General features: G+C 41.4%; 1 protein-coding gene across 1 annotated transcript; it reads left to right on the top strand.

Moving 5' to 3' along the window:
• Nucleotides 1-13,154: 13,154 nt before the first annotated feature.
• On the top strand, nt 13,155-107,468 carry LOC133538996 (B-cell lymphoma/leukemia 11A-like). The gene is made up of 3 exons (XM_061880984.1): nt 13,155-13,577; nt 16,206-16,592; nt 103,741-107,468. The coding sequence occupies exons 1-3, from the start codon at nt 13,523-13,525 to the stop codon at nt 105,720-105,722; spliced, it is 2,424 nt and encodes an 807-aa protein (XP_061736968.1). The 5' UTR covers nt 13,155-13,522; the 3' UTR covers nt 105,723-107,468.
• Nucleotides 107,469-144,179: the final 36,711 nt, after the last annotated feature.

Below are 144,179 nucleotides of genomic sequence, written 5' to 3' on the forward strand. Positions count from 1 at the left end.
CGGCGCCTCAGGAAGGGGAAGCAGTGCACTATCAACACCGTGTATGGTGCGGATGGTGTTCTGCTGACTTCGACTGCGGATGTTGTGGATCGGTGGAGGGAATACTTCGAAGACCTCCTCAATCCCACCAACACGTCTTTCTTTGAGGAAGCGGTGCCTGGGGAATCTGTAGTGGACTCTCCTATTTCTGGGGCTGAGGTCGCTGAGGTAGTTAAAAAGCTCCTCGGCGGCAAGGCCCCGGGGGTGGATGAGATCCGCCCGGAGTTCCTTAAGGCTCTGGATGCTGTGGGGCTGTCTTGGTTGACAAGACTCTGCAGCATCGCGTGGACATCGGGGGCGGTACCTCTGGATTGGCAGACCGGGGTGGTGGTCCCTCTCTTTAAGAAGGGGGACCGGAGGGTGTGTTCCAACTATCGTGGGATCACACTCCTCAGCCTTCCCGGTAAGGTTTATTCAGGTGTACTGGAGAGGAGGCTTCGCCGGATAGTCGAACCTCGGATTCAGGAGGAACAGTGTGGTTTTCGTCCTGGTCGTGGAACTGTGGACCAGCTCTATACTCTCGGCAGGGTTCTTGAGGGTGCATGGGAGTTTGCCCAACCAGTCTACATGTGCTTTGTGGACTTGGAGAAGGCATTCGACCGTGTCCCTCGGGAAGTCCTGTGGGGAGTGCTCAGAGAGTATGGGGTATCGGAATGTCTTATTGTGGCAGTCCGCTCCCTGTATGATCAGTGCCAGAGCTTGGTCCGCATTGCTGGCAGTAAGTCGGACACGTTTCCAGTGAAGGTTGGACTCCGCCAAGGCTGTCCTTTGTCACCGATTCTGTTCATAACTTTTATGGACAGAATTTCTAGGCGCAGTCAAGGCGTTGAGGGGTTCCGGTTTGGTGGCCACGGGATTAGGTCTCTGCTTTTTGCAGATGATGTAGTCCTGATGGCTTCATCTGGCCGGGATCTTCAGCTCTCACTGGATCGGTTCGCAGCCGAGTGTGAAGCGACCGGAATGAGAATCAGCACCTCCAAGTCCGAGTCCATGGTTCTCGCCCGGAAAAGGGTGGAGTGCCATCTCCGGGTTGGGGAGGAGACCCTTCCCCAAGTGGAGGAGTTCAAGTACCTAGGAGTCTTGTTCACGAGTGGGGGAAGAGTGGATCGTGAGATCGACAGGCGGATCGGTGCGGCGTCTTCAGTAATGCGGACGTTGTATCGATCCGTTGTGGTGAAGAAGGAGCTGAGCCGGAAGGCAAAGCTCTCAATTTACCGGTCGATCTACGTTCCCATCCTCACCTATGGTCATGAGCTTTGGGTCATGACCGAAAGGATAAGATCACGGGTACAAGCGGCCGAAATGAGTTTCCTCCGCCGGGTGGCGGGGCTCTCCCTTAGAGATAGGGTGAGAAGCTCTGCCATCCGGGAGGAGCTCAACGTAAAGCCGCTGCTCCTCCACATCGAGAGGAGCCAGATGAGGTGGTTCGGGCATCTGGTCAGGATGCCACCCGAACGCCTCCCTAGGGATGTGTTTAGGGCACGTCCAGCTGGTAGGAGGCCACGGGGAAGACCCAGGACACGTTGGAAAGACTATGTCTCCCGGCTGGCCTGGGAACGCCTCGGGATCCCCCGGGAAGAGCTAGACAAAGTGGCTGGAGATAGGGAAGTCTGGGCTTCCCTGCTTAGGCTGCTGCCCCCGCGACCCGACCTCGGATAAGCGGAAGATGATGGATGGATGGATGGATGGATCATTAGTAATTTTTTCTGATCAAGATTTATTTTAGAATTTTGATTACATGTTTTAAATAGGATGAGGTGGCGACTTGTCCAGGGTGTACCCCGCCTTCCGCCCGATTGTAGCTGAGATAGGCGCCAGCGCCCCCCGCGACCCCAAAAGGGAATAAGCGGTAGAAAATGGATGGATGGATGGAAAATCTAATCTGCACTTTGTTATAATATATAAAAAATTGGACCAAGCTATATTTCTAACAAAGACAAATCATTATTTCTTCTAGATTTTCCAGAACAAAAGTTTTGAATGAAATTAAAAAGACTTTGAAATAAGATTTAAATTTGATTCTACAGATTTTCTAGATCTGCCAGAATAATTTAATAAAAAGGTATATGTGTTTAAAAATCCTAAAATCATTTTTAACTAAAAAAAAAAATAGATGAATTTATTTAAACAAGTGAAGACCAAGTCTTTAAAATATTTTGTTGGATTTTCAAATTATATTTGAGTTTTGTCTCTCTTAGAATTAAAAATGTCGAGCAAAGCGAGACCAGCTTGCTAGTAAATAAATAACATTTAAAAAATAGAGGCAGCTCACTGGTAAGTGCTGCGATTTGAGTTATTTTTAGAAAAGGCCAGCAGGCTACTAATCTGGCCCGCGGGCACCGCGTTGGTGACCCCTGGTCTAGAGTCCCAATAGGCTACTGTTTATTTACCTGAATCAGTGCATATTTGGGCAATTTTGAAAGTTTCAGAGACAAATATATATAAAAGCACTCATGAAAACAATATTTAAAAAGGGATGGGGTTGGGTTTTCTTTTGTTTTGTTTTGCTCGCTACAACCTCACTTCATTTGACACTCAAGGTATTTAGAGAAGAAAAGATTAGAGGCACATCATGTCTTTACATCTGGAGGTGTCCAAAAATTAAGCATTAAATACAATGTTGGACTTACTCATGCATCGCTAAGTGATGTACTTGATTTACATAACGAGTGGCGTGCTGCTGTGATGATAAAAAAGGATACGTTTGTTTGCAGTTGATTTCCTGCTACAAATATTAGTCTTCTCTACAATTTATGTCTGCAGTTGTTTTTATGGTGTGAAGTTCATACACATTTTATTCATGTATTTATTTACATGTATTTATTTTATACATATATTGTTTCATTAATTCACTATAATTCTCCCTGTTGTTCAGCAATGTTTGCTAGCAATATCAAGATTCAGTATATGCTGTTGAGCCTACAAGAGATTTATTCATCTAGTTTATCAATACTTTTAAGGATATTTTCTATACGCTATAATGTGGTCATCCGTGTTGAAAGAGGTACTTGGCTTTCCTGCACAACAATAGCGCCTTGCATGGCAGCTCCCTCCATCAGTGTGTGAATGTGGGTGTGAATTGGTGAATGTGGAAGTAGTGTCAAAGCATTTTGAGTACCTTGAAGGTAGAAAAGCGCTATACAAGTACAACCCATAAGTATGGGTAGGATTCTGAAGTATATTTATACAGCGCTTTTTCTCTAGTGACTCAAAGAGCTTTACATTGTGAAAGCCAATATCTAATTTTTACATTCAAACCAGTGTGGGTGGCACTGGGAGCAAGTGGGTAAAGTGTCTTGCCTAAGGACACAACGGCAGTGACTAAGATGGCGGAAGCGGGGATCGAACCTGCAACCCTCAAGTTGCTGCCACGGCCGCTCTAGCAACCGAGCTATACCGCCCCAATAACAACAACAACTAAGCTTTTCGTTTCTGTCATGAAAGTCGGACTAAAATACGGTGGATTAGACCAACAATTCCAATATTTATTAATATTACTTAACGTGATATTAGTTTATTTGCACAACCAGATCTTCATAGTTGTATTTAGACATATAGAGACCAGGGTCGTAACTTGGATTTGACAAATACTGAAGTCATAAATTGGTAGTTCAAGAGGAGCTTTAGAAGGCTGAAATCATGTGTATCCCAGCACCATATAAAGCAGGAGTTCCCAAACTCCGGGCCGCCAGCGTCCAAAATCCGGCCCGCGGAAAGTCCTACGTTTAAAAAAGAACTATTTATTTTTCAAATGTTTTCACTATTATTCTTTTAAATCGGTCCATTTTTAATTTCATCGTCTAAAAATATATATAGAACAGCTCGGCCCCCGGCCAAAATGTTTTAACACAATGCGACCACCGAGTCAAAAAGTTTGGGGACCACTGAAATAAAGAATATCACCTTGAGCAACACAATGACTTTCCAGAATAACAAAAAACGTTCAGTTGAGGTTGAACTATGACGTGTTATATTATCCAACATCTGATTTGACAATCAGCATGATGTTGTAACTGTCCACGTTTTTATTAATATGCTGACATTTTGCATGTTAAACAATTTTAACATGAATAAAACATAAATTCTATCCTAGTTTCAACTAGGACCCTCCCCCCACAAATCGCAAAGTCCTAGGTACAACTAAGTTTAGGGCGGGCGGCCTTGCTCTCTGTGAACAGACCCTGGCTGACATGACTGTATTGTCCGGAAAGCGTTTTACATACATTTCATTCAGATGAAACTAACATTATGTACGTCAGTATAATTTAATTTAATTGTTATGTTGACACCACATTTCGGATCGGATGATGTTTATAGTAAAAGTGGATGTCATTGTGTTACGTTGCTGGAGTTGGAGCCGGCAGTCCATGACCAAAGATCGATATTGTGAGAAGATGATCGCATTTTGCAGTACATGCTTGGTACAGTACAGCACGCATGATATCCTACACAAAAAACATTTTGCATCCGTCATATCATCTTCTTTTTGTCACTTAAAAAAATATGACGTCGGTGTCCTCAATGGTAGTTACGGCTATGATAGAGACACCAAAAGAACACAAACTTGTACTTTTCTTACTTTTGATTCTGCTATCAAACACTACTAGAAGAGAATAAACTCGATTGCATCACAGAAAGTTTCGAAAACACATTAATTGTTTAAACAAACATTTTACAAAGTGATCGCTGCAGACACAAGCGGTCCGATTGCATTCCACAAGATGATGAAAGGGATATTTCCATGAGTCATTTCCTTCGACGAGGTTTTGTTTTTTCCATGACTTTATTACCTTTATGAACCACTTATTTCGGGACCTTATGAAAGTTATTTCCTACATGTCTCTGTTTAATCGACTTGAACAGAACAGCAACACAACATTTTCTGCTTAAACCCTACACTCTCACTTGTTTTGATTCTACGCTCAAGCTGCTTGACCATTGAGTGAATTAAGTCCAAAGAGGAAAAACACCAATGAAGTCATATGCAACCAAGCAATTATTATATTTTATTATTCTGGATATTGCATGCAAGTATCGTCCAATAAGCCACTTTACACTAGACTTAACATAATAACAGTATACTGTGCATTAACCGTATATGCAATATACATAAACATCATGCATTTTTATTCAACACCAATTTCATTCGTAGTGAATTTGCGTAAAAATGTGCAATAGTCTACAGCAGGGGTGCCCACACTTTTTCTGCAGGCGAGCTACTTTTCAATTGACCAACTCGAGGGGATCTACCTCATTTATATATATCATTTATATTTATTTATTTATGAAAGAGACATTTTTGTAAACAAGTTAAATGTGTTTAATGATAATACAAGCATGTGTAACACATATAGATGTCTTTCTTTCACGAAGACAAGAATATAAGTTGGTGTATTACCTGATTCTGATGACTTGCATTGATTGGAATCAGACAGTAATGATGATGACGCCCACATTTTCAAATGGAGGAGAAAAAAAGTTGTCCTTTCTGTACAATACCACATGAAAGTGGTTGGTTTTTGGCATCTAATTCATCCAGCTTCCATACACTTTACAAGAAAAACATTGGCGGAAAATTCCGTAGCTTGCTTGATTGACATTCACGGCACCCGAGGGTCTTGTGAGATGACGCTGGCTGCTGCCAGTTCATTATTATGAAAAAATGACAGAGAGGAAGGCAAGAAACACTTTTTATTTCAACAGACTTTCGCGCCGTCCCTTCCGTCAAAACTCTAAAGGCCGACTGCACATTTCCTATCTTCACAATAAAAGCCCTGCTTCATGCTGCCTGCGCTAACAAAATAAGAGTCTCGGAAAGCTGGCGTGCACAAGTGATGTGCACGCCAGCTTTCTGAGGGATCGCTTGTGCACGCCAGTTTTCCGAGACTGTATTTAGTTGGCGCAGGCAGCATGAAGCAGGGCTTTTATTGTGAAGATAGGAAATGTGCAGTCGGCCTTTAGAGTTTTGACGGAAGGTACGGCGCGAGAGTCTGTTGAAATAAAAAGTGTTTCTCGCCTTCCTCTCGGTCATTTTTCATAATAATGATCTTGCAGCTGCCAGGGTCATCTCACAAGACCCTCTGGTACCGTGAATGTCATTTAAGTGACGTCTTGGTGAAGATTGATGATCACTAATTTTTAGGTCTATTTTTTTTAAAAGCCTGGCTGGAGATCGACTGACACACCCCCCGCGGTCGACTGGTAGCTCGCGATCGACGTACTGGGCACCCCTGGTCTACAGCAAAGATGTCAAACGCAAGGCCCGCCACATTGTGGACCACAAATTAATTTTCTTCTGCGCCATAGTTTTAATTTCCTTTAAAGTCGACCGTCTCTTCATTTTATTGTGGCCCGTCACATCCTTTTATGTAGTCCACCACATTATTTATGTGGTCTACGAAAGGTTGGAAATAATCAAGCACTTTCTGGTTGAATGTATTTGCGCTTTCAATTCAGACAGGAAAATCCTGCACATGCAATTGTATATGTTCTACATTTTAATATTATGTGATGCTCCAAGCAATTTTTGGGTTATCAAAAACAAACACTTAAATATGTTGACTGACAATTTCAAAGTAATTTGTCTATCAATCTGTAAAAAAATATAATCGTCAAAAACAATTGCTTGTGCAAATTTAGTGAGAAGGCTATTATAGATAGATAGATAGATAGATAGATAGTACTTTATTGATTCCTTCAGGAGAGTTCCTTCAGGAAAATTAAAATTCCAGCAGCAGTGTACAGAGTTGAGATCAATTTAAAGAAAAAAGTAAAAAGTAAATAATGGGGGTTTAAAAGGAAACAAAATAGAGAAATATTCCAAAAAGAATAAAAACAATGGGAATAACAATATAACAGTAAAATAAGAATATAACAAGACAAAGTAGGCAGTAGTGACCATGTTATGAAAACGTATTGCACTGTTAATAGGTAGATATTCATACATTTACACTGTTAAATCACTTCATATTTTTTTTTACTGCTCACTAGTGTTATCATATCTGAGTTATTGTGTAGAAATATGGGGAAACAACTACACATGTGCGCTTCACTCAATCACTTGTGTTACAAAAACGATCAATCAGAATAATACATAATGTTTGTTATAGAGAACATTCAAACCTTTTACTTATTAAATCACAAGTATTTAAATTTGGTGCACTTGCAAACAGCTAAAATTATGTATAAAGCAAACTAAAATGCTACTCAAGAACATACAACAATTCTTCTCAACCAAAGAGGAGAAATATAACCTTAGAGGAAAATGTAATTTAAAACATTTATATGCTTGTACAACACTTAAAACCTTTAGCATATCTGTATCTGGAATCAAATTATGGAATTAAGACACTGTTCAAACTACAAGTGTTCACAAAGTACACAAAACAAGAATTATCCTTGAACATCTTAAACCATTTTTTTTTTATAGAAACAAACATTATTTATGTGTACAATATTTGTTTGCTTACTATGGTATATTATTCATTTATTATTTATTTATATACTGTTCTGTTACAGAGAACAAGGAAATGGGATAACATTGCTATGGTATGAAAATGGGTAGGATTAAACAAGCTCTGTTTCTTCCTACTCCTTTTCGGACGTGCTATGATAAAACAACTGGTAATGTGTGATGAATCGCATTGTATCGTATGCATGTTCCAAATAAACTGAAACTGAACAAGTGGCCCTCTGATGGCAGTCATATTTGGGACATGGCCCCCCATCAAAAATGATTTGTGCGCCCGTCGTTTTCAGTTCGTATGCAAGGCTCGCATAGGGTACGGTATAGCTCGGTTGGTAGAGCGGCCGTGTTCGATCCCCGCTTCCGCCATCCTAGTCAATGCCGTTGTGTCCTTGGGCAAGACACTTTACCCACCTCCTCCCAGTGTCACCCACACTGGTTTAATTGTAACTTAGATATTGGGTTTAACTATGTAAAACGCTTTGAGTCACTTGAGGAAAAAGCGCTATATAATTATAATTCACTTCACAACATGTATTTTCAATATTAATAACTCTCTCCTCTCCACACGAACACGGATACTTAATAAACACATACTTACCTCTGCGTTTTTCTGCGATGAGCTGTCGACTTGTCCAGGGTGTACACCGCCTTCCGCCCGAATGCAGCTAAGATAGGCTCCAGCACCCCCCGCGACCCTAAAGGGACAAGCAGTTGAAAATAGATGGATGGATGGATTATCTCTGCGTTTAGGCCTCTTGTCCACAAACAGACGCATACTTTTGTCTTTAACAACGTAGACTTTTGCAAACGCTGGCCAAAGTCTAGAGTTCCAAAGCTTAGCGTGTGCGTGTACACAGCACAAACGGAGACTTGTGATGACGTCACTTCAAAGCTCAACACTACCTTGCAGGCTTTACACACTATAAGATGACTTAATGCAGTGTTTTTCAACCACTGTGCCGTGAGACACAGTCTTGTGTGCCGTGGGAGATGATCTAATTTCACCTATTTGGGTTGAAAATATTTTTTGCAAACCAGTAATTAAAGTTTGCAAATGATGTGTTGTTGTTGAGTGTCTGTCCTGTTTCGAGTTTGGCAGAGTAACCGCGCATTACCCTTCCATATCAGTAGGAGCCAGTTGGTAGCTAAAAGCTTTGTAGATATCGGGAACATGCTTTGTCGTGATCACAATCTGGTAGAAAAGGTGTCTAATGCTTAAACCAGAAATACACAAAAGTCGAGTGCCGCTAAGAAAAGGCATTGAAGCTTAGGTAAGGCTATGCAAAACGAAACTAACACTGAATTGGCTGCAAAGTAAACAAAAACAGAATGCTGGACGATAGCAAAGACTTACAGCGGCATTTCAAGGAAATACGGTATATTGTGAATAAATTGAGAACAGGAAGTAAAAAAAAAAACTGTAGCAACTGCTATGTAAAAGAAAAAAGGTAGGATTAAATAAGCTCTGCTTCATTCCTACTACTTTTCAAACATGTTGAATAGAGGAATTGGAAATTATGATCCATCATGTTGTATGCATGCATGTTCCAAATAAACTCAAACTCAACTCAACTCAAATATGTTTTTGAAACTCTCCATGTTTGTGTGGACATGGCCTAAGTCCCGCCCCCTCTGTTCTCTGTGCACTACTGTGCCATCCGGGTAACCCCCACCCCAATTCCAATAGATAGCCTATATTACAGTGGTTCTTAACCTTGTTGGAGGTACCAAACCACACCAGTTTGATTTGCGCATTCACCGAACCCTTCTTTAGTGAAAAATAAAATGTTTTTTCTTCTGAATTTCAAGACAAAGTTATGTTTTTTTTTTTTGACTGGTGCACAAAATGAACAATGGATGAACATCATCTTGTTCAAAAAACAAAACCAACACAGTGCATGAACTCAGAACAAATTACACACCTGCGAATCAGATGGAAAATTAGAGGGAACATCCACAATACGGCGATAGGGAGAAGGTTTTATTTACACGATGAGTCGGGCATGTCTCAGCAGCAGAGGCTCCGCCGAACCCCTGAGGCCGACTCACCGAACCCCTAGGGTTCAATCGAACCCAGGTTAAGAATCACTGCTATAGTAGTTCATTTTACTCATCTCACCATATGAAATATAACTTACTTACTTCACCAATTATTATTTATTTATTTATGTATTGCTGAGATAGGCGCCAGCGCCCCCCGCAACCCCGAAAGGGAATAAGCGGTAGAAAATGGATGGATGGATGGATGTATTTTTATTGTTATTAGTTATGGAGTATATGGTGAATAAATTGAGAACAGGAACTGAACATAAATTGTAGCAACTGCTATGAAAGGAAAAGAGGTAGGATTAAATAAACTCTGCTTCTTCCTACTCCTTTTCAAACATGTTGAATGGAGGAACTGGAAATTGTGATGCATCATGTTGTATGATTGCATGTTCCAAATAAAATCAAATTCAACTCAACTCAAATATGTTTTTGAAACCCTCCATGTTTGTGTGGACATGGCGGAGGAGCTCAAAGTAAAGCCGCTGCTCCTCCACATCGAGAGGAGCCAGATGAGGTGGTTCGGGCATATGGTCAGGATGCCACCCTAGGGAGGTGTTCGGGGATTTCCAACCGGTAGAAGGCCACGGGGAAGACCCAGGACACGTTGGGAAGACTATGTCTCTTGGCTAGCCTGGGAACTCCTTGGGAGCCCCTGGGGAGACTTGGATGAAGTCGCTGGGAGAGGAGAGTCTGGGCTTCCCTGCTTAGGCTGCTGCCCCCGTGACCCAACCTTGGATAAGTGGAAGGAGATGGATGGATAGATGGTGTTCGTGTGGACATGGCCTTAGTCCCGCCCCCTCCCTTCTCTGTGCACTACTGTGCCATCCGGGTACCCCCTCCCCAACTCAAATAGGTATCTTATAGTAGATAATGTCACTCATCTCACCATATGAAATATAACTTACTTCACCAATTATTATTTAGTTTTATTGTTATTACTTACAGAGTATATTGTGAATACATTGAGGACAGGAACTGAACATAAATTGTAACAACTGCTATGAAAGGAAAAGGGGTAGGATTAAATAAACTCTGCTTCTTCCTACTCCTTTTTCGAACATGTTGAATAGAGAAACTGGAAATTGTGATGCATCATGTTGTATGCATGCATGTTCCAAATAAACTCAGACTCAAGTCAACTCAAATATGTTTTTGAAACTCTCCATGTTTGTGTGGACATGGCCTAAGTCCTGCCCCCTCTGTTCTCTCTGCACTACTGTGCCATCCGGGCAGGGGCGCCGCTAGGGATTTTGGGCCCCACGAAAAGAATCTTTACAGGGCCCCCAACACATGATTTCATATAATTTCATCATCATTAGGGGCCTCTCTGGGCCCCCCTCCATCATGGGCCCCTAGAATCCGTCTCCTTTACTCCCCCTTTTCGGCACCCCTGCATCCGGGTCCCTCCCACCCTAATTCCAATAGGTAGCCTATAGTAGATAATCTTACTCATATCACCATATGAAATATAACTCTCCATCCATTTTCTACTGCTTATTCCCTTCGGGGTCGCGGGGGGCGCCGGCGCCTATCTCAGCTACAATCGGTCGGAAGGCGGTGTACATCCAAGGCCAACACAGATAGACAGACAACATTCACACTCACATTCACACACTAGGGCCAATTTAGTGTTGCCAATCAACCTATCCCCAGGTGAATGTCTTTGGAAGTGGGAGGAAGCCGGAGTACCCGGAGGGAACCCACGCAGTCACGGGGAGAACATGCAAACTCCACACAGAAAGATCCCGAGCCTGGGGTTGAACCCAGGACTAATCAGGACCTTCGTATTGTGAAATATAAATAAGTTACTTATTTTTATTGTTATTACTTATGGAGTATATTGTGAATAAATTGAGAACAGGAAGTGAAAAAAAGTTGTAGCAACTGCTATGTAAAGGGTTAAAGGCCTACTGAAACCCACTACTACCCACCACGCAGTCTGATAGTTTATATATCAATGATGAAATATTAACATTGCAACACATGCCAATACGGCCTTTTTAGTTTACTAAATTGCAATTTTAAATTTCCCGGGAGTTTCTTCTTGAAAACTTCGGGTGATGATGACGTGTACGCGTGACCTCATGGACTGTTAGGAAATATGAGCGGTGCACACACACACAGCTAAAAGTCGTCTGCTTTAACAGCATATTTACACAGTATTTTGGACATCTGTGCTGCTGAATTTTTTGCAATTTGTTCAATTAACATTGGAGAAGTCAAAGTAGAAAGATGGAGTTGGGAAGCTTTAGCCTCAAGCCACACAAACACACGGTGATTCATTGTTTAAAATTCCCGGAGGTGAAACTTTACTATGGATCAGAGCAGTGAAGGGAACATGGATCCCGACCGAATGTCAACCAGCAGATTTCGGGGAGAAAATTGTGGTAAAAAGTCGCTTATTACCGGAGACCAGCTGAGCTTGCGCCGTCCATAAAGCTGCTTTCGACTTCCCTGAGACATTGGCGTCAAGACACCCGTGGACACACACCTCTGACTATTAGGTACTGTTAAACTCACTAAAACACTAGCAACACAATAGAAAGATAAGGGATTTCTCAGAATTATCCTGGTTAATGTGTCTAAAAACATCTGAATCTGTCCCAATGAGATCACGTTTTTTTTTTTTTTACTTTTTTTTATTTTTTTAGTCCGTCGCTATCAATATCCTCAAACACAAATCTTTCATCCTCGCTCAAATTAATGGGGAAATTGTTGTTTTCTTGGTCCAAATATCACTTTTTGTTGGAGGCTCCCATTATAAACAATGTGAGGAGGCAAGGCTTTTTTATTCGCGACCAAAAGTGGCGAACTTTATCGTGGATGTTCTTTACTAAAATCTTTTAAGAACCAATCTGGCAATATCGCAAAATGATCAAGTATGACACATAGAATGGACCTGCTATCCCCGTTTAAATAAGAACAGCTCAATTCAGTAGGCCTTTAAATAAGCTCCGATTCTTCCAACTCCTTTTCGAACATGTTGAATTGTGACGCCTCATGTTGTATGCATGCATGTTCCAAATAAACTCAAACTCAATTTATCCATCCATCCATTTTATACCGCTTATTCCCTTTCGGGGTCGCGGCGGGCGCTGGCGCCTATCTCAGCTACAATCGGGCAGAAGGCGGGGTACACCCTGGACAAGTCACCACCTCATCGCAGGGCCAACACAGATAGACAGACAACATTCACACTCACATTCACACACTAGGGCCAATTTAGTGTTGCCAATCAACCTATCCCCAGGTGGGAGGAAGCCGGAGTACCCGGAGGGAACCCACGCATTCACGGGGAGAACATGCAAACTCCACACAGAAAGATCCTCAGCCTGGAATTGAACCCAGGACTACAGGACCTTCGTATTGTGAGGCAGACGCACTAACCCCTCTGCCATATATGTTTTTGAACCTAAGTCCCGCCCCCTCCGTTCTCTGTGTACTACTCTGCCATCCGGGTACTCCCTCCCCAACCCCAATAGGTAGCCTATAGTCAACGTCCATTGGTGCATGCGTCGGCTGTCCCCGCCCACCGAACGCCTCGGCCACGCCTACACACCCCTCCCACTTCAAGTCTCACTTTGGCCCATCTCCTGACGTTCAAGTTCGCGGGAACGTGACGTCCGCACTTGAACTTGCAGCTCGGGGGCTTGGAGAGGGGAGGAGGTGAAGGAGGTAGGACGAGGGCGGAGGAGGGGGTCTTCTCTCACTGAAACCCCCCATCATCATCATCACCATCATCATCACCAACCAGTCTCTCCGTGCGCAAAAAGTCATGAGGATCTCCTCCACGCAGCCCGCCGCGCGCTACTCCGCCTCGGCCGTGTTCGGTGCGTGATAGAGCCGCCGCCGCTTCGTGTTCCTGCCGCCGGACCCCGCCGGACGCGTCCATGAGGAGCTTTTCACTTGGAGTCTACCTGGATTTCCCGATGTGATATCCGCCGAGAAGCCGCCCTTTGATCCAACATGTCTCGCCGCAAGCAAGGCAAACCGCAGCACTTGAGCAAACGGGACTTTTCGCGTAAGTGTTTTTTTTTTATTTTTTTAATATTTTGTTATTTCTTTACTGCTTTATTTTAGCAGCAAAAGAGAGAGAAAGAGAGAAAGAGAAGGGGGGGGGGGGGTTACTTTCTTCAGACATGTTTTTTTTTTAATGCGTGAAACAACTCTTATCCAAGGTGTCAAGACAACGTGACAACTTTCATTTAGTTCACATTGATTGTGTTTTTAAAAGATGAATGGACAGGTTGTAACGTTTACTCGGCACAAACGCGACGATGTCACAATTATTCCTGTTTGGAACCAGGAAGTGCACAACGCGGATCTTACAACTGTATGACGCTTTTTAGACGTCACAAAGTCCACGTGTTGACCTTTTTTTTCTTACGTCGGAAAAGAAGTTAACATCTATTATTGTTTTTATTTTAATGGTCACGCCATGTAGTGTTTCGGTGATTGAGTGTTGACACCGCGCATGTGCAAGTAAACACATAACCATACGTTCACTTAATGTGATATTTAGCAAATATACTTTTATAATTAAATTTTTTTTTCCTCTTAAATGTTTTTGACATACATGTGCCCCCGTTCCTTCCGGGTCGACTGAAAGCAATTATGCTCTCGCAGAGCGAATGCTTTCATTTGGGAAGTGGCCGTCACTGTTTTGGCCAGTAGGGGGCGCGCTATGCTCGCAGCTCCTGCAGAGGCTTCTATGAACTTGAACTTGATCCACTTTTTTTCCTCTCCTATATTGTCTTACTAAACCGATGCAGATGACCAATTGTATAGGGATGCCATATGTTATGTTTTGGAGAGATATGGGGATAATAATAGGGGATAATATAGTAAACAAGAGAGGTTTATTTTCATTTCATTTGATGTATTGTACCCAAGCATAACGTTATTAAAGATAACCATCCTCCCCATAAATATAATTACTTCAGTTTGCATATTGGATTACATTTAATTCAAGAACTCATGTTGACAAAATTAACTTATTTGTGCACTCCCTGGTTAAATTATAACCTTGAGTCTTGCTTTAAATGTATTTTACGTTGTTAAAATTATTAATGTTTTGCAAATCAAGGGTGTGTCTATGTATTAATAAACACATCAAAGACTAGAATAATTAATTATATATTACAGGTAAAGTAGCATAGGCATTATTTTTGTTTATCCATCCACCCATCCATTTTCTTCACCTTATCCGAGGTCGGCTCACGGGGGCAGCAGCCTAAGCAGAGAAGCCCAGATTTCCCTCTCGCCAACCACTTCATCCAGCTCCTCCCGGAGGATCCCGAGGCGTTCCCAGGCCAGTCGGGAGACATGGTCTTCCCCGTGCCCTAAACACCTCCCTAGAGAGGCTTTCGGGTGGCATCCTGACCAGATACCCGAACTACCTCATCTGGCTCCTCTCGATGTGGAGGAGCAGCGGCTTTAATTTGAGCTGCTCCCGGACGACGGAGCTTCCCACCCTATCTCGGCATAGCTCGGTTGGTAGAGTGGCCGTGCCAGCAACTTGAGGGTTCCAGATTCGATTCCCGCTCCCGCCTTCCTAGTCACTGCCGTTGTGTCCTTGGGCAAGACACTTTACCCGCCTGCTCCCAGTGCCACCCACACTGGTTTAAATGAAACTTAGATATTGGGTTTCACTATGTAAAGCGCTTTGAGTCCCTAGAGAAAAGCGCTATATAATTATAATTCACTTCACATCTCTAAGGGAGAACCCCGCCACCCGGCGGAAGAAAACTCATTTCGGCCGCTTGTACCGGTGATCTTGTCCTTTCTTTCATGACATAAAGATCACGACCATAGGTGAGGATGGGAACGTAAATAGACTGGTAAATTAGGAGCTGTGCGTTAAACACTATTCCAAACCACTTTCAATTCCGGCCTTGAAAATCAACAACACATTTGAGTGTTCAAACGTATTCACATCACTCCGGCTTTCCATCAAAAATGTGATTATTTGGTTTTGAAGGAAATCGTTCTCCTTAACCCAACCTCACACACCTCGCTGATGTCCGTGGCGTAAGCTGGTTAAGATAAGCTTCAGGAAAAGCGTGGCAAATTCCCTCATCTTTAATGCAGCTGAACATACAGGTAGCAGGCCCTATCTTGCATAGTCCCCCAACACCTTCTCGTCTGACCTGACATGGAATTAAAGTTTGAACCGGTAGCAAGAATTCATCACATCTTATCTCAACATCCCAGTTGGCGGGTCCAATGTCATTTACCATGTGGCTAGATGAATTTTCTCTCTCTCTCTACTCTCTGTTGGTACTTCAGGGACCTACTCTACATCCAACCCTGAATGTCTAACCATGGTTCACAGGATCCCAGCACTTTCCACAAAATGGGGTCCAATCATCCTGAACTCAAATTAGAATCTATTTTTTGATTCTCTGAGGTGTTAGGTTCATTAAAACGTGAGATTGGCAGCACAATAAAGAGGGTCAAGCGTCTTAATCGCTTGCAGAGCATGTCAGCCCTTATCGAAGTTCTTTCTTTTCTTTTTGTCTTCTTTCTCAGCAGTGTTCCTACGTGCTACTCTCAGCGGTCTGTGTTGATCATGTAATTTACACATTTGTGTTCATCTCCCTGCACAGCATCTCACATTCTGTTTACTTGTTTGCCCCCCTCCTTCCAGCTGAGCCACTATTAGGCGTGGTTCCAGAAGACAACTGCCAGGACTCCCCCAGACTGGGAGTTGCTCAGGGCGAGCCCCTAAAAGGGGACCAGGACCTGCTGACCTGTGGCCAGTGCCAGTCCCACTTCCCCTTGGCTGACATCCTGCTGTTCATTGAACACAAACGGAGGCAGTGCCATGGGAGCCTTTGCATGGACAAACCTCTCGACAGACCGCCGTCCTCGCCGCTCTCCTCGCCCCTCTCCACGTCATCCACGCACTCAAGAACCCACTACCCGCGAAGGGTGTGTCACCCTGTCGAGGTGGCCGTTCAGGTCTCGCCGCAGGACGAGGATTGTTTATCTGCACCCTTGCAAGGAATAATCCCCAAGCAGGAGAATATCACAGGTAAACACGCTTTGGAAGAGTTAAACTTGGGCTATGGGTTAGAAGTGTTTAAGGCCGTTGAATGTCCTTCAGCTTGAGCACTGAACTCACTTAAAGAGCAACCATCCCGACAATTATTGTGAGGAACGGAAACATTTTCAGTGAGAAACGACAGTCAGAGAAAGAAACAGATTATGTGAAGAAAGAATGGATTACAGATGTGCATAGATCCTGTGTCCTCTTGTGGTGCAGAGACATGCATCTCTCCCTGCCAGCATTATTCCACTGTCCTGTCTCCTGTTCTATAAAACCTATGCAGACCAAAAAACTTACCGGTAAAAAACATAAACAGAATTGTGTAAATTGGTGGCATTTTCGGATCTCATATTGCCTTGTGACTTGAGTAATTAAGGGCTTGTTAATGCTGCTTGTTGGTTTATTAGCGGTCTACCGGGACCCAATCGGCCTGTAGTGATAACAAGCGTGGGTGTCTTATGGCTGGTTTTACATGCCAGGGTTTGATTTTGCCCAGCAAAGCCTATTCAGATGTTTATTCATTTCCTTACCATTTGCCAGTTTGGCCTGGTTGACTTGGATGAGGCGGTTTAATTTGAAGCCAATTCAGGCTAAATGCGCGGAGAGCAGCACTCAACAATGTGCACCACTGTCCTGGATTAGTGAGGGCCGCAGTTCCGCAGATGGCGAGGCTGTTAGCAGTTGTTAGCTAGTTAGCTCTCTGCTGCGCTGAATGACCACTGTTCATTAGTGTGCAGTTTGCTAAACATCTGCCCTCTGTGTGAGTGCACACAGGCACACACACGCAAACACACATACGGACACATCCTCATATAGCCCACTTGCCTCTTGGCCTTGTCAGCTGCTTGAACATGTTTTTCTTTGCTCATTTAGATCCTCATGCAACAAAATTCACATGATGTCGTGGGGTCAGGAGCTCGCATTAGGGGCAGAGATTTACAGAGATTTATTTATAGGCCTCATGGAGCTAGATATTGCGAAATAGAGACACCGCTTGGTCGGATAATGCAGTGGTTCACAACCTTTTTTCAGTGATGTACCCCCTGTGAACATTTTTTTAATTCAAGTACCCCCTAATCAGAGCAATGCATTTTTGGTTGAAAAAAATGGATAGAAGAAGTAAAATACAGCACTATGACATCATTTTCTGATTTATTAAATTGATTTGTAGTGGTCTTTCTTGAACTATTTGGAAAAAGGGATATAAAAATAACTCAAAACTTGTTGAAAAATAAACAAGTGATTCAATTATAAATAAAGATTTCTACACATAGAAATAATCACCAACTTAAAGTGCTCTCTTTGGGGATTGTAATAGAGATCCATCTGGATTCATGAACTTAATTCTAAACATTTCTTCACAAAAAATTAATCTTTTATATCAATATTTATGGAACATGTCCACAAAAAAATCTAGCTGTCAACACTGAATATTGCATTATTGCATTTCTTTTCACAGTTTATGAACTTACATTCGTATTTTGTTGAAGTATTATTCAATAAATATATTTATAAAGGACTTTTGAATTGTCGCTATTTTTAGAATATTTACAAAAAATTTCACGTACCCCTGCGATGAGGTGGCGACTTGTCCAGGGTGTACCCCGCCTTCCGCCCGATTGTAGCTGAGATAGGCGCCAGCGCCCCCCGCAACCCCAAAAGGGAATAAGCGGTAGAAAATGGATGGATGAATTCACGTACCCCTCGACATACCTTAAAGTACCCCCAGGGGTACGCGTACCCCCATTTGAGAACCACTGGGATAATGGATACTTTTATTAGGTCCAGGCTGTGTCCTGTTAGATAGAATAATGTTTAAGTTAAAAAGAAGATGCAGGCATGGTGTGAGAAAGACTCCATGTCATCACCTCTGTTGTGCTGCATCCGAGATGATGGATCCTGACTGGCAGTGCCAGTGCGCCACCCGAACCACATATGGTCGCTGCCATGTTCTCTCCCCCTGCTCTGCTAGAGCGTCACACAGATATGAGACATTTATATGCACTCTCTCCCCACTCTATTCCAGTGGATTATGTTATATGTACAGGCCACTGTGTCTTCAGGTGATGCGAATAATGGTCTGTTATGGAAGCGATTGAAATTAGTGAAGAGAATGCTTGAAGTTGGAAGGGGTGAGGTGGGAATGGGGGGGTGGGGGGGGTCCAAAAGACCTAGCCCTAGAGCTGAAGCTGTGCCTCAATGGGACAGCTGAGGCTGTCTGGGAAGTCTCATGGATGCAGCTGGGGCTGCGGTCTGCAGTCTGGAGCCCTGGGCCGTTAGGACAGGGCAGCGCAGCCTGCGTGCCATCATTTGCATGATAAACAATTTAAGATATGCATAGGGACAACATAGCTTGTCTCCAGATTATGGATGGCCCAGAAACCGAGCAGATGACCGTTTCTCACACACAACTACAATACTACGGTTTCGTGCAAAACGGGATTCTATTACACGCAACGCAGTCCAGAAGAAACTGGCATTTTTGTTTTTACAATTATGTAAATGCTTATTGTCGTGAACTAATAAACACGACCACACAATAGCACATTTAGTCACATAACAGTTTAAGCCAGAGGTTGGCAATCTTGAGAATTAAAAGAGCCGTTTTACCACCTATAGAAAAATAATATGGAGATTATACATTTTTTTAAATTTCTCCTGATTTTACCGCTGAATTAGGCTATTCATCCCCTCGGTCATCAATGGCGTAAATATGCCGATTTGTGAGCTTTGTATGGGGGAAAGATGGCAGCCCAAAGCAAGCCTTTTGAGTGGGAAAAAGGTCATAGTCGACCAGTGTCATAATCATAGAAAAGAAAAAGAAAAACATGTTGCTCTCTGTGCAAATTATAAATTACCTTCCACAGTAGCAATGTATGAGCACTTAAAAAGGGGCCATTCGAGGAAGTGAAGCAACATGCATTTGAAGTTTCTAGACATTTTATTCAATCATAAAATTTGAATGACAGTTTGAAACAATAGGACATTTCATACACACACATTGATTAATAGAAGAAATATTCTACAGAGTCATTGTTTAAGGAATCATTTTTTATGAGCGACCTTAAAGGAAAAAACAAAAATGCAGTGTGCACGCTAGGCCTGCTTTGAAAAAATGACTGCTTTTCAGAAACTGCTGAGTGCCTAAAAATGTTACATATTTTCTTGTCGCTAATTACAAGCGCATAGTTAAAAAGCCAGCGTCGCTGGCAGTGAAGATAAAGGAATCTGTCTATGCGGAATTAAACTCTCTATCTTTCTTTTTTTGGGGACGTAGTCATGGTTAGTTCACCGCGAGCGTCGCACGTTCAAGAAGCTGACATCTCTCTCACGGTACACACACCCACACGCTACACGTCCTCCCTTGTCCTTGCGTTTTCCTCGCTCATCCAATCACCTGTCAGGTTCCTGTACATATTCACGGCCTCACAGACGATCGGAAACTATAGGGTTCTTTTTTAAAAATGCTCAGCTGTTTACAGTCAGTTTCTTCATTCTTTCCACCGGTTCCCGAGTTTATCAAGGCCACATTGTTCATGTCCAAATGCATTTATCCACACTGACACCACTTGCATCCTCACCAGTGTGTTAATGAGGACAACGGAGCCCAATCGAACAACTTCTGCATCCTGCCATTATTGGAACCTTGACTTTCAATCAATACGAAGTTAATCATGCCTGCCCTTTTTTTCTACTGTGCTGAGGAAGACCGCACTCCTTGCAACATCTCTCCGAGGCTGTCGTGTGTCTTCGTGCGGCAGCTTGCCTCCCCTGTTTGTTGTCGAGACAAAGGTATTTAGCAGGGTCAAAATTGGCGCCGTGCCACTTTTCTCCAAACCACCAGTCCCTCTGTCTTTCACCAGCGTACATATATACTCAATGGGTGTCTGTCAGGGGGCCGGGGGGTGAGTAATATGTTGTGTTTGTGTGTGTGTGTGTGTGTGTGTGAGAGAGAGTGGTGGGACATCTTTTGCCTGTGGCCGATGTGTGTGCATATGGTTCGCTTTGTAAGTTCACATACAGTGCTTTGTTTGGGTGATCACTTTAATTGATACTGAAAAGACCCAGATGCACACTATTGTAATTACTGGACACCAGCTAATAATTTCAGCATGCACACTCCATTGTCTGCAAAAAAATGACTGTAATTGGATCCTACAGTTGCTCTGAGCGCTGATAAATTCGGTTCTATTTTTAGCTGTGGGCTCTTACAATTTTTAATAAAGGTAAACAGCAGGGGCGGCGAGAGGCACAAATCTGTGGAGAGGGGGGCTAATTACAGCCGGATGAAGAGGGCTTTTCTTAGAATTAAACGAAGAAAATGATGGCACAATTATTTGCAAGTTACAACATAACATGCAAGGTGATTTTGGAAAGTATTTTCACTTTCAACAAACTGTGTAATCCAGCAGTTTATATGCTGTGTGGTCTTTTCAGACCAATGTTTTTATATTTAAAATGTGTTGTAATTGTGTGCTTACACTATTTTTAAAGAGGCTCACACAACGTTATAATTGAATACATTTATTGAAACTGTATAATTTATACGTACTGTAAGGCGATAATAACAACATAGATCCTGTTGCTTTTAATATTGGGAAAATGCATGAGAGCAGTTAGGATACTATTATTTCTTTAAAGTGTTTGTTTACCTGAAGAACACTGACTTTCTAACATGCTTCCAGCTTGATATCCTACTTGTTGGCACACTGGAGATCAGTGAGAATATAACATTATGCTACAAAAGAATAGTTTGGAAAAGCGTATGATTTTACTTCGCAGTATAGCGACAATAGCCAGCGTTTTTAAATCCTTATGTTTTCGAAGAGCTCGCCACTTTCTGCTTTTATCATATGTGTGTGTATGTGACAGCCTTAATCATCGTAATTTAATTTTAATTCTAAAAAAAGAGTATTAGTCCGCTCTCTGAAACGACTAATGTCAGCGTATTATTTCCGTATTTAATGGTATCAATGTTTGCAATTTTGATCCAATGTTCAGTATGTGTATGTGTATTTAACTTAAAATCTTTCAGTAAAGCGCAACAAATATTTAAAAATTAATCAAATTATATAGTTTAAATAACATAATTTTTTTAATTCCACATTATAAAAAAAACAACCCACCAATTATTAATTTCAGTGGCGTGTTCTGCATTAAATAAAAGCAACAGCAGCTCTTAAAACATACACTAATACTACTGCTGTCAAATGAGTACATTTTTATTCAGATTAACCACACTTTTTTTCCATTTTGATTAATCACAATTAACCACAGTAAATTACCTGCTTCAAAAAGACCCCGATATTTTGACAGATATGTAATTTAATTGCAAGAATTTCATACAGGAACATTTTTTAAAATTATTTACTTGGAATGCACATCATTTATTTGTTCAAAACTTTTATCTAAAGCATCGTCAGGTTTTGTTCTGAACTAAATATAGCAAGCTGGCACACCTGTGACTCATCTTTGCACCGACGTATGCATTCACTTGATCACTGACCGTAAAGCAACCTGCTCCGTCTAGGTAAAAGAGCATGTGTGCTCAAAATAAATTGCGCAACTAATCTGTGTTTAAAAGTGATTAATGCAATTTTGTTTTGTGATTAAAGGGTTAACTTTGACATCTACTACATGCATAGATATTGTGTATTCAATGTGCACGCCATTTCTAACCTTCTTGAGACATCAACAAGGAAAAGTACCTTCCATATGAAGACCGGTGAACAAGTTAGGACCAAAATCATGGTCCCAATACGGAAAAGCATTCCGTCTAATAGAGAATGTCTCATTTGCACCTCTGGTGGTGAAATCTAGCACAATTAGGGTGGTCCCAAAAGGAGGGATTTTTCAAATTGACTGTCTGTTGGTTTTAAAAGTGCTCCCCCTCTGGGCAACACATGAAAAAACAAGTGTGTGTAAAAATTTGAAGTGCGCCCCCTCTGGCCAACATACATAAAAACAAGTCCTTGTAAGAAAAATGAAATGTGCCCCCTTGGGCGAAAATTAACAAAATAAATGTGTATATAGAGACATATTGTAATACCTTGAAGTAAATCATGAAGAATAAAAAACAATTACAAACAAAAAATAAAAAAAAGATACATTAACTAAAAACAGTGTTTCTCACAATGTGTATCTTATAAAATTGGGAAAATTTTCTGATATTCTTTCTGTTTCTGTAATATTGAAATATTTTCTCGTAAAATTATTACTTTTTAATGTAAAATTATTGCTTTTTAATACAAAATGGTGACATTTTTCGTATAAAATTCCGACTTTTATCACAATGTTGCCAATTTTTTTGTTGTTCTTGAAAAATAAACAAATGTCATCATTTTGCCAATTAAAATTCTGATTGGTATTATACATTTGCCATTATTTTAAAGTTTTCTTATAAAACTGTGATTTTTTTTGAGTAAAATTACGACTTCATAAAATGGCCGACATTTTAAGCTTTTGTACTAAAATTGCGACTGTTATTGAGTGAAATTCCAACTCTTATCATAATATTGCACAAATATTCAGTTTTTCTTGTAAAAATTTGACTTGCGTTGAGTAAAATTATGACTTTTATTATAATACTGCCAAAATTCTACCTTTTTCTTGTGGAAATTGTGACCTTTTTCTTGTGAAATTCCAACTCATTTTTCACAACAAGCTTTTTTATATATGCATCATTTGTTTATATTATTAATGTTGTATATACAAATCTTTATTTATCTAGAAAGGGTGGTCCTAAAGAGGTAGGCATTTTTCGGAGGTGTCAAAAAAGTAAAAAATACAAGAAAGTGTGTGTGTGTTTGTTTGTGTGAGACAAGAATAATACATTTGACTTCGGCTATAAAATGATTTTAATGTCACATCAATTTCACCTCAGCCGTTGTCCATCATAGTTTGCGTTGCATCAAGTTTTAGCAGCTTTGGCTGCATGCGAGTGCCAAAGTGAAGTGTATGTTAACATCTTGGGTGTGAATCTGCTGTCGTAATAAAACTTGTGCATATGTGTGCAAGTTTGTGTGCAAGTGCGGTTTTGACCACTTAAACTGTTTATGGTTCTGTGTGCATGTGTGTGAGGGCTGTTTGTTAAAGCTTTACCACCCTGAGCATGCAGGCTGAACATGAAAGGGTCTTTGACTTGGCAAGCCGTGCCTGAGGACACCCCTCTGTGGACCATGCCAGCCCAGACTTGGCACAGAGCACCGGTCCTGAGGGACGGGCCGGGCCTAAATACTTGCGTGCGAGAAGGAGGGGAGAGAAGGTGTGTGCGCGCGTGTTTAAGTGATGTTTTGTGGGCTTAGGAAGCAGAACCTTTGGTGAGATGGCAGGTGTGTGTGTGTGGCAGACAACGGGAGAGTGCGTGGTAGGTATGCAATAATGTGTGTGTGTGTGTGTGTGTGTGTGTGTGTCTGTGTGTGTGTGTGTGTGTGTTGTCCTCGGGGCTGCTGGCTTGGGCTTCCTGTGTCTCTGTTTGTCTTCTGACAACCTTGGTACCACAGCCTCAGGCCATTCAGGTGGAGGCTAGTTGAAGTATGCACACACTCACACACACACACACATATGCAGGCCATGCACACTAAAAAGCTCAAATACATGCATTTACCAACAAACGTGCACGGACACACACCTGTTTTATGGGCGAAACAATGCTCCCTTCTCTTCGAAAGATGTACACACACACCTAGGGTTGGGTATCGTTTGAATTCGAACGGTTCAGATTCTTTGTTTCGATTCCGATTCCTGAGGATTCTCATTTCCGATTCTTCTTGTACCATGCCGGGATCAATGTGTTTGACAGGTAGTCCCTGAAAGGTGGTATGTATTTTGGGTTGAGAGTTTTCACCATATCCCTGAAAACATAAACATGTAATGTTGCTGTTACTGTTTAGCCCAGTATCAATTAGCTTAGCTCTAACGTTATTGCTTAACTAACCTAAATGTTGGAGATTCCACCTCAGAAAAGGGATGCAGTCTTTTGACTATGTGAGCATTGGCCTTTCTGTGGCACTCTTCCGTCTGTGGCACCGACATCTTCCCCATTGCCGCTACGGTGAACGGAGTACGCTGAGCACATCGCGGAGCCTGGCTAGCAGGTTGTAAATTGTCTAGGAAAAAATATGTGGGCTAATTTGTTAGCTGCCTCAACGTTGCCGCAAAACACATTATTTATTGCATATATATTGTTTTACTTACCGGCTTCGGACTGCAGTGCAGTCACCGAGGTGCCAGGTTGGGCGTCGGAAGAGGCAGAGGAGGGCGGTCGGCGCAGCGCGTCGAAGACGGGACACGCATTTATTTGTACTCCATGAACTCGGAGGTGCTTCATCATGTTCGACGTGCACCCTCATAAGCACGAAACAGTCCTGTCGCACGTGTTACATTTCGTCGATATGTAATTACTTTTAGTAAATTAAAGCCACACTTTCGACCGCCGAATCCCGCTATCCATGCTTGACTGACTCGCTCGGCTACAAAGGCTCGGCTATGCTAACACTTCCGGCGGTGGGCGCCTCTTCGTTGGTGTTCAGCGGCTTTTCCTTCCGGTCGGCGGACTTTTTTTTTTTTTCCGGTCGGCGGGCTGGGTATCGAAACTAGGAATCGAAATTTAAACTTTTGAACGATTCCGGGAGAATCGGAAAGTTTGTCCCGGTTCCAATAGATGCTCGATACTCGATACCCAACCCTACACACACCTAGACATTTGTTAATGTCTCTATATTTATAGGCCATGTCAAGATACGCGATATGTATCTCGATATTTTGCCTTAGCCTTAAAAGAACACTTGATGAATATAACCACATCAGTAAGATGATTCTATGTGTCTACATTAAAACATTCTCCTTAATACTGCATTCATATATGCTAATTTTAAACTTTCATGCAGAGAGGGAAATCACAACTAAGTCAATTGACCAAAACTATATTTATTAAACTGTTATTAAGCAGTGGCACAAAAATTCATGTAATTTCAAAACAGAAAGTGCAAGATTGTCAGAGACATTTTAAAACAAGCTATTAGTGCACTTTTGTGCATGATGTCACAAAGATGACGTATCAAAACTACACAAAATTAAAGTGCACTTTTTGTGCAAAACGCCACTACAATATTTTAAAACAAATAAAGTGCACTGTTGTGCATGATGTCACACAAGATATTTCAAAAACTATCAAATAAAAATTAGCTGCATAATAGGAAATCAAATTGTGTATGTCCTAGGGCTGGGCGATATGGCCTTTTTTTAATATCTTGATATTTTTAGGCCATATCGCGATACACTGTATGTATCTCAATATCTTGCCTTAGCCTTGAATTAACACTTGATATGTAAAATCACAACAATATGATAATTCTATGTGTCTACATTAAAACATTCTTCTTCATACAGCATTAATATATGCTCATTTTAAACTTACATGCAGAGAGGGAAATCACAACTAAGTCAATTTACCAAAACTATATTTATTAAACATAGCATAAGCAGTGGCGCAAACATTCATGACATTTCAAAACAGAAAGTGCAAGATTGTCAGAGATATTTAAAAACAAGCTATTAGTGCACTTTTTTGCATGTCAATAAGATGACATATCCAAACAACACTAAATTGAAGTGCACTTTTTGTGCAGAACACCACTACAATATTTTAAAACAAATAAAGTGCACTTTTGTGCATGATGTCACACAAGATATTTCAAAAACTGTAAAATAAAAATTAGCTGCGTAATAGGAAATCAAATAGTGTATGTCCTTCGCTATGTGGTTGGTTACTGCGGACATTATATCCTTCTGTTGACTATTTTTTTTCATACGATGTTGATGTAGAAATGGAAGATGCAAGGCTCAATTGGGTCAATGCTGGTAGCTTCGGCATTTTGTTGATGCGGCAAGATGCTGACATGTGGAGTTTCAAGTACTCTTTATTCTCAGCGGGTGACTTTACAAATGATGCTACAAATTAGTATTGCTGCTACTTTTTGTAGCAACACTTTTGCCGCATACTTGGTTGTCTGTTCAACATCTTCCCGCTTGAAGCCAAACCACCGCCAGACGATGGACCCCGTGTTGTTTTTCTTGGGAATTCATTATTCTTCCTGCATTTGTTACCAGATTGGCACGTCTCTCTCATATTACCACTTGCACAGCTCCGCTTGCACCACCTGCCACCGCTAACTTTACCCATGCCGCTACATCTCTGCTCGGTGAGGGCGTATGCCGTTGCATGCGCGACAGTATGTGACGTATGTAAGAAGGTGCGCTTGTTTTATGTCTCTGTGAGGAGAGACAAGAAAGAATGAGAAAGCCTGTAGTGTAATGCCCGCAGCTAAAAGCAACTGCGTGAGAACGTATACTTGAATACTCAGGATATAGTCATTTTCTACATCGCACAGAGACAAACCCGCGATATGTTGAGTATATTTGATATATCCCCCAGCCCTACACACACCACACACAATGTAAACCCCCCCTTCTGTGAAGCAGTGTTTTGTCAGTAATAAATGCATTGTGGCAGAGGCCCCATGATGTGTAGTGAGTTGATAAGATCTGTCAGAAACATATGATCCTTATTTCAACCGTCTTACTCCCTTCTCCCTCCCTCACGCTTTTTCTCTTCACTCGCTCTCTTTCTGTTGTTTTAAAGGACTGCAAGCTGTTGAAGATTGGGTTACGCTAGCATGTCTGCACTTCCTTAAAACATCCAACTTCAACTCTCGAGCTCATTAACACTGCAGCAGATTTGGCAAAGGCACAAACGTGCATGTCTTCTGCACAGTCATCTCGTCCGTCGAGTGTCAAACAAAGGTACACAACAAAACCGCCCGTGTTGGATGACAGTCGTGTCACGCGGGATAAAAATGTATCCTTAGAAAAAGCCCTGTCCTTTGTCTGTCCTGTCAATAGCGTGGAAGACATCTCAAGGTCAGGGGTCATCTGACAACGTCAGGGCCTGTCACGCCAGCCGCCAACTTCTCCACCTGCAGGTTAATGACTTTATTTTTAGATGGAGGAGAAACAGAACACTAACACACACACACACACACACACAAAAAAGACTTAGATACAACTCTACCTCCGGAAGTGGCAGGTGAAAGCAAAAAAGGAAGTGGTAGGTTTCGCTTTACCGTTTAAGAAAGAAACAGACTTTGTCGAAATAATTGTCAACATGATCATTCGCGGTAGACATTGCAAAACTTGTTGTTTTAGTGTGCCTCACAGCATGTCAGGTCATCCTCTTCTTGAGAGTTGTCATGTTAAATGCTTTAAGGCTAAGGCACCTTTTGCTTTGTCTTCCTTTGTCGCCATGATGATAATGAGAGTCACACACACCAGGGCGTTGTGATAATGGTCACTATTGGCCTTTAGTCTTTCTTCCACCACTATCTTCTTCACAGCAAGTCCCAGGGCGAGGTTTGGCCTGTGACTGTATTTGAACGGGTGGTCGTCTGTACAGCTGTGTCTTGCCACTCTTATCGCACACAGATATGAGACATAGAGGGCCCCTGCCTGTGTCTGACTTTACACTTGTGAAAACTCGCAGCCCCCTCCTTAAATGTGTGCATTAGAGCAGTGTTTTTCAACCACTGTGCCGTGCCGTGAGATACAGTCTAGTGTGCTGTGGAAGATTATCTAATTTTACCTATTTGGATTAAAAATATTTTTTGCAATCCAGTAATTATAGTCTGAAAATTATGTGTTGTTGTTGAGTGTCCGTGCTGTCTAGAGCTCGGCAGAGTAACCGTGTAATACTCTTCCATATCAGTAGGTGGCAGCAGAGAGCTAATTGATTTGTAGAGGTCGGAAACAGCAGGAGGCAGGGTGCAGGTAAAATGGTGTCTAATGCGTTAACCAAAAATAAACAAAAGGTAAGTGCCCCTAAGAAAAGGCATTGAAGTTTAGGGAAGGCGATGCAGAAGGAAACTAAAACTGAACTGGCTACAAAGTAAACAAAAAAAGAATGCTGGAGGACAGCAAAGACTTACTGCGGAGCAAAGACAGCGTCCATAATGTACATCCGAACATGACATGACAATCAACAATGTCCTCACAACAAAGGATGAAAACACCTGAAATATTATTGATTGCTATAACAAAGTAGATGCGGGAAATAGCGCTCAAAGGAAGACATGAAAATGCTACAGCAAAATACCAAAAAAGAGAAAAATGCACCAATATAGGAGTTCAAGACAAGAACTAAAGCACTACACACAGGAAAACAGAAATAAACTACAAAATAAGTCACGGCGTGATGTGACAGGTGCTGACAGTACACCTACTTTGAGACAAGAGCTATAGTGATGCATGCTTGGTTATGGTTTCAAGTCATATCCAACAATTGCGAAAACGACTTTTTACTGTCAACCGAGTTTAGTTTTTTAAAGATTTCTGCTGTTGGTGTGCTTCCGATATTTTAGTACCGGTATCGGTACCAAAATATTTTTCAATACTTTTTGGTACTTTTCTAAATAAAGGGAATCGCAAAAAATGGCATTATTGGCTTTATTTGACCAAAAAATGTTACAGTACATTGAACAAATGTTTCTTATTGTGATTGAAGAACAATTTTGTCCTCAAATAAAATAGTGAACATACTAGACAACTTGTCTTTTACTAGTAAGTAAACAAACAAAGGCTCCTAATTAGTCTGCTGACGTATGCAGTATTATATTATCATTCTATTATTTTGTCAACATTATTAAGGACAAGCTGTAAAAATGGATTATTAATCCACTTGTTCATTTAATGTTAATATCTGCTTACTTTCTCTTTTAACATTTTCTATCTACACTTCTGTTAAAATGTGATAATCACTTATTCTTCTGTTTATGTTCATTTTGGATGATACCACACATTTCGGTATCGATCCGATACCAAGTCCTTACAGGATCATTCATTGATCATATTCAAAGTCCTCATCGGTCCAGGGATTTATTTATTGAGTTTTTATAAACATAATATGATTTTCAAATAAAGGAAAAAAATATTTTGCGGCAATAAAAAATATCGATGAAACTAGAAACACTATTGTACTTGGTATCATTACATTGGATGTCAGGTGTAGATCCACCCATGGAATTTGTTTACATTCAGAGTGCCAGCTTGCCGTTAGCGGTGAGCTATCGTATCCTCCTAGGGTGTGTAGTGAAGCATGTTTAGCTATTCCTCGATACTTGTAAGAAACTTACTTTATTTGTTGCCATGGAGGCGAGGATTTGTGATTTAGAAATAACTAAGACACTGCCGACTGCGAATGGACGTTCGCCGATAGCTCGCTAGCCATGTCTTAAAGCACCTCTTCCTGAGGGCGTTTTAGTGTTATAACTTCACCTTTATCTTTAGTTTTTAGGCCAACATGCGTCCGTTCTCCCTTTTCTGTCTACACACTGTGTCTGCTTGTAAGTACTCTGTGATTGTGCGCTGCCAAACATGGTCTTCTGCTCCCAAAACCAGCAATGTCATGACGTGACGACGTGCCGTCATGCCCCGGAACCGGTACTTTTCAAGCAGAGTATCGTAGCGTTTTTTATTCATTAGTACCGTGATACTATACCAGTACCGGTATACCGTATAACCCTAATAGAGTGTATTGACAAATACAAGTTAGAACAGTTTGCTACTTTTAACTAGAAATGGTAACAGCAGACAATTTTTAAGATGTATGTGCATGTACGAGTCAGTCTGCCCCACAACAAGAGCATAGAGAAAAACAAGGAACGTATTGACTAAAACTTTGGACTACAACTGAATAAAAATGTCAGACTCGCGTAAAGCTCTTCAGGTAAACCTCTACCATATATGGAAATATTTGCTGACGCAACTAAGGTCAAAATATACAATTAGAGTCTCAAATTTCAAAGGGCTCATTCTGAGCATGTCTTGGCAAAATATCTGTTTCATTGATTGATATGAGGTTTTTGTTGCAGACATTTAAAAACCAAAAAAAGCTATGTTTTTTTTCTCTTGCTCCGGCATATTTTTTGCCCCTATGAGCTTCCGTAGCCCTCGCCCACCCCTTTCCTTCCTTAGCGGAGATTCATAAGCCAGGCAAAAATGCCTGATGCTAACTCTAACAAGAGCTAGACGTTTGTTCCAAAGAAAAGAAAAGTGTTGTAAGTGTTTTAGGCTTGCGGCAACAGTCGTGGAACAAATGACTGAACACTGCAAGGTTTCTTTAAAAAAGGCAGCAGCACAACAAACACATTCCAGCATCTAAAAGCGCATTGGGCCACTAAAGCAGTCATACACATGTATACTACTGCAACATTTTTGGGGAATTATAACACATTTAATCATTTATATTGTGATATATTACATGTGCAATGAAGTGTACATTGTATTTAACACCAGTACACACTGACGATAAATACATGATTTATCCACTTAGTAAAATATATAGTTATCTCAATGTTTTACGTGATTTTTTTATTTGCATACAATTTACATGTACAATACTACATTTACAGAATTATTTTATTCAAGTGGTAGAAATGGATGGATAAATGGATGGATTTATTGAAAACATAAGTTTTAAATTTGCACTTCATTGAGCTAATTTTATTACTATTTAATGATCCTTGATATCTTTATTGATGTATTATAGTTTATTTATTTGCATGCAATGTGCCATGCTACAATTTTATTTACAGAAGTTATTTCTTCAAGACAGAAGTTTTGACTTTGCACTTTATTAATCTCAATATTGGAGATTATTATTTATTCGCATGCGATGTACAATGCTACATTTTGTTTACATAAGTATTTTATTCAAGCAAAAGTATTGCCTCCCAGAAGAAACTCTTTATATAGTTCTTTGAAAATTATTGCATACAAGTACAATGTATATTTAGTCTAAAAATAACATTATATCATTTTGAGTTTTGTTAAGAGCAAGATGCACTGTATGCAGTGTCGTTTCAAGTGACTATTTTTTATCAAATAAAAGCAAACATTGTTTTGAATTACCCGTCATTGGTTTCTTTAAAAAGTAGGGGAAAGAAATCGTAAATAATTTTTTTTAGGCCATGCCCAGGCCTATGAGCATGTTTTGAAGAAGACAATATTATTTTATAAATATCTCCATGTCCATGGTTTGATTTCACATTTTTGGGACTTATGCAGATCCCAAATACACAAAAACAGGTAACAACCTGGTAAGAAAAGTTGGTTTTGCGTACTAGGATTTAGAGGTGGGAATCTTTGGGCACCTCACAATTCAATTACGACTCAGGAGTTACAATTAAATTATATATTGATTATTTATACATCTTTAATTATCATATTGAAAATTATTGTGTACAATAATATTATATTAATATCCAAATGTATAACATGCAATAACTAATAATGTTGATGATATGTCCACCACGTTCCTCCAGTGGCTACTGATATGCAGATAAATACGTGTTCCGAATCTCCGATTTAATATTTGTGCCTTGTAAAACCACTTAATTTTTATAGACGCTTTGACTCCAGTCGCCAAAAACTTGCGTTCCAAAAAACATCTGTCATCTATCTAGTCATTATTAGTCTATTGCTAAAAATGCTGTCGGCCGGCGACCGCACTGTATGGATATTCTTGTCTTGTCTGAGTTATTACTCTGCTTGCTAGTTTCACGTTTTTTTAGCTGGTTTCTCCCTGCAGTAACAAGTGTCTAAAGCATTTATTATTTTCCTTTTTAACTACTTCTCTTTCAAGCTTGTCCTCTCCTCCACCCTCCTTTGTGTGTCCATGTTAACCCAGCTAACATACCATTAAAACAATGCCATTTAATGGTTAAAAGAATGCTATTTAATGGTTCTCTAAACCAAACGTTTAGAGAACATTAGCATTAATTTCACAATGAACGCAACAAAAGTAAATAAAAGATATTTGGACATTTGTCCACCGATTCATGAATTATCCACATTTTCTTCTTAAACCATTGGAGAATAAAGCATTTTTCCCACCATTAATAAGACCACGTTTAAGTTAGCAGTATATCCCACATCTTTTAAAGAATAACTGCACTTGTTTTATCGAAATTTGTATTTCATTCACAGTTCTTATGTGAGACAAGCAATCATATGTTTTTTATTTAATGCATTTTAACTCATATCTACTCAGTGGTCTAGGGATTAGAGTGTCCGCCCTGAGATCGGTAGGCTGTGAATTCAAACCCCGGCCGAGTCATACCATAGACTATAAAAATGGGACCCATTACCTCCCTGCTTGGCACTCAGCATCAAGGGTTGGAATTGGGGGTTAAATCACCAAAAATAATTCCTGGGTGCTCCCCTCACCTCCCAGGGTAGGTGAACAAGGGTGATCGGTCAAATGCAGATAATAATTTCACCACACCTAGTGTGTGTGACAATCATTGGTTACTTTAACTTTAACTTTATAAATAAATGCTAGCAAGAGTCCACTACAGAGATAATAGACTACTTTGGGACAAATGAAGATCCAGAACATTATATTTTTTTATCCTGAATATAAGGAGGATGAGCTACAATGTTTAGAAGCTGAGTGATAAGCAGATCAAGCAAGTAGCGCTATTGCTAAGTACTAAACAAGAAATACAAACTACGAAGATAAGGAACACATCACTTACTGTACAATGTCTGCTATGACTGCTATGCCAACTGATGTGATGTTCATATCTTCTTCATTTAATTAATCTGAATCATAATCCTCACACAAAAAGTTGGACACGAATGAATTTCTTTTAATGTCTTCCTCTCGATCTCTGGGTTTAAGTTAAATGTCAACGTTGACCATTTTCTCGGTTTATGGCCACAGCCTTCTTCACAAGTGAGAGGTATTATTTATAATATATAGAATTAACTTTCACCAACTCAGAGTGGATTTAACGTTAGCGCTTATATTAACACTATTGCTAATACTTAGTTAATATGCAGGTCACGACATCTACATGGAGTATTGTTGGCGTTTACGGCTTTATGGGCACAGGAGATGACTCCCATTAGCTTCATTGTTAGCCGCCTCATCCTTCCCGTACATTACAAATTAGAGTGCATAAAAAATTAAAGACATATGTGTTCTTGTCTTGCACAAGGAATGTGAATGATTGGCAACATAAAAAAGTGCATTTCCATATATTTCAAATTCGAATGCATAAAACATTTAAGACATATGCGTTTTTGTCTTACACAATGATTGTGAATGATTGACAACATTAAAAAAAAAAAAGTGCAGTTCCCCGTTAAGTGGTCATCACAAGACTGTGCCCGGATTGATTTACGAGTGTAATATATTTTTCAGTGTCAACGTTTTGGCTGTTCGATTTCTATCCTTGCAAGGATGTATGTAGGCACTAACACACTCATCCACCACATCACCTAGCTCACTATGATCCCCGACCTTTGTTGCACACAGACACACACACACACACACACTCATAAATGCACACTCCTGTCCTAGGCACCCTTTACTTTAGCAGGCTGAATCTCACTGATAACATGCTGGTGCCCTCATTTAAATTTGAAGCGCTTCTTTAATCTTCAAAGGCCTGATTGCTTTATGAATATGCATGGACTGAGCTGACTCTCAGTTCATTACCTTGTTGTAAATTCTAATGACCATTAGGGCCCTGCGCGGTAATTGCCAATTGTTTTGCATTTTTGATTAGGCCATTACTGGAGCGCATTCTGAACATGTCTGCCCTGCCAGCCTGTCAGGCCAAGTAGAGGCTGAGATGAGTTGAAAAGAAAAGTGCACGGGGTACTGGCAGCTGGCGAAACAAAGTTAGGTGCATTAAGGTTTTTAGAAGCTTTGCTAAATGTAAGGCATGTTTTGCAGGGTAACATTGATGACGGATGAGAGACATGAAACAAGAAATGTTGGCCTTTATGCTCTCTAAATAGGCTTCACCCTGCTTGTTTCTGCAGCACTTGAGTGGAAGAACGTGTACCTGTCCGCATTTATGTCAGCATGTGCAATTGTTGATTGTGTGCAAGGATGCCGGTCCGACTGTGCGTACATATCTAAGTTTGCGTGCAAACGGGCGAGTTGAGCGGGGTCGCTGGTGTGCTGGGAAGTTCTGGTGGTATATCCCAATGCTCGGCGTGCCTGGGACTTATGAAAGATTGATGCATCCTAGCAGAATGGCGAGGCCCTGCTACAACTTGATAACATCTAATGGATAATTTAACGCTCTAAAACCAGCAGGCTGGTCCCCTTTCTCCGGCGGGATGGAGCGGGCAGCAGCTGCTGGGCTTTTGGGGGAGATACTGCTTTGACTGTAGTGTCAGAGGGAGACTTGAGGACAAGCAGAAAGGGGGGAAAAGAAAGGGAGCGAAGGAAATGTGTGTCCATGGCGTGACTGGAAACCCCACTCTCGTGCCCAGAGTGAACTTCATAGTGTCAAGAGTTGATTAGGCAGCTCTCGTCACAGTTGTTAAGTCAAGAAAAACATCTTTTACTCTTTAACTTAAATGTACTCCAACCTAAAATATTCTGTATTTTTCCTTCCTGACATTAAAGCGACATTGCTGATGTTTAATGGTACACAATACATTACCGTACATGCACCATTATTAGGGTAGCAAATACGATGCTCTCATGAATCTCTGAATTATCTTCATCATTTGATGTTGTACAATCAAAGAGTGTCATGTCTTTTGATCATGTCTTGTTTGGCTATGTTCTGTTGACCTTTGGACTCTTTAAGTTCCTGTTTTTTCACTCCCTTGTTTTGTTGCCATGGTTGCAAATTGCGTTCACCTGTCTCTGATTAGTGTTCAGCCGCTCACTTGCTACCTGAGCACTAATCAGATGCAGTATTTAAGCCTGCCGTTGCCGGTCAGTCGGCCTGGCGTCATTGTGTACTTTTCATGCTCTGTCCATGCTGCTCTTGTCAAGCCACAGTAAGTGTTTTTTGTTTCATGTCCTAAGTTTAGTCTTAGTGTTAGTTTTGTTTCCTTTGTCAAGTTGTGCTTTCGCCTTGTGCGTCTTTTTGTTTTCACCTTTCCTGAGTTAAAGATTATATCATGTTTATACCCGCACGCCATGTCCCAAGTAATCCGTCTGCTTTCCTGGGAGAACGACCCCGCAGCAAGTTGCAAACCCCCCCCATTATGACAAAGAGTCGTTCTTGTCTTCTAAGAAGTGTTAGGGAGTATGCATAATTATGATTAACCGCCTGCGATGAGGGGGTGACTTGTCCAGGGTGTACGCCGCCTTCCGCCCGGTTGTAGCTGAGATAAGCACCAGCGCCCCCCGCGATTCCAAAAGGGAATAAGCGGTAAGAAATGGATGGATGGATGGATGGTTAGCGTGCGGAATACTTTTCACTTTGCCAGACAATAACCCCTTTTAAAATCTGTCTTAAGTCTCAGCATACTGAGACTTGCAAGTCTTCAGTGTTGGTTATGTTTCAGCCTTCTTCTAGAGTGTCCGCCCTAAGATCGGTAGGTTGTGAGTTCAAACCCCGGTCGAATCATACCAAAGACTATAAGATGGGACCCATTACGTCTCTGCTTGGCACTCAGCATCAAGGGTTGGAATTGGGGGTTGAATCACCAAAAATTATTTCTGGGCGTGGCCACCGCTGCTGCCCACTGCCCCCCTCACCTGGGATGGATCAAATGCAGAGAATACTTTCAAATGCAGAGAATAATTTCGCTACACCTGGTGTGTGTGTGACAATCATTGGTACTTTAACTTTTAACTTTAACTTTACTAGGTCCGTCAGCACTTGGCATTTAGGACTTCTGGGCACTTGGTGAACCTCTGCTGTAAATACAGAAAATTATTGACACCGAACTATATTTGGGGTTCATGGTAGCTTATGTCGAATATATTTCAAATATTTTGCGGTGGGCAGCACGGTTCGAGAGGGGTTAGTGCGTCTGCCTCACAATACGAAGCTCCTGAGTTCAATCCCGGGCTCGGGATCTTACTGTGTGGAGTTTGCATGTTTTCCCCGTGACTGCGTCGAGTACTCAGGCTTCCTCCCACTTCCAAAGACACGCACCTGGAGATAGGTTGATTGGTAACACTAAATTGGCCCTAGTGTGTGAATGTGAGTGTGAATGTTGTCTGTCTATCTCTGTTGGCCCTGCGATGAGGTGCAAACTTGTCCAGGGTGTACGCAGCCTTCCGCCCGATTGTAGCTGAGATAGGCTCCAGCATCCCCCAACCCCCACCCACACCTCGACCCTGAAGGTAATAAGCGGTAGTAAATGGATGGATGGATGGATATATTGCGGTCATTTTGTATCTTTACTGTCTTTTTGTTAATTAATTGCAAGGATTGTCTCTAAATTGTCTAAACACATTGAAACCTCGACGTATGAACTCGATTGGTTCTCAAACGGGGTTTGTAAATAGAAAAGTTTGTACATTGAAGCAAATTTCTCCATAAGAAGCAATGTGAGCATGGACAATTGGTTTGGTTCTCGACAAAAGTTAAAGTTAAAGTACCAATGATTGTCACACACACACTAGGTGTGGTGAAATTTGTCCTCTGCATTTGACCCATCCCCTGGAAGGTGAGGTGAGCAGTGAGCAGCAGCAGTGATTTTGGTGATTTAACCCCCAATTCTAACCCTTGATGCCGAGTGCCAAGCATTTTAGAGTTGTGGGTCTGGCTCGGCCGGGGATTGAACTCACGACCTACCGATCTCAGGGTGGACACTCTAACTACAAGGCCAGTCCATATTTTATCAAAAGTTTGTAAACTTTCGAAACAATATTAAACTCTATCCAGTACTGTATATCAAACAAACACAACAACGGGGGTAATGGATCAACTTTCTATTTAATAACAAAGCCATAACAACAAGCTGAACGGTCGTACTCCTATGCAGCCACCCTGTCAACACGCACACACACATTCACTAGTCCTGTGGTGCACTCACAGTTTGAAATAAAAAAAAACCTCTTAACCCGTTACAATCAGCAGGAATAAAAAAACAGCATCCACTTTATTGGCGCGCAGCAAAAAGGAGAAAGGTTTTGACAATGCTGTGAATACTTCCTCGAATGTTTCAAACCACACGCTTGTCCATTGCTTTCTTTGGGCTAATATTGAGCTCGGAAAACTAGAAGAAATGTGGTAAAAAGGCTACAAAAGCACACAACTAATGAGAGGTTGGAATCTTTGGGCACTTCAAGATTCAATTACAATTACGATTCAGGGGCTACAATCGATTATGAATAAATTATCTATAAATTAATAATTAATATATTGCATATTATTATTTCCGTATATTGTTCAGTGTGAGCATACTGTATATTACTATTATATATTCTAAACTATAATAGTAATATACAGTGTGTTTATTACTATTATAGATTCTAATCTATAATAGTAATATACAGTGTGTATATTACTATTATATATTCTAAACTACTCCTCTCTGAGCTGCCACCTTATCGTGGTAGAGGAGTTTGCGTGTCCCAATGATCCTAGGAGCTATGTTGTCCTGGGGCTTTATGCCACCTGGTATGGTCTCCCAAGGCAAACAGGTCCTAGGTGAGGGATCAGACAAAGAGCAGCTCGAAGACCTTTATGAAGAAGACATATTGAGGACCCAGATTTCCTTCGCCCGGATGCCGGTCGCCGGGGCCCCCCTCTGGAGCCAGGCCCAGAGGTGGAGCACGATGGCGAGCGCCTGGCGGCCGGGCCTGTTCCCAAGAGGCAACGTGGGTCCCCCCTCCAATGGGCTCACCACCCATAGCAGGTGCCATAGAGGTCGGGTGCGATGTGTGTTCCAACTATCGTGGGATCACACTCCTCAGCCTTCCCGGCAAGGTTTATTCAGGTGTACTGGAGAGAAGGCTACGCCGGATAGTCGAACCTCTGATTCAGGAGGAACAGTGTGGTTTTTGTCCTGGTCGTGGAACTGTGGACCAACTCTATACTCCCGGCAGGGTTCTTGAGGGTGCATGGGAGTTTGCCCAACCAGTCTGCATGTGCTTTGTGGACTTTGAGAAGGCATTCGACCGTGTCCCTCGGGAAGTAATGTGGGGAGTGCTCAGAGAGTATGGGGTATCGTACTGTCTGATTGTGGCGGTTCGTTCCCTGTACGATCAGTGTCAGAGCTTGGTCTGCATTGTCGTACACGTTTCCAGTGAGGGTTTGACAGCCAAGGCTGTCCTTTGTCACCGATTCTGTTTATATCTTTTATGGACAGAATTTCTAGGCTCAGTCAAGGCTTTGAGTGGTTCCGGTTTGGTGGCTGCAAGATTAGGTCTTTGCTTTTTGCAGATGATGTGGTCCTGATGGCTTCATCTGGCCGGGATCTTCAGCTCTCACTGGATCGGTTCACAGCCGAGTGTGAAGCGACCGGAATGAGAATCAGCACCACCAAGTCCAAGTTCGTGGTTCTCGGCCGGAAAAGGGTGGAGTGCCATCTCCGGGTTGGGGAAGAGACCCTGCCCCAAGTGGAGCAGTTGAAGTACCTAGTAGTCTTGTTCACGAGTGAGGGAAGAGTGGATCGTGAGATTGACAGGCGGATCGGTGTGGCGTATTCAGTAATGCAGACATTGTATCGTTCCGTTGTGGTGAAGAAGGAGCTGAGCCGGAAGACGAAGCTCTCAATTTACCGGTCGATCTACATTCCCATCCTCATGACCCAAAGCTCATGACCGAAGACAAGATCACGGGTACAACCGGCTGAAATGAGTTTCCACCGCCGGTTGGCGGGGCTCTCCCTTAGAGATAGGGTGAGAAGCTCTGCCATCCGTGAGGAACTCAAAGTAAAGCCGCTGGTCCTCCACATCGAGAGGAGCCAGATGATGTGGTTCGGTCATCTGGTCAGGATGCCACCCGAACGCCTCCCTAGGGAGGTGTTTAGGGCACATCCAACCGGTAGGAGGCCACGGGGAAGACCCAGGACACGTTGGGAAGACTATGTCTCCCGGCTGGCCTGGGAACACCTCGGGATCCCTGGAAAGAGCTGGACGAAGTGGCTGGGGAGAGGGAAGTCTGGGCTTTCCTGCTTAGGCTGCTGCCCCCACGACCCGACCTTGGATAAGCGGAAGAAGATGGATGGATGGATGGATATTCTAAACTAAACATCTTACATTTAATTATTAATCATATTAATAATACGTCTACAAGACTCCCTTGTCTACTGACGTAGGCAGAATTGCGTCATTTCCCAGATTTGGAATTTTTTGCGCACAGCACATATATATATACACACACACACGCACACGCAATAATAACACGTTAACTATACATTTGAATATCGGCACGGGCGATTAACGTGAACACTTCCTTTTTGACTCTCGGGCCATTTCGTAGCGGGGTAACAAGGCTGCAGTTCACTTGCTACTGATAAATCACAAGCAAGCAGAAATGGACAAAAGATAGTGTACCTAATGGAAATTGGTTGAAAGCCATAGCAAGACAAGAAAGGACTATTTTTCACCGCAAAAACTATAACCTGCTGCACGCTTCGAAAGAGGTGGGTGGTGCTTCACCTCCGTGTTCAGATTACGATTACGGTGCAGTAATAACTTAAAATTTAGATTGTTACTGTGGCTGCTTCAGAAAGTGAATGTGGGTGTGAAAGTGTGTGTGAATGGGTGAATGTGGAAATAGCGCTTTGAGTACCTTGAAGGTGCAAAAGGTCTATAAAAGTATAACCCATTTAAGATGACATAACTGCTCAACAGAAATGAAAGACGGTCTAGTCTGCAGGATGTCGAAAGGAGACTTTTTTTTTATTGCAAACAGTCAAAACGACATTGAATCGTGTCAAGACACTTTCTCCAAACAATGTTTGCTGAAAATATTGTGTAAATTATTTCATAACATATTCTTGTCAAGTCCTCAATTACAGAATGATTAGCAGGCTCAGTATTCATTTATTAATAGAGAATAGAGGAAAACCATTCACTTGTACAATATTTAATGTACAGAATATCAGAAACATTTCTTCAGGTAGAAATATCACAGATTACAACTAGGATAGAAAATTATCTGTCTAGGGTACACTTATTAATGATGAAAAATTCTACTTATCCGCGATATTGTGATTAAATGTGAGTTAACTATGAACAAAATGCGATTAATCGCCATTAAATATTTTAATTGTTTGACAGCCCCTATATACAGTATGTATATATATATATATTTATATATATATATATATATACATATGTGTGTATATATATGTGTATATATATATATATATATATATATATATATATGTTTGTGTATGTATATATATATACATATGTAAATAAATAAATGATAAATGGGTTGTACTTGTATAGCGCTTTTCTACCTTCAAGGTACTCAAAGCGCTTTGACACTACTTCCACATTTACCCATTCACACACACATTCACACACTGATGGAGGGAGCTGCCATGCAAGGCGCCAACCAGCACCCATCAGGAGCAAGGGTGAAGTGTCTTGCTCAGGACACAACGGACGTGACGAGGTTGGTTCTAGGTGGGATTTGAACCAGTGACCCTCGGGTTGCGCACGGCCACTATCCCACTGCGCCACTGTATGTATAGTTTATATAGTGAAGCAGAGTTCTTCATAAGAATCAATGTAAACATGAATAATTGGTTTTAGCCGCGACAAAGGTCCCTACTTTAGTAAAATAACTGCTCTGACGAGACTATAATAGATATATATATATATATATATATATATATATATATATATATATATATATATATATATATATATATATATATATATATGTATATATATATATATATATGTATGTATATATATATATATATATATATATATATATATATATATATATATATATATATATATATATGTGTATGTATACATATATATGTATGTGTGGAGTTTGCATGTTCTCCCCGTGAATGCGTGGGTTCCCTCCGGGTACTCCGGCTTCCTCCCACTTCCAAAAAACATGCACCTGGGGATAGGTTGATTGGCAACACTAAATTGGCCCTAGTGTGTGAATGTTGTCTGTCTATCTGTGTTGGCCCTGCGATGAGGTGGCGACTTGTCAAGGGTCTACCCCGCCTTCCGCCCGATTGTAGCTGAGATAGGCGCCAGCGCCCCCCGCGACCCCAAAAGGGAATAAGCGGTAGAAAATGGATGGATTTATATATACATACATACAAATACATATATACATTCATATAAATATACAGTATATACAAATATATATATACATATATATCAATTTATATATATATATACATATACATATAAATATATATACAGTATATACATATACTGTATAGACATAGCAAACTTACATAACAAGGGAGTAATGCCTCAACAATCAATTTTTTTATCCAAACAGCATTACAGTAAGCTGAAATGTTAACACACACACAAGCATGCACACGCACGCACGCACACACACACACAACACACACGCACAAACACACACACACACACACACACACACACACAAACACACACACACACACACACACACACACACACACACACACACACACACACACACACACACACACAAAACAAAAGAAAATAATTTTACCCCGTGTCTGGGAATATTTGTAGAACTGTTGAACACTCAGGGAGTTTCGGAATGATAAACGAGCAGTGGCTTCAAGTATTCGCCGCTAGCGTTAGCACAAAATAACAGTGTGAGGTGATCCTTCATTGGCTTGTGCCTTCTCCTTCAATGCAACAAATGTGTCCTCCTTTTATGTCTCATCACACTTAAAGAGTTATTAGCTGATATTAGCGAATTTTTCTCCGATGTTAGTTCGAACCAAACCCTGAACTAACGTTTGGAGAATATTAGCATTATTGCCGCATTTTAGAAACGCCTGTTTTCTTTTATTTAACATATGTAAATGATCGATGTTTGGACATTAGTCCAGCGATTCATGAATCACCCACGTTTTAATCGTGATGCATTAGAAAATCAATCTTCTTTCCCCACCTCTCTTTGACATCATTACTATATGTACAGGACTTTCTATTTATTTTTTGGGAAGACTATAACGCTAAGATATATTGTACAGTTGGTTGATTAAGTAAAGTTTGAAGATTCAAGTTTATTATTTTAAACCGTTTTTTGTTAATGTGTACCAAAATGTTTGACAAAAATGCAGTCTTACAGAAACTGAAGCAATTAGTCTGTTCCTAACATCTAAAAGTATTAACACAAAACAGAGAGAAAAAAGTAGTGAAGAGGCACACAGACACCACTTGTATACCTTTCTATGAGGTTTTTCTTGAATTCAAGAGTGTTCCTTACCTTACATTACAAAGTGCTTGCACTCACAACTTTTTTTTGGCCTCATGGTACCTTATTTTGCAGTCTTACTCATTAAAAAAACAGACTGAGTCACAAACACGTTTTTCGAGACTACACATAAAGATGATTGGCCTTAAATTTTAAACCTTTTTTCAGTGATGTACCCCCTGTGAAATTTTGTTTAATTCAAGTACCCCCTAATCAGAGCAAATTAATTTTGGTTAAAAAAAAAGTAAAATAAAGCACTATGTCATCAGTTTCTGATTTATTAAATTGTATAACAATGCAAAATATTGCTCATTTGTAATGGTCTTTCTTGAACTATTCTGAAAAAAAGATATAAAAATAACTAAAAACCTGTTGAAAAATAAACACATGATTTAATTATAAATAAAGATTTCTACACATAGAAGTAATCATCAACTTAAAGTGCCCTCTTTGGGGATTGTAATAAAGATCCATATGGATTCATGAACTTAATTCTAAACATTTCTTCACAAAAAAAGAAATTTTTAACATCAATATTTATGGAACATGTCCACATAAAATCTAGTTGTCAACTCTGTATATTGCATTGTTGCATTTCTTTTCACAGTTTATGAACTTACATTCATATTTTGTTGAAGTATTATTCAATAAATATATTTATAAAGGATTTTTGGATGGTTGCAATTTTTAGAATATTAAAAAAAAATCTCACGTACCCCTTGGAATACCTTCAAGTACCCCCAGGGGTGCACGTACCCCCATTTGAGAACCACTGATCTAGATTGATTGGTCCGTGCACTGTATGATAATGGTGCTTTTTGTTAGGGTCTATTCTTCCCTCTCTCCTTCTGTCCCATTCTCTTATGTAGGTTTCATAATCTCTGCTGTGTATACGCAGCTCCATGGTCTTCAGTTCGTCTCTTATTCCCCGACTATTAAACCGTTGACAGTTTGGTTAATCGGCCCGCAGTTGGTCTTGAGGGGGGATTGCAAAGGGGTCACCAGAGTCTTTTTCAGCGGTGCGGTGAGAAAGAGGCAACATAAAACCAGGTACTGTACTGTTCTTTGTTCAATGGTATACTTCAAGGAGGCAAATTTGGTCTTGGTTTAACAGCTCTGATGATATACAGGAGGTATGCGCTGTCTGTCTTTTCTCTGGTCGTAGGGAAGGCAGAAAAAAGTAGGACATTTTTACAAATAAGGAACTCCCTAAGCAAGTAGCAGGCCGGGGCGGCTGGACTATGTCCGTCTGTGTCCGGCCTGCTTGTGCCCCCGTTCGCAACGGCTCAGAGAGGAAGGTAGCAGGGTCTGCTTTAAGGCAACTCACGAAGACAGCATGATAGATGGCTTTGTTATAGGGTCCCAGGGTGTCCCCTGAACTTGAAGCACTGTGTTTATCTTGAATAGGAGACGCACAGAGAGTTGGGGGGCAGTGAGCAGGAGGAGAAAGAGAATGATATAGCTTTCAGGGGAAAGGAGAGAAAGGGAGTGGAGGAGGAGGGTGAAGAACAGTCTGTATCTGGGCAGCCCTGGCTGAGGGGGTTGGGGAGGTTAAGGGGAGGGTCGTGAGCAGCCATGGCTCCAGGAGGGTAGGGCAGCTTTCCTGTAGCTGTCCATTAACAGATGAACTTGGCAATGGTCCAGGCCTCAAAGGTCTTGAGAGACAGGCGTACACACATTTACATGGATGCACACTTCCCTGGTACCTGCCGACTCAGGCCGGAATGCCACCAGAGTTCTTTTATGTCCACGTCTCCGGTTCACCTATGTCGAAACCAGTTCAGACCGGTTCGCCAGCTCAGTCCGAAAGAAAGCAGACGGACAGGCCTGGTCGCCCTGCCCTTCTCTCGTTCTTCTTTCCATACTCATCTCCTCTGTTTTTTAGACGCGAAGGAGTAAACAGAGAGAGCCGCTAACCTGAGGGCACAGGATAATGCAGAGGGGAGAGGAAACGAAACAAGGGAGCGTGAGAGCAAAGTGAGAAAGGAACGGACCCGGTTGTAAACAGGGCGGGGAGAGGGGTTGAGTTTGCTCCTCTTGATGGGGCAACAACACAACTTCTACTCTTGTGTACTGACAACATTGCAGCAAGTGGAGTTAAAAGTGTGTGTGGGGTAGTTTGGATGGTGATTGAGAATTTCTATCAAGGGGAGAATTAATTGTAGGGTTCATGTTTTATTTACAGCATCCATCTCTTTTCCTTATTTCCTTATTCATGTCTGTGTTTGTGCTGGCCATACAATATAGATGTAGCTCTGCTGCTAATTACAACTTGAACGTGTCCCATGAGTTTTGAGTGCAGGCTGTTTACCATTCCACTTCAAATGCTTTCAGCTCACACACAACACAAATGCGACCTAAAGATGTCAGATCACAAAGCCCCGACATGCCATCAACGTCCACGGAATTCAAGGAACGGAAAACTTACTGCTTATAAAATGGAGTTAACGTCCGACTGTAAGCACTTTGTGATGGAATGGTATGGATATTTTTTTTGTTTGAAAAGGAAGAAGGACACAGCGTATGTGATCCTATACCTTCTCCATGTTTATTACTAATAATAATTTTACATGTTGACTCAAATTATATACATATACAATTTAATTTGTCATTTAAAGTTTTTTGCGTTTCTGTTTTTAAAGTGTTACCTTTTTACAATCAAAGAGAAACAAATAGAGAATGTGTAGGAATGGAAAGTGAAATGAAATAACATACTAATAAGCTATTACTTTATGAGTAAAACATATTTTTTAAAGGCCTACTGAAATTAGATTTTCTTATTTAAACGGGGATATCAGGTCCATTCTATGTGTCATACTTAATCATTTCGCGATATTGCCATATTTTTGCTCAAAGGATTTAGTAGAGAACATCGACGATAAAGTTTGCATTTTGGTCGCTCATAAAAAAGCCTTGCTTGTACCGGAAGTAGCAGACGATGTGCGCGTGATGTCATGGGTTGTAGGGCTCCTCACATCCTCACATTATTTATAATCATAGCCACCAGCAGCAGCCGAGAAAGCGACAATTTCCCCATTAATTTGAGCGAGGATGAAAGATTTGTGGATGAGGAAAGTTAGAGTGAAGAACCCAAAAAAATGAAAATAAAAAAGGTGACGACAGTGGGAGCGGAGCGATTCAGATGTTATTAGACACATTTACTAGGATAATTCTGGAAAATCCATTATCTGCTTATTGTGTTAGTAGTGTTTTAGTGAGATTATAAATTCATACCTGAAAGTCGGAGGGGTGTGGTGACCCCCAGTGTCTCTGGTGGAGGCCATGGAGGAGCCAAGAAAGTCGCAGGTGCCTCTTTGACAACTGCAGGAGGACACAAGCTCCGCTCGTGTCTCCGGTAAGAGCCGACTTATTACCACAATTTTCTCACCGAAACCTGCCGGTGGACATGTGGTTGAGAAACATGTTCGCTTGACAGCTCTGTTCCATATTAAAGCTTCACAACAAACAAAGAAACACCGGCTGTGTTTTGGTTGCTAAAGGCAGCTGCAATCCACCGCTTTCCACCAACAGCATTCTTCTTTATAGTCTCCTTTACAAATTGCAAAATATTCAGCAACACAAATGTCCAAAATACTGTGTAATTATGCGATTAAGCCAGACGACTTTTAGCCGTGAGTGGTGCTGGGATAAAATGTACGCTCCAACCAATAACGTCACAAGCACGCTTAAATATAAGCGTCATCATTCCGCAACGTTTTCAACAGACACTTCGCGGAACATTTAAAATTGAAATTTAGTAAACTAAACCGGCCGTATTGGCATGTGTTGCAATGTTAATATTTCATCATTGATATATAAACTATCAGACTGCGTGGTCGGTAGTAGTGGGTTTTAGTAGGCCTTTAATCTGACAGTTAATATTAACATCAAAAGTTAATAACATAAGAATAAAAAGTGATAATGTAATGTTTCAATGGTAAATGATCTTAGTGTTTGTGTACTAAATATATTTTTATTGATTGAAACTTTTATTAGTAGATTGCACAGTACAGCTGCGATGAGGTGGCGACTTGTCCAGGGCGTACACCGCCTTCCGCCCAAATGCAGCTGAGATAGGCTCCAGCGATCCCGAACGGGACAAGCGGTAGAAGATGGATGAATGGATGGATGCACAGTACAGTACATATTCTGTACAATTGACCACTAAATGGTAACACCCGAATACGCTTTTCAACTTGTTTAAGTCCACGTTAATCAATTCATGGTACCTTCAGCGGTACCTCTTTTTTTTTTTACAGGATTTGTTTTTTTGGTGAAGCTTTTCACCAATTTATTGTCCTGGCTTTTGTAATTGTCTCATATCAAACTAGTAGGTTTTTTCATATATCAGTCCGGAAAATTGGACTGCCCAAACAAAGAATCCCATGCTTTGGTTACTCAGTTTCTATGCTTTTTTTAATTGAATATGACGGGTGTACCCCGCCTTCCGCCCGATTGTAGCTGAGATAGGCGCCGGCGCCCCCCGCGAACCCCAAAGGGAATAAGCGGTAGGAAATGGATGGATGGATGGATGACGGCAAAATAAGCCACCACGGGGTCAAAGAGAGCTGCGAGTATCAGCACTTTGATTAAGAAGGTGACAAACACAATTTAATTAAAGAAATAACTCATATCACAGTACAACAGTTGAGGTAAAAAGTCGAGCTGTCAAATGATTAAAATATTTCATTTAGATTAATTACATTTTGTAGACAGTTAACTCGGAATCAATCGCACATATATTTATTAAATTATAATGAATGTACGTACCATAGAGAGATATAATTTGCAATGTATATTAAACATGTTTTTTTTTAAATTACATTTACCCAAACCGATCACATTTGTTAAAAGGGCTGCTTAAATGGTGCTAACTTTTGAAAGTTGTGTCAGCATAATGTCCCGCCATCTTCTGGCTTTAAGCACTTACATTGGGGCAAAAAAGTATTTAGTCAGCCATCGATTGTGCAAGTTCTCCCACTTAAAATGATGACAGAGGTCTGTAATTTTCACCATAGGTACACTTCAACTGTGAGGGACAGAATGTGGGAAAAAAAATCCAGGAATTCACATTGTAGAATTTTGAAGAATTTATTTGTAAATTATGGTGGAAAATAAGTATTTGGTCAACCATTCAAAGCTCTCACTGATGGAAGGAGGTTTTGGCTCAAAATCTCATGATACATGGCCCCATTCATTCTTTCCTTAACACGGAACAATCGTCCTGTCCCTTTAACAGAAAAAACACCCAAAAGCATGAAGTTTCCACCCCCATGCTTCACAGTAGGCATGATGTTCTTGGGGAGCAAGTCAGTATTCTTCTTCCTCCAAACACGATGAGTTGAGTTTATACCAAAAAGTTATATTTTGGTTTCATCTGACCACATGCCATTCTTCCAATCCTCTGCTGTATCATCCATGTGCTCTCTGGCAAACTTCAGACGGGCATGGACATGCACTGGCTTTAGCAGGGGACACATCTGGCACTGCAAGATTAGATTTTCTGTCGGCGTAGTGTGTTACTGATTGGAACCTTTGTTACTTTGGTCCCAGCTCTCTGCAGGTCATTCACCTGGTCTCCCCGTGTGGTTCTGGGATTTTTGCTCACCGTTCTCATGATCATTTTGACCCCACGGAATGAGATCTTGCGTGGAGCCCCAGATCGAGGGAGATTATCAGTGGATAATTGCTCCCACGGTTAATTTTTTTTACACCAAGCTGCTTGCCTATTGTAGATTCACGCCTCCCAGTCTGGTGCAGGTCTACAATTCTTTTCCTGGTGTCCTTCGACAGCTCTTTGGTCTTGGCCATAATGGAGTTTGGAGTCCGACTGTTTGAGGCTGTGGACAGGTGTCTTTTAAACAGATAACGAGTTCAAACAAGTGCCATTAATACAGGTAACGAGTGGAGGACAGAAGAGCTTCTTAAAGAAGAAGTTACAGGTCTGTGAGAGCCAGAGATCTTCTTTGTTTGAAGTGACCAAATACTTATTTTCCATTATAATTTACAAATAAATCCTTTAAAATTCCTACAATGTGAATTCCTAGATTTTTTTTTCACATTCTGTCTCTCACAGTTGAAGTGTACCTATGATGAAAATTACAGACCTCTGTCATCATTTTAAGTGGGAGAACTTGCACAATCGGTGGCTGACTAAATACTTTTTAGCCCCACTGTATCTACATCCCATGTGAACACACTCTCACACATTAGTTATGTGTGTTGTCAGCTAATGATAGAGGTGTATCAAAGTGTAGCTACTAATGTTAGCTATCACTGAATGCATAGCTTATCAATAATATAACTTCAAATTGTTAGTTGCTTCTCTTTGACTGTGTTTGTGTATGTTAGTAAGTTTACTAAGTACCTACTAGGAGTCTATCGATTATTGGCCAGGCTGCTTATCGGTCCTGATATTTGGTATCTTGATGTATATCGGCCTTTTTTTAATGGTATCAGCTTTCTTTTTTATTGATGAAAATAGTAATATTTACCTGTAATTGCCTCTATTATCACCATTATTATCATTTTAAATATTAAAATAATCGAACAAACGTCTGCCTTTTTAAATGCGACGAGCCTATTTAAAACTGGTTATTTGCACCATTTGATTGGTTACACGAACCATGCATGCGGTAGAGTCAGAGCCAATCAGAAACCGCGGTCTTTTGCAGAGAGAAATGTGTAGAGAAAGTGGTGGGTGTACGGATTTGTCAAAGGTAAGTCAAAACAGAAAACTCTTCAAAATTGTAATAAACATCCCTGTTCGGTACATGTCACAACTTGTAACGTTACTATGAGCAGAATACCGTAGAAACGTAATAATTACAATAAGAAATCTGCTGTTTTGAAGCACCTACTACAAAAAAGCTAGTTTAAAACCCATCTACAGTATATGTATGACAGCTTTATGAATCTGATGCAAAATGTTAGTGTTTTCCAAGTTTGTTTTTTATCTTCATCAATTTTTGTGATCGATATTGAAAGTTATTAATCGTCATTAACCGGTCAAATACTTTTTAAATGGAAATCGTCCAATACTGAATTTTGGGTGTCTCAATTGTATTAATTGTATTTACATTACTGCTTATGGAAAATTTGGGTTTAACATGATTTGGTTTTTGTCCAACCTTTGTAATGGTACAGTAAAACATGATGGTACAGCATGATGAAAATCAGGCTGGAATTATGTTGAGGCATCTCCAGAAACTTACTTAGTCCAATCAGATTGATAATGTCGTCCCTGTTTCTCAATGGGCAGTTGCTAACTGGTTGGTATCAGAGAATTGCTTTGATCATTTTTGAACTACAGTATTATAAAGGCCTACTGAAATGAGATTTTCTTATTCAAACGGGGATAGCAGGTCCATTCTATGTGTCATACTTTATCATTTCGCGATATTGCCATATTTTTGCTGAAAGGATTTAGTAGAGAACATCGACGATAAAGTTTGCAACTTTTGGTCGCTAACAGAAAAGCCCTGCCCTTACCAGAAGTCGCAGACGACGACGTAACCCGTTGATGGCTCCTCACATCCTCACATTGTTTTTAATGGGAGCCTCCAACAAAAAGAGCTATTCGGACCGAGCAAACGACATTAATTTGAGCGAGGATGAAAGATTTATGTTTGAGGATATTGATAGCGACGGACTAGGAAAAAAAGAAAATAAATAAATAAAAAATCAAGTTAAAAAAACAAAACGCAATTGCATTGGGACGGTTTCAGATGTTTTTAGACACATTTACTAGGATAATTCTGGGAAATCCCTTATCATTTTATTGTGTTGCTAGTGTTTTAGTGAGTTTAATTGTACCTGATAGTCTGAACGGTGAATCCATGGGTGTCTTGAGGCCAGTGTCTGCTGGAAGTCGACGGCAGCTGTACGGACGGCACAAGCTCAGCTGATCTCCGGTAAGTGGTGACTTTTTACCACAATTTTCTCACCAAAATCTGCTGGTTGACAAGTGGTCGGGATCCATGTTCTTTTGACAACTCTGATCCATAGTAAAGCTTCACCTCCGGGAATTTTAAACAAGGAATCACCATGTGTTTGTGTGGCTAAAGGCTGAAGCTTCCCAACTCCATCTTTCTACTTTGACTCCTCCATTATTAATTGAACAAATTGCAAAAGATTCAGCAACACAGATGTCCAAAATAATGTGTAATTATGCGGTTAAAGCAGACGACTTTTAACTGTGTGTGTTCGCAGCGCTAATATTTCCTAACACGTCAGCGGGAAATTTTAAATTGCAATTTAGTAAACTAAAAAGGCCGTATTGGCATGTGTTGCAATGTTAATATTTCATCATTGATATATAAACTACCAGACTGCGTGGTCGGTAGTAGTGGCTTTCAGTAGGCCTTTAAGCATCCATATAGTTTGCAATTCATAGGTTAATAATTTAATTGGCTTCTTAGCTCAGCGACAACATCTCTCATTGACTGTAAAATCCTTGACTGACATGTATTGGCATTATTATCTAACAATTGTTGTTAATGTTCAATTTAAATTCTTGGTCAGGAATTTTTTTTTAAACAATTCATTGTGTGCCGGGACGTTTACCTGCCATGTCGGTCTGGATTGAAACACATGTGCATTATCGTGGTTGTTGTCCAAGAACGCCCCCTGCTTCCATGCCATGCAGTATCCAAAGGGGGTTTTCAAAAGCCACCACTGACTGATGGAGCGAGTCCTTATGAATTCATCATAGGCACGCTGTAGGGCTTACATCGATGATGTATGTTTGCGTGTCTGTGTGCGCATGTGTTTACGTGTTCCCATGTAAATGCATGCAAGCTCATTTGCATGTATTTCACAAACGCTCACATTTAATTTGTTATTTATAAATTAGGCTTTCCCTTGCATCTCCTCTCTTCTCGCTCTTTTTGTGCGGCCTTTCGCTATTTGTCAGAAACATGTTGGCTTGTACTAAAATCTCGGCGCCGAAGCAGACACAATTTTTTGCTTCTGTGTGTGCAGGGCAGTTGTTTTTTTTTTTATTTCCCCTGTAAATTTGCATATGTATATGTGCAGATTGTATGAGAAGGGCTCTCACACTTAAAGCAGTTGGAGAGGGAGGGCAATGGGGGATGTTGCAAGGCCAAGCCAGTGTGTATAGTTTATGTGTGTGTGTGTTGAAGGGGGGGTCGTGTTGGCACTTTGAGACCTCCCCAAACCCCCCCCGCCCCCCAGACAAAGCCAGCCACCACTCCCAGATGGTAGTCTGCTCTCTTCGGCCATGTGTCTGGTGTGTATGTGGGGGTGTGTTTATGGACAGGGACAGCTACAAAGCCGGAGAGAATGAGAGAGAAATTTGCAAGTGAGAGTTTGTGCAGAAAAATGCAATACTAATGCGTGTGAGGACTTTAAGACTTGTGTGTACTTACAGATTGGTTTGCATATTCGTGAGTAAAAGGGACCCGGTGTGGTTTGCCATGTTGCCTGCGCCTTGTTCCAGATGCATTAGAATACATAATGCAAGACAGAGGGACAAAGGGTGCAAATAGAGAGCGACATTCACAGAGAAGTGGTGAGTGTGTGTGTGTGTGCGGCGGTGGGTTACTGTTTTTACAGTTTTAATATTGGACATTATTCGCCTTTGTCCTAATGACCTATAGACGGCCATGGATGTCTGGCTAATGGGGTCAGTATTAAAGCATGGGATTATGTCTATGCCAACGGCTTGCTGGACACTGGCACGAAAAATTGGGTTATATTGATGATATTATAATGTATGTAAAATAGGGGTGCAACGGTACACAAAAATTTCGGTTCGGTGCGTAACTTGGTTTAAAGGTCACGGTTCGGTTCATTTTCGGTACAGTAAGAAAACAACAAAATGTAAATGTTTTGGTTATTTATTTACCGAATTTGTAAACAATGGCTTTATACTTTTAACATTGGGAACACTATAATAATTCTGCCCACGTTAATCAACATTAAACTGCCTCAAATTGTTGCTCAGATTAAATGAAATGACAAAACTTTTTTTCCAAATATAAAAAGTGCAACATTAAACAGTTTCAAGTCAACTCATCATGCCTAATTTATTATAGCATTTGCGAAGCCTGTAGTTGATTTTTATTATGTAAATGTTATATTTTTATCAACATGTGATTGCAGGGACCCTGCCATTCAAAGTTTTTTTGTCCGTAAGACACACACACACACACACACACACCACAAAATGAGCTAATGTTAAGCTAAAAGCTAATTAGCCTTCACCTTAAGCCAGAACTGCGAGCGAGCTGAGCTGCAGTTTAAGTTTCCAGAAGGTCAACGGGCTCGTAGTGATGTTAGTAGTAGTTGACTGGGAGGTGTTTATTATCATTTGGAGAGAGTACGCTGCCTTATGCTTACCTGCTAAACACCAATCTGCTTGACGCTGAAGCATTTACTACATGCGCTCTGGATACACACTGCTGATTGGCTGTTACCGCTATATATGTAACCAATCAGATGGTTGGGTGGGTGGGACAATGTTAGGTGCTGAGACAGAGGCAGAAGAAGCAAAGCAGCTTGTAAAGACTTTAGCTTAGAAACTCGTTCGGTACACCTCCGCACCGAACCAAAACCCCCGTACCGAAACGGTTCAATACAAATACACGTATCGTTACACCCCTGATTTAAAATTAACTTCAAGTGCAAAGATGGACACAATGCTGATCTTCCAGTCAGTGGCTTTTTAGCAATCTGTGTAGAAATTAACTAATTAGTTTTCTTACAGATGTACGGTAAAACGTCTCCATCCGGGTAGGTAAAGATCTAATAAGGATCCAATAAAAAAAACTGCCTTGGAGTCCTGTCTAAATCCTGTTGTTCCCCCTGGGGCTCTATGTTGAAACAGGCCTGCAGCTCTGTTAAGAAGGCGCTATCTATCGCTTGGAACGACTCCAGCTTCTCTGACCTTGATGTTTGTTTTCCTTGTATCTGCAGACATAAACATAGCTCACACATTCAGACACAGCAAGAAAGGATGTTATCCTCGCTCGTGTCTTACTTACTTCTCGCTCCTCTGGAAATACCGCATTGATATATGGGATTTTGATGTGGTCTATGTGATGGATGTTTTAGTGGTTTTTTTCTTCTTCTGTACCTCCCTTGCTTGCCCTTCCCTTCTCCCATACCTGTTAGACTGGTTCTCTCTGTCTGTCATAGGACCAAAGTCAGCCTGCCTTTTCTTTACCAGGTAGTATTTTGTTATCAGGCAGGAAACCAGACTCCCCTATGAGAACACTTTACCCCATAGTTCAAAGTGCCAAGATAACAATCCTCTAGTTATACCTTTTATTGAGGCTAGCCCTGCTCTGCCAATAAGCAGTCTGGCAGAGAGTTTGCTCCATGCTGGACATGCCCTGCTCTCCCCAGGCTCTGGTACTGCTCTGGTCTGCCAAGTTGCAGGGCCAGATTGCCTGTAATAGGTCTGCCATTTCCCTCTCATCATCTGTCAGCACTTTGGATTCAACTGCGTGGTCTAAAGAAGGCGACCACTCTCCAATTAAAAAGGTTAATTTGCCCTCGCCAACCCCCCACCAGTAGTTTGCAATGTCTTTATTAGAACTCATTTGAATCCCTGTATGGTTCCTCTTTCTGTTTATTTTTCCATTTAGTATCCTTGATGAACAGAGTAGACAACTGCTGTTTATATTAAGTGACATTTCCTCACTAACATTACAGAGTCTCAATCAATTGTTGGCTGTGTTGCCAGCTTAAAACAATCCATTTTATTTTTGTTTCACAAATAAAACTGATGAGATTTGAACTATGTTGCCAATGTTCCAACTGAAATAGGAGTACCCGAAACATTTACTGCAAATATTTGTTTAAAAGGGTTCTTTGACATTTTTACCTTACCTTACTTACTCATGTTAGACCCGTTCAACATCCATTGCTTTCCGTCCCCTGGGGGGAGTGAGGGAGGGGCCGGGGGTTGCCCACATAAGTGGTCCTCTCCAAGGTTTCTCATAGTCATCTTTGTCACCGACGTCCCACTGGGTGTGAGTTTTCCTTGCCCTTATGTGGGCTCTACCGAGGATGTCGTTGTGGTTTGTGCAGCCCTTTGAGACACTAGTGATTTAGGGCTATATAAATAATCATTGATTGATTGATTGATTGATACTCAGATTAATTATAAGAAAATATCTGATACATCTTACCTTTGAATTAGGTATAATCATGATTAACACCAGGTTTTTACTTACTCGCATAATTTAAATAAACTTAAAAAAGACTGCAAATGTATATTCAGAATGACATCAAGAACATTTTTTTAAATTATTTTACTGTTTTGTTAACAGTTTTATCTGAAGTCCAGTCAGGCAAAATAAAACACCTGTTGGAGTCTTGTCACTCATCTTTGCACAGGCGTTTACTTTGACCTATTCACTGACACCTTTTTGGTAACCATCCACGGTAAAGGCAAAGGAACATTTGCCGTCAAAATAAATTGTGTGATTAATCTGCGCAAATACTGTACATTATGTTTTTGTGATTAATCAACAGTTAACTCCCTATTTTTGACAGCCCTGTTTTTAAACATTATATTTCTTCCACACAGTAGTTCAGTTACAAAGGTTGTAAAGTATGGCTGGGCGATATGGCCTTTTATTAATATCTCAATTTTTTTTTTTAGGCCATGTCACGATACACGATATATATCTCGATATTTTGCCGTAGACTTGAATTAACACTTGATGCATGTAATCACACCATTATGATGATTATATGTGTCTACATTAAAATGTTATTGTTCATACTGCATTAATATATGCTCACTTTTAAAGTTTCATGCAGAGAAGGAAATCACAAATAAGTAAATTTACCAAAACTGTATTTATTAAACAGTTACACGGAACGACACAGGAAGTCCTTCATACCGACAGCCATCAGACTGTATAATGCATATGTTTCTTCTTGACTGCACTTAAATGTAGAATATATGTAGAATATATTTATATTATTCATATATTATATATTTCATATATAAATATATGTCATATATTATTTGTTATTATTATTGTTTATTGTGAGCGAACTGTGGTGCTGAATTTCCCCCAGGGATCAATAAAGTACTTTCTATTCTATTCTATTCTAGTACACTTTTTTGCATGATGTCACTAAGACTTAATTAAAGTGCACTTTTTGTACAGAACGCCACTACATTATATTAAAACAAATAAAGTGAACTTTGGTGCATGATGTCACACAAGTTATTTCAAAAACTGTAAAATAATATTTAGCTGCATTATAGGAAATCACCAATTTGTAAGCAAATTGTCGAACAGTTTTAGAAGAACATTTCTCAACGAGCTATTGCAAGGAATTTAGGGATTTTACCAGCTACGGTCTGTAAAATCATCAAAAGGTTCAGAGAATCTGTAGAAATCACTGCACGTAAGCGATGATATTACGGACCTTTGGAGGTACTGCATCAAAAACCGACATCAGTGTGTAAAGGATATCACCAAATGAGCTCAGGAACACTTCATAAAACCACTTTCAGTAACTACAGTTGGTTGCTACATCTGTAAGTGCAAGTTAAAACTCTACTATGCAAAGCGAAAGCCGTTCATCAAAAACACCCAGGAATGCCGCCGGCTTCGCTGGGCCCGAGCTCATCTAAGATGTACTGATGCAAAGTGGAAAAGTGTTCTGTTGTCTAACGAGTCCACATTTCAAATTATATTTGGAAACTGTGGACGTGGTGTCCTCCGGAACGAAGAGGAAAATAACCATCCGGATTGTTATAGGCGCAAAGTTCAAAAGCCAGCATCTGTGATGGTATGGGGGTGTATTAGTGCCCAAGGCATGGGTAACTTACACATCTGTGAAGGCACAATTAATGCTGAAAGGTCCATACAGGTTTTGGAGCAGCATATGTTGACATCCAAGCAATGTTATCATGGACGCCCCTGCTTATTTCAGCAAAACAATGTCAAGCCACGTTTTACAACAGCGTGGCTTTGTAGTAAAAGAATGGGGTACTTTCCTGGCCCGCCTGCAGTCCAGACATGTCTCTCATCAAAAATGTGTAGCGCATTATGAAGCGTAAAATACGACGGCGGAGACCCCGGACTGTTGAACGACTGAAGCTCTACATAAAACAAAAATGGGAAAGAATTCCACTTTCAAAGCTTCAACAATTAGTTACCTCAGTTCCCAAACGTTTATAGAGCGTTGTTAAAAGAAAATATGATGTTTCACAGTGGTGAACATGCCCTTTCCCAACTACTTTGGCACGTGTTGCAGCCATGAAATTCTAAGTTGAATATTATTTGCAAAAAAAAAAATGAAGTTTATGAGTTTCAACATCAAATATCTTGTCTTTGTAGTGCATTCAATTGAATATGGGTTGAAAAGGATTTACAAATTATTTTATTCCCGCGACCCCAAAAGGTAATAAGCGGTAGAAAATGGATGGATGGATGTTAATATTTACATCTAACACACTTTCGCAACTCATATGGAAACGGGGTTTGTATATATAAATTGACACAGCGCTAATGAACCTAATCAATAATCACTAAACACAACAAAAAAAAGTAAGGCATATGATTTCCGCAATTGATGTAATCGCTGTACTAAAAAGGAATACGCTGGTAAATGCAGAAAATCAGGGACATTTTTACATAAATTTGAATGAAATGTTGTTTTTGTGAGGAGCGGTAACATTTGTTTTGGAAAAAAATGTGTCCGTACACACTCAGCTACCCCGGTGAACTAAAAAACAATGTGGACACCGCCACTTGAAACACCGACTAAACTATGAGGCTAAAGCTAGCAAGAACAATCCATACACCCACAACACATCTCATCTGCTTGTGTTGAACGACATCATCGATGTAACAACAATGTACAAACAAGACGACAGTTGCAACTTGAGAGGCTCACTTTTTTTTTTTATACAGCCTCAAGTCGTCTTCATTAGTCAAGCTGAGAACAGCAGCACATTTCACAATAAAGCGCCGTGCACCACATCCGGTCTAAATGTGCTAACAAAATTAAGGTTTAAAAAAGCAGCTTACACAAGCATAAAGTGCTTAAAGCACTTATTGATACATTTACGCAATTATTATGCGTTGACCTAAAATATTGGTCAACGTTTTCCAGAAATGTATTGCACCAATACAATAAATGTAGGGATTTTTGCATTTAATAAACATTTTATGAAATGTTATTTGACACAAAAGGACACACTCTATGGCAGGGTTGTCAAACACGGGATGAGTTTGCTCTGTATAAAAATGAGCCGAAATTTTGGAATTGAATAAACTGCTGTTCTAAATGTGTCTACTAGATGTCGCAAAATCCATTCTTTGTATCTTTGTAGATTATGCTACATATACAGCATGTAAAAAAGATAAACCACATAATGTTAGTGCACCAGTCGAGGAAAATGACCAAACTACATAAATAACCTTCTGTAATTTGATTTTGATATCATTCCTTTTATCTTGATTGATTGAAAAAGAACACTAATGAGTTGACTGATGAATATTATCACATAATTCATTCAGAAATAACGACAAATAAAGATCGAATAATATTAACCGCAACATGCAGGTGCAAAAAAACCCAATAACATTATGATTTGTACATTTTCAGAATGTGCTTGTTCTGTTTTTAAACAAAGAGAACAATCTGAAGTTGTCTTTATTTTTAAGTTATCATGCCGTTATTTTACCAGTCCAGCCCACTTGGGAGTAGATTTTTCTCTATGTAGCCCCCGATCTAAAATAAGATTAACACCCCTGCTATATGGTGATAAAATTAGTGTAAAAGGTAGGTTGATTGGCAACACTAAATTGGCCCTAGTGTGTGAATGTGAGTGTGAATGTTGTCTATCTATCTGTGTTGGCCCTGCGATGAGGTGGCGACTTGTCCAGGGTGTACACCGCCTTCCGCCCGATTGTAGCTGAGATAGGCACCAGCGCCCCCTGCAACCCCAAAGGGAATAAGCGGTAGAAAATGGATGGATGGAAGGTTAAATTAAAATGGTAAAACTGAATTGTATTGTTTTTTTATATTAAATGGGTTGTACTTGTATAGCGCTTTTCTACCTACAAGGTACTCAAAGCGCTTTGACACTACTTCCACATTTACCCATTCACACACACATTTACACACTGATGGAGGGAGCTGCCATGCAAGGCGCTAACCAGCACCCATCAGGAGCAAGGGTGAAGTGTCTTGCTCAGGACACAACGGACGTGACGAGGTTGGTACTAGGTGGGGATTGAACCATGGACCCTCGGGTTGCGCACGGCCATATTGCTATTGTTATTTTAATTTATTGTTATTACTATTGTTATTTTACTTGTTGTGGTTTATTCGTTAAAAATGTATATTTGTTTTTTAAAAGGTTGAGTTTTGGTGGCACAATAAATACTCTTTTTTTTTTTTAATAATTTTAAAAATAGTGTTTTTAATTATTATTATGAGATCATTATTATGAGTTATTATGATGACTGTATTATACTGATAGTATATATTTGTACCATGAATTGATTAACGTGGACCCCGACTTAAACAAGTTGAAAAACTTATTCGGGTGTTGCCATTTAGTGGTCAATTGTACGGAATATGTACTGAACTGTGCAATCTACTAATAAAAGTATCAATCAATCAATCAATCAATCAATCAATCAATCAATCAAATCAAAAATAATTGTGATAATTATTTTTGCTGTAATCTTTCAGCCTTTCTTTGAAATAATATATATTATCTGTCAAACCAATAATGGTAACATAAGCTGGCAGGTGGGGTTTTGGTTAAATCTTTTCATTTAAAAAATGTAATTGAGCAATTTGCAAACAGGCAGAACAGAGGCAGTTTGCAGCAAGCTCAAATTTAAAATATTTAATGCCAAAAACTATAAGAACAGCACCAATAATCATCATATGTTACCAATTGGGGTATAAGGAAACATATAACTAATGCATGAATACATTTGACACCATTACAAGTTAAGCTTTGTAAATATTGGTTTGCCAAACACTACTTTTGTATAATAAAGATATATTTTCGTTGCGTGCATGTTTACAAGTGTGGTGTAGCTGACACAGTCGGACCAAAGATAGGACAGGTCTGCAGCTCGTTGGAACTTGCACACTGTGCTGCAAACAGCACCTTTGAGTGTGGAGTCGTACTGGCTGCAACTCAGATGTAGTAAACAGATTAGTTACACCAAGTCTGTCTTTATTACTGCCTACCGATGCACTTGCCTTTTTATTTGCCTATACGGTTAATACATGTTTTATGATGCAGGTGACAGTGTGAACTGTGAATAAATGCATTCACTCTACGTGTAATATAGTATAGGGAAAAAATATGCTCACATTCCAACTACTTGGTAGGCTAGATAACCATAACTGCTATGAACTCTTCTGCTTCTCACGCATGCATACATACATACATACATACCATGCTTCGAGTACCGGAGAGGTCGAGGGAAAGAGGCCCTGTTCGTTTCCTGCTCTTCTTCCTCTTTCATTCAGCTGTGGCATCACCCGGCAATATAGCCCCATCTTCCCCTTCACTGCAGCATTTTCCTCTCACTTTATCTGAATAAAATGTGTGTGGTGTCTTTGTGCACCCAAAGCTGCCACTGCTGACATAACTCCTGGCCAGCAGAGCCAGCTAAATATAAGCTTTATTCGTATTTACTTGAAGGCATCTTGCCTGTAACCAGCAGGATATGGAACGTTTCTGCTATTGTACACCGATTTTGTTTTCTTTTTGACGCACATTGTTATTGTGTCCCGAGTTTGTGAAGTGGCAGAGGATCTGGATAAATATGCAGATGTGAACATTTTCAGTGCAAAATACATGAATCATAATAGTTTTAACCCTTCTGCTTAATATATGCCTGTCCTCTTCTGGTAACCCCAATTGATCGTCATAAATTGCTGGTAAATGTAATGAAAATTATGACATTCATTTGCTATCACATTTTAATAGGTACGTAAAAAAAAACAAAAAAAAAAACAGGTCAGGCTATAAGAATAACACAATCGCATAATATATTGATTGTTAAGAATTCAGAGTGGTTGATGATTAATTGTATCATGTGGCAAATTAGAGTACCAAAACTTCCGACGGAGAGATTTTCCTAGCCCGGGGGTCAGCAATCCGCGGCTCTCGAGCCGCATGCGGCTCTTTAGCACCGCCCTAGTGGCTCAAAAATGGAAAAAGAAGGGGGAAAAACTATATTTGTTGTTTTTTAATGTTTCTGTAGGTGGACAAACAACACAAACCGTCCTAATTGCCAGAAAGCCCACTGTTTAATATGGTGGTGTTTATGATTCACTGATAACAGTATTTGGCCAGCGCCGTTTTGGCCTACTAATTTTGGCGGTCCTTGAACTCACCGTAGTTGGTTTACATGTTCAACTTTCTCCGTAGCTGCCATAAAAAGACGGGTTTCATGCCACTCCTTCTTTGTCTTATTTTGTACACCAAAAGTTTTATGCCGTGCACGAATGCACAAAGGTGAGCTTTGTTGATGTTATTGACTTGCGTGGAGTGCTAATAATTCATGCTAGTGAAGCTAGCTGTGTGTACATCATTATGCCTCATTTGTAGGTATATTTGAGTTAATTTAATTTCCTTTACTCATGTCCTCTGTGTATATAATTTATATTTGTATGCCTCACGACACATTATCTGTATGTAATATTGTCTGCATTTCGGATTGCATGCCATGTTGTTCCAGACCACAGCAAACGTTACCATGTTGTTCCAGACCACAGCAAACTTTACCCAGCTAGCAAAGATTGTAATACATCCATTAGAAAAAGACAATCTGTCCTTTCCTTTAACTTGGAAAAACACATCTATACCTTTGGCAGTTTTAATCCAGTAATTTCCATGAGTTATCTAACCCTTTGAGACACTAACTCAATTTGTTGCCTTCATCATAACACTTACATAAGGCTTTAAAATGTTTGCGGCTCCAGACAGATTTTTTTTTGTTGTAATTTTGGTCCAATATGGCTTTTTAAACATGTTAGGTTGCTGACCCCTGTCCTAGCCCCTAAAATAATACTGTATAAAAATAACAATGAAATTATTAATTTAATATTATCAATTAAACACATTTTGCCAAATGCCTTTCCATTGTCCCAAAAAAATGTAATTTGATTTATATTCAAGATATTTTATAATTAAAAGTGTTTCAAGTAGGGATTGTAACAATATGAAAATTTACATCACGGTTATTGTGACCAAAGTTATCACGGTTACCATTATTATCACGGTTTCACTAGCGAGCCCAGGGTTTCCCACACATTCATTTATTTGTTGCAGCCCACCACGAAAGAATTACGGCCGCCACAAATAAAGAAAAATAAAATAAAAAAATAAAAAATTAATACATAAAAAGAAATATATATATACAGTATATATATATTTTTCCGGCTTTTGACTCGCTTGACCGCTCATAAAAGCAATGGGACTCTGTCTGTGAATGGAGCTTGTAGTTACATATTATGTAAATATTTATATATTATATAAATATCTATATAAATATGTACATAAAGTGTTGTAATTATATTCCAACTCCGCGTTCTTCTTGGTCATCGCCACTGCCGATCTCAGGGCAGACACTCTAACCACAAGGCCACTAAGCAGGTAAAAATGTTTCCAAAATGATTTAAAAAAAGAACAATATTTATTATTTCTTCTGCAAAACAAGTATATTGTGTGTCTATTTATTTGATTACATTTGTTTAAATACACCTTTGTTAAACGATTTTTAGTGTTAAGTACTTTTTGAGCACATTCAGCAATTCTGCGATACTACCTATGAACGTGATAATTTTTGGTCACAATAACTGTGATATGGAATTTTCATACCTACGCACAATAAAATACCTTAGTTGCTCAAACAGCATTGCATTCATGCAAGTTTTGATTGGTCTATGTCGTTTGTAATGGGGAGGATGTCAAGGTGTCTTGTAGGGCTGGGCAATATGGACGAAAAATTATATCTCTATATATTTTTACCTAAATTCGATATTCGATGTATATCTCAATATATTTTTCGGTGAAAGTAGACATATAAAGATTTTAATTTTTGAACGATATTCAATGAAATTGAAGTGAATGACAACTCTACTGTAAACATTCAGTGGCACTTTAATTAACCCAGCTAGTCAAGATAGGTATTAACAGCACAGAAAAGAAACTTTTTAAATAGCACAGAATGACTTAACATAAATAAAATAGAAAACAAACATTATTTCTAGGTAAAAAAAAAACATAGATGTGCAAATAATACAAAATGTATCTGTTGAGAGCAATTTGCTTTCCAGCAAAATGTCCTTTTTGTTTGTCCATGTTGCTCTGTCTCTCTGTCTCCCACTGCAACTCCACCACTGTGTTTCGTCGGCAGGTGATTAGATAACAATGCCCACCTGGGCCATCCATCCACCTGTCGCTGTCTTCGAGGCCGGTCCTTGCACACCCCGTTCCGCGGCAGGCCGGCAGGCCACACCCCCCTCCACAGTATCAAACGCAGATAAAATAATACATCTGCAGGCAGGGACTTTGTGATTTCCTTTCCTGGTTCCCTTCTTGCCTCTGATTGGCCTGTCCCTAACCAATCGTGACTCGTCATTATAAACAACCAACCAATCATGGATGTTCTTATACGTGAAAGAACGTCTGGGGAGAATAAGGAAAACAACAAATAAGCGCCGTTTGGTAATTTTAACGTGAAATAAATTATATGGATATAAAGATATTTTCTTTATTTATACGTTGTTTAAAAATATTTCGATACATCTTACAAACTTGATATATCGCCCAGCCCTAGTGCCTTGTATACATGTTAGCATTTAGGCTAAATAATGATTAGCGTGCTTGCTGTTTTTCCGTGTTAATTACAATTTTACGATAGCCGAAATTTGAAATGGTAATACCAACTGTCCAGTTTCAGAATTATTGCTTTCACTAACATGCACGACATGTATTTTAGTGTACATTGCCTGAAAAAGTGAAATGAAACGATGTAAACAAGCCAACGGTAGCATATGCGTCATCGTCTGGTGTTAAGTACAATGGCTTACGAAAGGAAAATTGGGGGGTCACTCTTGGTTGTTTTGGTGATTAACATAATCTAATGACTTGGAAAGATGAACAGGAGGTGGAGATAAAGGGGGGAAGGAGACGTTGTCTATTAAGGCCCTGCCTGTGGACGGGGTGAATAGGCCAGTTTCCCATGCACCGGCGGCACAGACAAGCCCTCTCTGGTTACACAAAATGTCTGCCTGTACGGCCACGCCGAGCGATATTAGCATGATTTTTGCCTTAGTTATCGGAGAGCATTGTGCTTTTAGGCACCCTGTCCGAGTGCCTGGCAGACACTTGAGTTTCTGCGGCAGATTAAAGGACATTTTAGCAGCTTTTTCTTGGGGCCAGGCCATAAAAGCACACAAAGGGAGCAGCTGCCACTAATGTAATCTACAATAGGCTGCTGCAATGTAAAGCTGTCCACTACTTCTTTGTTTTGAATTTTTATGCCATTCTTGACACCCTCTATCACCCATTCCTCTTTATATTTGAATTCCTCGTCCAGACCTAACTCTGTGCACTGAAAAGGTGATTACTACCAACAGCAGCTTTGCCGTACGTTCTAAAGGTTTTCTCTTTCGGTATATCTCTGCTTTACTGTTTAAAAGGTACTCGGTTGGGCCTGCTTCTACAGTCTCAGCTGCATATGTGGGGAATGAGCACAGCGTGACCTTGCCCTTTACAGTTCATTTCTCAGAATGCAACTCAAGCTGTCCGCTGGGGTGGACGTTACGATAACCCTTGGGTCAGTCAGGGGTTGGTTTTGTCAGCTCGACAGGCTGGATCTGGAGAACCTGAGTTCACCGTATAGTATGTACATACAGTACATAGCTGTCAGAACTATTGCTAAAGACTGAAACAGGAGAGATACAAAAAAATGACTACCGTATTTTTCGGACCATTAGTCGCAGTTTTTTCATAATTTGGCCGGGGTGCATCATATACCCCGGAGCGACTTATGTGTGAAATTATTAACACATTACCGTAAAATATCAAATAATATTATTTATCTCATTCGCCGAGAGACGAAGAAAATGTCAGCAATCGTCACACACACGTGAACCAATAAGAATTTGGCGGGGGAGGGTCATGGCAAAAGTGCATTGTGGGTCATGGAATGCTAACTCCTATATGATATATGCTACTGCCGTAGCTATTAAAATGGTTCACTTCATCGTTTGCGGTAACTTGTAAAAACTGAGAAGGGCTGAACAAAAATGGCGCCGAAATCATGTACTGTAGATTACAAGTTGGACGTAGTGAAATATGCTGCAGAAAACGACAAGAGGAAGCGGTGCATACCTTTAGAGTTGGCAGAGTTGTTTAGAAGTGACACAGAAAAAAAAAAATTCATGGGATTTATCGATTAGGAGTGACAGATTGTTTGGTAAACATATAGCATGTTCTATATGTTATAGTTATTTGAATGACTCTTACCATAATATGTTATGTTAACATACCAGGCATTTTCTCCGTTGGTTATTTATGTGTCATATAACGTACACTTATTCAGCCTGTTGTTAAAACAAATAAATAAATGGGTTGTACTTGTATTAGGGTTATCCCGATCCGATATTTGGATCGGATCGACCGCCGATATTTGTCCAAAAATGCATATCGGCAAGGCATGGGAAAATGCCGATCCAGATCCAGTTTTTTTTTTTAAAAACGGTCCTAATTTTCCAACGCACCGATTTAAATAATACATTCCACTCTTCTGCTGCCCCCTACGCTCCGTTTCGCATTTTCCAGCACACCTTCAACACATCCAGAGGTGTGTGTTCTAACTGTTAAGACGGCCGTGTGAATTAAAAGCTACGGTAAAAATGGCAGCTGCGTGGGATTATTTTACCCTACAAAACGAAAAAGATGAAGAGGTGGAGTGCAAAACATGCCACAATAAAGTCAAGCGTGGTGGTAAAGTTGTTAGACATTTTAATGACTTTTGAGAGTGAGACGCTTTTTAGCACTCATTGATGAACACAGGAGCAGGCTGACACCTGAGCATTTTGAAGTGGTCGTCTTTGTTTGAAAGAATCTCCCCATTATGCTTGGACTTCAATTTGTTGCCCCCCCTGACTGGGGAAAACATTTGAAAGGAGTGTGTTGATAGTTTTTTTTGTATTTTTTTTTAAGTTTACACTTGTTCAAGTGCAAGTATTGATGCTGAGTTATGGACATTTTATCCCACTCAGGTTGTTTGTGTGTTTTGCTTTTTTTTAATAATGTTTACAGCATTATTTGCACTTTATACTGCTCACTTTTTTACTGTTTAATGATGCCATTTTTGTTTGACATGTATACTTTTTTCCATTTTGTGTTTATCCTTGAATACCAACCATTGTGTATTATTCAAACTCACCTAATTCAGCTGGCTAGTTGTTATCAAGAGTACTAAAACCCTTTTCAACATGAATCTGACAACTAATTAGGCTAAATAACTTTTAAACTTTAATACATGCTCGGATAGGCCAGTATCGGCCAGTATCTGTATCGGATCGGAAGTGCATAAACAATATCGGTATCAGATCGGAAGTGCAAAAACCTGGATCGGGACATCCCAACTTGTATAGTGCTTTTCTACCTTCAAGGTACTCAAAGCGCTTCGACACTACTTCCACATTTACCCATTCACACACACATTCACACACTGATGGAGGGAGCTGCCATGCAAGGCGTTAATCAGCACCCAACAGGAGCAAGGGTGAAGTGTCTTGCTCAGGACACAACGGATGTGACGAGGTTGGTACTAGGTGGGGATTGAACCAGGGACCCTCGGGTTGCGCACGGCCACTCTCCCTTTGCGCCACGCCGTTCACTATTCTTTATTTATTTTAAATTGCCTTTCAAATGTCTATTCTTGGTGTTGGATTTTATCAAATAAATTTACCCCAAAAATGCGACTTATACTCCAGTGCGACGTATATATGTTTTTTCCCTTCTTTTTTATGCAATTTCGGCCGGTGCGACGTATACTCCGGAGCGATTTATAATCCGAAAAACACGGTAATAATGTCATGAATTATGCACATGAAACACTTGTAGCCGGACAGATTTTGTGTTTGTAAAAATCCAAACAACAGAATTGTTTTGTTTTCCCAGAAAAAAAACACTACCAAACTTTGGCAAAACAGTTGCGTCAATCATGATTGCAATTTCTCGCACACAACATGTTGTTGAGGTTTTACATTGAGAAGCAGCAATTTCCGACTGTAAATTAAGTTTTATAGCACATCAGAGAAGCAATGGTATAAACATCTGGGCCATAAATCTCAGGTGCTGGTGCTGTAACAGCATAGCTGAAGTTAGCTCCATACTCATCCCCTGATTGTCCATTTATTCCAAATCTGTCCACAGACTTATTTGTGTAGGGTTCGTTAGCCGGAGTGCATCCGTGACACGTTCTTGAAACTCCAGTACAGATGCATTTTTGAGATTGTAACTTCATTGTCCTTTTAAGTCCTATCCTATATGCACTGTAAACTCTGCAAATATATGTACACATTTGTCATACTTAGCCATTGGCTACGTCTACACTGTATGTGTGTCATGTCGCTGCCTGTTTAGGAATGTCTAGGTTCACTGGCCCTCTCCGTGCAGAAAGGATGGATCCTAGGTGGATAGCCAACCGTCGAGCAATCCATCTGCACATGCGTGTGTCCCCACTTGCAGCTGGCCGCGAATAAATCCTTCTGTCACCATAAGCACCCAGGCTTTCTGCACATATCCTACTCATTAACTCCTTCCGTGCTGGAAAGAATTCTCTCTGACATGTACCAACGTATGTCTAGTCGCGGATGATTCCTGGATTGTCCCTGGTCCACATGGAAACTTGCTGCTTGTTGCTAGCAGTTCCTGTAATAACGTCTTCCTCGAGAGTCCGTATTGTGTTGTTCCGCTGTTCCTTTGTCTTAGCGCATTTGCACACATGCAACACACATACTCCCACGGCAACACCACATATGTTTGCTTAAACCTGTTGACCCAATAGAAATAGCCCTTTCCCCCCCCACCCCTCCTCTCTGTCGCCCTCCTTTTCTGCTCCTGCGCTCCCCCCGGGGGTATGTTGCTATACCCCCCTAATAAACATAGAGACCTATAGGAGCCCAAGACCCAGACAGGTTCTTGGCAAGATTGTACAGGTAGTACTCCAGCCCGGTTTGAGATCTTAAGGTTCCAGCCTCGTTAAAAGCCTGATTTATGCTCTACAGCTGGGCACAAAGGAACTTACAGGTTGGATACCTAATTAATACCACGCTTGCTACCGCGTAGATGCGTTTTCCTGACTAACCTCTGGGGAGGATAAGCGGAAGGGTCCACGTGATGTATTTTTAACTCCGCAGCAATGTGGATATACAAAGGGTGTAACTAAATAGGGACAGGTAAGCGCGTCATTGGCCACGACAGGCATGATTGTACTCCTTCCTATCGTTTCAACTCAGGCGTTGACTCTTACTTGCAATATGGCCGACGTTGTCCACCGTTCTTTACATGCATTTGCGGCTGATCACGCCACATGTCTTCAATTAGTGCAGAGGAATCTATTACGGTGAGCCTCCACCCTGAAGAATGGTGTGGCGCGCGGTCTGCCATTGCCAAACATATGGCTCATCCATCTAATGGTGAGTTATTGATGGTAAACATTACTCGGAGGTAATCACTGGCTGCTTGCCTCTCTTCTGAGGGGAGAACGTTGTGGCCAATAACAAATCATGCAAATATAGTCCAAGACGATTTCATTAACATTTTTTTCCGGAAATTTGTCCTACTTTGTGTCCAGCCTTTTAGACTTACTCGTTTACAGTAGCAGAGAACTGAACCAGTCATTTGTATGTCTCCATGTGACATGTGACCCATGCCTCCTCCTGCAAAGTCCCTTCCTGTGTCCATCAGAATGTCTTTAAGGGGCTGAACAGGAGGCAAATTTGCAATTTTAATCAGGATTTGCAATGCAACTGGGTTAGGAAGTGGCACAACAATGCTTTCTCCCCAATTAATTAATAATAAGGAAGGGACTTGGAGGGTGAATGGCTGATGGTTGTTTAGGCCATTTAGGTGTCTTTGTGTTATGGGTTTTCGCCATTTGTTAAGCTTATGACAGTGCTATGTCACCAATACTCCATACACAGAGATATAGACTTCCCGTTTTGGGAGGAAAATAGATTTTTAAGCTACATCTGACCCTGTGCTACCATTTGATCAGAAGCGTCAGGCTATTGCCTCTTCCTTAACCACTCGACCATCGTGTGCTCAGTCACACACACCAGATGGGACGCGTGTTAAGACCTCCCTGTCCACAGCTCTGGGCCACGGGATACACCGACACACTGGCCCTCTTGTTTTAAACTTCCATGCCTCACCACAATGCCTCAAGGCTGGGCTGCATAACGAGCTGCGACGGTTGGCCCAAGCTCACATGCCCTAGTCCTCTCACCCTGCGGTGCTAGGACATGATTGAAAAATAACTGCATGTTCAAACCGCTCTTGTTCACTTGTATTTCAGTGATTGCCTATATGCTTCAGAGCTTCCGGGGCTACTTCAAGTGTGTTCGGGTTGATACAAATCCCTTCCACATTAGTGTTAATTATGCATTACTTCAGTTTCACCTCCGTCAGCATAAATATGTGATATGTACTGTGGTTCATCTCTGTTATGTTTTTTTGTATGTATGTGTCACTGGATATTGGGAGATATATTGTAAATAATCAAATATGTATATTGAAATCCACTAAAATGTATCAACGTGCTTTAATGAAAACCCGGGTGAAGCTGGGAATATGCATGGAGAAAAGTACCAATGATTGTCACACATACACAAGGTGTGGTGAAATTTGTCCTCTGCATTCGACCCATCCCCTTGTTCACTCCCTGGGAGGTGAGGGGAGCAGTGGGAAGCAGCGGTGCCGCGCCCGGGAATCATATATGGTGCAAAACGGGGGGTAATTGTTGTAAAATGAGTGTGTGTTTGGGGGTATATTTGGACCTACTCAGTGGCCTAGTGGTTAGAGTGTCCGCCCTAAGATCGGTAGGTTGTGAGTTAAAACCCCGGCCGAGTCATACTTAAGACTGTAAAAATGGGACTCATTACCTCCCTGCTTGGCACTCAGCATCAAGGGTTGGAATTGGGGGTTAAATCACCAAAAATGATTCCCGGGTGCAGCACCGCTGCTGCCCACTGCTCCCCTCACCTCCCATGGGGTGATCAAGGGTCAAATGCAGACAATAATTTCACCACACAAAGAGTGTGTGTGACAATCCTTGGTACTTTAACTTCCATTAGCTCAAAGATATTCTTCAGCTAATGCAGAAAGTCCCAATGTTCATATGTTCTTCACTCACTTTATTTCATCTTCACTTTTGGGATTTTTTGGTCATTCATTCACTTACAAGGACGTGGTCATTCCCTTGCAATTTTATTTTTAGTGTTCATCACCTAATGCATTAAGCCACTTATTCATGATACATACTGTACGATACCTACTCAGTGGCCTAGTGGTTTGAGTGTCCGCCCTGAGATAGGTAGGTTGTGAGTTCAAACCCCGGCAAAGTCATACCAAAGACTATAAAAATGGGACCCATTTCCTCCCTGGTTGGCACTCAACATCAAAGGTTGGAATTGGGGTTAAATCAACAAAAATGAAACCCCGGCGCGGCTACTGTTGCTGCTCACTGCTCCCCTCACCTCCCAGGGGGTTAACAAGGGGATGGGTCGAATACAAATTTCAATCATTGGTACTTTAACTTAATCATGTTTGTGTTACTTAAAAAGAATACTGACTCACACATGCTGCACACGATCCTGGAATACTGTATAAATTCAAGATTGGGCATACTGCTTCCCCAAGCGGATTTAATCTGAGTTTTTCAAGAAGGTGGCAGCCGGTGAAGTTTGTCCATATCTTAAGAATGGCATACTCTAATCAAATAATGTCAAAAGAATGTCACAACAAAGGTTTCTATACCTCCACTTGTAGATATTCCGATTAAAGGTGCAGTTTGCCGTTTTTTTTTTTAAAACCAAGAAATACAAGACTACCACCTAATTAGCATGTTACTACCATTACTGGTTTGAAGGAACACATTGGACAAAAAATTTGTATTTGTCACAATTACAAATTAAATTGAATACAAATTGTTGTAGCCTTGGAGCGTGTGCACGTACACAAATGCAGTCCCAGAGAATCGATTAGTTTGCAGTTAATCTGTTGTCATGATACAGTGGGCTACTGTACACATAATAATGTCAGAACAGTAGCAAAATCTACATGCATAAAAAAAAAACTGTCCCTCGGTTGTCCCAGATGGAAAGTGAGCTGCAGTGAGCATGCTTCGTGCTGCGGCTCCAGTTGGACTTTTTTCTCCTTAATAGTCGCCATCCTCTTAATATTTGCAAATTTTGTAGATCGCTGTCTACGGGTATATCTGGGATACATTAAAGTTACGTCCACATCACAGACATGCTGTCTACACTCCAGACAATTGTGTAAAACTTGTTTACTTCATCATAACATCCGGTTTCAGCAGCACTGTTGTTGGTGATCAAACTCATTTTTTGCCGGTCAAACTTTTGCTGCATCACTGTGCACAAATAATAGCCTATATGCTGTATATCCATTCATAACGTAACAACCTGCAATGTTTTATGTACGTGTGGTTTTGATTAGTTTTTTCCTATGATCTCAAACACACAGTCTATGCCCGAAAGCGGATGGGCGAAAAATGAGGAAATGTTGTCGTCCGTTCGGGTACTCAAGGAGACGAAAGTGTGTGCACAGGACGTAAAACCTGTTCATTGGCAATAAGAGTTAAAAATAGCGTCGGAATTTGTGTGAATTCTTCTGGAAGCTACAATACATTATATGACTTTCATTTATATTCAAGTGAAAAAATACATATTTTGGAAATAAGCGGTAAGAAATGGATGGATGGATGGATGGATTTATATATATTTATATGTTATATAATATGTAATTATATATTTTCAAGCTGTGACGGCTATGATTTTGCTTGACCAGTGTCCATCCATCCATTTTCTACCGCTTATTCCCTTTCGGGGTCGCGGGGGGCGCTGGCGCCTATCTCAGCTACAATCGGGCGGAAGGCGGGGTACACCCTGGACAAGTCGCCACCTCATCGCAGGGCCAACACCGATAGACAGACAACATTCACACTCACATTCACACACTAGGGCCAATTTAGTGTTGCCAATCAACCTATCCCCAGGTGCATGTCTTTGGAGGTGGGAGGAAGCCGGAGTACCCGGAGGGAACCCACGCATTCACGGGGAAAACATGCAAACTCCACACAGAAAGATCCCGAGCCTGGATTTGAACCTTCGTATTGTGAGGCAGACGCACTAACCCCTCTGCCACCGTGAAGCCCTGCTTGACCAGTGTGCCACATTGAATTACATTAAGGGGAAACACTGCATGGTGACCAAATTCATCACAGTTATTATATTTTCATGCTATTGTTAGATGTGCTCAATAAGTACTTATACACAAACTGAAATATTTTAACTACTGTATTTTCCGGGCTAGCGAGCGCACGGGTATTTAAGCCGCTCCCACCAAATTTAAGCTGAAATAAATATGTACAGTGTTGGAATATAACGTGCAGATACACACGGATAAGAACTATTTTATAAATGTTTTTTCATATACCTTAATTGTTTCCGAACAGTACCTGTCACACAGCAGTAAAACGGCTGATCAAACAAAACACAAGTCATCGCCAGGGGCCCACAAGCTGCAAAAGCAAGCTCTCCAACCAGTAGACTCAATAACTCCACAGTGACGTTTTGGTGAATTTACAGAACCTAAACCTAAACAATACAGAACAAATGCCATTGTCAGTTAATAACACTAACAGGCATTTGTAAATGTCTAAGTATATTTCCTAATGCTATCCACGCTAGTTTGATTACATTATGATAGCACGTACAAATAAGCATGGAAACACTCCTACAGACATCACACATGGGATGGTCTAGAACAGGGGTGGGCATTACGTCGATCGCAAGCTACTGGTCGATCTTGGAGGGTGTGTCAGTCGATCACAAGCCAGGCATTAAAAAAATAGACATAAAAAGGAGCAGTCATCAATCTTCACCAAGACTTCACTTTCGTCAGTTGTTTGACATTCTCGGCACCCGAGGATCTTGTGAGATGACGCTGGCTGCTACGAGCTCATTATTAAGAAAAAAACACTGACAGGACGAGAGAAACACTTTTTATTTCAACAGACTCTTGGGCCGTACCTGCTGTCAAAACTCTAAAGACCGACTGCAGAGTTCCTGTCTTCATCATAGAAGACCTGTTTCATCCTGCCGATGCTAACAAAATAAGAGTCTCCGAAAGCTAGCAATTAAGCTACGGAGTTTGATGCCAATGTATTTCTCCCCCGCCATCAGCAACCGCTCCCTCTCCTCGCTCGCCCACACATTCACTGACGTCACTCAGCTGCTGTCAACACATTAAAGGGCCACACACACGTATGCTACTCTCATATGCTACTCTATGCTACTCAGCGTGGCGGGAGAGCTGCCGTTGGCAACTCAAGGGTCCCTGGTTCAATCCCCACCTAGTACCAACCTCGTCACGTCCGTTGTGTCCTGAGCAAGACACTTCACCCGTTGCTCCTGATGGGTGCTGATTAGCGCCTTGCATGGCAGCTCCCTCCATCAGTGTGTGAATGTGTGTGTGAATGGGTAAATGTGGAAGTAGTGTCAAAACGCTTTGAGTACCTTGAAGGTAGAAAAGCGCTATACAAGTACAACCCATTTATCATTTATTATCATAATAAAGTTTAAAAACGAGTATGCAAGTTAGACAAACGAGATGCCAAATCCAACCACTTTCATGTGGTATTGGACAGAAAGGAGGACTTTTTTTCTCCTCCATTTGAAAATGTGGACGTTACCAGCACCACTGTCTGATTCCAATCAATGCAAGTCATCAGAATCAGGTGATACACCAACTTATATTCTTGTCTTCATGAAAGAAAGGAATCTATATGTGTTAAACATGCTTGTATTATCATTAAACACCATTAACTTAACAAAAAGGTCTCTTTCATAAATAAATAAATATAAATTATAAATATGAATGAGGTAGATCTCCTCGACTTGGTCAATTAAAAAGAAGCTCGCCTGCAGAAAAAGTGTGAGCACCCCTGGTCTAGAAAGTATGATGTGACGAGCTGTCACTTCGCTTCTGGTGGGGGTTCCTTGTTTGGTGTTTGTTTCTTGTCGGCGTTCTTAATTTTGTTCCATTTCCTGCAAGTCTCCCTGAGCGCTCGTTTTCATCACCTGTCCCTGATTGGCAGCCCGGCGCACCCGGTTGCAGTTGCCTAACAGGCGGCTATTTATGCCTGCCTCGCCTGTTCCTCAGTGCTCGAGGATTGACTATATTAGGGACCTTATGCAGGATGCATGACTTCTCCTTGTTTGAGTATAACGAAAACTCTTACCTGCACGTGGTTCTCCTGTTTCCTGCATCTTGGGGTCACAACTACCGCAGCCATGCGAGTTTCCGACGTATCAATTGTTTTAGTTATATTGTAAAACATCCATAATTGCTTGGAATGATGAATGAAGAATCATTTTGAGCAAAACAGCTATGAAACAATGACTGCCAATTCAAGGAACAAAAATGGGAAGTGCAGTGAGCGAACTTGTCCAAAATATGGCACCATGGCACAAACGACAATACACCTTTTCAGTGTCTCTTTGGGTGTTCTATGAAAACTGTTTTTTTTTAATACAAAACATTATGCCCCCTTGCGAAGCCGTAGAGGTAAAAGCGTGGGAAAAAAATATCTGCAGTAGGTTTTATTTCTAAAATGTTACATGTGTCTTGTATTCGTGTTAGCCTTTAAGTGAGCAAGCGATTATTAGTGTGTTACTGCAGTGGTTCTCAAATGGGGGTACGCGTACCCCCGGGGGCTACTTGAAGGTATGCCAAGGGGTACGTGAAATTTTTTTTCAAATATTCTAAAATTAGCGACAATTCAAAAATCCTTTATAAATATATTTATTGAATAATACTTCAAAAAATATGAATGTAAGTTCACAAACTGTGAAAATAAAAAATACAACAATGCAATATTCAGTTTTGACAGCTAGATATTTTGTGGACATAAGTAATGATGTTAAAGATTTATTTTTTTGTAAAGAAATGTTTAGGTGGCGACTTGTCCAGGGTGTAACCCGCCTTCCGCCCGATTGTAGCTGAGTTAGGCGCCAGCGCCCCCCGCGACCCCAAAAGGGAATAAGCAGTAGAAAATGGATGGATGTTTAGAATTAAGTTCATGAACCCAGATGATCTCTATTACAATCCCCAAAGAGGGCACTTTAAGTTGATGATTGCTTCTGTGTGTAGAAATCTTTATTTATAATTGAATCACTTGCTTATTTTTCAACAAGTTTTTAGTTATTTTTATATCTTTTTTTTTTCCAAATAGTTCAAGAAAGCCCACTATAAGTGAGCAATATTTTGCACCGTTATACAATTTACTAAATCAGAAACTGATGACATAGTGCTGTATTTTACTTCTTTATCTCTTTTTTCAACCAAAAATGCTTTACTCTGATTAGGGGGTACTTGAATTAAAAAAAAATGTCACAGGGGGTTCATCTCTGAAAAAAGGTTGAGAACCACCGTGTTAGTGAACTTAAGTTTTTCAACATGTGATTATCAATAAGTTTTATGATGATTACATTTTGCAATGGGTATAGTAACCATTGGGAATTTTTTTTGGGGTTTATTTAGCCTTTATTTAACCAGATAAAATCTCATTGAGATCCAAGATCTCTTTTCCAAAGGAGACATGGCCAAGAGGGCAGCAGCAAGGTCACATTAAAAACAGTAAACAACACATAAAACATCAAATTTACAACATTAAAAGTTGCTCACATAACACGTGCATACAGACAAGGTAGACTGCAATCCTTTTTTTTTACCATGGTTTATCGTTTTACCGGTAATTAATACATATTTTCTGCTTACATAGACATAGACTGCACTAACCAGCTAAAATGAAGTATAGGTACCTGTTTTTGCAAAGTCAATAATACTCAATTTTAGGCCCGGGTGATATATTGATTTCACCGATAAATTCAAATTTTTTGTTGCAGACGTTTTTAAAAAAATAAAAAATCTACGGTTTTCTCCTCTTGTTTCGGCAGCTGCCACAGTCGTCACCTGCCCTCTTACTTCCTTTGCGGACATCCACAAGCCTTGCAAAACATGTCTAATGCCAACGAGAGCGAGACAAGAAAGAAAATACAAGTGTTGTCAGTGCTTTAGATTTGAGGCAACATGCGTAACACAAGTTACTGCACGCTGCAAAGTTTTCTTTAAAAAAAAAACAGCAGCGCAACAAACTTATTCCAGCATCTGAAACGGCATCGAACCGAGTGGGGGAAATTCAACTCTTTACAATGCGAGCAAGACCACAACAACAACACAAGGTTTACCGTGTACAGTAGTGGTCCCCAACCACCGGGCCGCTGCCCGATTGGTATCGGGCCGCATACGAATTTTTTATTCATTTTTATTTAAAAAATCAAAATAATTTTTTTTTTTTTTTTTTTTTTTTTTTATTAAATCAACATAAAAAACACAATATACACTTACAATTAGTGCACCGACCACAAAAACCTCCCTTTTTCATGACAAAAAACATCCCTTTTTCATGACAAAGAAAAAAAAACAAAAACTCACACCCAGTGGGCAAGGAGAACTCACACCCAGTGGGACGCCAGTGACAATGATGACTATGAGAACCTTGGAGAGGACCTCATATGTGGGCAAATGCAACTAAACATATATGTAATGATAATAATTTGAAATACAAAATAAAGCAGATAAACGGAGGGGATTTGTCTTAACCTTGTAGATTGTTATAGTAACAATAGGTTAAGTTTTCTCAGTGTGCCATGTGTTACCCAGTTCCCTCTAGGGCAACAACGTTAATGTTTGTTTGATAAAACTTGATTATATGCATGTACTTGTGTATGTACAGTATGTGTATATGTAAAATACTAAAAGAAAAAAACCTTCTGTTGTATTCCTTGGTTTCTTTAAAAAGTAGGGGAATAAAATCGACAAAAATTGTAAATTAAAGGGTTTGTGAAAAAATCTGATATTTTTTTTAGCCATATCGCCCAGGCCTACTCTATTTTTAGAAAAAAAAGTGACAATTTAACAATTATTATAGAGTATGTATTTTGTTTGCAATGGCCTTGCACCATACTGTGGCAGGTGAGATCTTACAGTATGTGAAATATTTTAGGTGTTGTTACAGTTTCTAATACCGCAGGTATGTTATCTTGCCTTTGCTTTCTTTGATTCAACTAAATCATCTGCCCGGGACAGCTTTAACATAACGAGATGCAACACACTCGCTTTAAGCTTGTCATTTAAAATGGTCTGTCTTTATTGCTCTGTCCATCTCCCCCTGCATGTCAGTGAAGACAGAGGAGGGCTAAAGCCGGTAGGTCAGATATAGAGCCCTCTATGCTCCGGTGAAGCTGAATTGCGTACCGGCAAATGGTATGCAGGCTCATAACGTGCTCTACTCGTACAATAGCGAGAGACGAAACAGTTTTGACAGTGTCGAATGCCCTGCCCGGGGGGCCTTATCATCCTCCGCTGCTTGCTTGCCTCCCTCCTGTTTCTTCCCCCCTGATGCTATCTGTCTGGAGATTTATGCAGAAATGTGCAGCAAGCCGACCTCCTGGTCCCCCTCCATCCTTTCTGCAGGGACGCCGGCCTGTCATAAGCAGAGCGATGCAGGGATAGTGAAGCTCAGGCTGCTGGCCTCGTGTATGACAGAGGCTATCTTGCCTGTGCTCTTCTAACCTGAATGATGCTTCCCAGAAAAGACATACATTTATCTCTAATGTTGCATTGTCTTAGTTTTATTCCGCCCGCGTTAGGCTTTTTAAATCTGGTTTTAAAGGGGAACATTATCACAATTTCCGAATGGTTAAAAGCAATAAAAATCAGTTTCCAGTGGCTTATTTTTTTTTCAAAATTTTTTTCAAAATTTTACCCATCCCGGAATATCCCTAAAAAAAGCTTTAAAGTGCTTGATTTTCGCTATTCGCTTAAGCCACTGTCCATTTCCCTGTGACGTCACATAGCGATTCCAATACAAACAATGGCGAATAGCACAGCAAGATATAGCGACATTAGCTCGGATTCAGACTCGGATTTCAGCGGTTTAGCAATTTAACAGATTATGCATGTATTGAAACAGATGGTTGGAGTATGGAGGCGGATAGCGAAAACGAAATTGAAGAAGAAACTGAAGCTATTGAGCGAATAGCTATTTAGGCTAATCGGCCATCTTTGCGTTAGCATCGCCGGCAAAATGTGCTGACCAACCGATCAGGACTTTCGCATTGTCACTGGATCAACTTAAATCCGTCGAATCGTAAGTGTTTGTTTCGCATTAAATGTGGGTGGAAGGAAACGCTGGATGTAAATATAGTTTCAAATGTACATACAGGTAGCCTAAATAGCATGTTAGCATCGATTAGCTGGCAGTCATGCCGCGACCAAATATGTCTGATTAGCACATAAGTCAATAACAACAACAACACTCACCTTTGTGATTTCGTTGACTTTATCGTTGGGAATGCATCTGCTTTGAGTGTCGCAGGATATCCAGACATTTTTGCCATCTCTGTGCCATTTCTGTCATAGCATCGCCGATAAAAACCAAACGGGGGACTTTTGCATCTCTTGACACTAGAGCAACTTAAATTTGTCGATTGGTATGTGTTTGTTTGGCATTAAATGTGGATGGAGGGAAGGCTGGATGCAAATATAGCAACAAATGAGGCATAAAGATGCGATATGTACATACAGCTAGCCTAAATAGCATGTTAGCATCGATTAGCATGCCGTGCTAATCGATGCACATTCAACTTGAATCCGTCCCTGATCGTGTTGTTACACCCTCCGACAACACACCGACGAGGCATGATGTCTCCAAGGTATCGGAAAACAGTCGAAAAAACGGAAAATAACAGAGCTGATTTGACTCGATGCGTGTGATGTGTAGGGAAAAATGGCGTTGAGTACCGATGTGACGTCACGTTCTGACGTCGTCGCTCAGAGAGGCTTAAACAGAAAGGTGTTTAATTCGCCAAAATTCAACCATTTAGAGTTCGGAAATCGGTTAAAAAAATATATGGTATTTTTTCTGCAACATCAAGGTATAGATTGACGCTTACATAGGTCTGGTGATAATGTTCCCCTTCAGTTACAATTGTTCAGGTAAATCTTCATATGATACCTCACATTAATCTTCTTACACTCCTTCTCAATCTTGGATGTAGGGCTGGGCGATATGGCCTTTTATTAATATCTCGATATTTTCAGGCCATATCTCAAAACACGATATACATCGCAATATTTTGCCTTAGCCTTCAATGAACAATTGATGCATATAATCACAGCAGTATGATGATTCTATGTGTCTACATTAAACCATTCTTCTTCATACTGCAATAATGTATGCTCATTTTAAACTTCAATGCAGAGAGGGATATCACAAATAAGTCCATTTACCAAAACTGTATTTATAAATAGTTATTAAGCAGTGGCACAAACATTCATGTTATTTCAAAACAGAAAATGCAAGATTGTCAGAGACATTTTAAAACAAGCTATGAGTGCACTTTTGTGCATGATGTCACTAAGAAGACATATCAAAAGAACACTGAAATAAAATGCACTTTTTGCACAGAACGACACTACAATAGTTTAAAACAAATAATGTGCACTTTTGTGCATGATGTCACACAAGATATTTCAATAAGTGTCAATCAAAAATGAGCTGCTTAATAGGAAATCACATAGCAGTGCTGCTACTTTTTGTAGCTACGCCTTTGCTGCATAAATGTTGAACCTAAACCACCGCCAGACGATGTGCCCTGTGCTGTTTTTCTTGGGAATTAATTATTCCTTCATTTGTTACCAGATTGGCACCTTCTCTCTCTCGTATTACCACTCTCAACACACTGTTAGCATCACAGCTAATGCTATCCATGTAGCTACCTCTCTGCGCGGGGAAGGCGTGTGACGTTGCACGCATGACTTATGTAAGAAGGTGTGCTTGTTGACGTCTCTGTGAAAAGGAGAGACAAAAAAAGAGTGGGAAACGCATGCAGTGTAATGCCCACAGCTAAAAACAACTACGTGAGACTGTATACTGGAATATCGCGATATAGTCAGTTTCTATATGGCACAGAGACAAACCCGCGATATATCGACTACATCGATATATATCGCCCAGCTCTACTTGGATGTGTCCCAAAATACTCCCTCTTGATTAAGCCTTCTCATGTACCTGCATCGGTGTGTTCAAACTCCCAATTGGCGTTTTTGTCTTCAAAGCTTTCCTTTATTTAATTCCTACTCCGCAAAAGGTTGCCTCATCTGACAGTGGTTTGATCCCGTGAAGCGCATCCCAATTCAATAAAAAAATCAGTGCAGATGCTCGCATAAGTGACGGTCCATTTAATTAGACTAGTTAAGCTTAGAAGCCCAGAGGCCTTTTTCAATGTACCATTAGCGCTACAATGAGAAAGTACAGCATCCGGCCTCCCACTGTTGTTAGTAAGCAGAGAACAAATAATGAGACACGGCTGGCCCAGATTTATAACAAGGTCTGCCGGACCAAGTGGCACCCAAACATGAGGCTGCCCAGCTGAGCTTAGTTTGAATGGATGGATGAACGGAAGAGGGATGGATGGATGGGTGAATGTGGGTGGATGGTCAGTTCGCACACGGTTCAATGGACTGAAAAGATCAAACACAATAAGGTTACTCAGGGAAAAAAGTCAATGTGGTGCTTATTTTGAAATGATCACGGAGAGTGTGTTACACACCTTATGTACCGACATAGGCCTGGGCCAATAGTCAATAAATCGATTAATTAGATTTTTCAGATTTGTATTAAGAATCCCCATTAGCTGGTTGCCACAACAACTCACTAGTCTTCCTGGGGTCCACAAACTCAATACAATTACAAGTAAAAGCATATAATTACTACACAATACAGAAACAAATACAAATCATCAACAAGCAAACAAACAAACAATTTACAGTCTCAGAATATTAGTTACCAATTGAATGATAAGTGATAATGAACTTGATCATTTTGTCATCAATCAATCAATCAATCGAAGTTTATTTATATAGCCCTAAATCATAGGTGTCTCAAAGGGCTGCACAAGCCAAAACGGCATCCTCGGCTCACATCAGGGCAAGAAAAAAACTCAACCCAATGTGATATAATGAGAAACCTTGTAGGGGACCTCAGATGTGGGTGCAATGGACGTCGAGTGAATTTAGTTAATAGTGTTAAGGTCGAGTCCATAGTAGGGCCAGCAGGGGATCATCTTGAGTGGAGACAAGTCAGCAGCGCAGAGACGTCCCCAACTGATGCACGGATGAGTGGTCCACCCCGGATCCCGACTTTGAACAGCTAGCGTTTCATCTGCGGTCACCTAATAACCTTTCCAAGCAGGAGAGGGGGGCAGAGCAGAAAAGAGACGGCACATCAACTGGTCTAAAAGGGGGTGGGTTGTTTAAAGGCTGGAGTATACAAATCAGTTTTAAGATGTCGTCATCAATGAATTGCCATGTCCACTGTTTGTTTTTGTTGCCTCTCGCTTTCACTTATTCAATAGCAGAATTAAATGAACTGTGTGACGTAGGGCTGCAACTATCGTTTAGTTCAGGGGTGTCAAACTCATATTATAATTTGGTGCAGCCGGGCCGGAGCAGGAGGGGATAGAAAGAGAAAAAAGGAAGACAGAGGGGGAAATTGCGGGAACAAGGGGGGATAAGGTAGAGGGACAACCGCAACAGCAAACACAACAATAACAATAACAACGACAACATCAGCTAATAGGATATGTACACATACAATGGTAAAAGTGATAGCAAAGAAGCAGTTAGTGAAATTAATATTAATAGTACAGAAATGACAATGAGCATTATTACACTACAAATGGAGCAATACACATACCAATAGAAATATCACTATTGACAATGAATAATAACAATATTTACCTCTATTAACAACAATAAAATTGTTTCAAATGCAACTAAACATGTTCGGGGGCCACATGGAGAAAAATGTACTCCCAAGTGGGCCGTATCGGTAAAATAACCGCACGATAACTCAAAAATAAAGACAACTTCAGATTGTTTTCTTTGTTAAAAAAGAGAACACGCACATTCCAAAAATGTACAAATCATAATATTTTTTTTGTTTTTTTTTTACACTTACACATTGCTGTTGTGAAGTGAATTATATTTATATAGCGCTTTTTGTCAAGTGACTCAAAGCGCTTTACATAGTGAAACCCAATATCTAAGTTACATTCAAACCAGTGTGGGTGGCACTGGGAGCAGGTGGGTAAAGTTTCTTGCCCAGGGACACAACGGCAGTGACTAGGTTGGCAGAAGCGGGAATCGAATCTGCAACCCTCAAGTTGCTGGCACGGCCACTCTACCAACTGAGCTAAACCGCCCCTGTTGATAGTATTCTACTTTTATTTGTTGTTATTTATACTTTTTTGAGTAAATTATGTGATAATGTTCATCAGTCAACTCGTCGGTGTTAATTTTTAACCTATCAAGATTAAAAACTTATATAAAAATCCAATTACAGTATGTTTTTTATGTAGTTTGCTCATTTTCCTGGACTGATGTACTAACATCTTTTTTTTACATATGTAGCGTCGTTGACAAGGATACAAATATTTGCTATTGCGCCATCTAGTGGACACATTTAGAACAGCAGTTTCTTTCATTCCAAAATTTCGGCTCATTTTTATACTTGACAAAATCCTCCCACGGGCCGGATAAAACCTGGTTTAATTGGTTTGGCTAATCCGATAAAATTTCCAATTTTTTGATGAATGTGCATCATCAACATTTATATTGGACTTTTTTCATATGTGCATTGATAAAACTAAATAACTTAAAGGTCCACTCGTCGCTGCGACACAGACCACAGTACCCACACACCACCGCTCGCATGTGCGCTTTATTGCAGCGACCGTGCGTAAACTATGTTTGCATATTTTTTAAATTCCGGCCAATCCATGTTGTACAGAGTTTTAAAATTTGTATTAGTTGCACTCATCAGCAAAAAAATGCTGATAATAAAAACATTTGTGGGACAATATATTGTAAAATGTTTACTCACAGTTATATTTCAGTGTCTAGCTTCACCTGCACTTTATCTCATTTTACACGATATGTTAGCACCCCAGATTTACAGTTGTCGTACCCAAAAGACAGAACAATTGTGCTAAAAATGAGAACCCCTGCCAATTAAAATTCTCACATGCGTACGAAAGCACGCAAACAATATGCGCTCCCAGCACACATGCACACAAATTGCTGTGCATGCATTCATGCGTTCTTGTGTGGGTGCCATCTGTGTCTAATGGTTTCTTCATGGCCGGGACGCCGCTGTTCCAGTGTTGCTCCTTTTAACTTTCAGAAGAAAGAGAAAGGTATAGGCAAGGAGTGTGAATGTCTGATTAGAGAAAAAACGGCAGCCGGCAAATGACTTTCCATTAGACACAAGCCCTTTAAAACCACCATGCATATTTAATCTGAAGATTTGTCCTTTCCAGCATAACTTTTCCTACCCTTCTTCATTCCCTCTTGGGTCTCCGCTTTTCTATGTGTGTGGCGTGCGTAGTGGTTCGTGGTCAGCTTCTCTGAAATCCCAAGTGTCTGTAACCTCCAACAACCGCCAGCGTTGCTTCAGACTGGTACAAGACCGGGTTTTAGGCCCGCTGTGTTGGCTGGCTGGCTTTCTGTTTAGTAAACAGCATTCCCTGCATCCGGCTTTGTCTTAGAAACAAGTGTTGGTCAAACAAACCTTTTGTATGCGGCCACTAGGCTCAGCGTTCCGCACCAAGTTTGGTCCGGTGACAAAGAAGTGAGTGTTTGAGCACGTGTGTGTGTGTGTGTGTGTGTGTGTGTGTGTGTGTGTGTGTGTGTGTGTGTGCAGTGGTGTCAGAGAAACACAGTTTGTTGGAGGGAAAAGAGGAGTTACAAAGCCACTCAGAGGCTCTACTAGATGTTTTCTCACTCCAATTAGACCCTGTTACCGGATATCCCATTAAACAAATAAACCCCGTTTCGGCCACACTATATCATCGTTTAAGGTTCTCCTCCTTGGATACTTTTTTTACACGAGTAAGTGCGGCGTGTATTTCTTGAATGTCCGGCTCTTAGCTTTGTATGGACTCATTGATCCTTTACAGACTGAGTTCGTAGAGGAAGTGACGGCAGAAAGATCGCACTCCACACAGGAAGTGACGTCAGAAAGAACGTGCCACAGCCAGCTTCATGATGAAGCTGTTTTGTAACTCGGAGCTAACCACTGGAAATATGGAAGCGAGTCATCCAGAAATGCCCGTGTTTCTCGTTGTACATCAGAGGTCGGGAACCTTTTTGGCTGTCAGAGACATGAAATCCAAATATTATAAAATGTATTTCCGTAAGAGCCACATAATTTTTTTTTAACACTGAATACAATACATGCATTTTTAAAGGGGGACATTATCACAATTTCTGAAGGCTTAAAACCAATAAAAATCAGTTCCCAGTGGCTTATTTTATTTTTCGAAGTTTTTCTCAAAATTTGACCCATCACCAAAAAATCACTCAAAAATTTCAGTTCGGTAGTACCTCGGTTTAGAGGTCACGGTTCGGTTCACTTTCGGTACAGTAAGAAAACAACAAAATATAATTTTTTTTGTTATTTATTTACCAAATTTGTAAACAATGGCTTTATCCTTTTAACATTGGGAACACTATAATAATTCTGCCCACGTTAATCCACATCAAACTGCCTCAAGTTGTTGCTTTGATTAAATAAAATGAAAAAACCTTTCTTCTACATATAAAAAGTGCAAAATTAAACAGTTTCCATCGATACTGTTTAATGTCAACTCATCATGCTTAATTTATTACAGCATTTGGGAAGCATGTAGTTGACTTTTATTATGTAAATGTATTTTTATCAACATGTGATAGCAGGGACCCTGCTATTCAAAACCAGGCTGCTACATTACTAATGATTCATGTAACTATAGCTGAAAAATAGTACAATTGCAATAGGAGAGACTATTCATCCCTAAACATAATGGAGTTCAATGAAATAACAGACAGACAGGGCTTTGCTGCCCCTAAAACACGCATATGCACGCACACACACACACACTCACACTCACACACACACACATGCACACACACACACAGCAAAATGAGCTAACGTTACCCTAAAAGCTAATAAGCCCTCACCTCAAGCCTATACTGTGAGCAACCTGAGCTGCAGTTTAAGTTTCTAGAAGGTCAACAGGCTCATAGTGATGTTAGTAATAGTTGTGACTGGGAAGTGTTTAGTATAATTTGGGTAGAGTGGGCTGCTCCCCTGCTAAACGAATATCTCTGCTCGACGCTAAAGCATTGACTACATCGTTCTGAAGTCTGAATACGCACTGCTGATTGGCTGTTACATCGCTCTGAATACGCACTGCTGATTGGCTGTTACATCGCTCTGAATACGCACTGCTGATTGGCTTTGGTTATATGATTGGCTTTGTATGTAACCAATCATATGGTTGTGTGGGCGGGACAATGCTTGCTGCTGAGACAGAGCCACAGAGGCAGAAAGCAGAGCACAGCAGCTTGTGAAGACTCTGCTTCTAAACTCGTTCGGTACGCCCGCGTGCCGAACCGAAACCCCAGTTCCGGAACGGTTCAGTACAAATACACGTACCGTTACACCCCTACCATCACGCAATATCCCGAAAAACGGTTTCAAAGTGCCTGAATTTAACCGTCGTTATATCCACCCGTCTATTGTCCTGTGACGTCACTGCGTGAAGCCACCAGAAACAAACATGGCGGATAGCACAGAAAGGTATAGCATAGTAGCTCGGATTCAGACTCGGATTTCAGCGGCGCAAGCGATTCAACAGATTAGGCATGTCTTGAAACGGATGGTTGGAGTGTGGAGGCAGATAGCGAAAATGAAATTTACGAAGAAACTGAAGCTATTGAGCCATATCACGACAGACAGCGGCACGGGAGGAAGCGAGGACGAATTTGGCGATTGCCTTCTAACCAATGATTGGTATGTGTTTGTTTGACATTAAATGTGGATGGAGGGAAAGGCTGGATGCACATATAGCTACAAATGAGGCATAATGATACAATATGTACATACAGCTAACCTAAATAGCATGTTAGCATCGATTAGCTTGCAGTCATGCCGTGACCAAATATGTCTGATTAGCACACTCCACATAAGTCAATAACATCAACAAAACTCACCTTTGTGATTTCGTTGACTATTGTTGGAAATGCATCTGCTTTGAGTGTCGCAGGATATCCACACATTCTTGCCATCTCTGTGCCATCTCTGTCGTTGCATAGCTGTCGTCGGTAAAGTGTGCAGAAGAAACGAAGGACTTTCGCATCTTTTGGCCACAGGTGCAACTTGAATCCGTCTCTGTTAGTGTTGTTACACCCTCCGACAACACGCCCACGAGGCATAATGTCTCCAAGGTACGGGAAAACAGTCTAAAAAACGGAAAATAACAGAGCTGATTTGACTTGGTGCGTGTAATAAGATTGAGAAAATGGCGGATTGCTTCATGTTGTGACGTCACGGGTGAAAGGTCATCGCTCGACAGGCTATCAATTGAAAGGCGTTTAAATCGCCAAATTCACCCTTTTAGAGTTCGGAAATAGGTTAAAAAAAGATATGGTCTTTTTTCTGCAACATCAAGGTATATATTGACGCTTACATAGGTCTGGTGATAATATTCCCCTTTAAGTAAGACAAACATTTTTAGAATATAATAAGTCTCTTATTATTTTTGATAACATTGTTATTCTGAAGCTAACCAATTATAAATAAAATACTTCTTTCCATTAATGCGACCCTCCTGTACCCCGAAGGACCCCTGGGGTTGGCTGAGCCACCCGCAACCTTGAACGGGAAAACAGATGGATGGATTAAAATGCATGAGAATGTTTTATTATTTGAACATTATTTTTAACACTGTTATTTCCAGCGGAATTATTCATTACTTATCGTGTTAAGCAAGGTCAGCTAAGATTTATCTGAGAGCCAGATACAGTCGTTAAAAGAGCCACATCTGGTTCGCGAGCCATAGGCTCCCTACCACTGTTCTACATCTACAGATGCTTGTAGAAATCACACATGAAAACCTTAAGAGAAAGCGATTGCAGCTATTTGGGATACAACACTTCTCAGACGGCAAGAGAACTTTCCAATGTCCAGGTCAGCTGTGATTTTACTTACCGAAAAACTTAGGGGAGACTACGAGAATGCGGGATCCCGTGGGTGTGATTACAAAAAAGGTAGCATGTGCTTTGTATTACCTGGCCATTAAGGAAAGACTACGGCAAACGGCGAATGCTTTTGGACTGGCAAATCAGACTGTATTACTTGTTGTCCGCCATGTATGTCGCGTACTAGGTCCAGAGTATATAAAGTCCCCAAAACTAATGGACAATGAAGGTGAAGGCAAAAGAGTGAGGAGTGTCCTGACCGGATATCTATACCCCTAGATTGATTGATGTAAAATATTCTTTACCACAATGTTCACTTTCACTTTTATGATGTCTCAGGTGTGATTAACTACAATAGGGCCCCACAGCACACTGGATCCTAGTTAATTGAAATACCCCAACACTGGATATTGTTCAGATGAGTTACATTTAATTTAAGAACTTGCACACTAGGTAGCGTAGCGCCGGCAGACGGAGAGGGTGAGGGGGTCTTAAACGAACATTGTGTGTGTGTGTGGACAAGGATAAGGTTAGGTAGGATTTACCCTGGATAACCTAAAAGGGGCCTTAATGTATTACAGAAGTAATTATATTTCATTTGTCCACTTTTTACATCCAGTCTCGGTTTGGGTATTGTTTGAGTTTAGACGATTTTAGTTCCCAATTCCTTAAGAAGTGTCACCAATTTAGTATGCATTTCTCACATGGCTATTCTCAAGAAGTAGACAAATATCAATGTTTTAAACTTAAATATAAGTGTTTATTTCCACAGGAGTATACTTTTGCAAACGTTTCACTTTGTTTTTGAAAACCTCATAAACATTTACACATATTCTGTTGTTCATGTGGTATTGGTATAATGTGTTCGATCAGGGGTTTATGCTGCCTATACCGATCACACTCTGATCATCCATGAGTGAAATTGGCCAATACATCCATCCATCCATCCATCTTCTTCCGGTTATCTGATGTCGGGTCGCGGGGACAGCAGCCTAAGCAGGGAAGCCCAGACTTTCCTCGCCCCAGCCACTTCGTCCAGCTCTTCCCGGGGGATCCCGAGGCGTTCCCAGGCCAGCCAGGAGACATACTCTTCCCAACATGTCCTGGGTCTTCCCCGTGGCCTTCTACCAGTTGGATGTGCCCTAAACACCTCCCTAGGGAGGCGTTAGGGTGGCATCCTGACCAGATCCTGACCAGATGCCCGAACTAGGTGGTTCAGGCATCTGGTCAGGATTTTGGCCGAAACCGATCATATTTCTTCATGGTGAGTGCTATTAACAGTGTAACATTATTATCATATATATTAATGATTTGAAATAGTTCCTTATGTTTTTTTTTAATTATATACTTTTGCTTGATCAAAAGAGTCAATAGTGCACAACTAACTAAGTAACTAAACAGAAGGTTTAGTGTGTGAGACTTAAATTTGTTTTCCTGGAAGTCATCCTGTGGCCGGTGAATTATTCCTTAAATTTGTAAAAATTAACAAAAAAATAAATAGATATAAAAAATATCGCTCAAATCCCTCCAGTTTCAAATCTCAAATCTCTCTAGTTTCTATTAAACTACCCTTTGATATCCATCCATCCATTTTCTACCGCTTATTCCCTTTGGGGTCGCTGGTGCGTATCTCAGCTACAATCGGGCGGAAGGCGGAGTACACCCTGGACAAGTCGCCATCTCATCACAGATCCTTGGTATCCTCACTACCAATTGATGAAAGATTAACAAAAACGACAAAAAAATAAATAGATGTAAAAAATATCGCTCAAATCCCTCTTGTTCCTATCATATAGTGATACTACGTTTGATATCATCACTTCCGATTTATGGATCGATCCATCTTCCGCTTTCATGTGTGTGTCAACAGGGGAGCCCGACAGTTATATTATCCTCTCCCTGGTTTACCCCAGATTACCAATGTACATGTGGTGATGGGCCTGTGGCGAGGGGCCTCGGTGGAGAACGTACATCAATATACACATAAAGTGCACATGCATGTATGAATCATATTAAATTGTAAATACATTTTGGAATAAACTGAAAAAAAGCAATACAATAAAACAGGAGTAACGTTGGCTCTAATGCCGCTAGCTTAATGCCAACGTATAATGGACCAACTCATTGACAGGCTAACGAAAGTTAGCAGGGGCCAATCGCAGGGCATAAACATAAATAACAAAAACAAAAAATAAAACCAAATCATTCACTCTCACATTCATACCTGTGAACAATTTACAGTCTCCAATTAACCTAACATGCATACTTTTGTAATGGGGAGATCATGCAAATTCTACACACAGATGTCCAGGTTCGAAGACACACACGGCGTAAAGTTAGATGTTAGTGTCGATAGTAATGTCCAGATTAGGGTAGTTTTTACAGGTGTGACCAAGAAATGCATTAATTACCTTGAAATACTTTTCTACTCTACTTTTTTTCCCTACATTTTACCGAGTGCCAACTACGGTGCGCGATCAGCTGTAGCGCTTATGCTGGGATCTGATTCAGATGCACATTTTTCAAAGGACATTTTAATACTATTTGAATTTTTTTTTTATAGTAATTATGGTCCATACTGTTTAGATCAGTGGTTCTCAAATGGGGTTACGCGTACCCCTGGGGGTATGACAAGGGGTGTGTGAGATTTTTTTTTAAATATTCTAAAAATAGCAACAATTCAAAAATCCTTATAATAATATTTATTGAATAATACTTCAACAAAATATGAATTTAAGTTCATAAACTGTAAAAAGAAATGCAACAAAATATTCAGTGTTGACAGCTAGATTTTTTGTGGACATGTTCCATAAATATTGATGTTAAAGATTTCTCTTTTTGTGAAGAAATGTTTACAATTAAGTTCATGAATCCAGATGGATCTCTATTACAATCTCCAAAGAGGGCACATTAAGTTGATGATTACTTCTATGTGTGGAAATCTTTATTTATAATGCAACACGTTTTTAGTTATTTTTATATTTTTTTTTCCCAAATAGTTCAAGAAAGACCACTACAAATGAGCAATATTTTGCATTGTTATAGAATTTGATAAATCAGAAGCTGATGACATAGTACTGTATTTTACTTCTTTATCTTTTTTTTTCAACCAAAAATGCTTTGCTCTGATTATGGGATACTTGAATTAAAAAAAATGTTCATAGGGGGTACATCACTGAAAAAAGGTTGAGAACCACTGGTTTCAATAATAGACTACATACAGTACACCCATTAATACAATATATGACTTGAATCAGTTTTCATGTAAAAAGCCCACATTTGTAAGGTGTGGCGGCTTTTATTTTGCTGTGGCGGTGCATATAGGGGAATCCCTGTTCTCTCTCGACTCTTACTCATTTATTTGTTAATTTCCTGTTAATAGCTGCTTACATTCTGCTGCAACGTCGTTCCATCTACACTTCATAAAATTTACTGGGTACTTATTTATTGTGTTGTTTCAAGCCTGTTTAGCGGCTGATTGATTGATTGATTGAAACTTTTATTAGTAGATTGCACAGTACAGTAAATATTCCGTACAATTGACCACTAAATGGTAACACCCGAATAAGTTTTTCAACTTGTTCAAGTTGGGGTCCACGTTATTCAATTCATGGTAAGCATAGAAGTTAGTTTTGTGATTAGCTTTCTCCTGCTTACTCTTAGTCAGTTTGTACCATGTTTAAGCTCGTCTTCCAGGGATGATATTTGGAACTGTAGCTTATTTGCCGCGATAAAGCATTGCTGACTTAGAGAAGCGGCTCCACACGGTGTACGGAGATAGACGGTTCACTGTGGTAGGCTGAGTGAGCATCTAAAATAGCAATCAACGTTTAACAATGTGGATGCTTCCGGGAGAATTGGAACACATTCCCGGTTGCTCGATGTTTAGCTCTTACTCAGGCCTTCCAAAGTCATGTGAAAGTTGTGACAATGGAAAAGTTTGATGACTGAAACTCTAGAGTTTTAATGGCATTCTCCTTCTCTGGGCTAACATCCCTCGTCCTGGTTCACCCTTCACCTCTGTCCAATCCCTGCCTGTGAATTCTTTAATGACATTAACAAATTAGTAATCGCATTAACGCCAGTTCTGGCTGAAGCGCTCTTAAGGAGGCACTGTATTGACAACCCCTCAGACTTCTCAAGGCACAGACTGAAACACCTATAAACACTTTTGAATATTGGCAAAGACCTACTATTAGCATAATCACTTTAGGGGCGTGTGAGTACTCCTAAGCTCAGGTATAACTTTGGAAAAATGCCGTTAACATGTGGCGTCCCAGTCTCTTTCTATTCCTTCTACGTTTGGAAGACCTGCAAGGTAATCCTGTTAGCTCTATCGTCCATTAGCTAAATGACCAATATCATTGAGAGCTATGTTACCTTACCAGGACAGAAAGGTCCCAGTCTGAGGTTTGGTGAAGGACGACACAAAAAAATTTAGACAAAATCCAGTTGTGTAACTTTTGGGTAATTGGCCATAAAGTTCAAAAACTGGATGAACCGAGGCATGAAGCGGTAGGGCAATTGTATTTTTTTGTCAGTTCTCCATATGGACTGTGATGGAAGTTATGTGTTGTGTTGTCTTATTTTCAAGAAGAAAATATTTTTTGATGAACTACTTTGGCATCTGTACCTGGTCATAGTTTGCATCTTCGGTATTGTATGGTTTATTTGAAAGAGTTGCTTAAAAAGATACATTTTACTTTGTGGATGCCAAGATGGCGTTGGAAGCAATATTGTAAGTATTATTACTCCCCCTCTTTCGGCTTTTAGCAAGTAACAACGTAAACCATGCTTGTATGTAAAACACACGTACACACATTAGGTGTTAGCCAATGATTGCATTTGGCTTGCTCATTTTTGGCTATCATTGAGTATTGTATATTAGGGTTGCGCGATATAAACGATACATCATATAAATGATATCAATTTGGCCAATGATAGAGCTTTTAATACTGTCATTGATAATGCATGTTGATGACACATTGTAGCTGTGTATCCCGTTCTCCTGGCAACTCTAAACCCAGACTCGTCCATCAGATTACCAGATAAAAAAGCGTGATTCATCACTCCAGAGAACTAGGAGTGGAAAATATCGCAAATTTGGGTATCGATACCGATCTGATCCGATACCGGCCAGTATCGCGGATTGGGGGTGGGGGGTGGGGGGACTTCGGGGTATCGATACTTTTGAAAAACAAATTTGTACTTTTGCCTTTATTAATTGATTATGATAATGATACAACACAGGACAACGATTTAAGTCAAAAAATAAAATATTTATTACAAAAGTAATATCAATAGCAATAAAGTAATGCAAATAAGGTGCAAACAACTACTGAACCTGGCTTGTCGCCTCAAAACACACAAACACTTAAGGTAAATAACAAAAACTGTAGTTATTGAACAAAGTTGTAAACATGAACACAAAACAAAAAAACTGAGAAATTCAAATAAAAAAGTAATAATATCAATTACAATAAAGTAAGTAGTGCAAATAAGGTGAAAACAAATACTGAACTTGGCTAGTTGCCTCACAACACACAAGAACTTAAGTAAAAAAGAAAACACTAGTTATCAAACAGTTGTAAAAATGAACACAAAAAAAAAGAACTGAGAAATTCACAGTTTACAACCAAGACATTAAGTCGCACTGGAAACGCACGCGTGTGTGTGTGCGTGTCCGAGTGAACCTCGGAGCGAATTATACTGATGTGTGTGCGCGAACACACCAAGCGTCATGTTAATTGTATTTATTTTATTTTATTTTGGGTAGAAGATGAATTTTTAAAGTGTTTTCAAATCTCGTTCGCGACCCATCACTAGGGAGGAGGGTGGAGTGGTGAGGAGCGCTGCGCTCACATTTTTTTTTAAATCGGAGTGATTCGCTTAATTTGGTGAAGTATCGATACCATCACGCCAGTATCGATACGATACCGATACTCACCAAGTATCGATACTATCGATACTTGGTATCGATACGCCCAGCCCTACAGAGAACACGTCTCTAATGCTTCAGAGTCCAGTGACGACGTGCTTTGCATTGGACTCGGTGATGTATGGCTTAGATGCAGCCACCCTGCCATGGAAACTCATTCCATGAAGCTCTCTGCGTACTGTACTTGGGCTAATTGGTAGGTCACATGAAGTTTGGAGCTTAAGTTTGACTCTGCGACCTCTTTGCACTATGCCCTTCAGCATCTACTGACCCCTCTCTGTCAGTTTATGTGACCTACCACTTGCCGAGGTTCCCAAACTCTTTCATTTTCTTATAATAAAGCCGACAGTTGACTTTGGAATATTTAAGAGCGAGGACAATTCACGACTGGATTTGTTGCACAAGTGGCATCCTATGACAGTTCCACGCTGGAAATCCCTGAGTTCCTGAGAGCGGCCCAGTCTTTCACAAATGTTTGTAAAAACAGTCTCCATGCCTAAGTGCTTGATTTTATACACCTGTGGCCGGGCCAAGTGATTAGGACACCTGATTTTGATCATTTGGATGGGTGGCCAAATACTTTTGGCAATATAGTGTTATTTTATCATAAAAATAACAAAACTGCAAATTGTTAGTTGCTTTTCTTGTAACATAAGCTAGTTTGGTTTGAAAAATAGCACTTTGAAGAAGTTGCCAACAGTGTTTTAACGAATATCAAGTGGTTATTTGCACAATACAACATGTCCTGAAAGGAGTGGGAAGAAGCAGATATTGTTTGATTCTACACCTTCTCCATGTCTGATACTGATAATAGTTTAAAACCATAACATTTGATTACTTTTTGCAATTCCCACTTTTACATTTTGTTCACTTTTTGTAAGAAAGGAACAAAGAAACAATAAAATAGAAGCAAATGGGAGTAAAAAAAATACACTAGAAAGCTTGTGTAGTGTTAAATAAAGAAATAAATAACATGTTTGAAAAAAAGGATAACAATAGGATTAAAATTGCTTAGAGGCCTACTGAAATGAGATTTTCTTATTTAAACGGGGATAGCAGATCCATTTTATGTGTCATATTTGATCAATTCGCGATATTGCCGTATTTTTGCTAAAAGGATTTAGTTGAGAACATCCACGATAAAGTTCGCAACTTTTGGTCGCTAATAAAAAAGCCTTGCCTTTACCGGAAGTCGCAGACGATGACGTCACAAGTGTGAGGGCTCCTCACATCCTCACATTGTTTATAATGGGAGCCTCCAACAAAAAGAGCTTTTTGGACCGAGAAAACGACAATTTCCCCTCTAATTTGAGCGAGGATGAAAGATTCGTGGCTGAGGATATTAATAGTGAAGGACTAGAAAAAATAAATAAATGAAGTTAAAAAGAAAAGGCGATTGCATTGTGAGCAATTCAGATGTTTTTAGACACATTTACTAGGATAATTCTGGGAAATCTCTTATCTTTCTTTTGTGTTGCCAGTGTTTTAGTGATATTAAATAGTACCTGATAGTCGGAGGGGTGTGTCCACGGGTATCTTGACGCCAATGTTTGAGGGAAGTCACGGCAGCTGCATGGACGGCGCAAGCTCCGCAGATCTCCGGTAAGAGGCAACTTTTTACCACAATTTTCACACCGAAACCTGCCGGTTGACAAGTGGTCGGGATCCATGTTCGCTGGACCGCTCTGATCCATTGTAAAGCTTCACCTTTGGGAATTTTAAACAAGGAAACACCGTGTGTTTGTGTGGCTAAGGGCTAAAGCTTCCCACCTCCATCTTTCTACTTTGACATCTCCATTATTAATTGAACAAATTGCAAAAGATTCAGCAACACAGATGTCCAGAATACTGTGTAATTGCGCGATGAAAAGAGACGACTTTTAGCCGCAAATGGTGCTGCGCTAATATGTCTCCTCCAACTTAAGACGTCACGCGTACGCCTCATCATTCCGCGACGTTTTCAACAAGAAACTCCGCGGGAAATTTAAAATTGTAATTTAGTAAACTAAACTGGCCGTATTGGCATGTGTTGCAATGTTAATATTTCATCATTGATATATAAACTATCAAACTGCATGGTCGCTAGTAGTGTGTTTCAGTAGGCCTTTAAAGTAAAGCAAAGCCATTGCAATTAAATATATAAATTATGGTGTACATATTTTTAGCAAATTTTGTTCAGTGGTTTACACAAACATTTAGAAGTACCAAACTCAGGGTGCTCAAATCGTGTGTATTATCTGTCCAACAATATGACTGCGAATGATGCACTTTAAAAATTAGAGGCTACGGAAATGTGGTTCTTTAGAAAAATTACGGAAAAGAATACTAACAAAGCAGGAAACAAAAAGTAGTTTATTGCAACCATCTGAGATAGGAAACTCTTATTCCTCGGACATATCAGAAAAGACCATTTCAAAAACATAAAAAGGTTTGTTTGCAACTTGCTCTGTCAAACCAAAAAATATGACAAAAGCACCACCAGCTAGCTTTTATTACCAGTAGTGGTTTAACAGAACATATATTTCTATTTTTGAAAATGTCAATATTTTTATAAATTATATTGCGCGTATGCACACAAAGAAAAACAGTCCGAGAGAAGCTAATGACTAAACTTTACCAAATCGCATCTGTGTTTGTGCGTGTGTGTTACATAAGACATATTTTATGTCATTATGTGCTTAAAATCATACTCACAATACTCTGGAAAGTTAGCGCTTTCAAGGCAGACATGTCAATGTTGCAAACAGCCCCTTTACCAGAAAAAAACTAGTTGAAGTAGACAACAAGCAACAGAACAAGCCTAAGACATGTCATCGGAAATCTCAGTTGCATAAAACCTACTTTGAGAGCGGACGCCAGAGAAGACGGATCATTGATGTCTGCGAACGATGATGACACACAAACATTAAGGTGATTTGTGGCTTAGAAAAAAAACATAACATTTTAGTGCTGATCCAGGAATTTATATTGTCTGTGACATCAATAAAGTACTATCTATCTATCTATCTATCTATCTATTAGATGATGGCTGACATTACAGTTCAATTAACCATGTGCTTTTTACTAATTGACTCCTCTGATTGTTTGGCCTACAAGAATGAGCACAGGTGTAGATTGGTGGCATAGTGTAGGTCAATTGTTTTGAGGACCACATCTTCAGAAAGTTAAAGGGGAGCATTATCACAATTTCAAAAGGGTTAAAAACAATAAAATTTAGTTCCCAGTGGCTTGTTTTTTTTTTCAAAATTTTACACCTCCCGGAATATCCCTAAAAAAAGCTTTAAAATTCTTGATTTTCGCTATTTGCGATGCGACTGTCCATTTCCCTGTGATGTCATACAGTGCAGCCAATACAAACAACATGGCGGTTACCACAGCAAGATATAGCGACATTAGCTCGGATTCAGACTCGGATTTCAGCGGCTTAAGCGATTCAACAGATTACGCATGTATTGAAACAGATGGTCGGTGTATGGAGGCAGATAGCGAAAACGAAATTGAAGAAGAAACTGAAGCTATTGAGCGAATAACTATTGACGCTATTCGGCCATAGCATGGGTGTACCTAATGAAGTGGCCCATAGCATGGCTGCCTTATTAGCATCGCCAGTAAAATGTGCAGACCAAACGATCAGGACTTTTGCATCGTGTGACACTGGAGCAACTTAAATCCGTCGATTGGTAAGTGTTTGTTTCGCATTAAATGTTTGTATCTAGTTTCAAATGTACATACAGCTAGCGTAAATAGCATGTTAGCATAGTATCGATTAGCTGGCAATCACGCCGCGACCAAATATGTCTGATTAGCACATAAGTCAACAACATCAACAAAACTCACCTCTGTGATTTAGTTGACTTTATCGTTGCAAATGCATCTGCAGGTTATCCATGCATCTCTGTGCCATGTCTGTCTTAGCATTGCCGGTAAAATGTGCAGACACTCTGGCACATTCAATGGGGGTCTGGGGGCAGATTTCTTGCCAGTGGTGCAACTTAAATCCCTCCCTGTTAGTGTTGTTACACCCTCCGACAACACACCGACGAGGCATGATGTCTCCAAGGTTCCAAAAAATAGTCGAAAAAACAGTAAATAACAGAGCTGAGACCCGGTGTTTGTAATGTGAAAATGAAAATGGCGGGTGTATTACCTCGGTGACGTCACGTTCTGACGTCATCGCTAAAAGACCGATAAACAGAAAGGCGTTTAATTCGCCAAAATTCCCCCATTTAGAGTTCGGAAATCGGTTAAAAAAATACATGGTCTTGTTTCTGCAACATCAAGGTATATATTGACGCTTGCATAGGTTTGGTGATAATGTTCCCCTTTAAGGACTGAGGGCTGAATTTCTCCCTTCACTCATAGTCTTAATTGGTGTATTCGGAGAACCAGCATCCTCCACAGTAGACATTTTTGCTTTTGGTCTAATTATTTTGTTATTTACAATAGCGCTCTGCTGTTTTTAAGGACCTTCTGCAAAATAGCTTGTCAAATATCATCTCTATGACATCACTCTAGTGTTTTGTTAAGATCCTGCTGCAAAAATGTGAGTCTTTCACAGGTTTTCTGAACTGAACTCGCGGGCCCACCAGTTGAATGGAACCTTGAAACTACTAGTATAACCAAGGAAGTCGAACAAATGATTACTGACTGCATCTGAAATAAGCTACAGCAACGCCTTAGTTACGTAAATTGCATTACGAAAAAAATGCGTAACTGACAAAAAGGAGAGGACTTTAAAGGGGTGCCTTGAGGAACACCTCAGTTATGTAAACCGGTTTGGATCCCAGTGTTCTGTTTGCTAGAAAAGTTAAAATGTCAATGTAAGGATCCGCCAATGTGTTTACAGTAGTCCACATTCCTATTTGCAAGGAGCACTTAAAGGCCTACTGAAATGAGATTTTTTTATTTAAAAGGGGATAGCAGGTCCATTCTGTGTCATACTTGATCATTTCGCGATATTGCCATATTTTTGCTGAAAGGAATTAGTAGAGAACATCCACGATAAAGTTCGCAACTTTCGGTGTTAAGAGAAAAGCCCTGCCTCTACCGGAAGTCGCAGACGATGACGTCACACCTATGGAGGCTCCTCACATATTCACAGTGATTTTAATGGGAGCCTCCAACAAAAAGTGCTATTCAAATAAGTTAAAAAAAAACTAAACACGATTGCATTGGGACGGATTCCGATGTTTTTAGAGACATTTACTAGGATAATTCTGGGAAATCCCTTATCTTTCTATTATGTTGCTAGTGTTTTAGTGAGTTAAATAGTACCTGATAGTCGGAGGGTGTCTTGACGCCAATGTCTCAGGGGAGTCGAAGGCAGCTTTTTGGACGGCACAAGCTCAGCTTTTCTCCGGTAAGAAGCGACTTTTTACCACAATTTTCTTACCTAAACCCCCTGGTTGACATTCCGTCGTGATTCATGTTTGCTTGACCGCGCTGTGATCCATAGTAAAGCTTCACCTCCAGGAATTTTAAACAAGGAATCACCGTGGGTTTGTGTGGCTAAAGACTAAAGCTTCCCAACTCCATCTTTCTACTGTGACATCTCCAATATTAATTGAACAAATTGTAAAAGATTCAGCAACACAGATCTCCAAAATACTGTGTAATTATGCCAGTTAAAGCAGACGACTTTTAGCTGTGTGTGTGTGCAGCGCTCATACTTCCTACTTCCTAAAAACCTGTGACGTCTTGCGTACACGTCATCATTACGCGACGTTTTCAACAAGAAACTCCCGGGAAATTTAAAACTGTAATTTAGTAAACTAAAAAGGCTGTATTGGCATGTGTTGCAATGTTAATATGTCGTCATTGATATATAAACTATCAGACTGCGTGGTGGGTAGTAGTGGGTTTCAGTAGGCCTTCAAGTGTTTTTAGGAATTTGCTGCAAACATTTTTCTGTGAAGTTTTAAACTGAACTTGTGTGATTACCGGGCCAGTAGAATAGCCCTGGTCTTGGTTGTGTGTGCATGTGGACAGTGTGTGTTCCTCTGCATTTGGGGGGTTGGGTCACCAACAATAGAACAATCTGAAGTGTGCTTGCTGCCTCAGCCTCCAACTGGTTTATGTGAAAGGTTCCACACGGTGGAAGAGTGCCGTGAACATGGTGTAAGCAACCAAACGCAAGACCATCTGCGCTTTAATGTGCAATTAATTACTTGCGTCATACGTTTTTGCTCTCTGGATAGTATTATCTGCCTATTAGAAGACAACTGACTTTCATATTCAATGCCCTCGCCTGATTAGTGTTGCAACGTGATGAAATGGCTCCGAAGGACTTGTTAAAAACCTTTCCGCCCTTTTGACTGTTCTATGTCTGTACTTTTGACTTTTACATTCTTTTCTCGTTCCCTTTTCTCCGTCTTAGTTAACCCCCTTCTTTTTTCTTTTCACTTTTCATTTAGGCTTCTTTGCCTTTACTCCGCCAAAGTCCCCTCTTTCAGCCCTTGCCATGAAATGGTGGCTACAGGGTTGTCAGTGTGGTTTCTCCTTTCGGCTGATCCTATTTCAAAGCAACCAGGAGATCCAGCATTAGCCCGAGCTCCTCTACCCTCCGTCCTCACTGGAAGCGTAGACTCAGACAAGAAGAGTGAGCTCTCCTTTATTCCATTAGAGGACAGACTCGTTTATAAGATCATTCTTCCTCCCTCATACGTCTCTCTGCTCTCCCATGGTAGGAAGAAAAAAAAAAAGTCTTCAAGGGCATCAAACGCCATGTCGGAATAATTTTTTTCTTCTCTTGAAAAACTGTACTTCTATCCGTTTGAGGACAGCCGTTAAAGGCCTACTGAAATGAGATTTTCTTATTTAAACAGGGATAGCAGGTCCATTCTATGTCATACTTGATTATTTCGCGATATCGCCATATTTTTGCTGAAAGGATTTAGTAGAGAACATCCACGATAAAGTTTGCAACTTTCAGTGCTAAGAGAAAAGCCCTGCCTCTACCAGAAGTCGCAGACGATGACGTCGCAAGTGTGGGGGCTCCTCACATATTCACATTATTTTTAATGGGAGCCTCCAACAAAAAGTGCTATTCGGACTGAGAAAATGACAATTTCCCCATTAATTTGAGCGAGGATGAAAGATTCAAGTTTGAGGATATTGATAGCAACGGACTAGAAAAAAAAAGTTTAGTGTTTTAGTGAGTTAAATAGTACCTGATAGTCGGAAGGGTGTCTCCACGGGTGTGTTGACGCGCCGTGTCTCAGGGGAGTCGACGGCAGCTGCATGGACAACACAAGCTCAGCATTTCTCCGGTAAGAAGTGACTTTTTAACCACAATTTTCTCACCGAAACCTGCTGTTTGACATTCCTTCTTGATTCATGTCCGCTTGACCGTGCTCTGATCCATAGTAACGTTTAACCTCCAGGAATTTTAAACAAGGAATCACCGTGTGTTTGTGTGGCTAAAGGCTAAACCTTCCCAACTCCATCTTTCTTCTGTGACTTCTCCAATATTAATTGAACAAATTGCAAAAGATTCAGCAACACAGATCTCCAAAATACTGTATAATTATGCCATTTAAGCAGACGACATTTAGCTGTGTGTGTGCGCAGCGCTCATACTTCCTAAAAACCCGTGACGTCTTGCGTACACGTCATCATTACACGACGTTTCCAGGACGAAACTCCCGGGAAATTTAAAATTGTAATTTAGTAAACTAAAAAGGCCTTATTGGCATGTGTTGCAATGTTAATATTTCATCATTGATATATAAACTATCAGACTGCGTGGTGGGTAGTAGTGGGTTTCAGTAGGCCTTTAAGGACAACGGTATGTGCTCTGCTGCTGACATGGCGCTGGATTTATACTTTGATTCGGCCTTTTGATGCCCATCAATGTGTCCACTGCTTGGTTGGAATAACAATTATTTGTGTGGCTTGTGGCATGAGCAGGTTGACTAATGTCCATAGATGGGTTTGTGATTGCTTGGCACACGACGTGGAGTTTTTGACACATAAGAAAATGAACTCACTTGCAGCATGGAAGTGCCGTGTTGTGTCCTTCACAAACGTGGCGGGTTGTCATTATGAATGTCCCCTTCACGCCACAATTCTCCCTTTCCTCTGATCCCCTCTCCCTGCTTTCTTCCTCTCACGTCTAAGATCCTGCAGTGCTTTTCCCTCCTCAGTCAATCGCAGAGTGTCCCGAAGGAGAACCACCCCCCCCCCGTCAATGCTTTTCTCCAATCCCTCTTTTGTCGTTTGCAATGACAGAAAAAAAAATAATAATAATTTGTTTTCTTCCTCATGCATATACACCGTCTGCTGCTCACGCACGGGGCAAGGAAATATATACAGGCTGCTAATCAAATCAAAGTGAACAGGAGATGTCAGGTTATTGCAGCTATAAACAATAAAAGCACACACTCACACACACCACACACACACACACACACACACACAGTATCAGAACCGGTGTATCTAGCCAAAGTCAATGTTATGAGCACAATGTATTTTCGCTTGTGCAAGAAGAAGAAACCTGTATGGACAAATGGCTTTTTATGATGGAAAAATTCCATAGTGGGTCAAAGCCCCATGCAGGTGGCAGCAATTAACTGTAATTTTTTCAGATTGTAATGATCCATAATTTGCCAGTATACCCCCTTCCAACTCCTTCCACAAAAAGGTTTGCATGGAGGTTTGATTGGGTGCACATTTTGTGCCATGTTCTGGTCTTTAAGTAAGATTGTTCAGAGGGGGCCACTCTTGTTATGGACACACAAGATGGAAAGGAAGCCCACGAAACACCATTTGCTTTTCATCACTGCTCATCCTCGACACTTTATCTTTTTCCCTAAGCAACGGTCTCCTTTTTACTGTCCCATCTTCACCTCTTTGTCTCACTGTCACAGCCAGTTTAAAATTTGCAAGCCTGTCCACCATTTCAGGGATCACGCATACACACACACAATCTTAGGCTGTCTCGTACTTGCCAATGGCTTCCAGCAAAGAAGCATAATTTTTTTTTTTTGCAAATGACTTCATAAAATTGTCCCCTAAGTGAAAAAAAAAGAAAAAAAGAAAGGATAAGGAAGGCATGAGATGAAAGACGGTGCACATTTGCAAGTGTGGATGCTTCTTATTTAGCATATCTCTCACTTCTGCTTTCCCTCCTTCTCCTTTTCTATTCACCTGAGAGGATTTAAATAAATCCATACAGCATGAGATATAAAAGCAATGCATGAAATGCATTTTGAAAAATGCCTCCCCGCCGACGCAAAAAACACAATTTTTCATTTTCGGGTGAGGATGTGTCCCGTTATTTTAATTTAAAAAAGATGCTACAATTCATCGACGTGACCTTGTATTAATATGCACTGTTGATGTGCAGCATTAGCTGCATGTTGCACTTTAGCCTCATCTATTCCAGTGTTTTTCAACCACTAGTGTACCGTTAGATACAGTCTGGTGTGCCGTGGGAGATTATGTAATTTTACCTAATTGGGTTAAAAATATTTTTTGCAAACCAGTAATTACAACCCCCAAATCTGCCCTTGTTGAATGTCTGTGCTGTCTAGAGATTGGCAGAGTAACCGTGTAATACTCTTCCATATCAGCAGGTGGCAGCATATTATCACAATATGCAGATGACATCGGGAGGCAGCGTTCAGGTACAAAGGTATCTATCTAATGCTTAAACCAAAAATACACAAAAGGCGAGTGCCGCGAAGAAAAGGCATTGAAGCTTAGGCATGGCTATGCAAAACAAACCTAAAACTGAACTAGGTGCAAAGTAAACAAAAACAGAATGCTGGACGACAGCAAAGACTTACAGCGTGTGAAGCAGCAGACGGCGTGCACAAAGTCCATCCGTACATTACATGAAATTTAACCAAAAAATAGGAGCGCAAGACAAGAACTAAAACACTACACAACGGAAAACAGCGAAAAACTCCAAATAAGTCACGGCGTGATGTGACAGGTCGTGAAAGTACACTTACTTTGAGTCAAGCGTTCCAGTGATGCACGCTTTGTTATGGTTTGAATTCATATCCAACAATTGCGAGAACGACTTTTTACTGTCAATATCGGCTGCTGAGTTTCATTTTTTTAATGTTTTCTGCTGGTGGTGTGCCTCGAGAGTTTTTCAATCAAAAAATGTGCTTTGGCTTAGAAAAGGTTGAACAACACCGGTCTATTTTGTAAACAAGGGCTGACAAGTGTTCAACATGATTAGAAATGCATTGTCAGTCAAACCTGTAAGGTCTTATTCAATGAAAACATTTCATTTAACAGTTTCGAGCTTAAGGCTTATTTTTCTTTATTATACTATGCCACAGTACTTCACACTCTGAACCATGATCATGTGCCTTTTTTCAGCAATTGTATAAATTCTCGGCTGTTTCAAAAAAGGTTGACCTAAAATATCCTTGTTGTGCGTCCTCTGATCTACTCATAATGCAGCAGGCTGAAAATGCAAAGTATTTCAGAATGGTATTTATCTTTTTAGGTCAAATAGATAAAGTACATATATATATAAAATCACCAAATCATCCATTTTTTTTAATTTTTTGGACTAACATTTTATTCTTGTGTTTTTTACAACAGATAAAGACGAGCCCAGCAGCTACACCTGTACCACATGTAAGCAGCCATTCACCAGCGCCTGGTTCCTTCTCCAGCATGCCCAAAACACCCACGGTTTCCGCATCTACCTGGAGAGTGAACCGGGAAGCCCGCTCACCCCTCGTGTAGGTGCTGCTCCCGGGATGGGGGGTGACTGTGCTTCGTCCCAGCCTCCACTTCATGCTGTCCACCTGGCTGATGGCAGTCCCTACAGCCTGCTGCGAATGCCGGGGTCTGGATCAGGACGGGATTCAGTATCCACTCCACGGGAGGGTCGTTATCCTCGGACACCGCCCCTTTTCAGTCCACCTCCGCGTCATCACCTGAGCCCAGATGACCTGGCCTTGGCAACCCACCATCCAAGCGCTTTCGACAGGGTGATGAGGCTCAACTCAGTACCACTTGAACCTCCTCCAAGCATGGACTTCTCCAGAAGGCTCCGTGAACTGGCTGGAAACGCCACAGGAGCTTCGCCGCCTCTGTCCCCCAACAGGCCAAACCCTATGCAAAGGCTTCTTCAACCATTCCAGCCAGGTTCTAAGCCTCCGTTCTCGGCAACTCCACCCCTCTCCACTTCTCAGTCGCCTTCTGGCTTGAGGTCGACCCCGAATCCAACATCCAACGCAGTTCAACCGAGCACGCCACTAAAGGCAAAGTCTTGTGAGTTCTGTGGAAAGACTTTCAAGTTCCAGAGTAACCTGATTGTTCACAGACGTAGCCACACGGGGGAAAAGCCATTCAAGTGTCACCTGTGTAACCATGCATGCACCCAGGCAAGCAAACTTAAACGACACATGAAAACACACTGTCAGAGTAAGTCTTTGGTGCTCAGTACCAAGTCTGAAGACGGCCTCTCGACAGCCAGTTCTCCCGAGCCTGGTACCAGTGAACTGATGGGCAGCGCCACAGATGCCCTTAAGTCGGTGGTGGCCAAGTTCAAGAGCGAGAACAATGGTCTGATGACTGAAAATGGAGAGGAGGAAGAAGAGGAGGAGGAGGAAGAGGAGGAAGAAGAAGAAGAGGAGGAGGAGGAAGAAGAGGAAGAGGGAGAGGAGGAGGAAATAGATGCTAAGCCTGTGGTCGGAGATGTTGAGGAGGACAGGAATAACTATCGCTTCAGCTTGAGGTTAGAAGGTGCCCGCCACCACCAGAACAGTGTGGCTCTGCACCCGCGCCATCGGAGCATATCGCAGGAGCCCGGTGATGATGACTCAGCAATGGAGTCAGACCGAGCAGACGATGGAACCACAACGACTTTAAACGGTCTTGGACCTTTATCTACTGACAGCCTTTCCAGGAAGCTGCTGCGTGGTGGCATAAGCCCCGGCTCCCTCAGTCCTGTCTCCAAACGCATTAAGGTGGAAAAGGATCTAGACCCTCCCACTCCAACCATCGCAAACTCAGAAAACGTCTACTCCCAGTGGCTAGCAGGCTATGCTGCCTCACGACAACTCAAGGACCCCTTTCTCAACTTTACCGGCGGGGACTCCAGACAATCGCCCTTCGCCTCCTCATCCGAGCACTCGTCAGAGAACGGCAGCTTGCGCTTCTCTACTCCGCCCGGTGAGCTGGACGGGGAACGCGCCGCTTCGGGGCGCAGCGGCACCGGCAGCGGGGCCAGCACGCCACACGGCGGAAGCGGCAACGGCAGACCTTGCTCCAAGGACGGCCGGCGCAGCGACACCTGCGAGTATTGCGGCAAGGTTTTTAAGAACTGCAGCAACTTGACAGTGCACCGACGCAGTCACACGGGAGAGCGGCCCTACAAGTGTGAGCTGTGCAGCTACGCCTGCGCCCAGAGCTCAAAGCTCACGCGCCACATGAAGACCCACGGACAGATGGGCAAGGACGTTTACAAATGTGAAATTTGCCACATGCCTTTCAGCGTCTACAGTACTCTGGAGAAACACATGAAGAAGTGGCACAGTGACCGCCCTCTGTCTAACGACATAAAGACGGAGTAGAGCAACATGCCGGACGTTCTCTCAGTCAGCTTCTCGGCTACGTAGGGGGATAGGAGTACAGGGTCACACAACCGTACGCAGTACAGCCCTGTTATCGTTCCCGACCACTGGGGCAATACTCATGTATCAAACACAAAACATTTTCGAGCCTTTCTATTGTGCAATAATTTACACATTTTGTAATTCTTTTGTAACTGGACGGCATGCTTGGTGTGTTTTGGCTACTTTAGAGAAAAATCAGTGGCTGGTCGATTTGGTTTTACTCGTGTCGCTGTCGATTCTTTGGATTTAGCCAACATGTTTGAACTCACGCTGCATACTCTGCATATTGTTTTACATATCATGTACAGTTTTTGTTGCCAACCGTGTCACGTTGTTCAAACATCAAGACAAGCAGGGTCACATTTGAAACTGATCTTTGTGAATACAAGATTGACGTAAAATACCTATATGTACATAAATATATATACAAGGGTCGGGCTGCCTATGGAATGCTGGGCACAAGCACCATGACCTATTTCTTTTACAAGCAACACAATGAATAATATGGTGTAAAATGACAACAAAGAGTGCCTTGGATATTTTACCTGCATTAGTTAATCCTCCTTTTGCTGTAAGCTCGGAGTTTCAGATGTAGACAATTACAGGACATTTTTGTGCACATGCGGAATGGACAGGTCCTTGCATCAAGCACCTGTGCGACCCTGTCGTGTCGTGACTTAGGAACCAGCTGAGATGAAAGTTATCTCTGGTAAATCATTAATCTGCCTGACTCATGTATATTTTCATTCTTCAGATTATGGTTTTGTTTACTGGCATGTTACATGCTCAAGAGTTTGGTTTTGTGTTTATGTTTCCCGGTACTTGCGTATCATACTGAGAGGGTACTCTGAGGAGTTGTTTTAACCAACGTGAAGCTCTTAATTTCCCAGAGTGTTTATTTTCTTTTAAAATGAAATTTTGCTGTTTTTTTTCTTGTTTTTTTTGTAAGTAGCACAGTTTTTTCGGTGTCATACAGGCAGTCGGTGTAGCCAACAGTAACTTGAAGACCACGCAGTGGATTTGAGTGTTTTTCACCAGGTTTTTCCGAGAATGGGAGATGCTTTGGTTTCAGGGTGACGGGTGGGAAGCGGGTGTCTCGACAATTCAAATGTCCTTTTAGATTTGACATTTGCAAGGCTTATAGTGGAGTTTCCAAATCCCAAAAGCTAAATTTGTTCATACCCATACTTGCCAACCCTCCCGATTTTTCCGGGAGACTCCTGAATTTCAGTGCCCCTCCCGGGGTACTGAATTTTTCCCGATTTTCACCCGGACAACAATATTTGGGGCGTGCCTTAAAGGGACTGCCTTTAGCGTCCTCTACAACCTGTCGTCACGTCCGTTTTTCGTCCATACAAACAGCGCCTCGGCTCAGTCACATATGCAGCTTTTACACACACACACACACACACACATTAGTGAATGCAGCTCATACTTGGTCAACAGCCATACAGGTCACACTGAGGGTGGCCGTATAATCAACTTTAACACTGCTACAAATATGCGCCACACTGTGAACCCACACAAAACAAGAATGACAAACACATTTTGGGAAAACATCCGCACCGTAACACAACATAAACAAAACAGAACAAATACCCAGAATCCCTTGAAGCACTAACTCTTCCGGCACGCTATAATATACACCCCCGCAACCACCATACTTGCCAACCTTGAGACCTCCGATTTCGGGAGGTGGGGGGTGGGGGTTGGGGGGCGTGGTCGGGGGTGGGGCGTAGGCTCGGTTGGGGGCGTGGTTGGAATGGGGGGCGTGGTTAAGAGGGGAGGAGTATAATTCACCAACTCAAGTATTTCATATATACATATATATATGTGTGAAATACTTGACTTTCAGTGAATTCTAGTTATATATATATTTATTTTATTATATATATAAATAAAAGAAATAGATTCACCTATCAAATACACAGTAATAAAAACACAGTTGTTCTACTAACTGTACTGTGCTTGCTGGTTACAACAACAACACTTACCTTTCACTATTTGAGTAACCTTTGTTCTGCCATTTGCGTATTGGCGAGCGATCTCCGAATCCGGGAACATATCCTTCACAAATTTGTTGTAGACATCCGCAAATGAGAACGGGATGTTGCTTCCAGCTATCAGCGTAGCCATCTTTGTCTCAGCATAAGTTATACCATCGGGTCTCTGTTTTGCGAGGTGGCCCATAATACTGGGTGGTGAACAATGCTGCGCTGCGGACGCTTTGTGTATCGGTGACCGTTCATTGCTGAGTACATCCGTTCGTCTGCCGTGTTCAATGGAGAAGTCTGTTCTACAAAATTTACAGGCAACATACCCCTTCCCCTTCGAACTCTCCTGGATGAACTGAAATTCTTGTTTCCAATTGTTCTGGAACTTGCGAGTGTATTTCTTCATTTTGCTCGTCGATGGTGTAATATATTGGGTTGGAGTCAATAACCAGGCGACATGATGAAGTTACGTCTCTTTACTGTGGGCTTCAGAACAACAGACTCCCTAATGCATGTTCCTTGACTGCACTTAAATGTAGAATATATTTACATTCTATTCTATTCTATGTACAGTAGACGGCAGTATTGACCTGTTTAAGAGGGTCACAACATTGTTGAGTCAGGTTCTCATGGATTTCGGCAGATTTTCAGGAGAAAATTTGTCCCGGGAGTTTTTCGGGAGAGGCGCTGAATTACGGGAGTCTCCCGGACAATCCGGGAGGGTTGGCAAGTATGGCTACCACCAAACCCTCCCCCCCTCCATCTCCCGAATTTGGAGGTCTCAAGGTTGGCAAGTATGTTCATACCTCCCATTTTAACATTTTCTTTTTGAACAATTAGACCTCATCTTATTAGCAGTCCCTCTCTCCAACCCCCGCCATTGTTAATGATATAGCACTTGTCACTCTGCCTTGGAGTCTGTATCTGTCTCTCTAATCGGAGATACAGTCGGTTGAGTATAAAACGAAGACCGGATTCCATATCCGGAACTTTTTTACGTGCACTGTTCCATTCCCCCCCCAGTTTACAGTTGGACACTCAAGGGAAAAAAAAAAAACTTGGCTCTTTATGCTGACAAATAACTGTGGTGTCAATAGTTTGAATTTAACAGAAAAAAGAAAAAAAAGAAAAGAAAAAAGAATGAGCCGTGAGAGCGAAACACCAGTTTGGCTTGTCGAGGTATCAAATGCAGGAAATGCCATAGAAATATCCTGCTTCATACTAACTTTTAGAAATGACTGAAATTGCCTATTTGTTGTTTTTTTTAAAGCCTTTCAAGGAGAACTTTATTTAAATTTTATTTGTAATTTTTATCGATGTTTCTCTTTCCTGTCTTGATGATATTCAGGACTCGATCACTATGTAAAGAATTGTAATGTCTCGCATCTTTTTTGCCTTTACTATACACAAGTCTTCAGGTTGAACAAAAAAAGTTTTGCATCGGGGGAGATATATGATATATAAATATATAGAGAGAACTTAAAACACATAGGAAAATGCACACTCATGTAAGTTCCTGGGTTCCAAACACATTTATGGTCGACTTTTTTCCTGTATTTAGAATGGTATTTGAAATTAATGTTCACTTAGTGTAGGCACTTATAGTATTTATGTTGGAGCCTGTATTTTTAATGGTTTTTTGCCTGTACTCTTTAAAGGCTTCAATGTACCCTTTTTTTTGTTTTTTTTTTGTTTTCCGTAGTTCAAAAAAAAAAAAAAAATCCCAACAAGCTGCCACCGTATATATATATTTTTTTTAATTTGGCAGGATAATATAGTGTGAATAATTTGTACGCTTGAAAATAAGTATGTTTTTGTTTTTTTTTAAATGTCGCGGCGTTCCTCGAGGGCGAGAGAGGTCATATGATGGCCTTTTTCCAGGCAGTCCCGCTGGACTGCCCACATTGAGGTAAAAACAGGTGGTTGTACATATCTTTTTTTTTTTTTATTATTATTATTTCTCCTGCCATTTTTATATGCAGTAATACAAGCTATTGTTGGGGTTCCTTGCTAGCCAACTTTTTACTGTCCGTAAACATGTACCACCTGATAACATTCCAACCGTTAATGAGAAGAAGAAGAAGAAAAAAACTTGTCATATGCAATCAATCCAACATGAATCTGAAAAGCCTTTTTTTTTTGTATTTTGCAGAATATTATTTTGGTATTTTTGAATTGATTTCCTCTTGTTGTTGTTTTTTTTTTTGTTTGCCAAACAAACCACGGTGCTTTATGATTTCCATAAGGTACATGACATACCATATGCAAGTCTTTCTCTCCAAATGACAAAAGGAGAGGAAGGAAGGTTAGGTACATGTTGTCTCTGCTGAAGGTACATCAGCTTGATCTTGTCCTGTGTTCTGTATTTACTCCAAACTTATCTGCTCTCAACTGAACTTGAAGTTGACCTGCGGCATGGGTTGACATTATTTATTATGACTGTACACCCACACGCGGTATACGCTCCGTTCACAGAGTCACACATCTGTTCATTTTCACCCCTGGTGAGGAATTTCTGACGGCTTTTACGTTTCCTTTTGTTTGATGGCCAAAGGTCACAGACCCAACATTTAAGAGTTCCTCCTGCAAATAGTTTTTGTTTTATATTTGTTTTTGTTTTTCAGTTACAAAAACTGCCACTCTGTTTTCAGCTGTTGCCTGCATTATTCTCTTCACTCAGCCATTTTGTCTTGGAAAAAAAATAAAATGTATTGCATACATACTGAATGTGATATTGGCGTTTTTCTTTTTATTGTAGCGCATGATATAAAACAGTGGTTCTCAAATGGGGGTACTTGAAGGTATCCCAAGGGGTTCGTGAGATTTTTTTTAAATATTCTAAAAATAGCAAAAATTAAAAAATCCTTTATAAATACAAACCCCGTTTCCATATGAGTTGGGAAATTGTGTTAGATGTAAATATAAACGGAATACAATGATTTGCAAATCATTTTCAACCCATATTCAGTTGATGTTAAAACTGATAAACATTTTTTTTTTTGCAAATAATCATTAACTTTAGAATTTGATGCCAGCAACACGTGCCAAAGAAGTTGGGAAAGGTGCTGATTTACTACAATACTGATACAGTTGAGGAATGCTCATCAAACACTTATTTGGAACATCCCACAGGTATGCAGGCTAATTGGGAACAGGTGGGTGTCATAATTGGGTATAAAAGCAGCTTCAATTAAATGCTAAGTGTTCACAAACAAGGATGGGGTGAGGGTCACCAATTTGTAAGCAAATTGTCAAACAGTTTTAGAACAACATTTCTCAACGGGCTATTGCAAGGAATTTAGGGATTTTACCATCTACGGTCCGTAAAATCATGAAAAGGTTCAGAGAATGTGGAGAAATCACTGCACGTAAGCGATGATATTACGGACCTTTGATCCCTCAGGTGGTACTGCCATCAAAAACCGACATCAGAGTGGAAAGGATATCACCACATGGGCTCAGGAACACTTCATAAAACCACTGTCAGTAGCTACAGTTGGTCGCTACATCTGTAAGTGCAAGTTAAAACTGTACTATGCAACGCGAAAGCCATTTATCAACAACACAAAGGAACCCCGCCAGCTTCGCTGGGCCCAAGCTCATCTAAGATGGACTGATGCAAAGTGGAAAAGTGTTCTGTGGTCTGATGAGTCCACTTTTCAAATTATATTTGGTAACTGTGGACGTGGTGTCCTCCGGAACAAAGAGGAAAATAACCATCCGAATTGTTGTAGACGCAAAGTTCAAAATCCAGGATCTGTGATGGTATGGGGGTGTATTAGTACCCAAGGCATGGGTAACTTACACATCTGTGAAGGCACCATTAATGCTGAAAGGTACATACAGGTTTTGGAGCAACATATGTTGTCATCCAAGCAACGTTATCATGGACGCCCCTGCTAATTTCAGCAAAACAATGCCAAGCCACGTGTTACAACGGTGTGGCTTCATAGTAAAAGAGTGCGGGTACTTTCCTGGCCCGCCTGCAGTCCAAACCTGTCTTCCATCTAAAAATGTGTGGCGCATTATGAAGTGTAAAATACGACAACAAAACCCCGGACTGTTGAACAACTTAAGCTGTTGATGTACAGCTTAAGTTGTTCAACAGTCCGGGGTTTTGTTGTCGTATTTTACGCTTCATAATGGTAAAGAATGGTAAAGAATTCCACTTTCAAAGCTTCAACAATTAGTTTCCTCAGTTCCCAAACGTTTATTGAGTGTTGTTAAAAGAAAAGGTGATGTAACACAGTGGTGAACATGCCCTTTCCCAACTATTTTGGCACGTGTTGCAGCCATGAAATTCTAAGTTAATTATTATTTGCAAAAAAAAAATTTAAGTTTATGAGTTTGAACATCAAATATCTTGTCTTTGAAGTGCACTCAACTGAATATGGGTTGAAAAGGATTTGCAAATCCTTGTATTCCGTTGTTATTTACATTTAACACAATTTCCCAACTCATATGGAAATGGGGTTTGTATATTTATTGAATAATACTTCAATAAAATATGAATGTAAGTTCATAAACTGTGAAAAGAAATACAACAATGCAATATTCAGTGTTGACAGCTAGATTTTTTGTGGACATGTTCCATAAATATTGATGTTTAAAGATTTATTTTTTGTGGAGAAATGTTTAGAATTAAGTTGATGAATCCAGATGGATCTCTATTACAATCCCCAAAGAGGGCACTTTAAGTTGATGATTACTTCTATGTGTAGAAATCTTTATTTATAATTTAATCACTTTTCACTTTTTCAACAAGTTTTTAGTTGTTTGTATATCTTTTTTTCCAAATAGTTCAAGAAAGACCACTACAAATGAGCAATATTTTGCACTGTTACACAATTTAATAAACCAGAAACTGATGACATAGTGCTGTATTTTACTTCTTTATCTCTTTTTTCAACCAAAAATGCTTTGCTCTGATCAGGGGGTACTTGAATTTAAAACATGTTCAGAGGGGGTACATCACTGGAAAAAGGTTTAGAACCACTGGTATAAAAGACTGCAGAAAAAACAAAACGTTAATGGCACACATTTTTAATAAGGCTCTCCTTAGGTTTTTAATTTTCATTCTATTATTACATATTTTATTTATTGCTATTATTACAACAGTTAATGTCATTATTTTGTTTTTAGTCATTCATCAATTTATTATTTCGATTTTTTTTTTTTTACATTGTTTTTAAAATACGATTTATATTATTTTCTAAATGCCGCTAATTTTAGTTATTGCCCAGTGGGGACGCCTCAGAGGTGGCCTTGTTCCTGTCATGCCATTTTTCTGTTATTGTCAATAGTGTTTTTAGGCAGCACGGTGGGATAGGGGTTAGTGTATCAGCCTCAATACAAAGGTCCCAAGAAGTCCTGGGTGCAATCCCTGGCTCAGAATCTTTCTGTGTGGAGTTTGCATGTTCTCTCCGTGACTGCGTGGGTTCCCTCCGGGTACTCCGACTTCGTCCCACCTCCAAAGACATGCACCTGGGGATAGGTTGATTGGCAACACTAAATTGGCCCTAGTGTGTGAATGTGAGTGTGAATGTTGTCTGTCTCTCTGTGTTGGACCTGTGATGAGGTGGCGGCTTGTCCAGGGTGTACCCCGCCTTCCGCCCGAATGCAGCTGAGATAGGCTCCAACGACCCCCCCGCGACTCCAAAAAGGACAAGGGGTAGAAAATGGATGGATGTGTTTTCCATGAAAAAATGCTACATTAATAACGTGTGTGTCATGAGGTGAATAGAATGGGGTGGACGGTGCAATTAAAAATATATATTTTAAGATTAATATGGAACACTGTAGGGTAGATACAGTATCTGCTATTTTGGGGGATTACATATCGAGACCATTCTTAGATAGCAAATAACAATACAAATAGTTATCTATATATACCAGGGGTGTCAAACCAATTTTAGATCGGGGGCCACATGGAGAAAAACTACTCCCAAGTGGGCCGGACTGGCAAAAATCACGGCACAACAACTTAAAAATAAAAATATAATAAAAGAAACTTCAGATTGTTTTTTTTGTTTAAAAATAAACAGGGACATTCTGTCACGCCCAGGAAATCATGTTTTGTTTTGGTCACGTTATGTTTTGTTTTTTGGACATTCAGTTCTTGCTTTTGCACTTCGTTGTTTTCTTTGTTTCCATAGCAACTCATTAATTTTCACATTGCCCTCATGTCACACCCCTGTTCTCAGCCCTCACACCTGTTTGTAATGATCATAGTTATTATTTAAACCACAGTTACCTGGTAGTCAGTCTGGAAACTTCACATCCCATATTCCTCAACTCCTTTCATGCCAAAGACCATCCTGTTCATTTTGTCCACGCCACGTAAGTTTTGTTATTCATGCCACAGTGCAAGTGTTTTTTTTTCATCTTTATAGTTTTTAGCCTTTATGCTAGTCATGTGTTTTTCATTAGTCAAGTTTGTTCTCCGTCATTGTGCGCACCATTTGTTTGCCTTTTTGTAATGTGTTTGTATACTAATAAATCAAAATGTACTTACATTCATGTCTCGCTCGTGCCAATTTCCCTTTGCATCGAAAAAAACAAACTATCCCATAGTCCAAGTCATAGTCCAAGTGTGAAACATTCTGAAAATGTACAAATCATAATGTTGTTGTTTTTTACACTTACATGTCGTTATTTATATTTTCTGGATAAATCATGTGATAATGTTCATCTGCAAATACACACATATATATATATATATATATATACTGTAACTAATGTCCATCCATCCATTTTCTACCGCTTGTCCCTTTTGGGGTCGCGGGGGTCCTGGTGCCTATCTCAGATACAATCGGGCGGAAGGCGGTGTACACCATGGACAAGTTTTATATATATATATAACTACAGTATTGTTGATGCTACGCAACTATTTATTATACAATTTAACTTGTAAAATTCTAAACTCAAAGATTTCAGGGTGAATCCTCACATATTTAATAAAACTATTAAGTTAAAGAAAATAAAAATAAAAACAACTGATCAATTGTTTTGCCGAAAAACAGGAAAAAAAACAATATAAAGAAAATTTGAATCTCACCCCTACTCAATTTAAATGCGCCATAGTAATTTTTTTCTCAACCCGTGGGGATTTTCAATTGTTATTGTTTTCAAATCCAAACAAGACATCCACTCATCCATCCATTTTAATAACAATACTTAAGTTTTATTTATATTTCAAGTTGTTTTGCTCAGATTTCCCAATAAACTCATGCATTTTTTTAAATGATCACCCGTTTGGGGGTGTTTTGATCAGCTCAGGTTTGAGGTTTAAATGAGTAAAATAACTCATGTTATGCACATTTAAACTAATGTACAACTGTGACATTGTTTGATCAAAAGGGCTTGAACGGGTTGAAAAAACATCACATTGTACGGCTGAGGTTGATTAAGAGCTGGGAGCAAGAGAAGGTAAAAAAATAATTAAACATTTTTTTTTACACCCATCAAAAAACTTAAGGACTTTTATGTCCTGTTTGGCTTTGGGGTTTTGTTGAATGAGGCTGTACACAAACCTGTGAAAGAAAGATCATGTATAATGGAGAAACACAACAAAGGTTAGGATAATAATAATAATAATAATAAAGATAATAATACTAGTAATGATATTAATAATAATAACAATAGATTAAAGTTAAAGTCTAAAGTTAAAGTACCACAGATAGTCACACACACACTAGCTGCGGTAAAATTACCCTCTGCATTTGACTCATCCCCTTGTTCCAACCCCTGGGAGGTGAGGGGAGCAGTGAGCAGCAGCGGTGGCCGAGCTCGGGGATCAATTTTGGTGATTTAACCCCCAATTCCAACCTTTCATGCTGAGTGCCAAGCAGGGAGGTAATGGGTCCCATTTTTATAGTCTTTGGTATGAACTCACGACCTACCAATCTCAGGGCGGACACTCTAACCACAAGTCCACTGAGCAGGCCAATAGATTTATATAGCGCTTTTCTATACACTCAAAATGCTTCTGTCAGGCTTGGACTTGGTCTTGGTTTTTTTCCCGAGGTGCGAAGCGAATGGAGTGGAAACGTCGTGAAGGTAGGTACATATTTAATTTATTTACTCATAAACTAAAAACAGGAACAAACAAAAAGCGCTCACAATGGAGGTACGAAACTTGGGCTATGAAACAAAAGACTAGCACAAAGGCTATAAACAATAAACATGAAACACAACTCTTGTGCTATGGCATGAATGACAACAACTTACGTGGACAAAATAAACAGCATAGCAAGGCATGAAGCAGATAATCGAGGTCGTGAAGGAGGTGATGTTGCCAGCCCAACTACCTGGTAACTGTGGCTTAAATAATGAACATGATAAGTGAAAACAGGTGTGAGACAAGACAGGTGAACTGATTGGTCGTCATGGTAACAAAACAGGGAGTAAAAAAAAAAAAGGAACTTAGAGTCCAAAGGTCAACAGCACCTGGTATTCCTAGGCAGTCTCCCATCCAAGTACTAACCAGGTCAAACACTGTTTAGCTTTGAGAACAGATGAGATTGGGGATGCTCAGGGTAGTATGGCCATACAAAAGTCGTGATCCGACATGACAGATGAAAACTAAAATTAGTTGGCTTGGTAACAAGACAAACAAGGAAATGCAAAAGAGAACTAAATGTCCAAAAAACTAAACATAGCATGACCAAAACAAAACATGAACCATAGGCGTGACAGCTTCACAGTGAACTGTGAACCCGTCATTAACTCACTCAACATTCACACAATAATTGTGGTAAGCTACATTTGTAGCCACAACTACCCTGGGGTGGACTGACAGAAGCGCGACTGCCAAATGTTCAATTCACTTCCAAGCAAGGGTGAAGTAACCAGGATGGCGGAAGCTGGAATCGAACCTGGAATCCTCAAGTTGCCTTCATGGTCAAAATACAGCAGAAATGTACTGAAAGGACAACAAGGCAGCCTTTGTCCATTGAGGGTTAAACATTGTGTAAGTGACTTAAATTAAATTAGTTTTTTTTTGTAGTATAGTTGCATTCATTTCCCGCCACCCTGAAGGGAATAAGCGGTTGTAAATGGATGGATAGATGGATTTTCACGATGTTGATTATCAATTAACCAGAAGCAAATCCACAAAATTATTCAACGATTAGGACACTTCAAGTCAAAATTGGGGGAATGAATATCAGTAGGTAACCAGAGTAACTATTTTTTGAGAACTTCTGGATCTGCCAACCCGGGAGCCTTTTGGCAATGGAGACCAGCTGCTGGGTCTCTGCCACACCAGAGTCAGTTTGGAGAGACTGGAGGAGAGGGCTGCAGAGCTTCACAGTGTCTTGGCTGGATGAGCAGGTATCGTACCCCTCGATCTTCTTGAACGTATCCTCGCTCATCCATGCGGACTGGACACCGGCCGGGAATTGGTGGGTGGCCGAGGGTGGAGTAGGCTCTCTTGGTTGCTTTGTTGGGTCTGCTCCTGTCTCTGGCCATGGCCCCCCCACCCCAGCAGACCATGGCGTGGAACACCGCAGAGGCCTCCACAGTGTATTTAGGTGTTGAAATTGTGTTTTTGTTTGGTTGCTTGTCCAAGCATGGTGCAATCGTGTGCGCGCAATATATATTATTGGTTAATTTTTATTCATACTTTTGTAGCTGTATGTAAAAATGGCTGGTTACATCAGCTCTGCTCTTTTAATGTCTTTAATGTCCTTTGTGTTCTTAGATGTTTCCCTCTTACACACGTTTATGTGTGCTTAACCATGAGGTTTTTTTTACTTGTGTACCTGTTTCTCACCTTTTTTGTAAGGGGCGCTGGAAGTTGGCAGACCTGTAAGCGATCCTGTTCTGTCTCCCTGTAATGTTTGATCCTTTTCTGTCTCCCTGTAATGTTTGATCCTTTTCTGTCTCCCTGTAATGTTTGTCTGCTCTTGAATGGGACTGTGCTGAAAATCTTCATTTCCCCTCCTGGGATTATTAAAGTATTCCTGACCCTGACTGACTCTGACTAGCCCTGCATTGACTTAGTATCAACTTGATGCCAAAATTCCCAGTACCGCACATCCCTATCATGCTGCACGTATAATGTAAAAACAAAAAGGTTTATTATTATGCATAATTTCCTTTTTTTCTCGACTTTGGGTAATATAAGATGAGCTGCCACCCTATCGTGGTAGAGGAGTTTGCGTGTCCCAATGATCCTAGGAGCTATGTTGTCCGGGGGCTTTAAGCCCCCTGGTAGGGTCTCCAAAGGCAAACAGGTCCTAGGTGAGGGATCAGACAAAGAGCAGCTGGAAGATCTTTTATGAAGAATGGCCTGTCCCCATGGAGCCCGGCCGGGCACAGCCCGAAGAGGCAACGTGGGTCCCCCCTCCAATGGGCTCACCACCCATAGCAGGGGCCATAGAGGTCGGGTGCGATGTGAGCTGGGCGGCAGCCGAAGGCAGGACACTTGGCGGTCCGATCCTCGGCTACAGAAGCTAGCTCTTTGGATGTGGAACGTCACCTAACTGGGGGGGAAGGAGTCTGAGCTAGTGCGCGAAGTAGAGAAATTCCGGATGGATGTAGTCGGACTCACTTCGACGCACAGCAAGAGCTCTGGAACCACTTCTCTCGAGAGGGGCTGGACTCTCTTCCACTCTGGCGTTGCCGGTAGTAAGAGGCGACGGGCTGGGGTGGCAATTCTCGATGTCCCTCGGCTCAAAGCCTGCACTTTGGAGTTCAACCCAGTGGACGAAAGGGTAGCCTCCCTCCGCCTTCGGGTGGGGGGACGGGTCCTGCGCACCAAACAACATTTCAGAGTACCAACCCTTTTTGGGTACACTCGAGAGAGTACTGGAGAGTGCTCCCTCGGGTGATTCCCTTGTTCTGCTGGGGGACTTCAGCGCTCATGTTGGCAACAACAGTGAAACAAAGCCCTCAATTTACCGGTCGATCTACGTTCCCATCCTCACCTATGGTCATGAACCGAAAGGATAAGATCACGGGCACAAGCGGCCGAAATGAGTTTCCTCCGCCGTGTGGCGGGGCTCTCCCTTAGAGATAGGGTGAGAAGCTCTGCCATCTGGTAGGAACTCAAAGTAAAGCCGCTGCTCCTCCACATCGAGAGGAGCCAGATGAGGTGGTTTGGGCATCTGGTCAGGATGCCACCCGAACGCCTCCCTAGGGAGGTGTTAAGGGCACGTCCAACCGGTAGGAGGCCACGGGGAAGACCCAGGACACGTTGGGAAGACTCTGTCTCCCGGCTGGCCTGGGAATGCCTTGGGATCCCCCGAGAAGAGCTAGACAAAGTGGCTCTGGAGAGGGAAGTCTGGGCTTCCCTGCTTAGGCTGCTGCCCCTGCGACCCGACCTCGGATAAGCGGAAGAAATGGATGGATGGATGGATTGATGATAAGAGAGGGTTTTTTTTTTATGACTAATTTCTACCTGTCATGTCTTGTAATCTTGTTTTCTCATGTTTTGTTTAGTTATGTTCTGTTTTGTTTAAGACTCCATTCCTTCCTGTTTTTTGTGCACCCTTGTTTGTTGTAGTTTCTCTGACGACTCAATTAGTTCCTATTTTTGCACTCCCTTGTTTGGTTACCATGACGACCAATTAGCGCACCTGATTTGTTTGGACTCAAGCACCTGTCAATAATCATGTCACTATTATTTAAGCTTGTAATTGCCAGGCAGTCGGCCTGGCGTCATTGTACTCTCTACACTCTGTTTCATACCTGTTTCATGTCATAGTTCATGCTGCCCTGCTCACGTCACCACAAGTAAGTTTTTGTTTATTAATGCCACAGTTAGTGTCTTTTATTTTTATGTCCATTGTTCTGCCTCTGTGCCAGTTTTGGTTTTCTTAGCCAAGTTTGTTCTCCGCCTTGTGCGCGCCTTTTGTTTGCAGTTTTTTTTATAGTAATAGATTAAACATGTCTTTACCTTCATGCCACATCCGGTCCAGTTCCTTTGCTTTCCGGGAAAACAAACCACATCATAGTCCACGTTTTGACACTACCAACCCACCCTCATATCAACGATTTAAAAAAAATGTATTGTTTGACCATAAAATCCGTAAAAATGTGTATATTTCCCACAATTTGCATTAAAGTTAGATAAATTATAAAGTTCTCGTAAATATTTGTTTACCAACCAATTCCAATTAAATGTGTTTCTTCCCCCCAGCTCTATAACGTCTTTTGTCCTTTCCCCCGTTACCTGTTATTGTGTCTCCGCCTACATTCTTTGATAGTGCGCATTCAACTTTATATGTATCTTTCTGTGTCCAAATCCCTCTTTTCTTCCAATCTTTCCCCCCCTTCCCTGCCGGGGGAGCGTTGGGCAATGTGACAGAGTAATCACTCTGCTTGTCCGAGCCATGGTACTGTTTGCCTAGCAGGGCCAGATTAAAGTTCACAGATAGAAAGAGGTTCCTGCTTAGGCCAGGTGTTGACAGTTAAGATAAAGCAGAGTTGTAAGGAAGTGGGGCTGGCTGGGCGGGTGTTGGTAGAGGAATTGTAAGCCTCTGTGTGTGTGTGTGTGCGTGTGTGTGTGTGTGTGTGTGTGTGTGTTTTTACCCCCCTCCCTCCCTTATATTCCAAGTTCAATGTCAAGAGACCAACAATGTCCTGGCTAACAAATCCTATAACTGAGCAGACATAATTGTACCTTGGTAGACTTTTGGATCTTGTTTACGATCCTCATGTGGACATACATACAACAATTACTAAAATTGGACTGCATAAAGTTTTTAACTCCACTAATTATTTATTTATTTATTTTTCTTGGGACTGTATGACAAGGGGTGGCACTTTCGTGACTTCCGCGGTGCTTTTTTTTAATGAACTTCTGGATCCGCCAACCTTTTGGCCATGGAGACCACCTGCTGGGTCTCTGCCACACCAGAGTCCGTTTGGAGAGACTAGAGGAGATGCAGACGAAGACACAGCGCTGAATGAGCGGTACAGATGCACAGATAGGCAATTACTGTATATCATCCGCAACCGCATCACCAGAGTCGTCATCCACCCCCCGTCCACCCGAACCAACATTAAAACAGGACCGCACCCGCCCGCCACCCGCCCGCCACCCGCTCGCTGAAATACACAGAGTAATGAAGACAATTGGAGGCGCTAACGTTCTCGCGAATATCCAATTGGAGTTTATCCTGATGACAAGAATATGGGCGTGCTGTGAAGCCATTGCCTTTGACACCTTCAACAACATGTACAAACCGATTGTTGGTCCGGCAACATGTTGTGTGCAGCTTCCGCAATGACTCGTACAAGATTGAAAGGCATACTGGGTGATAGAGAGTACACTAATGGTTGTGATATAAACAACTTTAACACTTACTAATATGCGCCACGCTGTGAAGTCCCACCAAACAAGATTGACAAACACATTTCGGGAAAATATCCTCACAGTAACACAACATAAACGCAACACAACAAATACCCATAATCCTTTGTATCCGTGACAGTTCCTGAATATATTTTACACCCCCGCGCCCCCAACCCCGCCCACCCTACCGAGGCACGGAGGGGGGGGTTGCTGCTAGCGGGGTGTATAAAATAGTCAGGGTGTATCATGGATACAAAGGATTCTGGGTATTTGTTGTGTTGCGTTTATGTTGTGTTACTGGGAGGATATTCTCCCGAAATGTGTTTGTCAATCTTGTTTGGTGTGGCTTCACAGCGTGGCGCATATTACTAAGAGTGTTAAAATTGTTTATATCACAACCATTAGTGTACTCTGTGTCACCCAGTATGCCTTGCAGTCGTGTGCGTGTTGCAGCAGAAGCCACACACAACATGTTGTTGGACTGACAAGCAGATCGTACATGTTGTAGAAGGCGACAAAGCCAATGGCTTCATAGCACGCCCTAATACTTATTGTCTGGGTGACTGCCGGCAGTCATTCCAGATAATATTTGCGTCTCCTATTTTCTTCTTGCTTCGCGACACGGGTCTTAAATGGCTCTTTGAATGGCAAAGGATACCGATCCCAGAACCATGTATATCAAATATTTCCGGATGGTTCAACTGCCACCCGCCCGAATTTAATTAAAATAAATGTTTTCATCATGTCACCCGCCCGACCCGCGGTTTATCCGCGGGCTCCGCGGATGAGACCGCAAACCGCGCATCTCTAATGAGCGGGTATCGGACACATCGGTCTCCTTGGACGCACCCTCGCTCATCCATGCGGACTGAATTAGACACTGGCCGAGAGTGGAGTCGGCTCTCTTGGTTGCTTTGTTGGGTCTGCTCCTGTCTCTGGCCATGCTCCCCCCCACCCTAGCAGATGATGGCGTGGAACACCGTAGAGCAGGGGTAGGGAACCTATGGCTCGAGAGCAAAGTGTGGCTCTTTTGATGTAATACTAGCTGACATTGCTTAACACGATAAGTAATGAATCATTCCGTTGGTAATCAGTGTTAAAAATAACGTTCAGAATATAAAACATTCTCATGCATCTTAATCCATCCATCTGTTTTCTTCCGCACCTGTTCATTAATGGTAAGAAGTATTTTACTTAATATTGGTTAACTTCAGAATAACAATGTTATTAAAAAGAATAAGAGACTTATTTTACTCTACAAATGTTGGTCTTACTTAAAAATGCACACATTTCGTTGTATTCAGTGTTAAAAAATACTATATGGCTCTCACGGAAATACATTTTAAAATATTGGGCTTTCATGGCTCTCTCAGCCAAAAAGGTTCCTGACCCCTGCCGTAGAGGCTACCACATTGTATCTGTTTTTGTTGTTGTTTTACTTTTGTAGCTGTATGTAGAAGTGTCTGTAATGTCCTTTGTATTATTGGATGTTTCCCCACACATGTTCATGTGTGATTTGTCTATGAGGTTTTTTCCCCCTTGGCCTCAGTCTGGACCCTCTCTCCAATGGCCTAGGCTTAGACTGAATACATTTTTTCTCAACATGTCCTTTAAAAAGTAAAACTATTTTTTAGATACTCAGTTACGAGGACCCAGACTTAAACAAGTTGAAAAACTTATCCGGGTGTTACCATTTAGTGGTCAATTGTACGGAATATGTACTGAATTGTGCAATCTAATAATAAAAGTTTCAATAAATCAATCAAAGTTCACCGATATAATATATTTTTCTGAGAAAAACAATATTAATAGTACACTGTGGAGGTTGCCCTCCCGTGGGTTCTTCGGACCACCAAGCACTGACAGGAGAGCCAGTTTGAATATTTTATTTCTTTTTTTTTCCACTTTGAATGTTTTTTGCAATTTGTATTTCAACAGTACCACATAAGATATGTTTTAATTGCTGATGAGGGTTTATTGATTTTTAAATGCAATAGAAAAATTACCCTTCTTGTACACTGTTGGTGTGGCTCAATGCGCAGTAGGGCGTAAATATCTTCCTGTATAGTATTTCTCCAGCAATGCTCATGTGGTGACATAAATGATGGTATTTTGAGAGGTAATCATTGAAGTCAGACATCAATGGAGGCATAGGTGGGAAACGCACAGCCCGTCACTGACATTAATACATATTACACTTGATTTATTTCACATATACTCACAATAATAACCCCACTCATCATTTCATCAAATATAATTTGTAAAAATAAATTATGATTGCACCCTTAAGATTAGTAGGTTTTCTCCTCTTTGTTGTACCCATACTTGTAATACGGTGGGAAAACAACTAGAACAGTGGTTCTCGATTGTTTTTCACCAAGTACCACCTCAGAAAACACTTGGCTCTCCAAGTACCCGCTGAATGACTAACTTTAAAATACAGTAGCATAGTAGGCCCAAATATTCATTAAAAACAAGGCAGAGGTTTTATTTAGCAAGGATATTTAGCATCTTTGACCGCTATAACATTACACACAGTTTGAACAGTTACACTGTGATTATTTGTCGTACCACTAGATGGAGCCCACGTTCCACTAGTTAGAGAATCATTGCACCAGAATGTACTCAAAACAACTAAAGTATGAAGTATTGTAATAACAATGTACAGTATTTGCCTTGGAGAGGGCACCTCTCCGGTATCTCCTTCGAGATGCGTCTCCGTCAAACACACTATCAACAGCTTTTCCATACGTTCATGGATAAATGTCTGCCGTTTAGATACTATTTTAACATTCTTAGCTGCTCAACCAGTCTCTATGTGCTTTGTGGACTTTGAGAAGGCATTCGACGATGTCCCCCGGGAAGTCCTGTGGAGAGTGCTCAAGACAGTATGAGGTATCGGACTGTCTGATTGTGGCGGTCCACTCCCTGTAAGATCAGTGTCAGAGCTTGGTCCGCATTGCCGGCAGTAAGTCAGACCCGTTTCCAGTGAGGGTTGGATTCCGCCAAGGCTGTCCTTTGTCACCGATTCTGTTCATGACTTTTATGGACAGAATTTCTAAGCGCAGTCAAGGCGTTGAGGGGATCTGGTTTGGTGTCTGTAGGATTAGGTCGTGTGCTTGATGGCTTCAACTGGCCAGGATCTTCACTCTCACTGGATCGGTTGGCAGCAGAGTGTGAAGCGACTGGGATGAGAATCAGCCTCTCCAAGTCTGAGTCCATGGTTCTCGCCCGGAAAAGGGTGGAGTGCCATCTCCGGGTTGGGAAAAAGATATTGCCCCATGTGGAGGAGTTGAAGTACCTCGTAGTCTTGTTCAGTGGGGGAAGAGTGGATTGTGAGATCGACAGGTGGATCGGTGCGGCGTCTTCCGTAATGTGGACGCTGTATCGATCCGTTGTGGTGAAGAAAGAGCTGAGCCGGAAGGCAAAGCTCTCAATTTACCGGTCAATCTACGTTATTATCCTCGCCTATGATCATGAGCTTTCGGTTATGACCGAAAGGACAAGATCGCCGGTAAAAGCGGCCAAAATGAGTTTCCTCTGCTGGGTGGCGGGGCTCTCCCTTAGAGATAGGGTGAGAAATGCTGTCATCCAGGAGGAGCTCAAAGTAAAACTGCTGCTCCTTCAAATTGAGAGGAGCCAGATGAGGTGGTCCAGGCATCTGGTCAGGACGCCACTCGCACACCTCCCTAGGGAGGTGTTTAAGGCACGTCCAAATGGTAAGAGTCCGTGGGGAAGACCCAGGACATGTTGGGAAGAGTATGTTTCCCGGCTGGCCTGGTAACGCCTAGGGAACCCCGGTGAAGAGCTGGACAAAGTGGGTAGGGAAAGGAATGTCTGGGCTTCCCTGCTTAGGCTGCTGCCAGACACGACCCAACCTCGGATAAGCAGAAGAAGATGGATGGATGGATGGATGAATAGCTGGCAATAGACTCATTTTACTTCAGCATGGCGCAGGCTCGCAGTGATACGCTCCAATTGCTTCACTAGGTAGACTACACTCTGTCATGTTTTTGAAGATTTCTTTAATTAATTCTATAAATATCATCCAATTTGTGTGCCCGTCACGCTCATTTTTCTCCAATTCCATTTATAAGCTAATGCTAGTAAGACCAGATATTTTGGGCGGTTCTTACAGGGTTCACTGGGACATTTGCTACTCCGAGAAAATGGGGGGCTGCTTGTAACTTAAACGTTAGCTTGCAACTTTAAGCGTACCAATTAGCCGAGGGACAACTCTTGGAGTTCAAGTACCTTGGAGTCTTGTTCACGAGTGGGGGAAGAGTGGATCGTGAGATCGACAGGCGGATCGGTGCGGCGTTTTCAGAAATGCGGACGCGGTATCGATCTGTTCTGGTGAAGAAGGAGCTGAGCCGGACGGTAAAGCTCTCAATTTACTGGTTGATCTACGTTCCAATCCTCACCTTTGTTCATGAGCTTTGGGTTATGACCGAAAGGACAAGATCACGGGTACAAGCGGCCGAAATGAGTTTCCTCCGCTGGGTGGCGGGGCTCTCCCTAAGAGATAGGGTGAGAAGCTCTCTAATCCGGGAAGAGCTCAAAGTAAAGCCGCTGCCCCTCCACATCGAGAGGAGCCAGATGTGGTGGTTCTGGCATCTGGTCAGGATGCCACCCGAAGGTGTTTAGGGCACATCCGACTGGTAGAGAGCCACAGGGAAGACCCAGGGCACATTGGGAACACTATGTTTCCTGGCCGGCCATGGAACGCCTCGAGATCCCCGGGAAGGAACTGGACGAAGTAGCTTGGGAGAGGGAAGTCTGGGCCTCCCTGCTAAGGCTGCTGCCCCCGCGATCCAACCTTGGATAAGCTGAAAAAGATGGATTGATAGATAGGTGGCAATAGACTCATCCTGCTTCAGGATGGCGCAGAATAGACGCGGGCCTGCTTGTAACTGAAATGTTTTCTTGCAACTTTAAGCGTAGACAATTAGCCGAGGGACAATACTTGGAGCTCAAGTACCTCTGAGTCTTGTTTACGAGTAAGGGAAGAGTGGATCGTGAGATTGACAGGCAGTTCTGTGCGGCGTCTTCAGTAATGCGGACGTTGTACCGACCCGTTGTGGTGAAGAAGGAGCTGAGCCGGAAGGCAAAGCTCTCAATTTACCGTTCGATCTACGTTCCCATCCTCACCTATGACCAAAAGGATAAGATCACGGGTACAAGCGGCCAAAATGAGTTTCCTCCGCCGGGTGGCGAGGTTCTACCTTACAGATGGGGTGAGGAGCTCAAAGTAAAACCTCTGCTCCTCCACATTGAGAGGAGCCAGATGAGGTGGTTCGGGCATCTGGCCAGAATGCCACATGAACGCCTCCATAGGGAGGTGTTTAGGGCACGTCCGACCGGTAGGAGGCCACGGGGAAGACCCAGGACACGTTGAGAAGATTATGTCTCCCGGCTGGCCTGGGAACACCTCGGGATCCCCTGGGAGGAGCTGGACGAAGTAGCTGGGGAGAGGAAAGTCTGGGCTTCCCTGCTTAGACTGCTGCCTCCGCAACCCGACCTCGGATACGCAGAAGAAGATGGATGGATGGACAGTGATAGACTCATTCTGCTTCAGAATGGCGCAAACGCTCCAATCGCTTCACTAAGTAGACTACACTCTGTCAGGTTTTTGAAGATTTGTTTTATTAATTCCACGTCTATCATCCACTTAGTCTGTCCGTCACGCTCGTTCTACTCCATTCCATTTATAATCTAATGCTAGTAAGACCAGGTTTTTTGGGGGCAGTTCTTACAAGGTTCACTGGGACGTTTCCTTGCAACTTTAAAGGGGAACATTATCACAATTTCAGAAGGGTTAAAACCAATAAAAATCAGTTCCCAGTGGCTTATTTTATTTTTTGAAGTTTTTTCCTAATTTTATCCATCCCGGAATATCCCTATAAAAAAAAAGCCTGATTTTCGCTATCTGTGAAGCCATCGTCCATTTTCCCTTGACGTCATCCAGTAATGCCAATACGGATAGCACAGCAAGATATAGCGACATTAGCTCGGATTCAGACTCGGATTTCAGCGGTTTAAGCGATTCAACAGATTACGCATGTATTGAAATGGATGGTTGGAGTGTAGAGGCAGATAGCGAAAATGAAATTGAAGAAGAAACTGAAGCTATTGAGCGAATAGCTATAGACGCTATTCGGGCATGTCTGCCTTAGCATCGCCGGTAAAATGTGCAGACTAACGATCGGAAGTTTCGCATCTTGTAACACTGGATCAACTTAAATCCATCGATTGGTAAGTGTTTGTTTGGCATTAAATGTGGGTGGAGGGAAACGCTGGATGTAAATATAGTTTCAAATGTACATACAGCTAGCCTAAATAGCATGTTAGCATCAATTAGCTGGCAGTCATGCCGCGACCAAATATGTCTGATTAGCAGATAAGTCAACAACATCAACAAAACTCACCTTTGTGATTTAGTTGACTTTATTGTTGGAAATGCATCTGCAGGTTATCCATGCATCTCTGTGCCATGTCTGCCTTAGCATCGCCGGTAAAATGTGCAGTCACTCAATGGGGGTCTGGCGGCAGATTTCTTTGACTTTATCGTTTGAAATGCATGTGCTTTGAGTGTCGCAGGATATCCACACAATCTTGCCATCTCTATAGTAGCATAGCTTTCATCGGTAAAGTGTGCGGAACAAACGACTGACCATTTCGTCGGCTTTCCCCACACCCTTTTTTTTTTTAGCAAATTTCGTCCAATTTCTTGCCACTTTCGCATCTTTGGGCCAGTGGTGCAACTTGAATCCCTCTCTGATCGTGTTGTTACACCCTCCGACAACACACCGATGAGGCATGATGTCTCCAAGGTTCCAGAAAATAGTCAAAAAACCGGAAAATAACAGAGCTGAGACCCGGTGTTTGTAATGTGTTTGATAAAATGGCGGCTTTATTACTTAGGTGACGTCACGTTCTGACGTCATCGCTCCGAGAGCGATAGACAGAAAGGCGTTCAATTCGCCAAAATTCACCCATTTAGAGTTCGGAAATCGGTTAAAAAAATATATGGTCTTTTTTCTGCAACATCAAGGTATATATTGACGCTTAAATAGGTGTGGTGATAATGTTCCCCTTTAAGCCTGACAATTAGCCGAGGGACAACTCTCATCTTGAAACACTCTTAAGTTGAGGCACCATGAATTGATTAATGTGGACCCCGACTTAAACAAGTTGAAAAACTTATTCGGGTCTTACCATTTAGTGGTCAATTGTACGGAATATGTACTGAACTGTGCAATCTACCAATAACAGTTTCAGTCAATCAATCAATCAAAACCACCAGTAGTTCGTTGTTGACAAACATTCTTGAAGAGACACCGACCCCCCCTTTTTCCTCCCTCTTTTGCTCTCCCACTTCCGTGTCCTGACTTGCCTCTGTGTGTGTGTGTGTGTGTGTGTGTGTGTGTTTCGAGTCACGGAGGCCTCCCAGGCATAGCTGGGGAAATCCTGTCCAGGAGAAATTCTGCTTGTTGAATCCCCCTCTCTAACCCCTCGTGCTTTTTTGCTGCTCTGCTGTTTGGCTCCATTCTTCTTCACCGTGTTCCGGGCTAGCGTTTTTTTATTTTTTTTATTTTTATTTTTTGGGTGGATGGAGGGTGGGTGGGGGTGTCCATCCTATGAGTGCCAATGAGAAAAGGAAGGCTGAAGAGCAGCCATGGAGAGGCAGACCGCAGCTGTGCGGTCGAGCAGTGAAGAGGGGGCCTCGTCCGGACTCCTCGAAACAATATAGAAGCACTAATCACCCAGGACAGCTGACACCCAGTGCCACACACACACACACACACACACACACACACACACACACACACACACACACACACACACACACACACACACACACACACACACATACACACGCACACACACACACACACACACACACACACACACACACACACACACACACACACACACACACACACACACACACACACACACACACACACACACACACACACACACACATTGAAGACTGCAGGACGGTGGAAGGAGAGGAGCTTTGCCCAAACAAGACTTCCAGGTCTGGCGGAGCAAGAAAACAAAGTCTGTGTTTTGTCTATAGGCAGCAACGATTCAGGGCTGAAAGACGTCTCTCTCACACACACACACACACACACACACACTTGGATTTTTTTACCTTCTTAAGACCTCCGAAAAATGCCTACCTCTTTAGGACTACCCTTTGTATATATATATATATATATATATATATATATATATATATATATATATATATATATATATATATATGTATATATATATATATATATATATATATATATATATATATATATATATATATATATATATATATATGTATATATATATATATACATACATACATATATATATATATATATATATATATATATATATATATATATATATACATTTCTATTCACAACATTAATAATATATACATACTATGCAAGTATAAAAAAAGGTAAGCTTTTCGTTATTTTTTGTTGTTGTTTGTAATTGTTTTTTTGATCTTCATTATTTACTTCAAGTAATTACAATATGTCTCTATATTTATATATATATATATATTTTTTTTTTTTATCAATTTGGCCATTTCTATATCTTATACACACTTGTGAAGTGAAGTGAACTATATTTATATAGCACTTTTCTCTAGTGACTCAAAGCGCTTTACATAGTGAAACCCAATATCTAAGTTCCATTTAAGCCAGTGTGGGTGGCACTGGGAGCAGGTGGGTGAAGTGTCTTGCCCAAGGACACAACGGCAGTGACTAGGATGGCGAAAGCGGGAATCGAACCTGGAACCCTCAAGTTGCTGGCACGGCCACTCTACCAAACGAGCTATACCGCCCCACTTGTTATTGCATATGTTGAACAGAGGGGGGAGCACTTCAAATTTTTACACACACTTGTCATGTGTTGACCTGAGGGGGGGCACTTTTAAAACCGACACACAGTCAGTTTGAAAAATCCCTCTTTTTTAGGACCACCCTAATTTTGACAGATTTCACCACCAAATGAGAGCAAATGAGATGTCTATTTTTTGTTTTTTGTAATGTGCTTAAGGTCAGAACCAAAGATGGCCCTGAGCCGCACTTTGGGCCAGAGGTGGGTAGTAATGCGCTACATTTGCTCCGTTACATCTACTTGAGTAAATTTTGGGATAAATTGTACTTCTAAGAGTAGTTTTTGTGCAACATACTTTTACTTTTACTGCGATGAGGTGGCGACTTGTCCAGGGTGTACATCGCCCTCCGCCCGATTGTAGCTGAGATAGGCGCCAGCGCCCCCCGTGACCCCAAAAGGGAATAAGCGGTAGGAAATGGATGGATGGATGGGTTGAGTATATTTATAGAGAAGAAACGCTACTTTTACTCCGCCCCATTTATCTACAATCAGCTCGCTACTCGCTACTTTTTTTTTATCGATCTGTTAATGCACGTTTTGTTTGTTTTGATTTAGTCAGACACGCATTCAAAGTAGGAACTACGCATGCCTGCGTTTCACCAATCAAATGCAGTCACTGGTGACGTTGGACCAATCAAACAAAACCAGGCGGTCACGTGACCGTCAAACGTCCAATCCGACCTAAAAAAGTTAAAAAACTTATTGGGGTGTTACCATTTAGTGGTCAATTGTACGGAATATGTACTGTACTGTGCAACTTTACTAATAAAAGTTTAAATCAATCAATCAAAAGTGTAAAGGAAAAAAGACACTTTTTATTTCAACCGTACTTCCCGTCAAAAGCCTAAAGACTGATCGCACAGTTCCTGTCTTCACAATAAAAGCGCCGCTCCATCGCGCCTGCGCTAACAAAACAAGAGTCTCCGAAAGCTAGCGCAAACAAGCTAGCAAGGTACGGCGTTTGCCGCCAATGTATTTCTTGTAAAGTGTATAAAAACGAATATGGACGCTGGAAAAATAAGATGCCAAAAACCAACGACTTTCATGTGGTATTAGACAGGAGAGAGGAACTTTTTTTCTCCTCCATTTGAAAATGTGGACGTTTTCAGCACTCTCTGATTCCAATCAATACAAGTCATCAGAATCAGGTAATACACCAACTTATATTCTTGTCTTCATGAAAGATGGGAATCTATATGTTAAACATGCATGTATATTCATTAAAACACCTTTAACATGTCAACAACAACGGCAAAAGAAACAACTATAAATCATATACTGTATATATAAATGTATGTATATATATATATGTATATATATATATATGAGGTAGATCACCTGGACTTGGTCATTTATTAAGTAATTGATTAACGTTGAAAAATTTATTGGGGTGTTACCATTTAGTGGTCAATTGTACGGAATATGTACTGTACTGTGCAATCTACTAATACAAGTTTCAATCAATCAATCAATTGATGAATGCCTACTGAGCCTATGGTGCTGTTAAGTTATTGTGGCTCAATTTGCCTTCATTTTTTTTTATTTTCATGTATTATTATTTAATATATATTATAGTTTTAGTTGCTTAAGAGATATTCCTGGCTACGAGTTTGCTCGTTGCTATTTTTATGTTTTTGTGCATTATTTGTTGCCGTAATCATTAAACAAACAGGTTACTCATCAGTTACTCAATACTTGAGTAGTTTTTTCACAACATACTTTTTACTTTTACTCAAGTAAATATTTGGGTGACTACTCCTTACTTTTACTTGAGTAATAAATCTCTAAAGTAACAGTACTCTTACTTGAGTACAATTTCTGGCTACTCTACCCACCTCTGCTTTGGGTAACCCAGCTGTAGAAACTAACTGTTAATGGCCAACATAGTCTTAGTACCGTAGTGTATTTGTTCATCCTATGGTCACTTATGGGATGCGGGTTGTCTTACTTCAGCACCGGAAGTCGTAAAATCAGCTGAGCACCTGCGGGTTTTTGAGTAGGAGTTTGAGTTTGAGTTTATTTGGAACAAGCATGCATACAACATGATGCATCACGATTTCCAATTTCCCTATTCAACATGTTTGAAAAGGAGTCGGAAGAAGCAAAGCTTATCTAATCCTACCCCTTTTCCTTTACATAGCAGTTGCTGAAACTTTTGTTCACTTCCTGTTCTCAATTTATTCACAATATACTCCATAAGTAATAACAATAAAAATGAATAAATACATACCACCTAGTACCAACCTCGTCACGTCCGTTGTGTCCTGAGCAAGACACTTCACCCTTGCTCCTGATGGGTGCTGGTTGGCGCCTTGCATGGCAGCTCCCTCCATCAGTGTGTGAATGTGTGTGTGAATGGGTAAATGTGGAAGTAGTGTCAAAGCGCTTTGAGTACCTTGAAGGTAGAAAAGCGCTATACAAGTAAAACCGATTTATTTCATTTATTTATAATAATTAGTGAAGTAAGTTATATTTCATATGGTGGAATAAATAAGATTATCTAGAAAATGAATGGATCAATGAAATAAAAATTCAGAATGTGTGGTCGAGCAACCTAAACCGATATATACAGTTGTGGAATGAACACATTATTATCATGCCTAATTTTGTTGTGATGCACCGCTGGATGCATTAAACAATCTAACAAGGATTTTCAAAATAAATCAACTCAAGTTATGGACAAAAATGCCAACATGGCACTGCCATATTTATTATTGAAGTCACAAAGTGCATTATTTTTTTTAACATGCCTCAAAACAGCAACTTGGAATTTGGGACATGCTCTCCCTGAGAGAGCATGAGGAGGTTGAGGTGGGCGGGGTTAAGTTGAATGGGGAGGGGGGTAGCGGGGGATGTATATTGTAGCGTCCTGGAAGAGTTAGTGCTGCAAGGGGTTCTGGGTATTTGTTCTGTTGTGTTACGGTGTGGGTGTTCTCCCGAAATGTGTTTGTCATTCTTGTTTGGTGTGGGTTCATAGTGTGGCGTATATTTGTAACAGTGTTAAAGTTGTTTATACGACCTCCCTCAGTGTAACCTGTATCGCTGATGACCAAGTACGCCTTGTATCCACTGTGTGTGTGTGAAAAGCCGTAGATATTATGTGATTGGGCCGGCACGCAAAGGAAGTGACTTTAAGGTTTATCGGCGCTCTGTACTTCTCCCTACGTCCGTGTACACAGCGGCGTTTTAAAAAGTCATAAGTTTTACTTTTCGAAACCAATACCGATAATTTTGAAAGCATTTATTGGCCGATAAAATCGGCAGTCCGATATTATCTGAAATTTCTAGCTCTTCTTCTTTGTACTTTGTAAACACTTTAAGTTTGGAGATTTTCTTTTTCGGCGATGAATAGGGAAGTCCTTCTTTAGCTGCCGTCTTGTTTTATCATATATTGCTGCCTTTGCACCTGTCGTTGTTTACTTATGTAAGCACACTTACTTGACCCCCCAAAAAAAATCCTGAGTTTGGTGCAATGTTCATGGACTCTCGTATTTGCCTCTCTATTAGATGCAATATCTTTCTGTGTGGAGTTTGCATGTTCTCCCCGTGAATGCGTGGGTTCCCTCCGGGTACTCCGGCTTCCTTGAACTTCCAAAGACATGCACCTGGGGATAGGTTGATTGGCAACACTAAATTGCCCCTAGTGTGTGAATGTGAGTGTGAATGTCGTCTGTCTATCTGTGTTGGCCCTGCGATGAGGTGGCGACTTGTCCAGGGTGTACCCCGCCTTCCGCCCGAATGCAGCTGAGATAGGCTCCAGCGACCCCCCGTAACCCCGAAAGTGACAAGCGGTAGAAAATGGATGGATGGATAGAAAATGAATGGATGGAGTGCTTATCATAGTTTTTCTTCTATGTACTTTGTAAACACTTTAAGTTTGGAGCGTTTCCCTTTCGGGGATGAATAGGGAAGTCCTTTTTTAGCTGCCGTCTTGTTTTGTCATATTTTGCTGCCTTTGCACCTGTTAATGTTTACATTTGTAAGCACATTAAATTGACAAAAAAAAAAAATTCCGACTTTGGTGCAATGTTCACGGACTCTCGTATTTGCCTCTCTATTAGATGCAATATCTTTCTGTGTGGAGTTTGCATGTTCTCCCCGTGACTGCGTGGGTTCCCTCGGGTTCTCCAGCTTCCTCCCACCTCCAAAGACATGCACCTGGGGATAGGTTGATTGGCAACACTAAATTGGCCCTAATGTGTGAATGTGGGTGTGAATGTTGTCTGTCTTATCTGTGTTGGCCCTGCGATGAGGTGGCGACTTGTCCAGGATGTACCCCGCCTTCCGCCCGAATGCAGCTGAGATAGGCTCCAGCGACCCCCCGTAACCCCGAAAGTGACAACCGGTAGAAAATGGATGGATGGATAGAAAATGAATGGATGGAGTGCTTATAGTTCTTCTTCTATGTACTTTGTAAACACTTTAAGTTTGGAGAGTTTCCCTTTCGGGGATGAATAGGGAAGTCCTTCTTTAGCTGCTGTCTTGTTTTGTCATATATTGCTGCCTTTGCACCTGTCAATGTTTACTTTTGTAAACACATTAAAGTGACCCAAAAAAAATCCTCACTTTGGTGCAATGTTCACGGACTCTCGTATTTGCCTCGCTATTAGATTCAATTTTTTTTCCCGTATTGGGACCATGATTTGGGTCCTAACTTGTCCACCGGTACTTTTCCTTGTTGATGGCTCAAGAAGGGTAGCAATGCAAAAACACACGCACACAAACACACACACACGCACATGTGCTTGGAAAAACGTGTGTTTCAAAAGGATTTTTATTGGCAAGCTATTGCAACATCAAAATAACAAGGTGATCAAATCAAACGTCCTTTTCATGAAGGCAAAAACAGAATGAAGCACACTTGTTCAAAATGGACACACACACACACACACACACACACACACACACACATACACACGTGCATACACAAAAAGTGTCCTCGGGAATGTGACCTTTCCCCAAAAAGCCTCCCTTTCCTGCCCTGGCTCCCCTCCCCCTTTGGCTGTGTGAAGACTGAGGGGGTCAAGGGTCAGGTTTTGGGGGGCTAGAGATTAGGTTTCACATGACTGAGCACCTTTGTTGGAGCGGGCCGGCAGAAAGGAAACGTCCAGGAGGGTTGCTGTGTCTGTCTGAGGAGAGCGAGGGGGCGCGGGGGTGGGGGGGTGAGTCGAAGACGAGACAGAGGGATGGCTGAAGTTGAAGTTTGCCCAAGTTGAAGTGCATGGACGGAGAGAAGGAGGTAGCAAAGATGGAGAACCGGAATTACATTTCTCGCCACCTCAAAGTCCTTTTACGTTTGCTCGCGTCCGGTCTTTGGCGACGCGGCTTCCGTGTCCTCGCAGCGCCCATCTCCCACACGACCACACAGCGAGAAGAAAGCCTCGGCAAAAATACGAAACTTGGATCACAGGAAAAAAAAATCCCCCTCCCCCAACATTTGAGTAGTGGGCTGCCCCCCTGAGACAATAAGTGCCAAAAAAAAAAAAAAATCTTGGCCGGAGACCTGGATTACCTTGCTTGTGAAGCATCACTCAAAAAGTGTTTTTCCAACACGCTGTGAGAAGTTGAGGATTGGAGCTAAATGAGTCACAGAGGTGGGACTGGTACCGCTGATGGCTTCCAGATAAGGTGAACACTTTGACCCCGCAGTGAGAGACTAGGACAGGGGTGAAGGTAAGGGGAGGAGGAGGAATATCTTCAATACGCACCGGCCGTAAATGACGGGACCATTTTGGTTCCATGTGCAATCAAAAGTCTGACGTAGGGTGTTCATAAATAATAATGCTGATTTTCTGCAGTTTGATACAGGCATCTAAAGGTCCGGTTTATGGTTTATGGCAGGGAAAGTCAACTAACTTGTTTTTGGGACCACATTTCCAGAAAACTCAGGACCGATGAGCCAGACTTCTACCATCATTATTAGTCTTACAAACCCCAAAACCAGTGAAGTTGGCACGTTGTGTAAATGGTAAAAACAAACAGAATACAATGATTTGCAAGTCCTTTCCAACCTACCGTATTTCCTTGAATTGCCACCGGGGCGCTAATTAATTTAAAACCTCTTCTCACTCCTGCGCTTACCAAAGGCATGCGGTAAAAGTAAGCTTGCGCTAATTATTTTAAAACCACTTCTCACTTACCAAAGGTATGCAGTAAAAATTTGAGTGTGATGTAAGCTTGGACCTTAAATCCTACTGAATAACTCTTACTCTTCTTCCCTTTATGCAATTTCAAATTACCAGTATTGAAATCAGCCTCCTCCTTTTTGAAAATGATGACAGGGGAAGTGTCACTCGTGACGTCACGACTTTGACCAGGCAATAATACTAAGCATGCGCTAATTATTTTGGGAAGCGAGTTTGACCCGGCAGTAATTCAAGGCAGGTGCATACTATATGCGGTATATTCAATTGAATAGACTGCAAAGACAGGATATTTAATGTCCAAACTGGAAAACTTTGTTATTTTTTTTGCAAATATTAGCTCATTTGGAATTTGATGCCTTGTTGGGAACCTTTTTGGCTGAGAGAGCCATGAAAGCCAAATATTTCAAAATGTATTTCCGTGAGAGCCATATTACATTTTTTAACACTGAATACAACTAAATGCGTGCATTTTTAAGTAAGACCAACAATTTTAGAGTATAATAAGTGTCTTATTCTTTTTAATAACATTGTTATTCTGAAGCTAACCAATAATAAATAAAATGTCATGTTTGTTGATCGTGTTTTTGTTTGGCCATGTGCTGTTTGTCCTTTGGACTCTTTAAGTTCCTGTTTTTTTCCATTCCCTTGTCTGGTTTCCTTGGTTACTCATCTTGTCCACCTGTCTCTGGTGGACAAAATACCCGCTCACCTGCTTCCCGAGCACTAATCAGAGGCAGTATTTAAGCTCGTCTTTGCCAGTCAGTTGCCCTGTGCTGACTTGTTTCATGCCTTGCCATAGTTTTGTGCTTCATGCCATGCCAAGTAAGTTTTGTTTGATTTATGTTCTTAGTCTGTTTATGCATTAGCTTTGTTCTTTAGCCCAAGTTGTGCCTCCGCTGTGAGCGATTTTTGTTTGTATATTTTTTTAGTTAAAATGAAATCATGTTTTTACCTAAATGCCATGTCCCGAGTAGTCCGTCTGCCTTCCTGGGAGAACGACCACGCAGCAAGCTGCAACCCCCCCCCCATCGTGACATAAAATACTTAGAAAACGGATGGATGGATATAAATGCATGAGAATGTTTTATATTGTGCACGTTATTTTTAGCACTGTGATTACCAGCGAAATTATTCATAATTATCGTGTTAGGCAATGTCAGCTAAGATTTATCTGAGAGCCAGATGCAGTCATCAATAGAGCCACATCTGGCTCTAGAGCCATAGGTTCCCTACCCCTGCTGTAACATGTTTCAAAAAAGCTGGCACGAGTGGCAAAAAGACTGAGAAAGTTGAGGAATGCTCATCAAACACTTATTTGGAACATCCCACAGGTGAACAGGTGACGTAGGGTGTTCATAATAATGCTGGTTTTCTGCAGTATGATACAGGCATCTAAAGGTCTGGTTTATGGTTTATGGCAGGGAAATTCAACTAACTTGTTTTTGGGACCACATTTCCTGAAAGCTCAGGACCATTGGGCCAGACCTCTACCTTCATTATTAGTCTTACAAGCCCCAAAACCAGTAAACTTGGCACGTTGAGTTGAGTTGAGTTTAAGATTATTTCGAACATGCAAGCATACAACATGATACATCACAATTTCCAATTTCTCTTTTCAACATGTTCGAAAAGGAGTAGGAGGAAGCAAAGTTTATTTACGTTGTGTAAATGGTAAATAAAAACAGAATTCAATTCGGGAGTCGGGACCCAGGATGGACCGCTCGCCTGTGTATCGGTTGGAACATCCCTGCGCTGCTGATCCGCCTCGGCTTGGGGTGGTTTCCTGCTGGCTCCACTGTGGACGAGAGTCTCTCTGCTGTGTTGGATCCACTTTGGACTGGACTCTCACGGTTGTGTTGGATCCACTATGGATTGAACTTTCACAGTATCATGTTAGACCCGCTCGACATCCATTGCTTTCGGTTCCCCTAGGGGGGGTGGGGGGGGGGGGGGGGTTGCCCACATATGCGGTCCTCTCCAAGGTTTCTCATAGTCATCATTGTCACTGACGTCCCACTGGGTGTGAGTTTTCCTTGCCCTTATGTGGGTTCTACCGAGGATGTCGTTGTGGTTTGTGCAGCCCTTTGAGACACTAGTGATTTAGGGCTATATAAATAATTATTGATTGATTGATTGATTGAAATAGCTGCAATCGCTTTCTTTTAAGGTATTCATGTGTGATTTCCACAAGCGCCTGTACATGTAGAAGAAGGAGAAACAGGGGCATGTCTGGATGACTCGCCTTCATCTTTCCAGTGGTTAGCACCGAGTTACGAAACTGCTTTATCCTGAAGCTGGCTGTGGCGTGTTCTTTCTGACGTCACTTCCGGTGTGGGGTGCGGTCTTTCTGGCGTCACTTCCTCTCTGAACTCAGTTTGTAAACGATCAATGAGTCCATACAAAGCTAAAAGCCGGAGATTCAATAAATACACGGCGGACTTACCCGTGTAAAAAACTAGCCAAGGAGGTGAACCTTAAACGATGGTTTAGTGTGGCTGAAACGAGGCTAAATATTAATTTGTTTAAGGAGTTATCCACCTTAATGAAGACATGGCCTTAAAGGGGTCCCTTGGGGAACGCCACAGTTATATCGCAGCTTTGAACTCCAGTGTTCCATATTTGATTGCAAGATTAAAGGGGTCTGCCAATGTTTACAGTGATGCAAGTTCCTCTATTGCTGCAAACTCCATCCTCTTCAGCTGCCTTGTACGAGAATTTGATGTACCTGGTTAACATGCCGATATTTGAATGTGTTTTTGTGGACTACTTTAAAGTAGCGTTGTGTCGTTCACGAATGATTCGTTCAAACGAACGAATGTTTTGAGTGAACGTATTGAACCGAATCACATCATGAACTGATTCGTTCCTTTCTCAGTTCAGTTGAGCTCCGCCGCGACCATGCCGGTTTGAGTGGAAGTGGCGCGAATCACGTGAATCACGTTTGCGAACAAACTGACACAGAGAACTGACTGTGTCGCGGAGGATGACGTCACATTGAGGATCTCGTTCAGTCACTGTGTGCGTCCTTCATTGGGTGCTGAGGGCTTGTGTCGTTCGCCAACTGACACACAGCGAGATCTGCCGCTGGGGCAGCTGTTACTGACTGACTCATGATTCGCCGACCTGCACACAGAACTGCTGCTGCAGAAGTGATTCGGTGAACGAATCTTTTGAACGAATCAATTTAAGGATTTAAGGCTAGTGATTCAGTACAATCAGAAGAACTGCCGATCCCATCACTACTTTAAAGGCCTACTGAAACCCACTACTACCCACCACGCAGTCTGATAGTTTATATATCAATGATGAAATATTAACATTACAACACATGCCAATACGACCTTTTTAGTTTACTAAATTGCAATTTTAAATTTCGCGCGAAGTATCCTGTTGAAAACGTCGGTATGATGACGCATGCGCGTGATGTCTCGGGGTGTAGTGGACATTTTTTTCCAGCCCGATCCAAGCTATAAGTAGTCTACTTTAATCGCATAATTAAACAGTATTCTGGACATCTGTGTTGCTGAATCTTTTGCGATTTGTTCAATTAATAATGGAGAAGTCAAAGAAGAAAGATGTAGGTGGGAAGTGGTGTATTGCCGCTGCCTTTAGCACAGTGGTTCTTAACCTGGGTTCGATCGAACCCTAGGGGTTCGATGAGTCGGCCTCAGGGGTTCGGCGGAGCCTCCGCCACGGAAGTATAGACACATCCGAATTATCGTGTAAATAAAATCTTCTCCCTGTCGGCGTATTATGGATACCCCCAAACAATGTTCCCTCTAATTTTCCATCCGATTTGCAGGTTTTTGGATTGATTGATTGAAACTTTTACTAGCAGATTGCAAAGGAAGAGAATACATTATATGAAACAGTACAGTTTACACAGTACAGTACATATTCCGTACAATTGACCACTAAATGGTAACACCCGAATAAGTTTTTCAACTTGTTTAAGTCGGGATCCACGTTAATCAATTCATGGTAATGTGTGTAAGGAGTGTAAATTGTTGTGAAATCATGCACTGTGTTGGTTTTGTTCTGTGAACAAGGTGATGTTCATGCATGGTTCCTTTTGTGCACCTATAAAAAAACATACGTTTTTCTTGAATTTGAAAAAAAACAACATTTTATTTTTCACTAAAGAAGGGTTCGGTGAATGCGCATATGAAACTGGTGGGGTTCGGTGTCTCCAACAAGGTTAAGAACCACTGCTTTAGCAACACAAACGTAGCCGGTGTTTCCTTGTTTACATTCCCGAAGGTGAATTTTATTATGGAACAGAGCGGTCAAGCGAACATGGTTCCTGACCACATGTCAACCGGCAGGTTTCGGTGATACAATTGTGGTAATAAGTCGGCTCTTACTGTAGACATGAGCGCAGCTTGCGTCGTTCTTCCTGCAGCTGTCAAAGAGGCAGCTGCGTGGCTTCCCTCAGAGACACTGGCGGTCACCACACCCATGGCCACACCCCTCTGACCTTCAGGTACTATATAATCTCACTAAAACACTAGTAACACAATAAGCAGATAAGGGATTTTCCAGAATTATCTTAGTAAATGTGTCTAATAATATCTGAATCGTTCTCACTGCCCTCACCTTTTCATTTTTTTTTTCTAGTCCTTCACTCTCACTATCCTCATCCACTAATCTTTCATCCTCGCTCCAATTAATGGGGAAATTGTCGCTTTCTCGGTCCGAATCGTTCTGGCTGCTGGTGTCCATGATTGTAAACAATTTGAGGATGTGAGGAGCTCTACAACCGGTGATGTCACGCGCACATCGTCTGCTACTTCCGGTACAGGCAAGGCTTTTTTATTGGCGACCAAAAGTTGCAAACTTTATCATCGATGTTCTCTACGAAATGCTTCTAGCAAAAATGTGGCAATATCGCGAAATGATCAAGTATAACACATAGAATGGACCTGCTATCCCTTTTTAAATAAGAAAATCTCATTTCAGTAGGCCTTTAACTATGCTCTTGTCTCCATTTGTGTAACCGACATCACACAGGGCTTGGGGGTGGCTGTGGGTAGGGGACCTCTGATTGTCGCCAAAGTATCCACAGCATGTACACACGCAGAAATGTGCATACAACAGCCAGGAAGTTGGCGTGAGAAACTGCACATTTTCACCTTCAGATACAACTCAACGTTGCCGTGAAAGGGGGCGTCCGCCAGGCTTTTGTGTGTACCTCTGCAAAAAAGCTCTCTAAATACTTTTCTTCTTTTTCGATTGCTTGTGGGCTTATTTTTTCTGATGCATTACATGCGATACATCATCGTCACGGACAAGAGCATAGATATATAATATAACTATATATACCGTATTTTCTGGGTTATAAGGCGCACTTAAACTCCTTTTTTACCCTCAAATCTCAACAGTGCGCCTTATAACCCGGTGCGCCTAATATATGGAATATTTCTGGTTTTGCTTACCGACCACGAAGCAATTTTATTTGGTGCATGGTGTGATCTCCTCTCTGAGCTGCTACCTTACCGTGGTAGAGGAGTTTGCGTGTCCCAATGATCCTAGGAGCTATGTTGTCTGGGGGCTTTCATGCCCCCTGGTAGGGTCTCCCAAGACAAACAGGTCCTAGGTGAGTGATCAGACAAAGAGCAGCTCAAAGACTTCTATGGAATTACAACAAAATGAACACAGATTTCCCTCGCCCGGACGCGGGTCACCGGGGCCCCGCTCTGGAGCCAGGCCCGGAGTTGGGGCACGATGGCGAGCGCCTGGTTGCCGGGCCTGTCCCCATGGGGCCCGGCCGGGCACAGCCCGAAGAGGCAACGTGGGTCATCCCTCCAATGGGCTCACCACTCATAGGAGGGGCCATAGAGGTCGGGTGCATTGTGAGCTGGGCGGCAGCCGAAAGCAGGGCACTTGGCGATCCGATCCTCGGCTACAGAAGCTAGCTCTTGGGACGTGGAACGTCACCTCACTGGGGGGGAAGGAGCCTGAGCTAGTCCGCGAGGTAGAGAAGTTCCGGCTGGATATAGTCGGACTCACCTCGACGCACAGCAAGGGCTCTGGAACCAGTTCTCTCGAGAGGGACTGGACCCTCTTCCACTCTGGCGTTGCCGACAGTGAAAGGCGACGGGCTGGGGTGGCAATTCTCGTTGCCCCCCGGCTCAAAGCCTGCACGTTTGAGTTCAACCCAGTGGACGAGAGAGTAGCTTCCCTTCGCCTTCGGGTGGGGGGACGGGTCCTGACTGTTGTTTGTGCTTACGCACCAAACAGCAGTTCAGAATACCCACCCTTTTTGGGTACACTCGAGGGAGTACTGGAAAGTGCTCCCCCGGGTGATTCTCTTGTCCTACTGGGAGACTTCAACGCTCATGTTGGCAAAGACAGTGAAACCTGGAGAGGCGTGATTGGGAAGAATGGTCGCCCGGATCTAAACCCGAGTGGTGTTTTGTTATTGGACTTTTGTGCTCGTCATGGATTGTCCATAACAAACACCATGTTCAAACATAAGGGTGTCCATATGTGCACTTGGCACCAGGACACCCTAGGCCGCAGTTCCATGATTGACTTTGTAGTCGTGTCATCGGATTTGCGGCCTCATGTTCTGGACACTCGGGTGAAGAGAGGGGCGGAGCTTTCTACCGATCACCACCTGGTGGTGAGTTGGCTGCGATGGTGGGGGAGGATGCCGGACAGACCTGGCAGGCCCAAACACATTGTGAGGGTCTGCTGGGAACGTCTGGCAGAGTCTCCTGTCAGAGAGAGTTTCAATTCACACCTCCGGGAGAACTTTGAACATGTCACGAGGGAGGTGCGGGACATTGAGTCCGAGTGGACCATGTTCCGAACCTCTATTGTCGAGGCGGCTGATTGGAGCTGTGGCCGCAAGGTTGTTGGTGCCTGTCGTGGCGGTAATCCCAGAACCCGTTGGTGGACACCAGCAGTGAGGGATGCCGTCAAGCTGAAGAAGGAGTCCTATCGGGTTCTTTTGGCTCATAGGACTCCGGAGGCAGTGGACGGGTACCGACGGGCCAAGCGGTGTGCAGCTTTAGCGGTAGCCGAGGCAAAAACTCGGACATGGGAAGAGTTCGGGGAAGCCATGGAAAACGACTTCCGGACGGCTTCGAAGCGATTCTGGACCACCGTCCGCCGCCTCAGGAAGGGGAAGCAGTGCACTATCAACACCGTGTATGGTGTAGATGGTGTTCTGCTGACCTCAACTGCGGATTTTGTGGATAGGTGGAAGGAATACTTCGAAGACCTCCTCAATCCCACCAACACGTCTGCCTTTGAGGAAGCGGTGCCTGGGGAATCTGTGGTGGACTCTCCTATTTCTGGGGCTGAGGTCGCTGAGGTAGTTAAAAAGCTCCTCGGCGGCAAGGCCCCGGGGGTGGATGAGACCCGCCCGGAGTTCCTTAAGGCTCTGGATGCTGTGGGGCTGTCTTGGTTGACAAGACTCTGCAGCATCGCGTGGACATCGGGGGCGGTACCTCTGGATTGGCAGACCGGGGTGGTGGTCCCTCTCTTTAAGAAGGGGGACCGGAGGGTGTGTTCCAACTATCGTGGGATCACACTCCTCAGCCTTCCCGGTAAGGTTTATTCAGGTGTACTGGAGAGGAGGCTACGCCGGATAGTCGAACCTCGGATTCAGGAGGAACAGTGTGGTTTTCGTCCTGGTCGTGGAACCGTGGACCAGCTCTATACTCTCGGCAGGGTTCTTGAGGGTGCATGGGAGTTTGCCCAACCAGTCTACATGTGCTTTGTGGACTTGGAGAAGGCATTCGACCGTGTCCCTCGGGAAGTCCTGTGGGGAGTGCTCAGAGAGTATGGGGTACCGAACTGTCTTATTGTGGCAGTCCGCTCCCTGTATGATCAGTGCCAGAGCTTGGTCCGCATTGCTGGCAGTAAGTCGGACACGTTTCCAGTGAGGGTTGGACTCCGCCAAGGCTGTCCTTTGTCATCGATTCTGTTCATAACTTTTATGGACAGAATTTCTAGGCGCAGCCAAGGCGTTGAGGGGATCCGGTTTGGTGGCCACGGGATTAGATCTCTGCTTTTTGCAGATGATGTAGTCCTGATGGCTTCATCTGGC

This window comes from Nerophis ophidion, linkage group LG20 (assembly GCF_033978795.1).
Source record: "Nerophis ophidion isolate RoL-2023_Sa linkage group LG20, RoL_Noph_v1.0, whole genome shotgun sequence".
Lineage (NCBI taxonomy): Eukaryota > Metazoa > Chordata > Actinopteri > Syngnathiformes > Syngnathidae > Nerophis > Nerophis ophidion.

Coding starts and splice junctions, on each gene's coding strand:
- LOC133538996 (XM_061880984.1), top strand. CDS start 13,523: ATGTCTCGCCGCAAGCAAGGCAAACCGCAGCACTTGAGCAAACGGGAC. Junction 13,578..16,205: donor GAGCAAACGGGACTTTTCGC/GTAAGTGTTTTT, acceptor CCCTCCTTCCAG/CTGAGCCACTATTAGGCGTG. Junction 16,593..103,740: donor CAAGCAGGAGAATATCACAG/GTAAACACGCTT, acceptor TTTTTACAACAG/ATAAAGACGAGCCCAGCAGC.